This window comes from Squalius cephalus, assembly GCF_949319135.1.
Source record: "Squalius cephalus genome assembly, chromosome: 25".
NCBI classification, from domain to species: domain Eukaryota; kingdom Metazoa; phylum Chordata; class Actinopteri; order Cypriniformes; family Leuciscidae; genus Squalius; species Squalius cephalus.
In genome coordinates this window covers 23102391-23207745 of record NC_137146.1, presented here as the reverse complement: position 1 = coordinate 23207745, position 105355 = coordinate 23102391, and the positions used below count along the sequence as shown (strand labels likewise).

Genomic DNA, 105355 nt, shown 5'->3' with positions numbered 1-105355 from the left:
GTTTTCAGGCCACCAAAACGCTGTTGACGTGTAAATTATTGGCCAAAACGCATTAAAAGTTTTCCGTTTTTAGTGTCGTGTAAATCGCCCCTTAATGTCCTGGAATTATCAACAGAACTTTTCTTCTGTATTGTGACATATTGAAGGATATGGATTGTGAGAAAAAAAGAAGAAAAAAGAAAAAGTAAGACAGGGACTTGGTTCTATCTTTTGTTTGTCAGTTGATTGTGGATGGCCAGGTTTTTGGACTAATTGAATGGTGAAGATATGGAAGAATTGTTCACAAAAATGGCGACTTTAAATGTGTGAGTGAATCCTCAAAATGATTGCTCAGAGTGTGTACAGAAAACAGGAGACATGTCTTGAAATTGCGACGATTGAAATAATGATAACCAGTGAAACATTTGACTTCAACCCAAATAGTAGAGCTATTTTTGACCAAAGGAATTTTAGTTATCTGCAGAAATATTATTGTCCAGCAACAGTGGAGGGACAGTTTCAAATTTTGTGTCAAGACGCACACCTCTCATCGATTACAGGTTTACTTGAAATTCTAAGTCACGAAATAGCCTGTCAATGGAAAGTTCTTACCTCCAGGGCAGAATACCTCCAATATGTACTCGTTTTCAATGTAGATGCTTTATGTAAACCTTTTACAAAAAACAAACAAACAAACATATTTTCATCATTTTGATTCATTCAGTCAACACAAAATTGCTTTTTGTAGAAATATTTATTGCAGAGGAGGTATTTTTATGTACATGCTATCACAATATTACACAATATAAATCTACCAAATATCTCCATATGTGTATGCTATAAGCTTGTCATAGAGCATTTAATATAACAAGCACATAATACAGTGGGTAGGGTACAGTTTCACTCACTATACAACTTGTAACAGTCCAAAAAAGATCAAAGATTCTTTTTAAAGTTCTATCAAGGGCAGTGAAACATCAGTCTTACTAATTTCTCATTATCATGCAGAAGCAACGAGAGTTAGAGCTAAGACAATACCGCGTTAAGTAGTAGGAGTGTTCCCCCAACACGTGACACGCGGGGCCCAAGTAAACGAGCTAAATAACCAAAATCAATTCATAAATAGATAAATAATTACTTTTGTAAACTCCAAAAACTGAACTAAACATTGCACTAAGACAATGTAATAGGCAAGGTTACCATTAACATTAACAGGTCATGAGCTGAGTGCTTACATCATACTACATAGAAATCAACCTGCAGATGAGTAAAACTTGTAAACTAGAGGGATGCACTACGATACAACAACCATTCCCAGAAACATTCTCTATGTAACAAAGTTGGTCAATTTTACACATCCATCTAGGCATACATTAAGAACGGACTCTGGAGAGTGTATTATTCTTACCAGAGTATGAGATGACTAGACAGTTTAGGAGCAGTAGATCTATAGGTTGCTGAAAGATCCCTTTAGTGTACCAAGAAATCCATGAGCACATATCCCGACGAGGATAGCAGAAATTCTGGGTTCTAAATTATATCAATTTTGGAAGGTGGTGATACTCTCTTGATTGCTGCTTTGTAGTCAATAAAATACTACCTGGGTCATTCTTACTCCGCTGTACAGTTTGTATCAAATATTAAACTCACAATGTTTAAAGATGGAAATAATATATGATGCATTTTTTGAAGAAAAGGTTCTAAATGGAACCTTAAAGGGTTCAAAACCTTTTAAGAGTTTCAATCATGGGATTGATTTTTGGATTTACTTTGAATTCATTTAGTTTTAATTCATTTTTGGAAATAACCCATTCAACATGAAAGTATTATGCAATTATTAAATGCATTTCTTTCTTTTTTTGGTATAAAAGGCTCTTTAAAATTGAGTCAAGAACCCTAGGGTTCTATATAGAAACCCATTGAACCTTAAATTCTTTAGTGATAATTAATCATGTCAAGCTTGACCAGAGCATATTTCTGAAAGTCTGGTAAAATACTAAAAGTAGTGCAGAACAGAAATGACCCACTGTGTTAATATAACATGGGAAGATACCCAGAGATCATTGGTAAATTTACCCCACTTAGAGAGATGGAAGTGTGACATCATTTGATTCTTTCACAGAATGTCAAGAATTATATATTTAGGTACTTGTTTTTTTGTTTTTTTACCTCTTTGGTTCACATAACATATGTACATGGTATAACCTTTTCTTCTGTATTCTTGCTAATTCATAGTGCGCACATACAAAACACAAGAATCTGTCAATACATTAAAAAAAACATTTAGTTACTGTAAGATTGGGTCAAAACCATTGCAATTGCGATATGTCAACATTTATATGAATATTTCATTACTGGGCATCGTACTGTACAGCAGTTCATGCCTCATGTGTTGTGACACCATTACCTTGACATCATTACAGATTACCAATGACCATGTGAGAAGGCATACAAGATATGTTAACATTCCAACAATAATTTAGATAGATTGTTGAATTCACATCAGTTGTCTCTGGGGATGTTTCAAAATGTTCTTCTAAGAAATCGTACAATTTCCAAAAAAACAATACAGTAAAAGCTAGATTTTTATTTGTAAACTGATGTAATCATCATAAAATGTTAAAGATACCAGACACATGATAAAGAAATTAAGGCTTGGGTCAGAATTTGATATGACCTAGACTGGAATTTGATACGTTTTGTATATTATCATGAGTGTTCTAATTGTAAAAGATAAAAAGGAAAGTCATTATAGATGCAGAAACCTAAATGATTGTGCCCTACGCTGAGAGAAATTATATCTATGGTCCCATGAACTGAGTAGTGGATTTTTCCCCCTAGCATACCCCATTCAAAAAGCATTTACAATTTTGTAACATTGCTAATATATAAACTAAACTTCATTTCTTTTCAAAAATAAGATGCTGATTTTCATCAATAAATATTTATGGGCTATGACAAAGGTTTCACATCTCCCAATACAAAGTAAGACTGGTACAGGACTATTTAAATAGGCACATTCAGGATAATATATCAGCAAATTTGGAAGCATTGGAAATGTTTAATTTTTTTTTTTTACTAGCTTTCTTTCTAGTCAAGAAATCTAAAAAAAGTGTTGCAAATGTGCACATATGATCTCACTGCGGAACAGCATAAAACACCAAGGCCAAAAAGACAAACAAGGGAAAATATGAATGGAGTTATGTCCAGTTTACATCTGTCTTTCTTCTTTACTAAAGTGCTACAGGGTAATTTTCTAGCAGCCATATGAATTCGGCTCACTGTACAAATGTAGTGGTACTCTATTATGCTGTTGAGGTTTGAGTTCTAAGATTTATTGGATTTTACCGCTATCTTTGGCAAAAATGTTTTACTCAAACCAAACGATAATGTATGAATCAAATCAAAACAAGGAAATGGATCAGGCTTACTCCATGACACTTCATGCATGGTCCACACCCTCAGGAACTCAGCCACAGTCAAGGAGGGGCTACAGATGCAGCTGTTATGAGGGTTCAAATGTTAATGAGTATACATGTGGTGAGTATAGGCATCTTGTTTACATTGCACATAAAGAGTTGCATAATTGTAAACTACCGTTTCTATTTAAAGGTTCAACCAATACTTTAGAATCTGGAATGCCTGGTGAGTTGTTGCATTTTTGTATTTTTTTTTTTTTTAATTTTTTATTCCAAAAAAACACAAAGGGAAAACAAAAGGTTGAAGAGAAAGGCAGCTTGTGCGACTTGTTGATTTTCTTCTCCAAATCACCAAAAAATCTATTAGAGTTTATATTCTATGGTGTATTTATGAAAGAAAAAGCACATATAATGAGAACTAACTAACGGTTCACTCAGGTAAAGTGTCATGCTTTTTTTGTTGATGCTTGGTCGTCAAATTCCCAAGGACAGACATCTGCCATTTTAACACCACTAGTAACTCTGCCTTTGGAATTTGAACTTATCTGTTTGCTAGTAGATGGACTGTTGCTCCTGTTGACTTCTTTACTAGTTGCGGCATCTTCAAAATCCCAAGGGCATACATCTGCTTGCTTGCCTTTTGCTAATGCAACATTTGGGCTTTTTTGTTTTTCCATTGAGGCAATTTCCTGACTACTCTCAACATCCCATGGACAAACTTCAGCCAGTGCAGACTGGCTGACAGGTCTTTCTTTCGCCTTGCCAGAGGTGAACCTGTCTTTTGTGTTTGATTTCTTTTTGTCATCATCTGGATCCTTTGTTTTTTCTCTTTCCATCTCTAATTTTCTGACAGGGGAAGTTCCCTTTTTTATAGCAGGGGTCTCCTTTGTTTTAGAAACCTGAGAGGAACAAGGGGTCTTTTCAGAGATTGGACCCGAGACAGTCTCATAGTCCCATGGACACACTTCTGCTTTAGGGGGCGGCTGCAGTGAACTGCCTGTGGATTTAGTAGGTTCGGGGAGAACACTCTTTACTTTGCCCTCTGTAGGTGTATTACCCTTGCCCTTGACTTCAGTAGGCGAGGAGCTTATTTTGCCTTTGATCTCAGCTGGTGTGGTGCCCTTTTTTGGTCTGCTCTTATCAGGGGAGCAAGCTGAGTCCTTTGGCTTGCTCGACACTTCCTCAAAGTCCCATGGACAGATGTCAGCTTTAAGAACCTTGGGGACCTCTCCGGAAGCCTGGGGTTGGGATATGGCAGGCTTACTAGTGGAGTTAGGTTTTGACACCATTGCCTGACCATGGTCCTCATGTCCTTCCTCCCATGGACATATGTCTGTTCTGTCTGCAACTTTCTGGTTTGGATGCCTGGCCATAGAGGGTGACTGCTCTGTGCCTTTTTGCTTTTGCGACTTTGTCGCTTTGTTGCTACTTCCATGGACTGTGGTGGTCTGCTCAGGGGCAATGGACACATGTTTCTGGACCTTGTTTTCAGAGGGGGTCGGCAAGTCCTCCAGTTCCCAAGGGCACACCTCTGAAAGGTCATACAGATCTTTCCCCTTGGCTGTTTCTGAGCAAATGGAGGGCTGGCTTCCGCTCATTTGTGGCTTCATTATACCGGTTTTGGCAGCTGTCTGCTTGTACTCCACTGATTGGCTGACAATCATCTTTGGATAACCCTCCTTTTCTTCAGCTTCAGCTGAGGTCTTGACATCCTTGTTCTTTTGATTAGCTTTCTTTGTTGAATCTTCCACTGCTTGGGCCTTTCCTGTTAGACCAAGTGTTTTCTCTTTGGCACTGGCAATAACGCTTAGAGATTTCTGCAGCATGGATGTTCTAGGGTGAATAGGTTTCTTATCAGCTGTCAGGTTGTGAGCGCTAGCTGACTTGCACACCAAGGGAACTGACTCTGTTGACTCACTGGCTGCATCAATCTTCTCAGAGGACTTTTTGACCAGCTTTTTGCCCATTAAGGTTTCAAGGAGGGAGCCTTCTGTGGTTGCGACTTCCATCTTGTCAGTCATCGAACTGCTGGAATCCTCACTGTGGTCTCGAACATGGTCATAACTGCTGTGGGACTTTTTAAGGGAGAAAACTTTGCTCTTCAAGGATTCATCTTTGGCAGGCTTAACAGAGTGTGAGGGGTCAAAAGGGTTCTTTCTCAGGACACAGATGCTGTTGCGGGTACCCCCATGTTCACCCAGGTCCTTGTCCTCACGGCTACACTGACGACCCATTGACTCTGGAATCTCAGTTATGCGGCGCATAAGAGAGCGGCCTAGGCCCTTTTTGGAGCTGCGCTTCTTCTGCAGGTGAGGATTGTTGGCCAGCATCTTTTTCCTCTTATATATCTCCAGCTGGGAGTAGAGTTTCTTCAGCTCTTCCTGTAGATTTAAAGACAAAATGGGCCATTAATTCACAACATACTGTATGTCTACATGTAGAAATGTAAAAATAAAATGATTCTAGTTACACTGAAGCAGACGCTCTATTGCACAGAAAACATGCAGAAGTCATTATATGCAACTACAGACAGTGCCTCGAAGACGTTAGACCAAACCAACATGCTGTTTTACACTAATTAAAGACAGGACAGTCTGGGACGGTGTCAAATATGAAAATTTTGTGTTTTATTGTTAGGTCTGAAACAGCCTCTGAAGAACTTTAAAGCATTTAGAACAGCCATGTCAAAGTCAATCAACAAATATTATACCAAGTGCAGAACTTTATCCTATTAGCAAAGTGCCCTTCCTATGAACAAAATGTGGGTCTTCTGTGAGAGACTTCTTCAGCTCTAACAAACAAACAAAAACCTCTGCTCACGTTGGTACGTTTTTCCCAAAGACTGTCGCAAGACCTTACGCCACAGCCATTAATAGAACTTAGCTGGCCCATTTCCTCTGGTGTCTGCAATAAAAAACTGCCATGGCTCAGTATCTTCATCGGTTATAGGACAAGGGGTCAAAAGTTATTTGCAGATTATGAAATTTTAGTTAATTACTAAGGCAGGAGAGAGTCAAGAGGAAAAAGAAGCAGGAAAGAAAACAGGGCACCTACCCGAATATCCTCTGGATCCAGACTGTGCTCACTCCAGGCAGACGTGATGCTGCTATTCAGGTATGACCCAGACCGCCCCATGTCCAATTCATCTTCATAGGCCTCTGTAGCAATGTCATCCCTTAGATGTGTGCCCGCAAACAAGAACTGTGGAAAAGGCATGGATATTTAAGAGATTCTGTAAAATTTGATTTTAGCCCCAACAAATTATCAAAAATGAAAGCTGATTGGTGGGTTTACCTTTGGCACAAGCAGTAACCCCAAAGTGACAGTCACTGTCAAGTGTGTATGAGCAAAGAATAGCATTAGCATCCAATCCGGGTGCAGCTCAGGGGCTAGAGTGAACCTGTGGGTGGATTTACAGAAACATGTATAATCACCTTGGCAAAAGGCTGAACAAAATAAAAACCATTACAATTTCTGTACAATACAATTTTGGGTACTTCCCAAAAAATGTAATTCATTATCATAATTGGATCGTGGCTGAAACTTTGAAAAATCTGCGCAAGATGAGACATTCCTATGTTTCCAGGGTCCTGTGTTACCCAGATTTAAATGGCACATAATGAGCACAAGACAAAGGGTCCTATGTTACTAAGGTTAGGGTTGAAGTAACATAAGGACAGAGTGAATATGCAGAATCAGAATTTATCTTTCTCTCTACTTTTGTCTGGTACATGTGCATCATAGAAGTGACTCTGGTCACATTCAGAAACCCAACTTCTTCATTAATTCAACTTATTTAATATGAACGCATACATAATTAAATAAACATACTGATGCAATTGTGATTGAATCATGACATTTCAAAATATGGTATCGCCACAGCCATCGTCGGTGATGAGGGTAAATGTTAAAACTTTGTCCAGCTTTGTGTTTTTGGGCTGTTTACACTGTCACATGCAATAAAAGAGGGACAGGGAGAGAAAGAGGGCCTGCCTACCTAACACAGCACCGAAGGGGGACTTGCGCTAAGGAGTAGAGCGTGCAAATTCTTTTGTATGCACACTGCAACTGTCACAATATGATGTCACACTCTGCGAGTATGTTTTAAAAACAATAATTCAACATATAAAAAACACTTTTTAATAGTCCACTAAGAGTTTATTACAAATAAATTACTAAATGCTAAAAATTATTAAATCTATATGAACAACAATTTGGGTTGCATTTACAATGCTGTGAAAACGGGGTGTGCTACAGCCCCCCTACTGTAATTCCTGCGCCCATGAGACACGCTCAAAAGTTAACTCTGACTGCTGATTAGCATGTAGCAAAGCTAACACGTCGGTACTCTATCTCCTATGATTCCCTTAGTTGAAAACTTGAAATAATATTTCAGCAAGATGCATCTGTTTCGTACCACTACTGTTTCTACTTTTTTACTGAATAAAAAGAGATTTATTGTCACTATTTCCTTCAGCTTTGTCTGCCATCTTTGGATGAAAACAACTGAAATTTGAAACTGCAATGACCACTATGGCTCAACACGTCAGAGCTTGTAAACTTCTAAGCCACTGCTCCAATATAGCAGGTTTATATTTAGATTTATGCTGTGTTTTTCTTCAGGTTTATCTGTGCTTGGCCTGCTGGGAGACTGTCTTCACCTGGGACTATGTTTGCTGTGAAGTTTGCAGCTCTGCTGTGTTCAGCTCTTTTAATCTGGTTGGAAATTGATGGTCCCTCTGAGATGACTGATACACTGAATAGAATGGACATGTCCGTACATATGAAGAAAATAAGAACCTTCAAAAAAAAAAAAAAGTTTTCCTCTTACTGTTGTTACATCACCTTCTTAGATTGCTGAGGTGAACTGTGTATATGCTGAAAACTGTGTGTGTATGCAAACACTGGCTGCCACAATACATTAATTAATGTTTATGATGAAAGGACATGGATGCTGTTACACAAGAATACAGATCCTTAACTAACACTATCCCATGGCTCTGTACTACGATTAATTACTGTAGAAACAGAGGAGAGCGCACCAAGCAATGCAATACTTCTAAAAATCACATGACCTGCCTTTGAAGTCAACCGCCTTTATCTTGTGTAAAAGTTCAAGCTAAGTCCCTGCCTGAATGAGTGCCTCATTACCGCTGAAGTTATTTCATTCACTCCACAGCCCTAAACTGATTTTTTTGAATGCAGTGGCGGTCCGTCGGACAAGGGAGGCAGATTTTCCTTAAGATGAATTAAAAATGAACATAAGAACTCAAAACTAAAACAATTATTCCAAACACATGGTTTTACCACAGCCCGAAATGTAGAGAAGGCTGACAGCATTTAAACAATAATATCAATAGTAAACTGACCTATCAGAATGGATATTCATTTGCACTTTATTTCAATGGTCCACTTTAGACATTCTACTAACTATAAGTATTTTTGCAACTACATGTCAACTAACTCTCATTAGAGTATTAGTAGACGGTGCAATTAATATCTGTTAACATATTTTTTTTTGATGGTCCCTTAACAGACATTCTACTGACTATAAGTAACTTTGCAACTATATGTCAACTTATTTTATACCGGAACCCTAACAGAACATCAGTTTAACAGAACATCAATTTATATTTGGATCTGTACCTCACACACAGCTATCAAATGACTTGGAATACAGAGCACAAGTCATATGGACTACCTTTATGGTGCTCTTCCATCCTCCCAGTCAAGTACCGTTCAGGCTCAACCCTGCTTAGCTTCAGTGGGAAATCAGGCAAGAGCTGCTCACAGTGGTTAACTTAAACAATGTGTTGAGATCAAAAGCATCCCATGCTTCAAAAGCATCTCATGCTTCAAAAGCATCCCATGCTAAGGACCATCTTCCAAAACACAACATATGATATGCAGCAGGGGTTTTTTTTTTTCAGCTGGGAGTCCATATACCAACAGCATCTGGCTTTAAGTCTAGTGTATTCAAGTGAAGGCAAGTGCGAGAGATATTGACTTAAAGGGGACCTATTATGCAACATTTACCTTTATATTGTTTTTGAACATAATTATGTACCCGCACTGTGTGTACACAATCGATACGCATGTAGGGCCCTATTTTAACGATCTTTTTTGTTTTTTTGTTGGCCAATGGCGCAGTCTATTTCAGTTGCCTCAATGTGTGAACATGCCTGAACACAGCGCATTCTTGGCGCATTTTTATTTATTTTTTTACCAGCACGCCCATGGGCGCACAAATGGGTGCAAATGCATACACAACGTGGCGCAGGACGTGAAAATGATAACTGCATCGGGCTGAAACTAGCAAAAAACACTTGCGTCTGACAGCCAGCTTGTCTAAACAGCATGTTTTTGCTTTCACTCAAAAATGGGCATTTACAACATGGTACAATAAATTATCTGTGGGGTATTTAGAGCTGAAACTTCGCAGACACATTCTGGGGACACCTGAGACTTATATTACATCTTGTAAAAAGGAGCATATTAGGTCCCCTTTAATAATGATAAGACAGGGATAGGAGGGAAAGGAGGAAGTCCTCGATGGCAGTCACTCACCTTAAAATGTGGAATATGAAAGAGAGGATGAGCTCATTGTGCACTGCGATGGCCATGTAGCGTGGCTCATGAAACGCTGAGGGGACGGTCCTCACAGCAAAACAAAGATACACACCCCACAGAAGGAACAGGAACTCAGCTGTTTGTGAGAGGTAGTAAAGAGTTAAAACCCAAATGACATGCCAGTTCCCAGATCAACCAGAGAATGATGTGGATGTCAAAACCTTTCTGTTACAAACCAATATAGCGCTAGATTGAAAATACCAGAATGATAGAGAAAAAGACATTCAATGAATGCAATAAAAGGCATCTAGATTGCTTGTATTCTCTGGACACTGTTTGACAGACAATTACAAATGAAGCTGTGGAAGGTAGTCCAATGTTTTAAACTTCCCCATCCCCTATTGGCACACCCTATACAATGTCATCCAGTCAGCTGGCCTTACATCAATAAACATGTGTTCCCCCAGTGAAAATCTGTCATCATCAATGTGACGTTTACTGATCCAGGTGTTAGATTGGGCACATTTTAATTTGCCATGCTTGAGAAAAATACATCAGGATAAACATTTGTGTTGAATTCAATTCGTCACAGCCTGGCTGATGCTTCCTGTGAGCTCTGCTATATGTCTGCAATTAGTGCCAAGCCAGACTTGATTAATCACTTCCTTGGCTTGTATTTCAAACATAATGACCTGCAATGGTCTACCACGATGGCTATGTCCGGATTAGCATACTACCGCATTACTCTTACAATTTAGGCAAGATGCACTTCATTTGTCAGGACTCAGTATCTACAAGAACAGATTCTAGTTTTGTCATCACTTACTGAAAACTCAAGCACAAAATACTTATAATCAAGTCATAAGATTATAATAAGTCATTTTTGTCACATCAAAGACTATCACAGATGTTACAGATTACAAACTGTCAGCAAACAGCTATTTAAAGGTTGAAAGGTTCTTTAAAAAAGAACTACACTTTAGCACACTTTTTTGAGTGCTTTTTGACCCACTTTAGTAGGACTTACTGTAAGTTCATCTTTAAATATTATCACAATTACTTGTAGTGTCTTTGAAATATAGTTAAAGTGTTCTGCCGAATGTTCACATTTATGGTAAACAAAATGATGTTGTAATATAGTACATTTAAAACATATTAAATGTAATATTGAATAACAAAATATAGTTAAAATTTATTTACATGTTTTTTAATTAGTCAAATAAGTATCCTTCTATAAAGCATGTCAAAGGTACACTTAAGTGCCCTTTTATTTGATATTTTATTAAATACTTTGAATATTTGAAGTACACTATACTGTAAGTGCACATTTCTATACAATTAAGCACTTTTCTTATTTCACGGGGGGGTTGATTAGACAGTTTGCGTTATCATCACACAAAGTGGCTGCAGAAAACTTATCACATTAGTTGTTCATTAGTTGTGAAAGTGTAAATTCACTTTCATTATATGGAAATGTGCAGTGTGAACATTCTACTAAACATCTGATAAAGTCATTCGGGGTTTAGAACAGTATGAGTTTGAATGATGCTGTAAGTTAAATTTTTCTGTAAACTGTTCCTTTAAACAGTGCCTTGAAGAGATTCTCTCTACTTTCTATCTTTAAATAAGTATCCATTTTTGGGAACATTTCATCCAGACTCTTTGATTCTGTTTGATAATATATTCAAGCTGGAGCTCATTAAAATGCCAAATAGTCATAAAGGAAGCTCTTAGGTAACAGATTCACTCACCCACAGCAATCATGTAGTCCCAGCGGTCCAGCAGACACATGCTGAACTGCAGCCCATCAGTGGTGAAGCCCACACTGATGAGAGCGTGATGTCTGTTTGGATTCTGACAAACAGCGGAGGTCCAGGCTATTGCGAACCACAACACAATCAGCAGGATTATACACAGTAGACGTAACACTCTCCAGCTGGTCATGTAGGGGATCCGTTGGGCTGTACGTGACAGGAACACCTTGAGAACCCTGGAAAACAATGAAAACAACCATTGTATCCAGGGCCTAAAATGAACACTATATATAACAGTATATGAAATGGTGTCAATCGCCAGTTGGCTGGTAATATTTTTTAAAATTCCAACAATGAAGTGTTGTGAAAACATAAATGTAAACAAACGTGAACGCCGCTGCGTCTCAGACACACTTTTTCACGTCTTTTTGCACTTAAACGGACAAATTCACAAAAAGTTTACAAAATGCCCATGTTAGTGAGTATTCTAGTAAACATAGTCGGTTATGTCTTGAGTGAACATTAACAGTAGGCTAGAGAAAGATGTGTACTGGTATCAGTGTATTGGACCTGTGAATTAGGTCTTAAAGTGACAGCAGCCTAATATGTCTGCTATACTTTCTGGGTTTTTAATATTAATCAACAACAAAGAACCAAGAAAATCATTCACTGCTCAAGACTGAATAACTTTTGTAACTTTAATAAGGATTAATCTACTTGAAAACTACTGTTCCTTGTCTTTAATATACTGTATATATATATATTTTTTAAAATGTATATTAGTTAGGCTAGTAGTTTGAGCTGTGGTATCAACATTGGAATAGAGAATTGTGAATTTTCACTGGTATCTACATTTTTGGTGTCATACCTGTTTTTGCAAAAACAGTTTCATGGCCGGTAAAGAAAATATTTATGGCTGGTAAATTTTCTCAAGTCACCGGCCATTGACAGGTGTGGCAAAAAAAGTTAGTTTTACGCCCTGATTGTGTCATACCTCAATATTGGAACTGATGTGGACTTAAAATAGCACCTTGTGGAAGTGTACAATTGTTGACATTTATAAAGTCTGCATTTGTAAAGCATTTTACTTCCATAATGTGGTGTAATTTCGAGTGAACATGATATTCAACGGGATTGATTGAATAGGAAATGTGGGCGTTCGAGAGGCATGGAAAGTTATTATTTAAAAAAAAAGTTTGTTAAAGTGTTAAAATAACTGATAATGTCATGAGTGTGTATTACGAAAGCAGATGTAAATTTGTATTTTATTAGGCATAATACTATTCATTCATTCATGTTACTTCACTGTGCATGAACTAATGTTAACGAATAAAACATTTGATGTAGAAACATAAACTAAGATTAATAAATGCTGTAGAAGTATTGTTCATTCTTAGTTCATGTTTACTAAAGTAGTTAACTAATGTTAACTAATGAACCTTATTGTAAAGTGTTACCATTCTTTCTTTCAAAATCAAATCAATCAAACGTATACATTTATGTCACCCTGATAAAGTGTTGTCTACTCCCCACAATGTTTAGTAAAAAAAAAACGAAATGTGTTCATTTTCACCCCAGTGAAGTATCATCCATTTCTGTCCAGATGCAAAGAGAAGCCATTCCTTTCTGATGCCTTAAATACGAATGCCATTAGGTCATTTCCAGCGCATAACATACTGTCAAGCCCACATTATCTTCTGTAAATGTTCGCAAAGATCCTCCACATATCCTCCTTCATCCCATTCTTCCGGAGACCAGGCCCTCAGACTGTCCACAGTTCATTTTCTACTTTTGTTGTCCAAACCATTCAATAAAATGTAACACACTGTGGTCATATTGTCCTAAGTACCTCCTGTTATGGTTTCCCCAACATAACATTTAGCAGTGTAGCTTAACGATGTAGTCAATCTTTTTTTAAAACGTACTTTACCCCTGATGAACTAGCCGTGGAACATGCAGCCCTGACACTTTATAGGACGTTTACTTTAATGGAAAATTAGGGATAATACAAACATTAACTGTGCTTAAAAGGGTATCACAATTAAATCAGGAGAGGCTAATGCTGCAAGGTCATACAGGAAATGAAGTCCATATAAGAGTAAGAAAAAGTGCATTAGAGGGTCGCTCTAGATATGCTGCCCTTCTTTATAGCATCTTAAGTCTTTATGGAATCATAGTCTGTATTGAATCTGAACTTTTTATTAAATATAATAGTGATGACAAAGCTAAAGTATAATGTTTATTTAATGACTAAAATCAAGGAAACAAGCAATACATGCTTCTAGATATCTCATGTACCCTTGTGAAAAAGTAGACTTTAGCACACTTTTAAAAGGAGTTCTTAAGTGCACAATCATGCTTTTTCGAATAATACCTTTCATGTAGTGTGTAATTCAGCTGTTTGTGAATGTTAAAGGTCTGCAAAGTTTTAAAGATCAAAATGCACAACATTTTGATCATTGCCTTTAGCAATTCCAGTCTCACTTCCTGTTACAAACCTACATAACAATGTAAAGAATTTGCATTATGTCAGCCTATGGTTTTCATTGGCTGAACGTGAACAACGTCTACTTTGCCCCGCCCTCAAACCCTGAAGTTGTAGCTGAAGCCTGGAAGAATTAGGTGTTGTCGACATGGTGAGAAGATGCTGTTTTCTGAGCTGCGAATCCACTTTGCATTCACTTTCAAAGGGTGAGGACTCAAATTGATATGGTAAAACCGACACCATCGTTACAGTTAATGTCACTGTGTGTACACGTGCTGAGGAGCTGAAAATTCAGATAAGGTAATAGGCATTTGTTTTCCAATTCGAGCTGTAAGCGGTAGACCAATCACAACAGACTGGGCCGTCTGACCAATCAGAGCAGAGCAGGCTCGCAGAAAGGAGGAGTTTAGAGAGACTGAATCTTCAAACTAACCATTTTCAGACTCTGATGTGAAATGTATATTATGAGAAAATGAAAGTGTTTTTTTGACCATTGATATATGTAAACCTATTGTAGGAGACCTTTAAAACAAAATTAGAAACCTTTAAAATAGCATGATAGGGACACTTTAAAAGAATATACTTTATTGCAATCTGAAAGTAATGTTTTCAGACACTTAAATGCATGTTAATGACAATTAAATAAAAATGTACTATAGGTAAAATTATATTAAGTGCAGTTAGCTGATTTTTAAAGTGTTTTTTGACCCACTTAAATAGGACTTTATGTACTTTATCACACTACATTTACAATTATAATCAAGAACTTTGTGCTTTATCTGCACAGTATAGTTTTTCTAAATTATACTTTTAAGAATTGAAGTACATTAGAAATGCACATTCAGTACAATTGAGGACCAAGTTCAGGAGGGTCAGAATATGTAAATTGTATAATAACAAAAAAGCAACTGCTCTATTTAGAAAACTGTTACGAGTCTAATTAAAATATATATTTTAGGAAAAAAATATATTATTTTAATAATATTGACAAAATATATAATTATTCCAAACAGAAATTAATTTAGAATAAACTTTTTTTTTTTATATGCCCACAACAATGTGTCAAAAATGTTAAGTTGCTATCAATATTTTTTATTTTGGTTTAGCACTAATTGAAGCCAATGAGGAACAGATGAATTCTAGCTAACTGTTCAGTCTCTTTCGCCCACTATCCAATCTGCTACCTAAAACCTATCCAGCCTTATTGTTTTTTTCAGCGTTGATTCTGAAATGGCAAAGATCTCAGCAGGTTCCACCTCATCTGCCATATTAGGAAAGTACAAGTTGTGACATTTAATAACATTGTGGTCCGTGAGTCATCCAGAATGTGTGTGTGTGTGTGTGTGTGTGAGTGTGTGTGTTTGTCTGGAGCAGCGTATCTATTTCTCAGAGGCATCAATCTCAAAACTCTCAGAGATTACAATGTGTCATTCGCCGCTCACAGACTGCAAGTCGTTCTCAATATCTCATTCTAGCCATTCCTAGGATTAAGATTGGTATCAATCAAGATAATTATCACTAAGACTGTGACCAAAATAATAACAACACTGCAAGTTCTACGGGTACCTGAAGAGTTTGAGGGTGACCGTTCCATAGACCGTGGCAAACCCGAGCAGACGAACCCATCGCAGCAGGATACAGCGGAAAACACTCGGCTGGAAGTACAGAATCACCACCTGGAAAACAACAAGCAAGCACTCAAATGGAATATGCATTTATTTTAATAACTAGGTGTCTATTTATTCAGACGAGAAGGAAATGCTTGCTACAAGATCCCTGCTGTTTTGTCCTTGACTGATGGTTAAAGGATAAAAAAGTAAATTAAAGTTCAATATCTGAAGGTAAAATGTGTAATTTCAGAATTGCTAGAAGCACAAAATGGAACTGAAAAAAGAAAACATACATTTCGGTCACATTTTAGGGTCCAATTCTCACTATTAACTAACTATTAACTACGACTTTTCCCTCAATAAACTCCTAATTACTGCTTATTAATGGTTACATTGTTAAGTTTAGGTATTGGGTAGGAATAAGGGATGTGTCGTCAATGTTGGCGCTAAGTGGTTGTAATGCTAATTCTCCACTGTGTTCTCTTTGATTATTAAAAGAGGTTTCATTTTGACCACTCCTTCGCCGTGCGCTTCATTGATACAGCCACAATCGTGACAATTAGTTAATACATTTATATTAAATGCAATTACTGTCAGGTTTGTGGGTGAGGAATGAAGCGAGGACTCAATTGCAGAAAGATGGGTCTTTATTCATCAAAAACAGACAACAAAAACTACCCCGAGGGGGAAAACAAGACAGACTTGACTAACTAGACTTGACTTGACTTGACTTGACTTGAAGCACACAGCATGGAAACACAGTAAACATGCGATGACGAACCAGCACAGGACTGCAAACACAGGGAGAATAAATAGGGAGCAAACAAGGCAGGTAACGAGGGATGACAGGTGACAAACACACGGAGCATGGATGTCTGAATCCCGACACAGAACCGAAAACCAAACTAGACCGACGTGCCGGGATCCAAACACCATGCCCCGCACACGTAACGAGGCACGTAGGCTCCAGCACGCTCGTAACCGTGCACTCAGACAAAGACGAGACAAAACCGGGAGTGTCAGAGCTCTGTCACAAAACCAAGAATTGAACTAGACAGAAGTGACAGAACCCTGACAATTACTTGATCTTAAATGTGCTTTATTTCACCCAATAACTGACTTTACCTGTGTACTTTAGTAAAAAATATTATAAAAACATAATGATTTAAAATATAGGCTACTTTAAAGTAAAACTTTTCAAATTAAAAGTCAAATGCAAATTATTGCAAAGCGCGCTTTTTGAAGGTGTACTCTAACTCTTTGCAAGTAAAGTTTTTAAAAAATATACTTTTAAGATTCGAAGTATACAAGTGCACACTCAACACAATTAAGTGCACTTTATCAGAAGGGGGATATTTTTAGCAACTAACGGCTTACATTTTTTGCGCCTACAAAACCATCAACCCCATCCTCAAAATTACATGATTTTTTTTTTTTTTTTGGTGCACTTACTGTCTACCAGACATTATGATAAAAGAATACTGTAACTGAATAATCACAATCACGCATTACAAAGACCGGTTTAATGTGTTGGGATAGAATAAAGTATTTTAACTATCCAATCAAATTAATTACATGTGCTGATTAAATAATTGCTATTATCAACATATTTCACTATTTGCTGAAAAAAAAAAAGCCCAGAATTAAGATAATGAAAATACATCATTGTGGCAGACGAAACACTGTTGTGACTGTCACATCTCGCATCATGAGTGCCACATTTTTAAGATGCTGTAAAACTGTCTTGAGACCACTGCATTGTGTTCAATTCTGTTATGCTTTGTCAATTTTTATAGCGGTATTTTTTCAATTAAAATATTTTATTAATTTTTTTTTTTTTTTTTTTTTTTACTGATTACACTAAAATTACATGTGGAATATACACGCCTGTCATACACCTCAACGGCACTACATTTCCCAGCATTCCTAATGATTCCCACACTCAATAAGCCATAACCTGCACATCATCATCACTGTGTATTTAAAGGGTTAGTTCACCCAAAAATGAAAATTCTGTCAGTAATTACTCAGCCTCATGTTGTTCCAACCCCGTAAGACCTTCGTTCATCTTCGGAACACAAATTAAGATATTTTTGATTAAATCTGAGAGTTGTCTCACTCCTCCATAGGCTTCTAAGGGACTGAAACTTGCTGGCCCAGAAAATGTATTAAAGACATCGTTAATATAGTCCAAGTGACTACAGTGGCTTAATCTTAAGTTTATAAAGCGACGAGAATACTTTTTGTGCGCAAAAACAAACAAAAATAACGACTTTATTCCACTTTTCATTTCCTTCTCTCTTTCACGTAGTGTTTAAGCGTAGCGCATCTGTGCACGTCACCACGTATCACACATGACCAGCGTCGGCCAATAGTGAGCCTACATGGTGACGTGCAACACAGACGCGCTACGCTTAAACACTACGTGAAAAGACCCGAGGCCCAGAGAGAAGGAAATGAAAAGTGGAATAAAGTCGTTATTTTTGTTTGTTTTTGCGCACAAAAAGTTTTCTAGAAGCCTATGGAGGAGTGAGACAACTCTCAGATTTAATCAAAAATATCTTAATTTGTGTTCCGAAGATGAACGAAGGTCTTACGGGGTTGGCTCTTTTGTTAGTACTTGTTTAATAAACCTTCAATAAATCTTGATATCAGCTTTACAACGTCCTAATTTTAACACTGAAAAATACACACAACATATTTACTGTATAATTTGTGCAAGGAACCAATGGATTACTAACATCCTGTCAACAGCTTTTTTTTTTTTTTTCTGGGGACACATGAAAGTGCATAAATCAGAAATTCGCTTTTCATTTCTCAGCTCATCACTTACAGCAAGCCTTCAACCTATAAAAAAATACAAATAATCTCTTTGATGTGACTGTGATGTGCGCTTCCATTGATCTATACATCCATCATACTTATCTGCCACCGTTCTCCAAACAAACCCGTCAGATGGAGGAATCTAACAGAGAATTCCAGCACATCACAGCACTTCCGTTGCATCCACAGAGAGAAAGAGAGAGAGACACTAAAGGTGAACTGTAATTGAAGCAGAATCTCACAGCTGTGCCGCCAGAAACCCCCCTCTGTCCCCCGCGCGCTGGCCTCCGCTCAATCTCTCTATGTGCAAACAGCGATGCGACGACACTCTGTGTAATCTATTAACAACAGTCTGCTCACTTCTCAGGAAGCTCTATTATTAAATTGATTATGGAAAAATGATTCAGAGCAGATGAATTGCTCCAGCACAGACTCTTCTGTCATAATTAAGTTGAGAAAAACTGATGACAGAGTCTAAGATACATCCGTATGGGCTCATGCAGACCCCCACAGCTCCCTCACACATGAGATGACACTAATCTTAAAGGATGGCATGAGCGAATCGTGAAGTTACACATCATCATATATTTATTTCTGCTATTTAAATTCAACATGAGAAGCAGTTCGGCATTTGCAACTCATTTAATGTTGCACAATGAGACATATTTTGTAAGAAACATTTATTTTGACTTTATTTTATCCATTGAGAATTGTAAAAAGTTGTTTCATTTTGATGAAAGATCATCTAAAAGCCCTAAACATACAATTAACTCAACATTCAAAATAGAAATTATGATATTTTTGTGATTTTAAAAGACGTGCATGCAGGTTTACCGAAGACAAATTTGTAATGTCAGGTGCATATAAGCTTATTTCATAACAGAAAACACATAATACAAACTCATCTTGTGTTTTTCAGTCACACATCTGAACATCAAACAGCTTAGACACTGACTTTGAGTGGTACATTCATTCAATTGCCCTTTCGTTGACAAGTGTTTTTTTTTTAAATATACAATATAATACATAAAACCACAAGAAAACCTTTTATCAGCCTTAAAAGAAAATATATGGCAGTATTTTTCAAAGCATTGTGTCATTGTGCCTGCAAGTCTTTCAATTGCATTTACACACGTCACCAGCAGATGTCACCTGTGTTTTGAGCGCTTTGACACAGTAAATCATTTTGTGAAGTAAATGGTTGAAGTGATTCAAAGTTGGTTTCCTGTTTGAAAAAGCTTTGTTTCTTCCATCACAATAGCTCCTTGTCAATTGTCAGTACTATTTTATGGCTTCTTTTCTTTCATTTAAAGTGTTAATTTAACCAAATATGAAAATCATCCCATAATGAAAGCCATCCTAGGTGTATATGACTTTCTTCTTTCAGCCAAACACTCGGAGTCAATCGGAGTTATATTACAAAATATCCTGGCTCTATTTTGAAGCCCAAAAAGCGCATTCATCCATCCTAAAAGTAATCCATACGGCTCCAGGGGGTCAATAAAGGCCTTCTAAAGTGAAGTGATGCATTTTTGCAAGAAAAATATCCATATTTCTAACTTTATAAACTAGAATCACTGGCTTCCGTTGGCAATTCGAGTTCCGGCTGAAGAGTGACCCTTGACCTTACGCACAACGTAATGACGAACGCAGAAGCGCAGAGGATAGAGCAAAACAAAACACCAGTCATGAATTAGAAGTCTAAAATGAGAATTTTTAAAGAGAAATGTCAGAGGAGCTTGAGATTGTTGCTTACACTACTCCGAAATCCTACGTCATACGCCGGAACTCGACTGTCTCATGAACACGCGAACAGACGTTACCAGAAGCTAGTGATTACAAGTTATAATTGTAGATATTTTTCTTACAAAAACGCATCGCTTCGTCTCAGAAGGCCTTTTTTAACCCCCTGGAGCCGTATGTATTACTTTTATGATGGATGAATGCACTTTTTGGGCTTCAAAATCTCAGTTATTATTCACTCCTATTATAAAGCTTGGAAGACCCAGGATATATTTTAATATAGCCTAACTCCGATTGTGTTTGGCTGAAAGAGGAAAGTCATATACACCTACATAGGATGGTTTGAGGATGAGTAAATTAAGGGATCATTTTCATTTTTGGGTAAATTAACCTTTAATGTCAGTTGTCATCAGCATTTGCACCAATTGTAACAATCACACCAATCGTTTCCCAAAAGCAACGTAAGCCTAAGTCGATTGTTGAAACTATTAGCACTAATGGTCTCCTCAATCTTCTTGGGCTTACAATGCTCTGGAATCATTTCCAGTATAACAATGTAACGCTCTGCTTAATCACCATATGATGAATCGTTAGAGAAATTAACTAGCTCACAACAGTTTCCAAACACCACATTAACATGGACTCATCTCTGTCGCTTGACCCACGTTGGTTCAACCATACAGACCTGTCATTAATGACATCAAGTGGAGTAATAACTTCTACTAATCAATCTATTCAATTGCGAGATCACAATTTATGTCAGATCATTATGGTTGATTCACTAACAAAAAACTAACCACAGGTTGAGAGCTGTAGTTGTGACCACACAAGTTTGCGATACTGTTTGCAAAAATCCTTTGGAATTAAGGTTTTGGCAAACACTAAATTGTTGAACTATGTTAGTAACAACAGAACTTGCAACCTTAACCATCGTTAAGAGATGAGTCCCACCGCAGAGATGAGTCCCAACTTAGGACCCAAGCAATCCGATTGGTTCAAAGCACTTTTTATGGGTAATCGCTTAAAGGTAGGGTAGGTAGGAATTTTATAAAAAACTTTTTTCCAAATTTGTTTACACTTTCTATATATATCAATACATAATTAAAATGTAAGTACTCTGAAAAAAAGAGTATAAAAATCGAGTGACTCTAGACCATTTAATCTGCATTAAACACAGCTCATTATTTCCATTCAGGACGAAACAAAGGATTGGCTTAGGCGACTGTCACTCTCTCGCAACCATGGCAACCACCCTTTTGCCACACAGGATCTGCCCATATGCGCGCGCACCCGTTTGATTTGAGGAATTCAAGAGGCACGGAACCTAGCAATAGGAGATGCAAAACTCGACGCAGGTCCTCATGTCCAAGAAGTGCTCCTTGCCCTGCACTTCGACCACCCCGTCCTCGTCCTCTACTTCCTCGGACCCTAGTTGCACGGCCGCTTGCACGACCTCCTCTGCTTCGCCCTCGACACCGGACCTGTCCTCGAGCTGACGATGCGGTACTTGTCACCGGAGTGTAACGTTAGTCCTCATCAGAGTCAACAATGCTTTCATCATGGAAACTCTTACATGCAGAACACCATATATGTTATGAATCTTACACGAAATTCATCTTCATCACAGTGTAACTGATGGTAATGGAAAAACGTGTATCAATGCAACCTGTTTTTAGATAGTGTCTTGATAGTGAGTACTAAAATACATCTTATTTGTTTATATTCATAATGATAAAGTTAGATTTTTTTTATTACATGTGATTCTGACATGATGTCACTACATGCACTGCGCTCCTTCCTCTCCGCTCGTCTCAGGTAAATAATGCGTCTTCCAGCTCAGCGGTCGGAGTCGCGCGTTCATGTGTTTTGGGGGCGTGGCTTTGAAAGGAGCCCAGAAGGGAGGGGTGGAGTGAATGGAAATAATGAGCTGTCTTTAAAACAGTCGTGAGAGGTCTACAGACACTCGATTTTTATACTTTCTTTTTCAGAGTACTTACATTTTAATTATGTATTGATATATAAATAAAGTTTAAACAAATTTGGAAAATAAGTTTTTTAGACAATTCCTACCTACCCTACCTTTAAGTGCCTGGTTACAAATCAGGCAAAATCATTTTATTATATAAGTCTTTTGAACTACGTTATAACGACCATTCATGTATTTTAACTTATATGTTTCATATGTAACCAAAGCTATAGATTGTGATATTAAGCATTTCTCGTTCTTAGTTTTTTTTTTTTTTTGTTAGCTTACATTTACAATTCAATTACTATACAATAGCAGTCTGTCTTTCTGTAAAGCTGTGAACTGTGTACTGTGAAAAGCATTATACAAATAAATATATTACTTTATTATATTAAGGTGGGACTCATCTTTATGGTGGGACTCATCTCTTCACCACACTGGATTTACTAACAGCTTGTGCCAGCGCAAACTATCTTTTGTGTTAAAAAACTATTGTCAGAATTTACTAAAGACAAGTAGTGAAAAATTTGCGCTGAAAAGACATGGATAGGATTATTTTTGCATATGTATTTGTAGGAGTTTCCCTTTCAGATGCAAAATGTATGGGAGGAGAGTATTTCAATGAATCATGCAAGGTGATTTACTAAGGTGTGTGCTCGTCAATTTACTGGTATTTGCACCATTATTTAACGCCCCAAAAAAGCATGTCTTAAACCAGACGCTAATTTGTTCTGTTCTTGGTAGATTGTGTTGTATTGGTCATTATGGAAATGATCTGACTGTGTCTGTGTTCTTCAATGTATGCGTCATCAGTAGATCACGCACAGAAGTTTCCACTCCCAAGTCGTGAACTTTCCAGTTGCATTCTCATGCTAATTAGCCCTGTTTAGTAAATCTATCCCATAGTTTGCTAACGGTGCTTTCAGGAAACAGTTGATGGACCCAATTGACTTCCATAGTATTTTTTTCCTACTATGGAAGTCAATGGTTTTGGTTACCGACATTCTTCAAAATATCTTCCTTTGTGTTCAGCAGAAGAAAGAAATCCATACAGGTTTGAAACAACTTGAGGGTGAGTAAATGATGACAGAATTTTCATTTTTAAGTGAACCTTTCCTTTAAGACAAGGCCAAATATATGGCCAAAAGGGGTGTTTCATAAAGGCACTGTAGTAAAAAGGGTCAGAGAGGGTAAAAAGGGATGTGAAAAGCTAAACTCAGATAATTGTAATGACCCCTTTAAATGCACTTTTACCGTCCAGTGGGGCAGGAATGTGTTGTTTCAAAGACGTAGTGCCTGTGTGTGTGTGTGTGTGTGTGTGTGTGTGTGTGTGTGTGTGATAGCTGTCTCAGGTCCAGTGACTAAAGTGGTGTGTGTGTGTGTGCTGTGCTTGTCAGGGGAGCATCCAGTCGGCCAGCTCTTAATTAGAACTGGGAGTACCACACGCCTCCAGCAGAACTCTCAACAGTTTTAACCAGTCACTGACAAACCATGCAAAACTAACACTCTACACCTTCTCATAAATATCTGAGGCAGAGTAAACAGCACTACTTTCAAGGGTTACTTCATTGTCAGCATAATATTCATCTCAACTAAAGTGACATCACTGTTGAAAGATATGAAACATGTACTCTGTCAGGAGTAGTGTACTACAGGAGTGACTAGAACTGCAGCATTTCAAAGGCCTTTAATGTGTCAGGACACAATTCATTACATAACACAAGTATGCACTGCATCTCAGCGTTATTGCAGAAGGAAGCTAGACCTAGCATTAACTGTCGTCATCTATTCAGTTTCCCTTTTCAGGTCAACTAATATGAAGCAGCAGTTTGAAGAGAAACTTGCTGAGCAAGTGAAAGTTAGTTAGACTGTCAACGGGTAACCTGAATAACATAGCCGATGTAGCGGCGCAGAAATTTAAAGGTAACTATGTTTCCCCCTTCAGCAATGAAGTTATTATCTGCCAGACCGATGAAAGGAAGCACATTAAATCTGTACACTCGCTTGCAGCACACAGCTGCATTTGTGTAATTAAAGTATATTCCAAGTATAGAATTCTTGCATAGTGCATATGTAACTGGTCCTACTCGACCCGCTCCGAGCGGGATTCAATTCGGCGGACGCTAAAGAAAGACCGCAGCCGGCTAGCGTCAATCGCTAGTGCTCCTTTTGAGGCCAGGGGAAGTGAGGTTTACACGGACAGCTCTTACTGGCCTATAAGTCCGTTACATATATTGTGTAGTATACACTGCATACTTTAAATTTGTATGTGAATTCTATAAACATTTCAAACAGTGGAGCTGGTTACGTGATGCAAACATCAAAATGTGTTATTTACAAATCATGCACTATGGTAAAAGTGTTTTGGGGTTAAAACATATTGTAAAATAAAATCATTATTAATTTATATCTGCCCCTGTAATCATAATTTGTGTGAAAAGGAATTAAAGTGATTGGTGTTTTACTGCCTCTAGTGTTTATTTAAAGCAGGGGTTCTCAATCCTGGTCCTCGAGGGCCACTTTCTTGCAGAGTTTAGCTCCAACCCTAATCAAACACACCTGAACCAGCTAATTAAGCTCTTCAGGTTTACTAGAGAGCTAAAGGCAGGTGAGTTTGATCAAGGTTGGAGCTAAACTCTGCAGGAAAGTGGCCCTCGAGGACCAGGATTGAGAACCCCTGATTTAAAGGGATAGTTCACCCAAAAAGGAAAATTCTGTCATCATTTACTCACCAAGTTGTTCTTAACCTGTGCGAGTTTCTATCTTCTGCTGAACACATAAGAAGATATTTTGAAGAATGTCAGTGATCAAACAGTTGATTGACTTCCATAGTATTTTTTTCAATGTCAATGGCTACCGTCAACTGTTTGATTACCGACATCTTCAAAATATCTTCTTTTGTGTTCAGCAGAAGAAAGAAACTCACACAGGTTAAGGACAACTTGAGGGTGAGTAAATGATGACAGAATTTTCCTTTTTGTTTGAACTATCCCTTTAAGTTGGAAACTGCAGTTGTACATATAGGTACGTTTTTGCATTGATCCATCACCCAAGTGTTTTTTGCTTACTTTTTCATTATGCTGCGTATTCGGAAGTTCCACTTATTTAATGGACTGCTCACGGCATACTATATTATGGCATACTGTATAGTGTGGATTTGGATATGTGGAGCAGTTATTTGCCATTTAATCCAGTTTTGTGTAAAAATGTCTTAGTATTTTGCATCTAGATGAAATGATGACATGACATTACTTCTCATTTAGTTGTCACACTGGAAATTGAAGGTCAAACAAAACACAGTGCACTGTGGGATACATTAGTAAAGTTAGCTCTGGTACATTAAACAGCACATATTTGCAAATATTGCAAATAATATCCAAACACAGACAATTCCCACGTTGTGCTCAGTCTCCAGTAAAAGAAGTACGATGATATGCCATTCTGAACACACCCATCATCCCTTGCATGCCACTCACTCCTTAAATGAACCTTCTGCATAATGGACTCACATTGATGACCGGTTGAAAGCTGATCCACACGTACAACAGCCAAAGATCAATGAGAATGAATGTAACCTGACCTCTGTGCGTGTGTCTGTGTGGTGTGTGTCGGCACCATAGCCCCATCCAAAACATGAAAGACAAAGAAGAACAAACATCTGAGGCTGTGCAATTATCAGTGTGTTGCAGATGTGCTGCGACCCCCCCTTACGGGACCATTCGTGCTAATCCGATTAGCAGAGGCATTAATGGTCGTCCCATAGCAGTGGAAAAAGACACAGGCACGTGCTTATTTTGGCTCACTAGCTCTGAGTCAGACGAGGGACGTGGCGAACTCTGGGGGGGAAGCCAAGAGGAGGCGACGGAAGTCAACGTTGCCCAGATCGGTGAGGCGAGACTGTGTTTTGCATGATGCAGGAAAGTCTCACCGCACTCGGAGCGTAACAAAACACACAACGCTTCAAGTGGCTGATTCCTCAGAGGGCTCGAGAACACAAACAAAACGCAGTTGCCGTGGCGTGAGACGACAGAGAGCCAGACGGTAACCAGGTTGAGAAAAAAAACACTGAAGCAAATCCTGAGTTATCATTTTACATTAGTGCGCCTATATCGCACTATATGAATAATATTCATATTTTTCAGCCTCTTCGCAATATTCAATCTTGTCTTAAATATGCTTACTCTGAAATGGCTTAAAGGAGACATATCATGCTTTTAAATCGTTCCTTTTTACATATAAATCATACATTTGTAGTCTATATAAAGCGGAACTGCAATGCTTGGGTCTGAATTCCTCATTATTATAGCTCCACAGGCCCCTTTTTTACCCCTTTTCTGATGTGCGTCTGAGAGCAACTCGTTTTGGTGCGGTCTCTTTAAATACAATTGAGACACTTCATACCCCGCCCCCTCTCCAGGATGCAGAGGTGACACTCGGTTCAACTCCACCCCGTTCGGCCATTTTTGTAGTTTGATAGCAGAGATACGATTATCTAGCGGCACAGAAACTTTTTATTCACACGTTATTAACAAAATGTCAACAACGGAAGACTTGTCCAGCCAGCCTTACATGTTCGAGCCAGAGTCGGAGCCGGAGCGAGATGAAAATGAAGACGACGAACCTGCAGAACGTCTTCATATGGATGTATCGCAATGGTGTGTTACTGTATTTACACATGAAACTTTGGTCTTCCGACCTTTTACCACCGTGTCGATTTATTTTGATTAATATGTGCGAGGGAGAGAGAGCAAGACAGCGTCTAGTTTGGAGACGGTGTCTTGTTTACACTTTCGCCTGGCTCCGAAGAGAGAGAGAGTGCGTGCGCGCGACCGGGTCTCTCTCTCTCTGCTCGTTCTTTCAGTTAAACATGCGCTCTGTCACAATCTACATTAGACGGTGTAATGAAGCGTGTGGGTTACTACATCCAACAACTGAACATTTTAACTTACCCTCTCGTAACTTCTGCATCTTTTAGCTTGGACTACAAAATTGCAGCGAGAAATAAAAATGGCGGTTTGCTCGAAGTGTTGGCCTGGAAGTCAATGTCCTTATTTGGCAGTTCCGCTGCAAATACTGTGACGTAATAGTTCACAAAACGTCATAGATAACAGAAAAATCGGAACAGGTTGAAAAATAAGGCCAAAACAGAATATAAAGATATCAACGAAGCACCTGAAGAGAATAATTTAAACTTTTCTGTTCTAAACATTCCAAATATACAACAAAATGCATTTAAGGGCTAAAAAAGTGGATTTAGCATGATATGTCCCCTTTAAAATTGTGATTTTTTTTTTTTCAATCAAAGGATTTGTTATTGCCAACTTGGCTTAACTATTTAGCCACCGGCATTTAAAAAAAAAAGGTTGCCAGCCACCATCAGCATTTTTGATGATTTTCACAAAAGTTTCATGGCCCCCAGAATATTTTGTTGCATGAATATCTGAACATGCAATATACCAAAGATATATCATATCTTTATATATCAATATATCAGAGCCTCAGCATTCAAACAAACAAACAAACAAAAATGTTTTATTCTAGCTTGCATGCATTCTTTTATTTTTTATCAACATTTGAATGTGGGTAAGTTTCATAAAAAAGCAACATGTTGAGCAGAAAAACGTGTTTTTTCTACATCTGACTGACTACATCTGGATTGGATTCACAGCAATGAAGATCGAGTTCATCAAGTACATCAACACCCCCAAAGCTTCACAGTCCTAAAGCTCGTCCTGGATTGACATTTTATTCGGTAACATTAGGCAGTTTTTATTATTTTACATATGCATCTGCTTACATATGATATCGCTTGTTTCTACTGCTTTTTTCTTGTGTTTTGATCAGGAGATTCAGTTATCCATCGAAATTATACTGAATACAGTATTGTTATTATTATTATTAAATATTGAACATAATTATACTTGACCTCCGATACTAATCACCCAGCACCTATTGTAACACCTTACAAACTAGCATTTTACAAAAAACATAATTAAAAAAAAAACACACTCTTGAAATGGAGGGGTTTAGCTGAATGTCAGGGCAGTCCAGAACAAAAAAAGGGGAGTGAGACAGCTCTGACATTTCCACAGTTTGCCTGGAGCACTTACGTCCGCTCTAAATATTAGTGATGAGAGGAACTTGATGACGAGACCTTGCCTCTTGCCTTGCCTTACCCAGAAAAACTGAATCTTTTGGAGAAAGACAGAGGCACAGAGGAGCTGTTGACGCATGTCTTGTCTTTGGGGAGTTGGCAGAGCTCTCATCCATCACAGAAACATGCTGTCGGGTCACACCTGTTGTGCAGCACACACATGCACTGTCAGCACTCACTAACTCATTCCATGTAACCGCTATTCATGAATCAATACATCTAAAAGACCTATAACAGGTTCAACAAAAAAAACTACAGCATTGAATATTATTTAACTAAAGCACTTAAAGAACTGCAGGTAATACATTATTTTACAGTGTCCTTGTTACACAGCACATGTAGTTACTGTAGTAATAACAATAAATTATGAATAATAATAAGCAACTAACCCTAAACCAAATCCTAACCCTATAGTAAGTACATGTAGTTAATTATTACTTAAATGTTAAACATTGAAATAAAGTGTAACCGAACTACGCTTATAGTTTCTTGTATCACAGTGGGTAACACTTTATTTTACAGCATCCTTGTTACACATCTTACATGTACTTACTGTAGTAGTAACAGTAAATTACGCATAATTACAAGCAACTAACCTTAAACCAAACTCTAACCATAATTATAAGTACATATTGTTAATTACAATTACTCATTATATATTTGTATAATAACGCTGTAACAAGGTCACCTTCAAATAAAATGTAACTCTTTAGTTTAAAGGGTCATGAAACCCTAAACCAAATTTTCTGAGATTTTAACAGAGGTATGTGTGTTGAACACCATTGAAGACAATGTTAGCATCTGTTAGATTTAATAGTTGGGGGAAAATGGTTAAATTTTAGTTTTTTTTCCGCTATTTTCATCTTCCGGGTTTAAAATCTTCATCGTGTCGACGTCACAGGCGGTGTCGTGGCAGAGCACTATAGTACTTTGATGACTCATCGGTGTCTCATTATTATTCATGTACTGAGTTTTCTTATCCAATGAGAAGACACTTTCTCTTAATTATTCATGACACCACAAACTGTGATATCGCGTAGTAGATGATAGAGGCAATGATGGGACGCGCGTTTGTTTTCGTGGTACAAAAGTTCCAGTGCGTCTTTCCCCGCAATGCTGCCAGGGTTAGACTCCAGCTGCGGACGGTTGGTTGGCCATCAACCACGGACACATCTAAACTATGTGTGTGTAGCAACCATTCAACTGGAGAATGGTGGACTTCGGCCTTGTACACCAATGCAGGTTTCGTCTTGCGAGTGATGCGGTCCCGAGGACTTTTCTATCGCTTCAGAGGTGTGTCGTGTGTGTGTGTGTGTGTGTGTCTAAAATGTAACCCTGACCGTTTTACTGGCCTTTTGTTAAATAATCACTCGTTATTAAAATTTAGATATTTCGATAATACCTCAATTGTATGGAAAGTATGCTTAATTTGTGAAAATTTCTATGTCACTGTCCATCTTTATTATGTGTGTTTAGGGGGCGCGTAGATCAAGGCTATGTACGGAACGTTTTTTTTTTTTAAGCGGAAAATTTATTATTTTCAAATATATGCATTTATAGTGTGTATAGAAACAATTTATATGTTTTAAATACAACTATGATTACTGTAGGCTAATATATGTAGCAGGGCATTGTTACTTTTGAGAAAGGACAAAAATAAGGTGTCCGTGTATTTCATTAGACTTTAACTTTGCCAGCTATATAAAAAAAAAAATCTAGCATTTCCTCATGTTTTACCACTGATTTTTAGTGACAGTCGATATGCATGGGCCACTGGCGATGACAGTTTCCCCCCCACCCCTCTACCCTCTCCCCTGCCGTGCCATACCACACCCACTCCCCTTCCTTCTTGTCACAGCCACCACGCCCATTTAAGTTGCATTTTTCAAAAAGATTGTGAGCTAGACTTGAGCTGAAAGAGGGGGGTTTCATGACCCTTTAAGATGTCTTTGTTACACTGTAATTATACATTTAAGTAAAATTAACTTGCTAATTTAAGTAATTTCAAATTAAATTACATTAAACTGGCTTAAAAAATGAGTTAAAACTTGTATAATAGAAAATTGCTTAACTTATTTTGATGAGTTAAAGCAATGTAAAAACATGTTTTCATAACTTATAGATCATTTAATTTTTTATAGTGCAGTTATTACTATAGTAACTGCATGTAACAATGACACTGTAAAATAAAGTTTTACCATTGGGTATTGCTATTTCACCTTCTATATGTAAATTACCTCTGTTATGATTGGCTGATCACCAGCGTAGGAGTGGCCAAAATCATATCTCACAATGTAAGCAATTTTATATCACAATAATTAGATTAAACCACAATTATGCCGCATGTGCTGTTCATTGTGAACATAGAAAATTGATGAAATGAATGTGTTGATATGTAAATGTGGACGTTATATGTTATATGTTTATGACATCGTTGCCATCACATTAGAATGTCCCTTAAAAACACACACGCACGCACACGCACACGCACACGCACACGCACAAACACACTTACAGGAGGGTTACAATGGCAAGCCAGAGCAAATGCCAGTACATATAAACTGATCTCTCTCTTCCATTCTCTTGTTTTAAAACTCTCCATTAATAATCAATGCTAAGTGCTGGGAATCATGGTGATTGTCCTGCTTGTTCAGGAAGATGGGTGTGGGTCATATGAGTGAAAGATTGCATTGTACTTTACATAAAATTCCTATGGAGGCTTTTAGCAACACCTTAATTAGGCAATAAGGCCATTTATTAATATAGTCACAGATAATGGCCGTTTTTTTATCAAAATATAGCATGGTCCCAAGTGCCTTATTTTTATCATATGTGGTTACAGTACATATAAAAACATATAAAACAATTAAAGACTATAATTTCATTATAATAAAAGTCTTTTTCCCCCCATGAAACAAAAAAAAGAATAAGATTTTAACGACAACTATAATGATAACTATAGCGTCCACTAAGTGCGTGCTGTAGTTATGATCAGATTGCTTACAACATTTTTCATGAAAGACCTCTATAGATTTTTAAGATAATTTTTTTTTGACCCACTTAAGAAGAAAAGTACAAATTTATGACATTTGATAATTACTTCTACTAATTACTTAACTTTCTAATTTGGTTAATGTATTTTGGTTAAATGTACTGACAAGTCATTTCCATTGAAAGTGTAATTGATGTATTTAAATATATTTGTAGTTACACATTTGTAATGTTTCAATTTAATATATTTAAAATACATTAACTTTAAATGTAATATCGTTACACACTACAGTTCAAATTACTTTTGCACGTGCTTTAGTTTGTTAGTCAACACATCAAAATAAGTGTACTTTAAAGCATAAATGCTTTCTAATGATTTAAAATGTACTTTAAGGTAAAAATTGGTGAACATTTTCGGCCTCTTTTTTGGGACAAAGAAAGTCATATTTGGATGAATGCATGAAGGTGAATAAATGAAGAGTGAATTTCAGGTTGAACTATTCCTTAAAAAGCAGGAAAATAAAGACCTATTTCCCCGGTGAAACTGTGTGAGGTACTGTCATGCTGTCTGGCTCATCTGTGTCTGTGACACTACCCTCTGGAGTGTAAACCCGAGAACAGAGTGTTCCTCATCCCTCACGCAACATCCACACAAAAACACACACTGCTCTTCAAAGCTCGCATGGGCATTCACTCACACACACTTCATTACACCCCTTCAGGGGCTCATCCACTCACAAGCCAACGCCAAAAAAAGCATTTATTATTTACCTTTACATAATAGCCCTGGTAGATTTATCCTAATGCCTCCCGCTTGCATTTCTTTTCCCTTTTTTGTTGTTGTTGCTAGTTTCAACCCCCCTGCAGCTCCCTTTCTCTTTGTCATTTTCAAAGAAGGCGCCCCATTACGTAACGCGTCGTTTTCTCTGTGCATCTTTGAGTCTTTGTGTAAGACGAAGAGAAAGAAGCAGAGTAGGAGTGGACCTGCCAAAGAGTGTTTGAACACATGCTCTCCCCCATACACACACAACCTCAGTGTGCCAAGGCAGAGATTGATAACACTGCAGTCAATCACGACGGCCGAGGAATTCACACAGCCGACACCATCAGACTCATGTGGCGGAATTCAGAGAAACCCTATTAGTGCTGTCAGTCAAAACTCAAACAAGCAGCCGTGATTGGCAGAGGAACACAGGAAACACAGAGAGTGGCAGACGGGAAGTGCACATCATGAAGGCAGCAGTAAAGATAGGCTATGTTTGACAATAGTCCTACCACTACTAATACTAATAACAGTATTACTACTACTAAATAGTCCTTTTACAGTTTCTGCAGTATTCAAAATGTGTATAACTAGAGGACACTGTGCTGAGTACAGAAACACAAAATCTTTCATCTTCAAGATCAAGTCATCTTGATCTTTTATTCCTAGAGTGATGATTGAATCCGAAGTACTATACACTGTATAATATTTTTGGTCACACTTCAGATTAGCGTCCAATTCTCACTATTAACTAACTATTAACTACGAATTTTGCCTCAATAAACTCCTAATTACTGCTTATTAATAGTTAGTAATGTGGTTGTTAAGTTTAGGTACTGGGTAGGACTGATATTCTAGATTATGGTCATGCAGAATAAGGCATTAATATGTGCTTTATATGTACTAATAAACAGCCAATATCCTAGCAATATGCATGCTAATAAGCAACTAGTATATAGTTAAGAAATTGGATCCTAAAGTGTAACCATTTTTTAGAATTCCAAACTATTTTAGAATTTGACCTAATTCCTAAATATATATACACACACTGTATATATGTAATCATAAATTTACTTTTAAAAACCAAGGAAATTTATTTCACAAAAATTGTTGATACACAAGTACCATCCCACTGTATTGTCAGAATATGACTACTACTGATGAATAAACAGTATAAGGTAAGGCTATTAAACAGCAATCCCAAACTAGTTTTTGTTAATTCAATAAAGATGACAAGTTGGTATGAGCCACCACAGTCATTTAAAATATACAAAATAACACAAAGTGAAAATTAAGTGGTATTTTAGCATGGTATATACTATACTATACTATACTTGATTATTCTAATATGAACTGTTAATGAAACATATGGACACTCATCCTGATGAATAGAATGAACCTCATTCCAGTGAGAAAATCCTTCACAGCTAACACGTTCCAGTTACGTAATTTACTGGTACTTTTTGGTAATTTCACGACTTACTAATTGACAATATTACTACGACGTTGAATGCTCGTAATTTATCTGACAGGACAGGAAAGTTCATTTTTCAAGTTACAAATACATTATAACGGTTAAGCAAAGAGAACGGTTTGGCCCGACTACAGTTCTGTACTGAGTACATCTCTAACAGGTTCAGGATTGAAAGCTGGGCAGTGATGCTGAGATAGCATGACTCAATCTTTCAAGCTCTCGCCTCATCAAGGCAGCACTTTCACAATGTGCTTTAATAAAGAACTTCCGTTTCCGTGGAGCGGTGTGGCTGCAACAGCTGGGCTGTGAAAGCTGGAGCAGATGAGATGACGTCCGTAGCCCTCTATGCAGCTGAATGCTGTTATTTATTACAGTCATGCATGATCATTAGCTGGCGTGTTCCTCATCTCCACCCTCACACCAATCTCCAGGCACTTGGTTACAAAGGCCACGGATCACGGATCGTTCAAACTGACGTTAAATGATTCCATGCAAATGTTGATGCATGATTCAGAAGTTCCACCGTCTCTCATTTGCAATTTAGCAATTGGACACAAATAGGGCTTGAAGGTTTGTTTTCTTCAATAAATGGTCAGTGAAAGGATAACCTCGGGCTAATATTGATAAGTAGCTCATAATTAAAAACATTGTTTACTTAACAAACAGGATATCAATTCAAAAGATTAATGTCATAATCACTGTATAATTTGAATTGCTAGATACAGAAGGTCCGGACATTTGATGACATTTAAAGTGTTTAATACAAGCTTGAAGGTTGTTTTCATGTTATATAAACAAAATGTCTCAAAGGGGGCATTTGTACTTCTAATGGTTTAAAAGAAAAGTAATGGGACATGAAAGAATGTGCCATTTTATAAACCCCTAAACCACACAGTGTACAATACTGGTGCTTAAAATAACTAAAAACTGTATTTTATTATCAGTAGACAAGCATTAAGATGTTATTTGTTTGTTGCTCCAAAGCATGAATGATAAAGCTGACTTAGGCAGAGATCGATTAGACAGACAGCTCAAGGTCAGTACATCAGACCATCTGCTTATTGATCCTGGATTAGTTTTCTTGGAAACCCACATATATTCCAAGAAATTGCCTTATGTTCTTGATGGCATGGTGAAAAGTGTGAGTAGATGAGTTTAAAGCAGAATTAATAATGCAAGAGGTTCCTTCCTTCAGACAAGCAGACGAAACATCATAAACATTGCTTTTTATGCATGAACGTGATTCTAGCCAATCCATTCAATCAATCATTAGGGATATTCTGGTGTAGATGCCTTTATAGGTCTTATATTGAGTGATCTAATCTAATTTCCAAGCAGTGACCTTATGCTGTCCATCCTTGATTCATAGGAAGCTTCTATGCTCTCATATACCAGAAGGACAAATGCAGGATTAGAAGGAGTGAGCACCTTTTCCCCAAACACCATAAATAATTGAGCGCTAGCAGAGGTCATTTCTGGAGCAGGTCTAATTAAGGACGGAGGTGGAGCGTGGAGTCTGGTGGTTTCTGGTCCATGAAGGCTAGAACACCACCTCACCGGGTGCTTTTTTATGTGTCGGTCAAGACATGCTTGTGAAATGGCATGCTGTAGGTTTGACCAGAAGTGCACAGTGAGAAAAGTTCGGCCTACACATTTGGCTATATTTGCATGTCTTTGCATGTCAAAGTTCTCTCATTGAAAACCTTAACTCAGTCTGCTTGCAATCATATCGTTCTCTATAGAGCGCAGTTGAAGGGTTCCTGCTGTATCAGCTTGCTGATCAACTTTCAAATGCTTGGTCAGTGTCTACATAGCAGTTGGCAGGACGCTTATAGAAACCCTCCACCTTCCCCAGCTCCACCTGTATAGATCTGCTACGGGTAATTCATGTATGCTTTTGTACAGCAGCAAATCAATCGCTTGGACTCGGAACACTCGGAATAAATTATGCCTGTAGTCATATCTGCCTGTTATATCCTTTGTTTTATATTACAAATGGGTAGCTTTAGGGGTGGGGTTGGGTTCAAACATGCCTAAATAGTGTAAATAAAATAAATAAATGTAGATAAAATTAATTTAAATTAATTAAATTAAGAATCATAACCCAATTTATAATGTTATCATCATGATGATAACATTCCCATGTCCAACGCATCTATGCATGTATGACACCAAAAGTTTCTCATTGAAAGCAATGGAGTTCCCTGCTCGTCGATAACGTGACACCTAGGGGTACCTTTAGCGTCTTAATTGTGCCGCAGAAGGCACTTGACCGTGCTTCAGTTTTGGACGCCTTGGGAGTGAGAATGGGGTGTAAATAATTTGGAAAGCTAACGGATAGCTTTCTCCAGGTAATAGAGCTCATTGGTTGGTGAGTAAGTTATGAGCAGTGAGAAGGTACTGTAGTCAGCTAAAAGGAAAGCTGTTTCAGAGGTGGAGCAAGTTAATTAATTTTTATCTTTCAAAATAAGATCAGGAGTCTTGTATTATGAAAGTAAATAGGGTCAGTTATGAATTCTTGGAAAAGTTTACAAAGAGGCTAACTACTAACATGATACTGAAAGATTGTCAGTGGTTCAAGCAGAAAGCAATTTTACAGCCATAACAACAGCTTTTCTAAGAGGTGAGAGGTGCCTGTCTTTTTTTAGTCCTAGATAACATTAACCAGATTGGTGATAATGTGAACAGGCAGCTTTGGGATGATATCGTCATCTATTTTCATTCTTTCACAACTCGTCTCTTTCTTTTCTCTCCTCTCTTCCCATTTGGCTTGTAATCTGTAAGAATGTCTATGTCTGTGTGGACATGTCTGGTTTAGGTGTGGGGGGAGTTGGCTCCTCTTCCCCACATGCGGGGGCAAAAACAGGAGGTAATAGCTTGTGCTGTGCCCCCCGAGTCTTGCGGCGTGTGAATTACATCTAGTTTGGCCTCCATGGAGTCAAGAGCTCTCTCTCCGTCAAAACCATGCACTGTTCCCTTCCCCGTCATCACCAAATCCACCGAGATATTTCTGATAACATTAGGTTAATAGGTATGTGACCTGTGCTTTGTGCAGGAGAGAGAAAAAAGAGATGAGAAATACAGCAAGAGACATGTCTGTGTCAGACTTTTGAGCATCAGCATTAAATTCAGTTTACACTGCATCTTATTTTGGCAAAAGCCACCTGCTTAGCCACGAAGTGTCTGCCTGAAAGACCCGATACAAAGAATTTAGATTTACAAATACGGTGCATATTACTATGAATGGGATAAAAGTGCAACACGCAATATGGCGGAATAAGCCCCGCATTCAAAATAAGGGCCAGCCATTAGAAATTCCGGTTTCAATAGAAACGGTCAGGGCCCTATCTTGCACCCAGCACAATTTACTTTGTACACCGACGCATGTATCATTCCTATTTTGCACCCGACGCACAGCGGACTTTTCCCTCGACAGACGCACGTCGGTAAATTAGGGAATGAACTTGCGCTCCTGGGGACGGTTCAGCGAAAAGAGGAGGCGTGTTCCGGTGCAAACGTTCCCTGGTGCTATTTTGCAGTTTCAGAAAACAATTCTGCCACTGACCAGGAAAAACCTAGTCTAAAGTCAGTGGCGCGTTCAGATGCTATTTTAAGGGCGCATGCTTGGCCATAATGTAGCGTGTGCACAACGCACATACACTTTGCTTCTCTCATCTACACACAGACGCAGCAGTTGACATTTTTGCAAACCATACATAATTACAAGGAAAAATATTCCACACGAGGGAAATCATTGTGGTGTCCATGAAGATGTGAAAAAATGGATTTCTCCCATCCCCATACAATGTCACCTCACTGTCTTTTACGGCCTTGACGAGAACGTCGGTCTCCTCGGCTGTGAACCGCTCCTGGCGTGCGCCTGACAAATCCGCCGTTATAATAGCAATCCGCCATGAACAAGCGCACCTGCTCTTAAAGGGAATGTGAGATGATGCTCTGATTGGTTTATTTCACGTTACGCCCAAACCACACCTATGAGTAATGTAGCCACTTCAGACCAACCCATTTTAGATTTGCACGAGTCATTTATCCCGCCGGTATAATAGCAACAGCACCCGAGATCCGCCCACAAAGTTACTCGCGTTTCGCGTTTGATACTTGCATTTCAGATCATTAAAATAGGGCCCTCAATGTTCTGAGACACGCGCTTAGGACTGCACATGCGCATTGGTCTGGCCCAGCCGGAAAAATGCATTTTTTTTGTCATGATTTGAGTTGACAGATTTCATTGGTAATTTCAAATATGAAATTTAATCATAAGCTTGGTGAATAGCTTTGGATAATTTAATGTTTCCCCATTCAAAGAGATGGGAGTTGTACTTGCATGAATGAAATAGCTGCCTGAGAGGCATTTCAATGATGGCCGACGAGTGAAATGACTTCCCTTCAAGGGACTTTGCCTGATATAGCACAATAACCTGAGCATTACCATGTCTGTGTTTTTTTTATACAAACAATGGAAGTCAGTGGGGTCCAATATTGTTCAGCACCTCACTGACTTTTGTTGTATGGACAAAACCATTTCTTCAAAATATCTTCTTTTGTCTTCTTTTTTTAATGGCAATACGTGAAAAGCCATTATGGTCCTCGGTAACATAAGGCGGAAGATTGGTTTAAGATTTTGATGCCAGGTACACAGACTGGAGAACGGCAGGCATTCTCTGATCCACTTAATCCATGGAAAGGCAGTGACTTGGACCGACTCAAAACATAAGGCCACGCTCCATCCTGTGCCAGTCAAAACGCACAAGAACACAGCAGTGTTTTTCATTAGCCTCCCGATGGGCTGGGTTCCAGGGTCAGGATGGCAGCAGACCATTTGGGCATAGAGGTGAAAGAAGAGGACAACTGGAGAGGGCAGAGGGAAAAAAAGGTGGAACAGAAAGCCGGCCTAAAATGAAGATTGTATATGGAATTCAGGCTCACACAGATTGATGGAGGGTGGAAATGCTCAGCATGGAGAGAAGGCGTGTAAGACGTATGAAGGAATCACTTCCCTTGAGTTAAATAAGAGAGATGCTTGAAATTTAGAGAGATCTGCAGTTGGTCCCCCCAGGATTTCACGACGGGGAGTATTAATCTAGTTAGTAAATAGAGTATTAAACCCAACACTAAAAATGACAAACATCAGATATGTAGTAGAAAGAGAATCTGTGTATGCCTCATAAATTCACTGACACAGGTGCCCTGTGACTTCTGTGTGGACAGGGATGAACAAGCAACCAGAAAAGCATGTGTGTGTGTGTGTGTGCGCATGTAATTCGGTTTCTTCTCTCTCTCGCTCCACATCCCCCGCCTTATTCCAGACGCCGCCAAGTGAAGTTATTGCATGTGACACGCTCAGCAGTAGGAGAGGCTTGCGAGCTGAAAAAATTGCATTACTCAACAAAGCAGAATGCCAGAGGAACAAGATGAGATACATCTCTGCTTCTTGATAACACTGGAATTATTTAAGTAGAAGAGGGGGAGAAGGAGTGGATAATATTTTCCAGTCTATATTTAGATTGGGAGCAATTGCAGCAGAGCAGACAGGCGGAGCTTCTATCTGCTTCAGATGAGCTACACGGTGGGCCGTGAGCAGGCAGATCTATCTGTCTCTGAGCTTCAGATTAAACCACAAACTGAATCAGAGGGAAAACGGCAGTTCTAAAAGAACAGACACATTCTCATAGGCTGCATGTACACTGCATGTACATTGCAAGACCTAATGCACAGACACAATATTTTGACAGCAAGCCAATTTTAAATCCTGTCTGATTATATTCACTTTAAACTAGGGCTGTCGGTCAATTAAAATATTAAATCACTATATTAATACAGTTGCTTTTTAAGAGCAGACAACTTCATAATGTGTGTAATTATTGGGTTCACCAGTTTGTGTGGATGATACTCAAGGCAGAATATATATGTGCATATCCACAAAAAGACAATTTTTTTAACACAAGGTTGTAAAAAAAACATACCAACCTTGATTAGGTGGATCAAAAATTAAATATTAACTACTTCACTGTTATTAATTATAGTAAACTAAAATCATTTAAAACATTTTTGTTACTTGAAATAAAATAAATGTTAGCTGATATATAGGGCTGTGCCCGTCAACTTGACAAAATTCCAGAAGTTTTTCCACTGGGCATGGAATCTCTTCTTTCTTTTCCCAAATCTTCACTCATGTCTCACCTTTTTTCACAGGGGATTATAATCAATTCTTCCTTTTGTTCACTTTTTATTATTACATTTGCATCCTTCGGACGATGGAGACGGAGCCAAAGGTGGTGGAGCTCTGAGCACAGATGGCGAGCAGATGGAACTAGGAACTGGGAACTAACCCGGTAGAGCCGTAAGTCTGATGGTCCCAGGTGGAGCCAAGAGAGGGAGGAGCCAAGGAGGAGTCCACTCGACTGGTAGGAGCTGGATGACGGAAGACCCGAGTTGAATCCACACCACAGAGGGGAGGTTGAGCAGGAGTCAAGGGGTTGATGGGAAACAGCGGAAATGGGGCTAATGGACTGGCTGACATTGAAAGAGGACACAGGAGAGGGAGGCTGGGTGGGAACTCTGGAGACTTCGAGCTGGATGAAACCAATGGGAACGCAGGAGATACTGAGCTGGGCCAAACCAGTGGGGAGGCTGGAAATTCTGAGCTGGGCAGAACCAGAGGGGACAGGAGATGCAGGTAAACATTCTCTTCCAAATCATTTAGTAGGTCAGAGTCCAGCAGTAGCTCACCCTCAATGGTGGTAGTGTGGAAAGGGATCCTATCTATACACACAAACTCCAAGAGTACTCACACGGCAGATGATGTTGCCGGTTCACACACCTGGTCAGACATCTTGCAAGGCTCAGGCTCCGGGGGCTCAGGCTTGCTCCGACCTATTTTCCAGCGTGGGCTCATGCATCACTGCAGGCTCTAGCATTCGCTCCATGCAAGCTTGGTGATGGCTGGCTGGCTGGCTGGGCTTTGGGTTACAGGCTGTGATGAGCAACACTGCTAAGTCCATATTTAAATATACTTAATGGGAGGGTCCTGTATTCTGTCACGCACTGGCTGTAATGATGCACGCAAAGTTGAGGAATCAAACGAAACAGTCTTTAATAATAATTCCAACCGAAACACGTAGGAGAACTTCAGGAAGAAAAATAACCATGCTACAATAAAAGATACATGACAAAAAAAGTAAGGAAAACTCAGGGCTTAAATACAAAGGGAGTAATGAGGATACTAATTAAACAACAGGTGAACAAAATCAGTAACTATGGGAATAAACTAGTGAACCAATTACAGAGAACATAGGCAAACAGAAACAGAACATAGGCAACACGTTACATTGCCAGAGAAAAATATACTGTGTTAATTCAGAATTTCAAACATGTTCATCATAGAGGATGTGTATTCAAGTCACAGTATGTATGATTTTTATTTTTGAATTACTAAACCTAAGTGACCAGATAATAGATATGAATTAGATTCAGATTCATATTTGCAAGTAGCCCAAATCAAGAAAATCTGATCCTATGCCTTAATTGACCACAACTAATTCCAATCTAAAGCCAGATATCTGTGAAAAAAAAGTTGACAAAAAAATGTTTTTTAAAACTTTCCTCTTAATAATGGTCAATAATGTCACATATTGAAAGCACATATAGTCATATTTCACACCAAAATCAAAGGAACAAAATAAGAAATTCTATATTGCATAAAGAAAATAAAGAATATGTGAAATAATACACAGACATTTTCTCATGCCACTCATAAACTGGTAATATTCTAAATTATTAAAAACAGATTAAGACATTTGTTTTCTAAAGGACAAACGCACAGGAAATGAAGGCCTCGATATACTCACGGCGAAGTTCTTTTTTTCTTCACTTTCGATTGTTTAAAAGCAAGCAGATTTACAGTATTAAACATGAAAAAAAGTGTCAGTGTCTCTTCAATTAGAATTACAACTTCCTACTTCCTACTATAAAGTGACTCTCCATTGTATTCATGTTTTCACTTGAGGATGTCTGAGCTTGATGGACTGAACAGAAGAAATGAACCAGAGAAGAGTTCCTCCTCAACGAAGGCGGAGTCTCAGAGCCACACTTATTACTATTTTATCATCGCCACGGACCAAGTAGTTCGTAGCTGATGGTGCTTACCAGCCAGAGGGAAATTTTATGGAAGGAGCTTTGCCAAGCTGTTTCGAACTCCCGAAACAAACACAAACAAACTTCGTTTTGGCCTGATTTTGTTCAAAATGAAGTCACACCAGTTTGAGGATATGTGATTAAATGGCTAAAATGGTCTTCCACCATCATTCCAGAATTATCTCAAAGATTATTACATTCCAGAACCTTGCATGTGCTAAGCCTCTAAATCAGTTCACTTTAATTGCATTTACCCTTCCATGTTAAGACATGCCCACAGCTTCCTGTGAATGCCACTAAACTGCAATTACTGAGAGGCAAACGGCTCTGCTGGATAAAGCACATGACAAAATATGTCTAAATCAAAACTTTATCGATACATCGACAGCAAATTGTCCATCAGTGAAATATCTCGGCCAGGATATCTATTTTATCCTAAATTGCTTCAGTGCATTCTGCACCATGTGAACATCTAATTAGTGTCGTAATATTATACATTTTAAAAATGTGACTTTTGCTGTATTTTAGAAAGTTCCCGGACCAAAACAAGCTAAGCTCTAACAAAAATCTGTGTCTTCAGTGTATGCAATATTGATGTGCTTCCTGTGGATTGATTTTTCTCCATGTATCAAATCCCTTTTTCATATTCTTAAACATATCATACATAAATCACCAGATTTAACAGCATTCAGAAGTCCATAGAGCTTAACTCGAATTGATCCCGCTACATTTCTTTAATGCTTAAATTAGTGCCATTAAAAAGGCATTCTCCTCCTAATGGCTACATTACATTGCAGTACAAGTCGAAGAATATTAGTCACCAAAGTGCAATTAATTTTAACACTCCTAAAGTAATACATAGTAAAAATGACTGCGGTCATTAAAGCTTACCGGAAAGTACAAGAGGAGTGCTCCAAACATGATGGCCTCTAGCAGGATGAGTCCTGACGCTCTGATACTCTGAAACACATCAAAAAGAACATCACATTGGAAAACTTCTCTCCTTAAACTATTCTTTTGCTAGAAATGGGTCAGTGGAAACCTTCCATTTGTGACTACTGCAAAACTTATCCCTTTGCGCACAAATGCATTCTCCTTGGACTATTCTAATGTGTTCACAGGGGTTGATTCATCTTTGTTCTCTTCAGACTAATGCCTTGCCCTGGAATAACCCACCTGTTTCACAATGACATTCTCAACTTGATTCATTTTGAGTTTTTTTTTTTTTTTATACACTTTCCAACGAATATTAGAGAGGTGTTTGCCAAGCTAGAGCACAGTGTTCTGGGTGGTTGCTCAAAAGATTCCACCTCCAAGTTGTATTGATATTCTGGTAAATAAAACAAAATAAATTGTTACTGATGATAAAGTAGTAGCATATTTCAATGGAAAGATATTTTTACCATTAGTTACGTGAGGCAAAATATGTTAGAATCAAATATAAACTGAAATTCATGGCATTTCAACACTACTTCTACTCAGATATTTGAAGGCTGCTATCCGCCTTTTAAGTCTGGCGTTGTGCGATACCGTATCCGAGTTCAAACGCTCCATCAGATCCCAAAAGCAAACAACTCATGTGCTCATAAACGCACGTCCTGATTTTGCAGAGTTAGACGCGCATTCATGGGTCAACATATTTTGTTGATCCTGGAACAACATTCCTGTTCCAAAATGTAATGCTAACCCTATTCCTACCCCTAAACCTACCCATAAATCAGTGGGAAATGATAGATGAATAACACTGCCTAAACTTGACATAAACTTTAAACTTGTTCCTCAAATCTGATTGGTTGATTGGAATGTTGTTCCAGAATCAACAAAGATGTTCATCCAGGAACATGTTGTACTTGGTTCTGCCTCATAAACAGGGGTTGAAATAGTATTCTCACTTGAAACAGAGTGGAGCCTCCCAGAAACCGTATACGATATGTCACAACTTAACAAGCGGATTGGATCATTGAGGGTAAATATTATTATGCAACTACGCATTACTTTACGGGGAGCTTACGATCTACTAGCTACATTCAACCTTAAGAACAAATGGTGCAACCCGATAGAGTACAGGGTTAGTTTCAAACTAGCTAGAAGGTACTAAATATTGAGAAATTTATTTCCAGCAAATCTAAAAAAAAAAAAAAATTTCTCTGACAGTGCGGCATGTATATTTAGTTTGGCCGGCTAGCTCAAGTATGTCTCCTTTAAAGCAGAGAAAATGAGAATTCCATTAAGAGGCAACAGGTGAGCTGTCAACTCCTTTCTGAAATCAGACGGCCAATAGAAAGCACTTGACAGCGCGAGCTGAAACAGAACAAAATTTCTAATCCTAACTCTGTCGCTTTCATTTAGACTTCTCCAGCATTTATGGATCGCTTTCAGGCAGCGCCCAGACGGAGCATGCTTCCAGAGTAAATTAAAATGCTGGCACTATCAAAACTGAGTGCCCTACATATCGACAGCCTAAACGGCGCCTCACTGCAGGGATTAATGAACCTTCCTCGCAGTCAGTGTGAATCCAGTCCACTATTACTCAGACCACAGACTGCACGTCTGCTCAAGCTGAGACAGTAGCATGTGCGGTGTACGCTTCTGAAATACTCTGCGTATACGCCAAAGGTGTGTTAAGTGTAATAAGTAGCCGTCTGCATTCATAATCTGTGCACTAATCTACAGACTACTCCTGAGAGAGGAAAAAAATAATAATTTTAATGAATCCAATTAACAGGGAGACAATCCAGAGACTGGGCTTGCAATTAACAGACAGAATCAAAGAGAAGGTCAGTGTTAAAGTACAGGTTGGACTGAACCATGTTGGCAAATGCCATAAGTGACAGAAATCCTTAAAGGGACAGTTCACCAAAAAATGTAAATTGTCATTAATTATTTACTCGTGTCGTTCCAAACCCGTAATACTTTCATTCATATTCAAAACAAATGAAGATATTTTTAATGAAACTTAAGCGATTTCTGTTCCTCCCATTGAAAGTCGACCAAAGCTTTTTCAAGCTTTATAAAGTTCATAAAGACATTGTAAAAGTAATCCATATGAATTGAGTGGTCTTCTGCAGAGACACAGTCACTGTATACAGTATGATGAACATATTCACATGTAAACAGTGATCATCACACAAATATGGTAAACCAAAGCTAAACTGTGCATGTTTGACTTGCGAGAACGAATGAGGTTTAAGTATGTTTAAACATCCGTTTACCATATTTGATGAGCTCTGTGGACTATATGTGTGACAAGCACCCTCTTTCTTCACACTCAGCAAACTAATTTCAACTTCATGAAATCAACATTTTATGTCCATTTATTTATGTATTCTGTGAATGAGCCATGTAGGAAAATGCAGTCAGCCTCAGCTTTGTGTTGGGTTCTGATCACCCTGTTGACGTTTCTTTTCTGATAATGATTGTCTGACTATACATTGTCCCTTACATAATGCCATGGAAAGAACCTTGACTCTTTAGATAAATAAGATCCCTAAGTGTAGTCGGGCTGGACTGATCTCTCTCTCTCCCTCCTTCTCTAAGGTAGTTTGCAACAAATAACACCTCTTTCTCCTTCCTCTGTAATTCCTTTGTAAATTTAGTCTCTCTCTGTCCCTTCTAATGGTGTAATCCATTTATTTAGTCAACCGGAAACTCCATTCTCTCTGTCCTTTATCAACATTTATTGTGTCTCAACCTGTCTATGCACTAAATATCTCTTTAATTAACTATAATGCAGGCTTAAAATATACCATTTCCTATCCCCTAGACATGCTGTCTTGAATTTTTAAGTAAAATCAAACTGCAAAGTGAGAACCTGCAGTGATTGCGCTCTTGTTGTCACACTGAATTTAATTACTGATAGAGAAAAGTTTAAATTCTGAAAACTCAGATGGAAGCAAAGATGTAGTTGTCGCATGATGATGAAAGCGGTGCACAATGTAGATTAAACTTGTGTTTTTTTTTTTACTTTTCTTTTGTAATAATGTATCTCAAAACTGTCTACTTTCTAATTTAACAGGGAATAAAATATGACCTAACAGGCAAGATACTGTACGCTCAGAATACGAGTGACTAATTGTAATGTAACTCAGCATGGAAACACCCCGGTGTCAATAAGAACAGGATGTGCTTCATGGAAACAGTTGCCATCTTAATTAGCTCCCTCCGGCAGCACATGCTTACCTTGTTCCTGCGGAAATGGTAGAGCAGCACCATACTGATGAAATCCACCAACATGCACAAGCCCTGGAAGGAAAGCACCGCCATACGCAGGGCGCCGTCACTCCGGGCCACGCAGGGCGTGTTGTCCTTGCAGAAATCACAGCCTTCCTGGCAGGGCAGACAGTGGCTGGAACTTTCTGGAACATCCCTGTGATGTGGTAAATTCTCTGTGCCCTTCACACCAGCTTTCCCTAAAAAAAACAAGTAATAAAAACTCAGTGAGTGTTTTAGCGCAATTTTCTGACGTCATGGGATCACAACACTAAGAGATAGTAAATCTTTTTTTTTTTTTTTTTTTTTTTTTTTGTGTGCGTTCCTGAGATTAGACCTTCCTTAACATAATGCCGAAAACCCGAAGTCTCTAGGTGGTCTGGTTGAGGAGGAGATAGAAGTGCAAGATTGGTGCGCACAGACAGAACAGAAATCATGAGTTAACAATCGCAATTTTGTCCGTAGGAAAATTGCGCTAAAAATTGAATGATGTTACATGATGTTCGTTCACTCTAAAAAAAATCTTGGGTTATTTTTTCTACTCAAATCCTGGATTGAGCCTTTTGGGTCAGTTTTTTTTGGGTTATTTTTTCAGTGTTTGGGTAGTTTTTGTGTTACCCAGCTCCTGGGTCAGATGTAACAACCCAGTGTTTGGGTAGTTTTTGTGTAACCCAGAGCCTGGGTCAGACGAAACAACCCAGTGTTTGGGTAGTTTTTGTGTAACCCAGAGCCTGGGTCAGACGTAACAACCCAGTGTTTTGGTAGTTGTTGTGTAACCCAGAGCCTGGGTCAGACGTAACAACCCAGTGTTTGGGTAGTTTTTGTGTAACCCAGAGCCTGGGTCAGACGTAACAGCCCAATGTTGAGTTATTGATCGCAGGCTTTTTGCGACCTCTTCAGGAGAGAGCAGTGCAGCTCTGTCAAATTAGTGCGTGTCTTCGGTAAAATACAGGTTTGTGTAAATTTTTTGTCTAAATTCGTTATTGTTCTGTGTTTCGTTTAATTTTATGCAAAACAACATACAGGGGCGCGATGTGAGTCACCTAAACGAGTGTCGTGTCGGTCTTTTCGCGTGATGGAAATGCCTGATGCCTTGCATAAAATTTTATAATTTCGTTCAAAAAAAGATGCAGAATATAAATGCTTCGAAAGGTAAAATATGTTCTCAGACCTGTACACTGATTGTTTATGGACAGATTATGGAGTCAGTCAGAGCATATTTCAGCTACGAGTGAAACACAGGCGGCGGTCTGAAGTTAGAAGTTCCCCCGCTAAACATGATACAAGTTCCGGCATGAGATCCAGCGCCGTTACGGTGGAAACGGGACAGAGACTGGTCGATTACACTTGAATTGCTTCTAAATGTTTAATTTTTACTTCTAATATTTGTTAAACGAGCTTAAATGTATGCAATAAGTATTCAAAACGATATAAAATATGCTATACTGTAAAATATAATCAAAAATAAAGGAATTATCATGCAAACCAGTGGTTGTATTTTTTTTTATTTTTTTTTATGTTTAGAGCATTTAAGTTAATCTGTAAATATGAATTCATGAATTCCAAAAAAAAAGTACTAAAGTAAAAATGAATCAACCAAATATGCTGGGTTAAATGAACAACCCAATTTGCTGGGTAAAATTAAACGAACATGTGTTCTGTCCTATATTTACCCATCCCTTGGGTTGAAAACAACCCAAACTGGGTTGTTTTTAACTCAGTTTTCAAACAACTCTGCAGTTATTTTCAATCTATGGATCTTACCACTTGCATGCATTTGCATATGATCACACCAATAAAAAAGCATGAACAATTGTGAAAAGTAGCAGCACAGACATGACATTTAAAGCGATCCAGCCCACCCTATCCTCCAGTCATTGGTGGTCTCATCAGTAGGCAATTCACACTGTTTCATGCGCTAGCCAGGGTGGATGGGTGTGTACACACCATCTGGGCCTTCACTTTGATGCGCCAGTTGTTTCTGCCTCAGTTACACATATCACATCTTTTCATGATAACAACATCATGCTCTTTAATAGCTTGATTTTTCTTAAAATCTAACCATAAGCCATGGTATCACAAGAAAAAATATAAAAATAATAACAAACGCCACTTTAGCTGATTTATGGCTGTCTGTGATTACCCATATTGCAAGATTTTAAAGGTGAAGTGAGAAATGTTTTCTATATGTTACAAATCCTGCTCCTGGAGGGTCAAGGTCCTGTTGATCGCCAACCTACCAGTATGGAAATTTCTAGTAATCCTGAACACTTGGGAGCTGGAGTGCTTAATTAGGCTTGTAGTTAAACTCTTCAAGACAGTAGCCCTCCAGGAGCAGGACTGGACACCCCTAGTTTAATGTGGAGAGACAACTTTAAATGGGACGTCAAACAATCATTTTTTATTTTTCCCCCTGAGTTTATTTTAATACAGAGGTCAAAAATAGATTGTGCTAAAAATTCAGGATCATTTTGCACCCACCCCCTCAAGATTTAGTAGAATAAATTGACATGCAGTTGCAAAGTTACTTATATTCAATAGAACGTCTGTTGGGGGACCATCAAAATAAGGTGTTAGCATATATTAACTCTTTCCCCACCAGGGTTTTTGAAAAAAGTTGCCAGTCACCACCTGTCAAGCTGTGTAGTTCAGACACTTGCAGGAATTACGATCCAAAGAAAATTAATTTTAATACACCAACCAAAATACAGGAATTTGTAGGAAAAAACACTACACACCACCTAATACCAGAACAAAGACTAACTGAAACTGAGGGCTTATATACACAGCAAAACAGAGGTAGAAACTAGATAATTAACACAACACACCTGAACTGAGGAACCTAATCAATTAGTGACCATAGAAACAAACATGGAGAGAAAGGAGGAGAACTGAAGTAACTAACAGACTAGGGGTACGTTTACATGACAACGATATGCTTAAAACTGAGAAGCTTTTCCTTGAGTTTTCCGCGCACAGACAAAAAGTTAATTGTCAAAAAGATCCCTATTCACACGGATCCTCTTCCATGAGCACTTAACCTCATAAATTAAAAAAAAAAAATTATTTCCTTTTCCTTTAATCCTCTCTTATCGGGCTTATGCTACTCTGAACAATGCCTGAACTTTGTATTTTGAGCACTTCTTGTTTTTGCCTCTTCACGACGACTCGCTTAATTTAGTTCTAAATTGTAAGTCGCTTTGGACAAAAGCGTCTGCTAAATGACTAAATGTAAATGGATCCGTGAAAACGACTAAAACACTGTATTCTGAAACACTATAGATTGAACACGTTATACGCATGTGCATGGCGTCATCGTTTTCACGGGTTCACGTTTTTGTTGTTTGCACAGAGACCATTTTCAAAAACTTGCACTTTGAAACCCGTTTTCAAAAGTTTGCGTTTTCAGGCACCCAAACGCCGTTGTCATGCAAATGAATGGCCAAAACGCATAAAAAGTCTTCCGTTTTTAGTTGAAAGCGGTGTCCTGTAAACAGCCCCTAGAAGATTAACAAAGAAAGTCAAACCTGAACAGAACAGAGAAACAGATTAAAAATCAAACTCAAAACGTGACACCGCTAGCATTTTCCGCTAAAGTTTCATGGCCCCAATTATTTTGTTGTATGAATATCTGAACATGCAGTATATCAAAAGAAAGAACAGACCCTCTGCATTAAAAAAAATGAAATAAAACTTTTATTCAAGCTTCTTGCATTTCTTTTTTATCAACACCTGAATGTGGGTAGGTTTCATAAAACAGCATACAAAAATCATGTTTTTGTTAAAGACTATATCCAGATCAGATTCAGCTGGAGATGGAGTAGATCGAGTGCATCAACAACCCAAAAGCTTCACAGCTCTTCCTGGACTGACATTTCATTTGGTATTTGCTATTCCTTTAGGGAAGTGGTTCTCAAACTTTTTTGGTCATGGACCCTTTAAACCTTTAACCCCCTGTAATTGTTTTACCTGTTTATTTAACCTTTTAATTGAACCTTTAACTTTAATTTTGAGAACCACTGCTTTAGGGTAACCGTACTATAATATATAGAATAAAAATCTAACGGATGACATGAGACTGTATACACGCACCAGCGTATTCTTAACATAAACCAGGATTATGACGGCCAGACATGAGACATTGCTTAATCAGAGTAGAGCAGATAAAAGAGAAATACACAGAACACAGCCGACTTCTCCCAGGAACACACTTATCGGAGATCACTGAAGGAGAGGCAGAGAGGAGCCATCACAGATGGAGGACCTGTGGTGATGTCTGTCTGCCTCTCTACCTCTCTCTGCACAGTTTGGAAGGAATATAGCTATACAATCTGTTCTTGAAGCAGATGAAACTTTATGACTTTTACCAAAACCTCAAATTCATGGCACAACTATTCAGTGTTTTAGGCCAGTTTGAGTGGTCTCACATAGACAGAAACTATATAAACTAATTAACCTCTCCATATAAAGTAACGGTTTTGAACATGGGAGAATGAAACATTAAAAATTAAAGCAAATTTTGAAGCATTATACATTGTTGTGTTCAGTGAGGTGTAAAAGAGTGCCATGTGCTGGGGCCCCTGCTGAGGGCCTGATACTGCCAGCATAGTGCTGATCACATGTTTCTCTTTCTGCCAGTCTCTTTTACACATGAGTGTGTTTGTGAGTTTGTGTATGCCAATTTTTGGAGTGCTCATTGTGGGAGAACTTTAGAGTGACAGAGGTTTTTGTTCAGAGAGCTAATTAATTAAACATAAGAGGTGTGGTCATAGTGCTCCAATAAGATGAGAGGGAAGTCAGGTATGCTAAGCGCTCAAAAAATACTTTGTGTGCATGTCTGAGAGGGTGAATACAATATTTATGTAAGACATTGCATCTAACTGCACAGTGGGTCCAGACTGAAAAAGTGGGATTTGAAATCTAATTTAAACCTGAAAGAAAACGGAACGTTTTGAATCATTTTAAACAAAGGAAAGATATGGCATTGAATAAAGAAGTCATTAAACATGAAATACAATTAAAAACATGTATTAAATTACAAAAATGCAAAATAGAAGTATTCTAAGTAGAATTCTACACCCCACTGTATATTTGACAAATAGGCCTATGTGTAGACTAAGCATATGAACAATAACACATTTCTTATTCTGTCCATGAGCATATATTATATTATAAAAAAAAACATAAAAAAAAACAACATCTACTACATGAAATGTAATGAAGATTTTCTGAAATCGCATGTTTTTATTCAACCCATTTATTGACCCATAACATTTTATCATAGTACTTACTTTTAAAGCCATTGACTGCAACTCTGCTTGGATGATAAAAGCCGTTTTTGCAGTGACATTTATACTTGTCCAGCACAAATCCATGACCTGGGATGGGCAAACACTGTGGAAAATAGAGAGAAGATGGAAATATCAAAACTGTACTGAACACAAGGTAATATAACTGGAAAAAAGAGCATTGTAAAATTCCATATACTTATGCATGGATGTTTGTGCAAGAATATAGATTTTTTTTAATAAAGAACCATCTCTGAAAAGATTTCTTGAGTTGTCTAAATGGTTCTTTGGGGATGAAAAAAGCTTTGCATTATAAGTCTTTTGTTTGGTGGTTTTTCAAAGGACAAGTATAATTAAAAAAAATACTGGAGAATAAAAATAAATTTTCGAAGAAATGTATAAAAGGTGGCATGATTTTAAACCTTGAAAACATGGTCAACGCAATGGATCGGTCTGTAGTTGATGGGTAATTTGTTGAAATGTAAGAAATGGTAACATTTTCCATTTACAATAAAACTACCTAAGTTGCATGTACAAAATATTGTTTTGTACAATTATTATAGAATATATAATGTGTCAGTTTACAGTGGCTTCATACATTAAATAAAAACATAAAAAGCACACCTGATGTGCATTATTTGTTCATTAATTTGCAGCAAAAAAAAAAAAAACTTTCTGTGACCTGCAGATTATGACCTGGGGCCTCATTTATAAAACTTTGCGTAGGATTTGCGTCAGAAGTGGCGTACGGATGAAACATAGGACGTGCGTACGCACAGAAATATTCGGATTTATAAAACCGTGCGCACGCACATCCTACGCAGTTTTCCCTTAATAAATCACAATCAATTATAAATGTAGCGCAGCTTTTGCGGCTTTATGTCACGCCCATAGTTGCCCATAAATAGTCTGTGAAACAAAGTTAATATTCATCGATTGCGAAATCATGGCAAACACAGAGAGGAAAACCAAGAAACGTAACTTCACTCAATGCGAAGTAGAAATTATCGTTGGCGAGGTGGAAAAGAGGAGTAAAATGTTGATTGGAGGGCACAGTTGCCACATCTTCTAAGAGCGCAAGATCAGCCATTGTGCGTCATTACGCATTGTGATGGCATCATGACATTTTATTACCATCCATTTGATTGCATCTGACAAGCTACAGATGTGATATGAGGATAAATTGCATAACATGCCAATATTATTTCAGAACATATTTAACTTTTCTTTTTGCAAATATGTGTTAATTTGCCTTTCTGTTGTAAACTTTGTTTGATTTTGTTTGTTTTACACTGCAGATCGATCAAACGGATGTTTGTGTAGGCTGTTAATTGTAAGACTTGCTTTGTGAAGTCTTCATGTTATTTATGAGAGGCAGTATTGCCATTTCTTTTACACAACGGTCTACAGTTTCACACACTTTCACACACTTTCACGTGTTTCTTCCATCTGCCGACGTTGTCGCCATTTCTCATTTCACCCGTTTTTGTGTGTACACCTGGGTCAGAGTTTGCGTGAAGGACCGCACATTTTCCCGTCAAGTTTGCTTTTTATAAATACCCATTATTGCGTAGAGAGCGGCATACGCCTTCTTTTGTGCGTACGCAACGTTTATAAATGAGGCCCCAGGACTTTGAGTTACACTTTCAATAGTCCACTTTAAACATTCTACTATCTATAAATAAATTTGCAACTGCATTTCAACCAATTCTCATTAATTTGCAACTGTAAACTAACTCTCATTATTAGTTGACTGTTAGGATAGGGTTAGGATTAGTAGAATAAGTTGTATTTGCAAAGTTACTTTATAGTCAGTAAAATGTCAGATGTTCGGAGACCATCAAAATAAAGTGTTTCCAGATATTAAACAGACATTCGACTAATACTCTAATGATTGGTAGTTGACATGTACAGTAGTTGCAAAGTTACTTTTAGTTAGTAGAATGTCTAAAGTGGACAAATAAAGTGTTACTGGGCTTTGAATATGGCTCTGTTTCAAAACCTAATTATCTGTCTAAATGGGCAGCATTTTAAAGCACATGTGCTCTCCAGTCCAAAAAATAAATAAAAATCAATTTCATTCAATACAGACAAGTAGCAATAATACATAATAATGTACTATTGTATGTTGCGGCATTAGCTTAGCATCATGCTAACATCGAATACTTGTTACAAACGCCAGTGAAGATTTCTTGTTGCCTGCTTGTGACCCTATCTTTTGCCTGGACTGTTACTTGGTCTGTTTGATGCCTGCCCTGATCCTTTGCCCGGTTATGACCTCGATTATCATGCTACCTCTGACACTGTTGTTTACACTGGTGATAAGACCCACACCTGCCAGTACGGTGAACTTGCTGTTTATCAATAAACCGCATTTTTATCCCACTCAACCTGAGCCCTTGTCACAACACTATTGGAATCAATTGTCTCTTGTTCAGCTTGTGTGCTGCACAGAGTTGCTTCCTACTGTAAGTAGAGCATTCTAAATTGGAAAAAAAAAAAAAATCAGTTATGATGGTGTATGGTAGCTACTTCTGAAGGCAGTACACAGCAAAGCAGATTGGATTTTGAAATGAGAACAAAAAAAAAAAGAGCCTATATAGCTTGTACTTTATTGCTTAATAATAGGATATCCGCAGTTTCTTCTTTGTCAATAAAGACAAAAGACTAACTTTCTACTAATAGCAAAGAGCCACTAGGGAGGCTGGGCTGCCGACTCTAGAGCTGCAAGCTTTGTTTCTGCTTTCAGCAGGTTCAATATGTGAGCAATGCAAGTTTGATATATAATATCCTGCATCCTCTGATATATAATATTCAAACGGGTACAGTTTTGGCACAGATCTCCTTGCATGTGTCAAGACATAGTATCTGAATTAAAGACCAGCTCATTTGCTGAATTCAAAAAGAAAATGAATTTAGTATCTCCTCAGTATTTCAGGCCTGATGCCCGGTACACATTGTACGATTTTGGGCTGTCCCAGATGAAAGAAGACCAATTGTGGCGATTTCTGTGGTCGTGGCTTCTAAACGTGGTTCTGCGTCGTTCAGTGAGAGAGGTTCAAAGATGGCCGATGTTACAGTCTTGTGACCAATGATAGGCTGCGATAATAAGTGTCAGAAATTTAACATGATCATCTCAGTGTGTTTGCTGCTAGCCAATAAAAATGCAACATGAATTGGTGTATTGATCAACACGACATAACCCTAAAATTAAAACTACTTACCTCAAATTCCATCTGCACAACTGGCGTGCCAAGTTGGCCTCTTTTCCCTAGCTATGACTGCATTCATTTTCTTCTCTTTCGCTTACTCCTCTTTTTCCAGTGCACATAAAAAACACGATTGCCAAAGTGCGATTCATCTTGCTCTATTTGTTTACCACTAGTGCATGCTGATGATGTTTTATTCTTCTGTACTAACTTGGTTGTAGCCTACGATTTAATAGGTGTCATCATCGTACAGTCTACATGTACAGTGTGATTTGTAATGATCTTATAGGATTGCCGAAATCGCACAGTCTGTAGCAGGCATGAGTGTTTCATGACTGCAGTCCAGGGCCCAAAGCAGACATGTTGACCCCTGCTCAATACCGATCCACTCCAGCACACACTTGACAAGCTATAAAGGACCAAAGCCTTCATATTGGAGTAGAACAGCAGCGACATCAGCCTTAATGAAGCACAGAACGGTAGAACACTTACATAAATCCATCTTTAGAGAGAAGAGGGCTCCATTTCTGTCTTTCATGCTTCTATATGATCAGGGTTTGAAGACAGATAGCCACTGGAGAAAGGTCAGAGTGCATTAAGGGCTCACAGTCTAACTATAAATATATAAATTTTAAGTCATTTTCAGCAGCATGTTTTAAAGAGGCTACATTGGCAGTAACACTTAAATTTGTGTTGGTTGGCACACTCTAGCATAAAAGAGTGTTTGACCCTGAGTACACTGAGTACACAGTAAACAGAAAGAGGTTATCTGTTTATGTTGATGCACAGTGAGAGTTATTTGGCCCACGATCTCATATTCTATTTTTGGCTTTCTGTGAACCTGCAATCTCTTATCAATGCTTGGTCATAGAAAAATACTATAAAGGTATACTTACTCTACGTTAATTAATTTATTCCTGTGATAATTTTTTATAGATATTTTCAGCATCATTAATCCAGTCTTCAATGTCACATGATACTTCAGAAACAATTATAATACCCTGATTTGGTGCTAAAGAAACATTTCTTCTTATTATTAATATTATCAAAAAGAACAGCCCTTATTTGAAATCTTGGTCACACTTTAGATTATAGTCCAATTCTCACTATTAACTAACTATTAACCAATACTTTTGCATCAATAAACTCCTAATTACTGCTTATTAATAGTTAGTAAGGTAGTTGTTAAGTTTAGGTATTGGGGATGTAGGGATGTAGAATGTAGGCACTGCACTGATATGTGCTTTTTAAGTATTAATAAACAGCCAATATCCTAGTAATATGCATGTTAATAAACAACTAGTTGATTGTGAGAATTGGACCCTAAGCTAAAGTGTTACCGAAATCATTTTTAACATTATAAATGTCTTTACTGTCACATTTGATCAATTAAAAGTGTAACTTCATAGATTTTTAACCAACTTTGCATTGTTAATGTCAGAACTGAAATAAACTTTCTCTGTGTTACCATGACAGAAAGATTTCCGTTTATTTGTCAGCAAAAGTCCACTGGATAGAACACAATGCAACACTGTTTAAAATGTTGACTACACAACACTGAGGTTTTTCAGATTTTCCATTGTGGGCGTTCTCTCCATATTCTTTGCAGCCTTCAGTCACTGCCTATAACGTGCTGGGTCCTTCACTGGAAACTGAAAATAACTCACTCCCGCTACGTTTACTCTTTGAATGCAGGGACAATACAAGACAATACCATTATGACGAAAAGTTTACTAATTAGTATTTCCTACTAATGCCTGCTACATACTGTACAATTTCGGCAATCCTTTAAGATCCTTACAAATCACACTGTATGACATGTATCTAATAAACTTGGGTACGACATTTATGTAGACTGTATGATGATGATACCTACTGAATCGTAGGCTACAACGCAAGTTAGTTTAGAAGAATAAAATGTAATCAGCATGCACTAGTGGTAAACAAATAGAGCGAGATGAATCGCACCTTGGCAATTGTGGTTTTTATGCGCGCTGAAAAAAAGGATCAACCGAAAGAGGAGAATATGGATGCGGTCATGGATAGGGAAAAGAGGCCAACTTGGCATGCCAAATTTGCAAATGGAGCTTGAGGTAAGTCGTTTTAAGTTTAAGCGCCATATCGCCATATGCCATTTCATGTTGCATTTTTATTGGCTAGTCAGTAGACGTAGGTCATAGCAGCAAACACACTGTGAGAAGATCATGCTAAATGTTTGACACTGTCAGAAAATTATCGCAGGCTATCTAAGGTCAAAAGACCGTGAAAACGGCAGTCTTTGAACCTCTCTCAGTGAACGATGTTGGACCACCGTTTAGGAGCTACAACCACAGAAATCGCCATGATTGGTCATCTTGGGAATGGGGAAGCCCAAAATCATACAATGTGTACTGGGCATAAAGCAAGGTAAGTTTAAGTTTTCCAACCTATTCCTACCTATCTAAATGTATTACTTTCTTTAAAAAAACAAAACTGTATTTTGCTTATTTTTAATATAAACATATTTTCTATAAAGAAAATACAATGCATTTTAAAGTTATCCATAATGCCTTAAATAGATACTTAAGTAACATTTTAATACACATTAATGCATGAACATATTCATGGTTACAGGTCTAACACTAAAGTAGGCTATATTACATAATAACCTGAAGTGGTAAGTATCACAATACAATATAAATGCAGTTGCAAATATTTATGAGGACACAATACTAATTATAAGGTGTTTTATGAGGCATTTTGCATAAATTCCTTCATGATGCATTAAATATACAGGTTTCAATCAACTCAAACCAAATATTACATATTGGGCGACTCAAAATAAAACAAAATTATTGACCATTAATGACTCAGCTCTATATATTTTAGTTTACATTCATTCTCCATTTAGCCATCACATTGTGAACTGCCACTTTCATCCTTAGCCAAGCCGAGATCAAGCGTATATTGACTTGCAGTAAAGAGATAGCAACACTCCCAATATTATTCATTGTGTACTCCGGGCACTGACCCCTTGAGCTTTCAGTCAATTCCTGCAATAAAAGCTTCAGGAATCACACAACTGATAACAGCTTCTGCCTGAAATGAGAGAAACAGACTCTGGCCCATGCTGAGAGGAAGGGACAGGGTCTTCTGATAGAGCACAAGCTGACGGCGGGTATTGAGCAGGTGAGAGCTTCAGCTGGGAACACTCTATCCTAATTAAAGCCAGACAGACACATCGCCGACACAGACACTGGCAGATCTGAGCCGCTGGGAGTACACAGGATGATTCCAGTGGCTCTACACACCTTCACGCTGTTCACTTTTAATCAGAGAGAGAAAGTTAGAAAGAACGTTTGATTGACTTAGACTAGGGATGCAGGGATTGGTTTAGATAAAGGAACTCTGTCTCCACTGATGTCCGTATGCACAAAACGTAAAGTATCCATCTTTTTCCTGAACAACCAATGGATGCTTCCATGATGACGCACCTAGGGATGGGCATTTTTCAAAAATACTGCATTCGCATGTTCGGGCTCATAAAAATCAAATATTCGAATATTCGTTTATTTAAATGATGTTTAACGAAAAAACTTTTTAAAGGGCCCCTATTATGGATTTTTGAAAATGACCTTTCATGTGGTGTGTACACTTAACCATGTGTAACATAGCTCTAAGTGAATGAAAACATCCTGCAAAGTTTTAAATCTGAAAGTGCACCGTATATAAAGTTATTGTCTTTCAAAAGTAAGAGTCGACTCTGAGTCAATTAAATGAATCGTTATTCAAACGAGTCATAAGCCTTTTATTTGTGACGTCAAGACGAAACATTAGAATATTGCCCGCCCACTTATTGCACGCAGACACCAGGGAAAACTTGAACCTCAAACCAACAGCTGATTCCTGTGGATGCTGGACAGTATCATGTCGAGTAGACGGCGTTGTGCGCTATACTGTGAAGGTAAAGCCAGTTTTTTTTTTCACTACCCAAGGACGACCATGTGAAGAATCAGTGGTTAAAATTCATCTTTACCACGATATCACAGCAGTATAATACTAAACTTTTGCTGTGTTGCCTTTATTTCACTGACGACTGCTTCTCAAATCTCGGAGTTCAATGCAGGATTCACAAACCGCTTGCTCTTGAAAGATGGTGCTCAAAAAACGTAGTTTTGAGTTTTAAATTGTGTAGGTCTCCTGCTAACTGGCTAACTCACGTTATCACTAATATTGTTGTGATTATTGCTAATCAGTTGTGGGCCACGATTACCTATAACTGTGTCTATTAATGCAGATTGTCTGTCGTTCTCACTACTTTGAGGAAATATTTGTTTTACCAACGTTTATGTTACATCAGATCATTCACTTTAGAGCTCGGCTAATGTATACATTGTATACATGCACTGTTATTGATACAGTTCCCACGTGTTCACTGCAATATATTAGAAAAATATTTGGTAAATAAATTAGTACAAGCAAAATAATCGGATTGTTGATGGACATGCACTTGTTAATGCTGATGGTGAGGAATTACAGTGGCAACATCTCATATAATGTACCTCAAACTGAGTAGTGTATCACTGAGAAACACTGAGTCCTGCTCGAGCCGTCCTTGCGATGGAGGTTCGGGTTGAATAACAGTTCTTCCATCATCGGACTTGCGCTCGCATTGATATGGTAAAATCAACGTCATTGTTCTTTTGCGCCCAGTAAAGCAGACTGCGCCACTGATCGTACATTCACTCGAGTCAGCAGCATATGATTATCGTGTTTATATTGTTTCATCCTCGAGAAAAGCATGAGAAAATGCGCTGCGCTGACAGATGTTGCAGAGACAAAGATAACTGTGTGCTAAGCTAAGTTTCTAACAGCACTTTGCGTTTTCTGTTCTTACCTGTCTCCCTCAACGAAACTTAAAGGAATTATATATCTCAAAATCATTTTACTATCAGATAAGTTAACATCTCAGCTCACGCGGGGTCCAGCTTAACTTGCCTGCAGTCGTGAATGCAGTGATGGACAGCTGTCTTTACTCAACGACTGGTTGTTTTTTGATGATTTCTCATTGTGGTGATGATATTATAACTCAGATTCATTCATTAATTTGATCAAAAGTAATTCCATTTTGTAAGATAATTTTCAATTAATTCCAAACTTCGCGAGGCAGACGACAACATTATCTAATCAAATACAAACAACTTGTTAACACGCTCCACAGCGCCACCCAGTGCATTTCATTATAACTGCGAGTTAGCGCTTGGGATTTATCATGGATTCACTGCATTTACGGCCAGCAAAGCAACGTAGTAAGTTCGAATAGTATTTTATTTTTCGAATAATAATTACAGATCAAATATTCGAAAATTCGAATATTCGTGCACACCCCTAGAACCACCAGACTAGAAGCTAGTCTAAACATTGCATAAGTCAACTCAAAATTCCCCTATTATGTTCCACAAAAGACAGGTTTGGAACCTGTGTGCTTAATTGAATTGAATGTGCTGCACTTCAAATCTTAAAAGTGTATTTGGCAAACCTTTATTTTGACGGTCCGTTTTAGACATTCTACTAATTAGACGTATCTACATGTCAACTAACTCTCATTAGAGTATTAGTAGACTGTCTGCTTAATATCTGCTTGTGATGCTCCACAACAGACATTCTACTGACTATAAGTAACTTTGCAACTATGTCAACTTATTTTACTAACCCAAACCCTAACCTAACAGTCTACTAATACTCTAATGAGAGTTAGTTGACATGTATTCAGTATTTATGATTATATCTATTAATTTCATAAATGGATGGTGCCTTATTGGGTAATTACTTGTTCCACCTCTAACCCAACCAGTTAAACACTTTATTGCCACTATTAAATGCGCATTAGGCAATTCATTTCCACTGTCCGAGCTGATATGTGATGGGAAAAGACAAAAGAATGAGTTGGGAAAAAGGCAGATTCAAACTTGGATCAGTCGCTTCAAAATCTAACGCCACCTGCCTTACTCTCCATACCACTGCTCTTGTTATCAGCAGGAATTACTTTTTTATAATTTTGTCTGGCTCACTCAGACAATGGTGGGCGGAGTTAATGTAAATAGCCTCTGCTGTGTAAAAAGACATGCTGATATGCGTCTGAATTTGTTTATAATGCTGCAGGATCATAGGACAGATAAAAGAGGATGAACATCAGTGGAGGTGGTGTCTTGGTTGAGGTGTTTTCTGGGACATGCTGTATGCAAATGGACCTCCTGGCACGACAGGCGATGCCCGCTATTAAAAACCTCTAGCTCTGAGTGTGAGCAGTGTCATGGGCCAATTATCCTGTCACAGACACACAATCACTGACTGACAGCTGCCACAACTGTGCCTTTGACATTCACAAAAAGACTGAGAGACAATGAGAGAGACAGGAAGAGCATGAGAGAAACAGGTGGACGTCTGGGGTCACTGAGATTTATGGCTTGACAAATTAGATCAATTCCACCACTACAAGCTGTGGGTCACTGTTGTAGAGATACTTTGTTAATCTTTTAGTTGTGGCACTGCCGATGTCATAGCAAACATTTTGTTTTTGCCTTTCAGATGACACAAAAGCAGCCTGCATTCTGGAAGTATATTTTCCATTCATGAAAGGCACATTATTCAGTAATGAGTTCTAAGCCTGAGCCAAACTAACCCGCTGTGAGATGAATTAAATTATATCAGTTGATATGAAAAATGTATTTAAAAATCAGAACAAATACCAAAGATAAAAGAAGTACACTGTAGCATACATTTGACACCATTGACCACAACATTCTTTTAAATAGACTAGAAAACTATGTTGGCATTAGTGGAATTGCACTATCATGGTTTAAATCATACTTATCTGACCGTTATCAGTTTGTAGCAGTAAATGAAGAGATGTCTCATCGATCACAAGTTCAGTATGGCGTACCACAAGGCTCAGTACTAGGACCGTTGCTGTTCACTCTGTACATGCTACCATTAGGAGATATCATTAGGAAACATGGAATTAGTTTTCACTGTTATGCCGACGATACTCAGCTGTATATTTCTTCAAAACCTAACGAAACTTATCAATTCACAAAATTAACAGAATGCACAGCGGATATAAAAAATTGGATGACTCGTAATTTCCTACTTCTAAATTCTGAAAAAACAGAGATTCTAATTATTGGACAAAAAACTTCCTCACGTAATAATCTAGAATACTGTCTAACACTTGATGGCTGCTCTGTTAAGTCTTCGTCATCGGTTAGGAACCTGGGTGTGCTCTTTGATACCAATCTTTCATTTGAAAGTCACGTGTCTAGTATCTGTAAAACCGCATTTTTCCATCTTAAAAATATATCTAAATTACGTCATATGCTCTCATTGACAAATGCGGAACAATTAGTTCATGCGTTTATGACATCAAGGCTAGATTATTGTAATGCTCTACTGGGTGGTTGCCCTGCACGCTTAATAAACAAACTACAGCTAGTTCAAAACGCAGCAGCTCGAGTTCTTACCAGAACCAGGAAGTATGACCATATTAGCCCAGTTCTGTCAAAACTGCACTGGCTCCCTATTAAACATCGTATACATTTTAAAATATTGCTGATTACTTACAAAGCACTAAATGGTTTAGCTCCGCAGTGCTTGAGCTCTTAACGCATTATAGTCCTTCACGTCTATTGCGATCTCAAAATTCTGGCCAGTTGATAATACCTAGAATATCAAAATCGACTGCTGGCGGTAGATCGTTTTCCTATTTAGCACCAAAACTTTGGAACAGTCTTCCTAACATTGTCTGGGAAGCAGACACACTCTGTCAGTTCAAAGCCAGATTAAAGACACATCTCTTTCACCTAGCATTCACATAATACATTATAGACTTCTATAATTCAATGTTAGGCTGCATAGATTAGGTCAGCCGGAACCGGGAACACTTCCCATAAATCCTGATGTACTTGTTACATCATAAGAAGAATGGCATCTACGCTAATTTTAGTGTCTTTGTTTATCCCGAGGTTTTCCTGCAGCCTGCCGGATCCAGGCCGTATCCAGATCTGACGAAGGACCTTCGTCTGGACCCAATGACAACGCAGTGCTGAAGTGCCAACTAGTCTCTCCCTATGGAGGATCCCTTTACCACTCTACAGATAAAGCGTCGTCGGGAAAATTCAATTTGCGTACCTACCCCGAAGTGACAAATAAAATAAAATTCTGTATCAAAATTTACTTTGTTTAGGCTTGGTTTGTAGGGAATTCCAAACCTGCGCACACATATTCAAACGCACATAACTATAGAACCAATTCTTAATGCGCATGTGAACGCCATCAGCGTTTCTCACAGGTTCACGTTTAAAGTCTGTGTAGAGAGAATGGTGTCGTCTTGGCGGCCCCTAATTTAATAACAAATGATCATTGCGACAGAAGCGAATCAATCAAAACTAACTTTAGCTGGAAAATAACTTTATTAAAGAACCGCTATAAAGCCAAAACAATCTCTGTTACCTTAAATTATACGTTTATCTCTGTAAAGCTGCTTTGAAACAATCTAAATTGTTAAAAGTGCTATATAAATGAAGATGACTTGACTTAAAATAATATACTTAAGTGCTGACTGAATTACATGTTTTTAGACACATAGGGCCTGTTTACACCTGGTCACTTCATGCGTGTTCTCAGTTAGCTATTAGTTTGTGCAAAGACCAAGTGTAAATGCTTTCCGAAACGTATTAGAGATGGATTTAAATCCGATCACTCAAACCACTTAAAGAAAATAAAAAAACATATTATAGCACTCAGGGTACAGAGTTCACTCTAAGCATGGTGAGTCTGCTTTTAGCTACTATGCCAGCCGCAGATGGAACCAGCTTCCAGAAGAGATCAGATGTGTTTGCTATAGTAGTCACCTTCAAATCCAGACTTAAAACACATCTGTTTAGCTGTGCATTTACTGAATGAGCACTGTGCCACTGTTCGTCCAACTATTTGTACTGTATTTTATTTAATTTTTTATTCTAAACTGTTTTAATTATTCTTATTTATTTTGATTATTTTATTTTTTCTCTGTAAAGCAGTTTGAATTACCATTGTGTATGAAATGTGCTATATAAATAAACTTGCCTTGCCTAGCATGTTATAGGCTATATGACAAGTTATGACAGCGCTGCAACACGCATTGCCACAAATGTGCTGAGCAAACTGTCGCAAAATGAAACAACAATCAACAATCATCTTCACTAAAAGTAGTGAGACTAAATTATCTTACCAGTGCTATGGAGCCAGATCAGCCTAAAAAATAATACATTTACAAAACAAAATTCTTAAATTCACAGCACAATTCACATTTACAAAATCCGATTCATAAATTCAAAACACAATTCATAAATACACAAGTAAAAGCATAAATATTTCCTCAAATGCTGACACAAATGCATCTTACCTAAATTAATTTAAAATGTTTACAAAAATATGTATATATCAAGTTCTTGAATTCATTTCCATCACACATTTATGAATGATGTTACATGTATTTATGGATTGTTGAATCTGCATCTGCAAATCGTCACACGTGCGTGGACTGCTTTGAATTTGTGTGCTGTATTTTTGAGACCCTCCTGACAGGTTAAGATTCATAAATATCTTTTTTTGGAGGTTGTTCTGTTTAGCCAATTGCGGTGAGCTTTAAATCCACCAGATACTGAACAGACTCAAGAAGCTCAACACTGCGCTTGTACTGTGCATTGTTCCATGATCTGGTCCTTTATGGGTAATCTTTTTTTAAGCACAAATCACATTATGATTTATATCGTTCGCACAAAATACAGCGACCCGGTTAGCCTGCTGTTGTTGTTGTTATAGTAGTAGTATCAGGTTCGCAGTAACTTTTGATCAGGCATTAAAAACAGCTACCGTCACCTAAGGGAGATTTCGAACACACACAGCGGAGAGATTTCAGCATGGAGATTAAAGGTTGTTTTAGTTAATGAAGTGTGCAGTTTGCAGTGTTACAAAGTTGTAAGTCCACGCCAGCTTTCTTACATTATAACTGGTGTTTGTAGGAACACTTTAGTAATCACAGGATGAATGGGCGATAAACAATTTCGATGATAAATTCTCAAGTAATTTTAAAAACGGTTTGTAGTCAGTGGGTTCTAAAGTTACCTTCGTGACCAGCTAGGGATGCCACGATTTTATCATTTTGAATTATGTTATGCAGTAACACTTGAGTCATTACCAAACCCTTACAAAAACCTCAAAAGCTTACAATGACTTCCTTCAATATTAGGGAGTTATCATGCTGTTCACTTTAGAATACTGTTCCAAATAATTAGTAATTCCGATTTGGTAATAACTGAGTCAATACTAGTGGGCTACCATGATCTTCACTCTAGAATTAATTACACATTATGCATTACTCACATTAATTATGAACATGAATAATATGAATATGAATATGAATAATAGTTCTTATTATTTCCTCCAAGAGAAAAAATGTAGTTACTGGACTACCACATTCAACTGAGCGCTAATTCTTTAATCAGAGTATCATATTAGTTAATAGTAGTGCTTTACTCATTTGTTCCTGTGCAGTTAATTATTAATGACGGAACAATTTTCTAAAGTGTAAAAAACCCGTAAATTACTGAACTGTGTATAGAACGGGATTAAACACTAAAAGTAATAATATACTAATTTATGTGACCAAAGTGTTGTGAATCTGATGGTACAGTTAATTGAACATTTTATAAATATAAGGTATTTAAATTGATTTGATTATTTTTTCCTTTTATTTGGAACTTCAATGATGAAAGTAAAAAGAACAATCAAAATAAATGAATAAATCTGACATTATATAGCACAAAAAGACTAATATTAACAGTAAAACTAATATTATTAAAATGGATAGTTGCTGTCTGACACGAGGAGCCACATTCGAAGCTGTATAATAGAGTTATAGTGTGACTGCACTTCAGTTAAAAGTCATTAAATTATTAATGCAATAATTAATAATTTGAAAGCATTTGAAAGTTTTTATTCATTTTTGGTATTTTCTGAGTATAAACTGTATTTGTGTCCTGTGTTCTGAAAGGAACTGAGAAGAATATTGTTCCTGAACTGAACCGAACTCTGACGTCTAGTGTGAAAATGGACTAAGTTTCATTATCTATGCCTCCATTTATTACCCCCATTGCAGAATGCTTTAATACGGTGACCGGGAGGGGACATGTTCGGTTCACTTAGTTTTGTCGTGGCCACAACATATAAACTCGTAAAACGTGATATTAAGTCGTGGGAACGTCATAATATCTCGTGGGCACGAGATTGTATGTTGAGCGAATGACATCCGTTTCTCATGGCCATGACTTAATATATTGAGGGAACGACATCCGTTTCTCATGGCTCCCAGTTTTATAACATGTAGAAACCGAATCTTCACACGCGATACGGGCTCTTCCTTTTACCCCGGTCATAATTGACATAGTTATTTGTTCATTTAAGTTTCTCATAATTTGTTTTTGTTTATTGCTTTAAACGAACTTTATTCGTGACCCGAGTATTTCATTCAAGCCAGCAAATTTCAGACGAAAATTCAGCTTAAGAATGCGCTTCAGGTGTCTTTCACTTACGTACCCATGTCTTAATGCCAGAGAACGCACTGTATCTTTATATGACAATCCTAATTCAAAAGTAAAATGTTATTTCATCAGTCATATCCATCTCCGACTGCTGTATATGTGTACAGTATTGACCGGTGTGGTACCCTCAACATAACTTGTGGCCACGAGAAATAGATGTCGTTCTCTCAAAATATGAAATTGTGGCCACGAGAAAAATATATCGTTCCCTCAACATATGACCTTGAGGCCACGACTTTACATCGCGTGGCCACGACACGATGTCATTACCTCAACAAAATGATCTCACGATAATCACGATTTATTACCACGTTCCCACAACTTAATATGACGTTCCCACAAATGAGTATCTCGTGGCAACAACATATTATCACGTTCCCACGAGATTATATGTTGTGGCCACGACAAAACTAAGTGAACCGAACATGTCCCCTCCCGGTCACCATACTTTAATTAGCTTTACATTGTTTGTTACACAGCATTTTTATGCTCTCTCACAGGCATAATTTGGAGAACATGCCAGCATAAGCAAACAGCTCTACCTAAAATTGGCCTGGGAGTAGAGAAACAATAACGCTGTGGTGTAGATCTATTTTTGTGACGGTCTAAAACAGCAGGAGGGCCTTTGAAAGTGCTGCTAAACATAGAACAGCAGCACACAGCACGCAGCCCATCACTCCTGCGTCTGCGGGCCGACAGATCCAGGAACAGAGTAAAGCAGACACGTGCACTGGGACGGAGAGCGGTTGGCCAGCCTGTGGGGTCAAACGCTGACCGTACTGAGAGACGATGTGCCCTGAGATCTGGCCTCAGACCAGCTATTAAGCTGTGCTGGAGCTAATGTGAGTCCTCGGGTGGGTTCTACACCAGCTGAGGGTGAGAATTAAAAAATAAAACATCCATCTGCTCCATATGCTGATGTCTAGCAGTTTCCAGGTTGATATAATAAACAAAAGGTGCATCACTGCAGGAAATAGACCTCCGGGTGTCTTTCTACAGCTTCCCCAGTCAGCGCAGTATGTGCTCATCAAGTCTCTGTGGTGTAGAAGTGTGTATTATTTTCAATACTTTCTACTATGGCTTAATCTGCAGAGACAGCTCTATGTAAGCCATTTGTTGGTTGATTCCAATTGAAAGTGTAAACACTTTATCTTTGTGGTGCTTTCAAAATATCTTGATCAGCCCATTACGAAAGTGCTCCTATTATGCCATTTTAATGGTTCCTAATTTTGTTTTGGAGGTCTCCTACTACAGGTTTACATGCATCAAAGGTAAAAAAAAACACTTTAATGTTCTCATAATATACATTGTACATCACCTCATTTCTCAAATACTCTAAATCGACTCTAAAATGACTAAATCCGAAGATCGAAGATCTCTAAATCCCTCCTTTCTGCGAGCCTGTTCTGCTCTGATTGGTCAAATGGCCCAGTCTGATGTAATTGGTCTACTGCTTACAGAGCGTGTCGGAAACTCTGGAGGTAGGAAGCTAAATCTCTCTACATTAGCTCTCAAAATTCCTCTACATCAGCATTAACAAGTGTATGTCAATCAACAAACTGATGTGCCACTATATTGATTGAAGTGCACATTTGGGAACTGTATCGTTAACTGTATCAATAACGGCGCATACGTTAGCTGAGCACTAACGTGAATGACTGATATAACATTAAAGTTTGTAAAACAAATCTTGCTCCATCCTTTATCATTACTCAAAGTACTAAGAACGACAGACAATCTGCATCGATTGACACAGTCTTAGGTAATAGTGGGCTGACAGTGTCAGGGTTCTGTCACTTCAGTCTAGTTTATTTCTTAGTTTTGAGACAGAGCCCTGACGCTTCTGTATTGTCTTGTTTTTGTGTGAGTTTTGAGCATGCTCAAGCCGTGCGTTCTCTTGTCGGGACGTTCCTTGTTTCATGTTTGGCACTCACGTCTAGCTTTATTTTAGTTCTGTGTCGGGATTCGGACATTCATGCTCCCAGTGTTTGTATTATGTCGCGAGTGTATGGAATGTGCATTCGCTCGTTCTCGTGCCCGCTATTTTTTGTTGTGTGAGCGTGCGGTTTTGAGTATGCTCTGGCCGTGTTTACATCGGCCGCATGCTTTCATGTTATGTTTTGTCTTGTGCTGTGTAGCACGCAACTTGTGTCTTTCACTGGCTGTGTGCTTTCATGTTGTCATGTTTTGTGTGAACACGCGGCTTATGTATGTACAGTACTCATTAGCTGGGTGTTCATGTCTCGGTTTGTTTGAGCACACGGCTTGTGATTGTGTTTGCTGGCCATGTGCTCATGTTTTTGTCATGTTTGGTGTGAGCACATGGCTTGTCATCTGTGTTTCCTTGTGCCATGTGCTCTCCTGTCGATTGTCTAACCCCACCATCTTGTTACCTGATTATTGGTTCACTTGCTCCACCTTGTATTCCCTCGTTACCTGCCTTGTTGGCTCCCTATTTATTCTCCTTGTGTTTGCAGTCCTGTGCCAGATTGTCGTCGTATATCTACCAAGTCAAGTCAAGTCATTTTCAGTAAATGCCCTGTGTTATGAATGTCTTCACAATTTTGAGGAAGTGGAAAATTAGTCGTTTCAGCAGCTTAGTCTCAACAAATGCTCTTTTAATATTTGTAGTATAATGACCTCTTATATGTCAAAAGATCTAAGAAAATTTGATTAATGTCAAGACCTCTTTAAGAAGAAGTGAAGAGTCAAAATAATTGTCTGTGATAATCGACTGCATGCGATAACCAAGAATATTCCTTAAAGACCAACTCTTGTGTTTTGGCTTAATTAAAATTCTGCCTCAATGTCACCTGATGAAATGAGCTTAAAAAAGAAAGTGAATTTCCAGCCACATGTATTTAATCTTTAAATCATTTTCCAGTTAAATTATAGTCAGATTCATTCTCTATACACCCAATTAAAGTCAGCACTGCTACACAGACACGACTGGAGGCTACACTTTAACAAAGACACATCCTCTGCCCATCTGACAAACATCATTAGGCAGAAATAGCCCGTCTTCTTTAATTGCAGCATCAGGCCGCAGCTGATGACCCTGTATTTGGGTTTTGAGGGGGTGAGTATTTCACTGACAAACGCAATTAATTGTTCGGGATTATTATCAGGTCAGAGCATATATGTCACAGAGATTTCATTTCATCAATGCCGAAATGAGGCCTAATATACTGAGTGTGTAGCCCAGAAATTGTCCAGAATGTAGAGTAACAACCAATCAAGTACATATTTTAGGGGACATTTTTACTAATAAAATGAATAATTTTATTTATGCAAAATAAAGGAATATCTATTATAAAAATTTTGGTTTGTCCCCAACTGTCCAAATAAATATATAATATGATGTAAGACTGCATTCTTGTCATGTTAGTTCAGGTTAATGTTAATACTTAACTACAGTATAATTATGGACCCTTAAAAAAAAGTGCTTCCCAAATTAAATTAACATGAACAAAGATAATTAAATTCTTTAGAAGTATTGTTCATTCATGTTAACTAATGTAATTAATTAATTAATTAATGTTAACAAATGGAACCTTGTTGTAAAGTGTTACTTTACTAAAGTGTTCCCACTTAAGCATAATTTATCAGGATAGGATATGTTAGAAATCATGTCATGCTCTTGAGTGTGTTCAAAATATCCAGGTACCTAGTCTAGGGTTCACTTGATGTGTCTCATGATTACACTGGGCCACATGGGAACCCCCGGATGGATTATGGCGTGATGTTTGCAGTGCTGGAAGCCTCCCGTGGGGATGGAGGAGATCAGGCTATTTTTACAATCAGACCTGCAGCTGAGACTCACGCTAACAGCAGATCTCACATCACATATAGTACACATTTCACATGAAAGCCAATATGTCAATACCTGATTCTTCACTTCACACTTGTTACTTCGGTTGAAGGATGATATAAATTCTCAGTATTTTAAAGCCTTTTGATCTCAATATGTATGAATTATTTAAACACAGCCATTGTCTTCCAGGTGACTGCCATCTTGTTAAAGGTAGAGGAGACAATCTTCGGGGGAGTGATTGTAAAATCCTCCTATGCTCATCTTGTTTGGTCTGACCTTCTGTCACACTCTGGCTTGGAGGCAATGACCAGATCTGAGGTAAAACTCAAACAGGTAGGTTTATATGGCAGTAACACAACGTAATAAATCACAATCTATTTATTGATCATAGGAATGATGTGTATCCCACTTCCCACCCTTTGAGGGCAGGAAAACAGTGTTTTCTTGCGGGTGGTCAGGCAGATAGCAGGGATCAGATTGAAACAGCATTAGTCAATTACAAGCTGTTCTGTTGACACCTATTTTAATGCGGCCGGGGCAGCTGCTGCCGGTGCTGTCGAGCAGATGAAGTCTCTCTCTCCTCTATGAAGATGAATGGCCTGAGCACTCGCCGAGGACACTGTCGTTCACCATTACAGCCAGTCAGCCGCGCAGCCAGTGAAATGAGGAAGAGAGGGGGGAAATGAAGCCCGCTAAGTGGGGCTCAGTCAAACAGACTGAAGCCCTGAGCAAACAAACATGTTTATCCTTAGCCATTTTCTAGCGGCTCATTACATCAGAGTCACTATCAGATCTGAGGATGGGACGGGAACATCACAGCATGCTGACAAGCCGTGAGGTTACGGTTATGGAGCCGACAGAGCAGGGCACCACTAAGGCGGAGTCGATGAAGCAGGGGACCAGTAAGGCGGAGCACAACAGAGCGGGGATCACCAAGGCGGAGCCGACAGAGTAAGGGACCACTAAGGCGGAGCTGACAGAGCAGGGGACCACCAAGGCGGAGCCGATGGAGAAGAGGACCACCAAGGCGGAGTCGACAGAGCAGGGGACCACGGAGGTGGAGCCGACAGAGCAGGGGACCATCAAGGTGGAGCCGATGGAGAAGAGGACCACCAAGGCGGAGTCGACAGAGCAGGGGACCACGGAGGTGGAGCCGACAGAGCAGGGGACCATCAAGGTGGAGCCGACGGAGCAGGGGACCACAAAGGCAGAGCAGAAGACCACCAAGGCAGTAGACCATGACGGGGCCGAGTCATAGAGCCTAGAGAGTTCAGGTCTGACCTCTGTGATTTTAACAGAGCATATAGGGGCCACAGAGAACTCTCCATAGCCATAACAGTGAGCACAAAGAGTCCAGAGATGGCCTCTATGGTGTGACAGGGAGCACAAAAAGACCAAAGATGGCCTCCTTGGCCATGACAGGGAACATACAGAGACAAGGAAAAGACAAGGAAAGTCTGGCGTGACTGCCATGACATGAAGAGTCTCTGGTGTGATAAGGGTTCGTGGAAGTGGGTTCGTGTTCTAGGTCAGTGACGTGCGAGTGGCGATCTAAGTCCTCCATGGTGAAGGAGGACCCACTCATCCGAGAGCTAGATCCACGTACTGTGCCAGGTTCCAGCTGGAATCTCCCCCTGGCATCAGTCGGCTGATGTCGTAGTCCAATTCACTTCGAAAACAGTCCATAATAACAGTTACCTCCTCCCAAGAAAAAAGATGGCTATATCTGAGAAACACCTCCATAAAATCCTTCAGCGAGCGTCCATCTTGACAGATACTGCACAATTACTCTGTGTGGCTCATTACTGCTGCTAGATCCATTTTCTGGGTCGGTCGTTCTGTTATGGTTGTGCAGGGAATAGGAGAGACAAGGATCTAATTGCATAATATTGAGGATAATATTGTTATATTATTATAACTATAATATAACAAGAGGCTAAAGAGGCTAAAGAGGGGCAGGTGTGGATAATGACATACTATGGAAACTAACAAGGGTAACTATGGTAACAAAGTAAAACAGGAACTAAACACAAGTAGTGAACACTAGGAACAATAGGAATTGAAAATATACTTCAAAGTAAAAGTCCGTGAACCCAAAGCAGGGGAATTGTTACAAAAAAATCTATTTATAATAACTGATGTTCGTTAGAACATAACAACTGCTGTTCTTTAGAACTTTCTATACACAGAAAAAATCCTGAAAATCTTGTTTCCACCAAATATATTAAGCAGCACTACCATTTTCAACACTAAAAAAACCCATTCATTTACCCGTCTCGAAGAAGTGGTTGAAAGTGGACAAAAGCGACTGGTAATTAATTACCAGATGTATATGGGTATTGTACCTCCCTTGTCTACTTGTGATCCGATCAACAAAACCGCATCTTAATATCAGGTGTAAACACGACCTTACACTTTCACACATACTGTTATTTTTACTGTATTTTTGATCAAATAATAAATAACTTTAATGAGCATAAGATATACTTTTAAATGATAGTGTATGAATATATATTTTAAATACTTTTGAATGGTAGTGTATATATATATTTTGGCTCTGAGCATAATTATAGTTCATTACAATGTGAGATGTGCTTCAGATAAGCAGAAGAAAGTCAGGATTTGCCATGTGGAAGTTATTTGGCAGCACATGCAGCAAGTAGTGTGGGAGTGCATCCCACAGATGGGTAAAAGTGGATTGTGTGCCAGCCGAGTGATCAGTCACGCTCAAAACTCATGCTCTCATTGTGAGCAGTGTGTGCCTGTGTCGGGGTGCACAGGGACTGTCGCTCGCTCATGTTTCCACTGATCATCACCATAAGCTTTAGCACATGCTCTCACAAGTAAACTGAAATACAGTACATTTGATTTCTATTGCTTTTTATCAGTTCCATATGTGTTGACATCACATTCTCACTTGTGACTGTAGGATTTTCTTTTTTAAGCCATTCAAGTCAATAAAGAAACTGCTTTAAAAGAACAAGAAAAAGAAGAAGAACAAGAAAAAGAACAAGAAGAACATTTTGGAATTGCAGAGTAAGAGCCCTGAATAAAATCTAAAACAAACAACCAAAAATAATACAAAATAATAATGAATTGTCTAGAATAAATTGTTTGCTGTTTTGCAAGGAAGGGTGGGAAAAAAGAAAAATCAAAATGTGTTAAGTTGATTCAAAAAGACTCAAAGTCAAAACTATCCAAAACAGATGCTTTGTTAAAGTCGACATGAAAACAGAAGTTGCAATAGTCTTTTCTTCTGTTTCTGTTGTGATCTATATCTGAGTAAAATGGCTTCTAAAACTAGAAGAAAAAAAAAAAGTAGGGCATTCAAAGAATTGATTGGACCATTGGATGTAAGTGACAGGTTGTTCCACCCTCATGCAAGAGTTATTTAGATTTGATCATTTATTTTGAAAGATTAGGAGGGCACATGGATTTAAAAAAAAAAAAAATGTGCACAGATAAATCATTTATAAGAAATATTGCAATTTTCCATTAAAAAAAAATGTTGATACACTTCCCAGCAGTGGAATTTTTTTATTTTTTTTATTCACTGTTTGGATTTAAATATGGCATATGCTTAAAAGTCTATTATTGGATCATTGCAGTGATTATGTTTCATGTTATATGTTTGGCAACAGTTCTTCTAACCCTAATGGAAATAACCTCAACACATTTATTTCCATCAAGAGGAGCATCAATTTTAGGTCAAGATCTTGTATTGACAATGTAAGAGTCCAGAACTCTGCAAAGTCTCCTCCAGCACATCCCAAAGACTTTCATGACTTTAAGGTCTGGACTCAGAGGTGCCATGTGTGAAAATTATTCTTCATGCTCCCCCCATTCCATTCTTTCACAATTTGAACCTGATGAATCTTGACATTGTCATCCTGGAATTTGGCCACAATGTGTCCTCCTATATGGCTGTTTAAGAAATGAAAAGCTAAACACTTCATCAATTAGGGTTAGAAGAACTTTTGCCAAACATATAACATGCTAGAAACATAATACTCACTGCAATAATGATACAATCATAAACTCTTACGTATTTGCCTATTTAAATATAAGCAGTTTGGTCATGCAGTGTATAATGTACAGTAATAAATCACTTATCTGAGGCTTTTTGGTAACTATTAGCATATTCAATTTGTAACTGCCACATTTTTTTTTTTACTATTAATTTTTGGACTGCGGCCACATACTGTAAAATCACATCAAACCAAATCTACTTACAGCTCACGATCAGACTAATTCATTTACACAAGAGGAAAGTGCTCCAAGCAGTCACCAAAAAAAATGTGCACAGCTATTGAATGGTATTGCTGGCCTGGTGCCACACATCGTGATAGAACTGATTGTCATATATTGAGTGTTGCGGCAGTAGTTTTGCCATGACCAAATCAATGTGATTAATGAGTCTTTCTGGTCATGGCTCTGTGTCTATAGCAAGCATTCCCTCATGGGTGCTTTATAAATGGAGCTGTATACGCTATGCCACTGTCAGTAATTCTTTCATATCAGCATCCTATTCATTTACACAGTCTATAAATAGAGACATTATGACAGCATATTGAAAGAGGAGATCAGTTTATCATGAATGAACCAGGAGCTGGCATGATACTTTATGAACACTGTGACAGTCGGAACATGCCAAGGCAACTTGTGAAATTTTGACTCTATGTACACAAGTGGAAAAAAAAACCAACGAAGTGAAATCAGAAAGGAAAACAATCAAAAGTGCTTGCTTGGTAATCATCACTCTTAATATTTCTCACAGTGATTTGAACAATAACCTAAAACAAAGCATTAATCTTTGGCGTGTAACTCATTCTCTCCATTTGTGCTACAGACATGGATTTCAGTTTTCACTAGCAGACAAAAAATAAATAAAAAAATGGCAGGTTAGCAGAGATATTAAAGAAGCAATATTATGCCCTTTTTCAGATTCTTGATTTTGTTTTTGGGGTCTACTAGAATAGGTATTCTATAATTTCTCACATTTCTCACAATCTATAATTTCTCACATATTCTACATTGTTTCAGCACCTCTCTTCCCAATCTGTCAGTAAAGGTCTGTTTAGTTCTCTATGAAGCCCCTCCTTCCGAAAAGCGCAATGTGCTCTGATTGGTCAGCTGGACCAGTGTATTGTGAATGGTCAACCGCTTTAAGCCTGTTTTAGAAATGTCATGCCTCTTACCATAACCACGAGTTTCAATGCTCTACTAACTCAATTCAACCAGGCCTCGCCCCCTTTATTTTAAGTATGCCTTGGGTGAGAATTATTTAAATGAGGAACATTGTGACTTGTGCATTCCTGGAAGAAAACTCAAGACTTCAATGGACCCTTTTCACATTTCTGGGTTTCTGGGGAGTGGAAGTCATCATAGGCTACGTCTACATTAATCCGGAAACATTTTCGCTTCTAAACTCTCTGGTCACACTAGTGTTTTGAAGCATTTTCCAAAAGTTTCTTTTTTGGAAAACGCAAAATTCACGCATGCGTAAACTCTCATTAAGACTCACTGAGATCATACAGACGGAACAAGACATTTTAAAGTTATCATACAATTCTTCATGACAGGATCATTTTATTTAGCAAAATATCTCCCCATTCACTAAAGCATCCAGGTTGCACTCAATCACCATATGTTTGGTCTAAAAAGAAATTGTGAGTAAATTTTCTGTCATCTTTGCAGGACTCTGATATGAAGAGTGTGCAAAAAACATTTTAGCAACTATTTGAAAGTTAATTGCACATAACAGACACAATACCGGTATGAACATAGATATCTATCTGTACAATATGCATTCCATGACTAAAAATATGTCATCGTTTTCAAATACCTCAGTTTTCAACAGTCCACACAACAACACGAAAACGGCCTTTTCAAATGTATCCACTATGGAGAGCGTTTTAAAAAAATCAGTTTTCGTTAATAAAAACGCTGTCTCAGTGTGGCCAGAAGGCCAAAATGGAGAGGAAAATATGCATTTTAAAACGAAAACGCATTATTGTGGACAAGGCCATATTTCAGTAAACTTCTATAGCAGTGAATGGAAGACAACAGCAAATATTTTTTGTATTTGTATTTGCTCTAATAGCAAAAGAAAAAATCTGCGAATAGCGTTTCCACGACTTTCCAAAAGAGGGAAAAAATATAGAGAGATTGATTACAGCAGTCAGAAGAGAGAAAGATGTCAAATTTGCCATCACTCTCCCTTAGACGTTGTATAACAAACAGCCTCGCAGCAGCACTAATTCCTTTTTGTCAATTACTCTCAAGGTCAGGCTATCAAGGGACATTATAAAAGTGTATTAGATTTTTAAAAAATGAAAATATTAAAAACTTTGATTTGCGATGTTGATAACTGTGGTGTCATCACATTCCATGAAAAGGGTCCATCGAGGCTTTTCAGGGAGTTCAGAAACAGTGCTTACTGATATAGAGAATAACTCCCTTTGGAGGGACTTGTGCTTTGTCACTTTGCAGACCTTTTTCATGCTCAAACAGCAACATTACACAATGTTGAAAGTTGAAAATGTAAAAAAGCACAATAGATCCTCTTTAAAATTCTATACTATTTTGTATAAATAAATTTAAAATAAAACTCTAAAAAGTTAAACCCATCATATGTAATTGTACGTAAAATGAAACATGTCTCTTAGACCTTGTCCACACTAATACGGTTTCATTTTAAAACGCATCTTTTTCTCTCCGTTTTGGCCTTTCATCCACATTGAGACGGCGTTTTAGTCGACGAAGACGGAGCTGTTTGAAAACGCTCTCCCAAGTGGATAAATTTGAAAACACCATTTTCGCATTGTAGTGTGGACTGTGAAAACTGAGGTATTTGAAAACGATGATGAATGTTTAGTCACGTGATGCATATTGTACCCATAGATATCAATGGTTATACAGGCATTGTTGTGCCAGCTATATATTTTCATAGTATTGCTACAGAGAAATGTTCCTTTGTGCAGTCTTCATATTGCATTCCTGCAAAGATCACTGAAAATTTACTCGCAATTGCTGTTCTGCGGCAAAACATGATGACAACTACATTTTAGACCATGTGATTTGAGTGCAACCTGGACTCAACACTGATTGGTGAAATATTTTGCTTATAAAACTTTATTATGTCTGTTCTCTGTGTTCTTCTTGTGAACTTTTAGTATGTTTTAGGAATGCGCAGTAAGGTGATTTAAGATTTTTTTAGATGTTTAAATGTGGATGAGCAACTTTTGGAAAACGCTTGAAAATGAAAAACAAAATTTGAAATGAAAACACAGTTTTCAAATGTATCCGGATTAATGTAGCCTTATACCGTAACTAAGAAATGTAGTGTACTGTAGCCTACAGAATACGACAGAAACTTGAAGTTGAGCTCTCTTGACTAAAGGTGAGATCACATTTACCATTGGTGAATTTTTGCAGTTATAATCCAGTAATTTCAATAAGAATCCATGAGATCATAATTTCAAAAGACTTCCCCATGCTTAGTTTGCAATGCAGAAAACTGCTTGGTTTGAAAGTGACTTTTTTTGCATAGCAACATACTAGCAACCACTGGCCAGAACTCCTGAGCAACCATGTAACATCCAGTAAGAACACATAGTAAAGCCAAAGACTATAGAATTACACAAGACGCATCACTCGTATTGTTTTGAACGGGGAAAGTGCAACGCTCAATATGGCGGAATAAGTCCCGCCTACTAAATAAGAGCCAATCGCCGATTGGTAAAGTCATTGCGTCACTGCAGCTGCCATCAGAAGTGCGCTTCCACTGCGCATGCACATTAGCTTGATCCAGCCGGAAAAATTAAGTTTACTGTCATGATTCGAGCGTTTAGAAAACAAAATTTATGAGACAATTGCTGTCAGATTTCATTGGTGATTTCAAATATGAAATGTAATCGTAAGCTTGGCGAACAGTTTTGGAGAATTTGATGTTATCCCATTCAAAAAGAAAGGAGCTGACAGCAACCACCACAAATGCCTCATGTTTTTGTGGAGAAAAGTATTGCACGGACAAGCACCAATCACATTTTTCGTTTAGTTTGATATACTTTTAAAAAGCACCCATATTCCTGCCTCTTTGAAACATGAGCTTTTCTTCCCACATATGTCCTTTATAAATTTGCAAACTTAATCTGTGCTTCTACTTTTAGAGCAGAATTGTATAAGGGAGAGTCGTTTACTCATAAAAGTCTATACTGTGAGGTTAGTAAAGAATATCAGGCCTGCAGAGACACAAGGTTATAAACGATGGCTATCTTTAATGGCACTTCCTCTGAGCTTCTCTGTACCTCGTTTCCTCATTAGTACTGCAGCCTATCGAAACCATACATCCCTGTCATACACTAAATCTTTTTTTTCTTTAACACAACCTACAGAGAGAGTTAAATGGAAGGAAAAGTAATTACTCCACTGGTGGATGTATTTCTAAATATCAAACTTCAGAGGGGGTTCAAACGCACAGGCTCATCTGTTAAGTTCAGTGCCTTAAAGTAGCAATAACAGCAGCGTATGATCAATGCAAAACCAGCAGGTGTGTGACTCACCAGGAAAAGATCAATTCAAAGTGCCGCTGAAAATAGCATGGCTATTTCACCAATCTCCAAATAGAAAACGTGTCTTTCAGTCATGCATGTTTGTGTGTGTTAGGCACTTTCTGCTTTTCTACAGACTATTTATACCCTGACGGATATTTGTCTGTCTTGTCTAATTTTGGCCTTATTGTATGACTAACTGTACGGATATGCTGTTCTCTCTTGTCTGGTTGGGTGTACAGCACAGAAAAAACATAAATGCCACACGATTTTTACATTTTCCGAAGAAGATTTCTGTTTGTCCTTTTTTCTTTTTTAACAACTGTTAAAGGGGTCATGACATGACATGACATACCCCCGTCCCATCTCCGCCACAATAAATGTGGGGGGATCAGGAGGCTTTCGCTAGGCACTGGAAGGTGGCAGCACTAGGTAGCGTGTTAATTGGGATCCCAATCAGTACGGTACGTCCAACTACGTTGAACGTGACCGAACTGAAAGGGAACGTCTCGGTTAGGGAACGGAGACGTAGTCCCGTCGCCACTATTGCTGGACCACCGCTCCGCTCGGCTCCTCAGCGAAAAACAAATGGTGCGTGCATCCGCTTCCGTATTTATACCCGCACTACGGGGCCGAGTGCGAGATGCAAATCTCGCACACCAATGTACATTGGCTCATTTTATCAATACTCGAAGATGACAGGCTCCCTAGGCGTGATCCCAATCAGTACGGTACGTCCGACTACGTCTCTGTTCCCTCCTTCAGGGAACAAGGGTTACATACGTAACCGAGACGTTCTTGTTAGTTTCTAGGCATTGTTATGTGGTTTCTATTCAGAAAGATTGCCAAATCATTACATTCCTATAGTTCACACAGTAGAGTATGATACTATCAACACCAAGGTCATGGGTTTGATTCCCAGGAAATGGAAGAATTACAGAAATACCTTGAGTGCAATGTAAGATGCTTGGGATAAAAGAGTATGACAAATGCATAAATGTAACATGTAAACATTGAGTTCTGAGTGTTTTTTGGGGCCATATTAGATGGTTGCCAGGGTGTTCTGGGAGGTTTCCAGAGTTTTCTTATGTGGTTGCTAGCATGCTCTAAGTAGTTGTCAGTGCATTGCTATGCAATTGCTATGTTGTTCTGAGTTCCATTCTTACAGTGATGGTTGCTACGGCCAGGTGTTCTGATTTATTTTTAGCAATGTTATGTGATTGCTTGGGTGTTCTGTATGGTTGCTAAGATGGATGCTGAGATGTTCTGAGTCTTTCCTTGGAGGTCTCTGCGTGGTTTATCACTGGCTCAAGTCAAAAGAGGCCACCATCAAGTCTGTTTATGGGATGTTTCCACCCATTTCATCATCAAACAGACAAACAAACTATGGGCCCTATCTTGCACCCAGCGCAATTGACTTTGTACGCTGACGCCTGTATCATTCCTATTTTGCACCCGACGCACAGCGAACTTTTCCCTCCACAGATGCACGTCGGTAAATTAGGGAATTAACTTGCGCTCCCGGGGGCGGTTCAGCAAAAAGAGGAGGCGTGTTCCGGCGCAAACGTTCCCTGGTGCTATTTTGCAGTTTCAGAAAACAATTCTGCATTATTCAGATGCTATTTTAAGGGCACATGCTTGGCCATAATGTTGCGTGTGCACAACGTGCATACACTTTGCCTCTCTCATCTACACAGACGCAAGCAGCAGTTCCCATTTTTGCAAACCATACATAATTACAAAGAAAAATATTACCACACAAGGGAAATCATTATGGTGTCTATGAAGATGTGAAAAAAATAGGCATAAATATAGCTTACACATTTACTCAAATTATTATACGCTGTTTAACCGAAGCTAATTTGGGTGGGTTTCTCCCATCCCCATACAATGTCACTTCTCTGTCTTTTACGGCCCTGACGAGAACGCCGGTCTCCTCGGCTGTGAACCGCTCCTGGCGTGCGCCTGGCAAATCCGCCGTTATAATAACAATCCGGCATGGAACAAGCGCACCTGCTTTTATAGGGAATGTTAGATGACGCTCTGATTGGATTATTTCACGTTACGCCCAAACCACACCTATGAGTAATGTAGCTACTTCAGACCAACCCATTTTAGATTTGCATCGGGCGCAAGAGTCATTTATCCCGCCGGTATAATAGCAACAGCGCCTGAGATCCCCACAAAGTTACTTGCATTTCGCGTTTCATACTTGCATTTCGGATCGTTAAAATAGGGCCCTATATCTGATTTCTTAGAAGAGTAATAGCCTAAATATCCTTAATTAGCTGCATGATTTCATTTATGTTATTATTATGTGAGTAGCACAATAACTACACATCAAAGCTTAATACTCAAGGTTAGAGTTTGTTCAGATCACTAAGGCTATAATTAGCAATAAAAATAGTGATGCTTGTCTTACATAGTAGGATGTTTTAGCATGCAAAACCAGACCTTCAACCACAATGGCTAAATGCATATTCAGTATCGGATTACACATTCCGGAAGTCTTTGCTAATGATATTCTTGAAGTAGGAAATCTCTGGTTTGGCGTAAACAGGATCAGTGGCATGTTGGCTGTAGTTTCAGCGTCAGACATCCGAGATAATGAGAACGTATTACAGCTTTTTTGCATACGTTGTGCCTTCTGGTACAAAGCAGCTATCTCACATTACAACAAAATTCCTGATTGAAATGCAGGTTTGAGCTCTATTTATAGTCCGCTTCACCGTCACCAGACCTGTGCTACAAGGGGAAGATGGAAGCTATTATGACAGAGGTCACAATTCAATTGCATAAAGTGAAGATGATGTGTCGCTATGTGTGGTACGCTCGACTGTGTCTCGCACACGCACACTGTGCAGTGTCCATCAGGAGGCCGAGCACACAAAGAGCTTTCTCAATTATTCAGTGCACCCTGTGCAATCTATTACATCACATCCATTATGAAGGAGCCAGACCTTAAAAATCTATTCTCTTTATAACTGCAATCCTCCAAGCATCAGGTTAACAGGATTAAGACACAGCAAAATCATTCACTGTTGATCCAGAAGGTCAAAGATATATATAAAAAATGTCTTTTGTTATTCAAAATAACAGCAGGATGAACACCATGAATCAAGGGCTGAAACCAGAATTTGAGATGGCATGGTGCTGTGCAATGATGTGATTTTTTGACTGCCGTAAGAGGTCCTGGAGAGTTCAAATTGTTTATGTTCTGCAGCAAACCAGAGATATTAAAGGAATAGTTCATCCAAAAATGAATATTCTAACATCATTTATCCAAAGTTTTGATGTCAAACAACATTGGTTTCTGTGTATCTTATGATGCAACTGACACCAAACACAAAGCAACATGGTCTGCAAATAATGCCTAACAAGTCGGAATGTTTTAGGACAGGGATGTCCAATCCTGCTCCTAGAGGGCCACTGTCCTGCAGAATTTAGCTCCAACTTGCCTCAACACACCTGCCTGGAAGTTTCTAGCATACATAAAAAGATCTTGATTAGCTGGTTCGGGTGTGTTTAATTGGGTTGGAGATAAACTCTGCAGGACAGTGGCCCTCTAGGAGCAGGATTGGACTTCCCTGTTTTAGGAGAGCATTAACAGCGACATGAGAGAATCAGTGGGGACTATTTTAACTATCTAAGTGTACGGTTTAAAGCGCAAGGCACAAGTTCACTTAGTGCATGTCCGAATCCACTTTTGCTAGTTTAACGCGGTAAAAATGGTCGGCGCGTGCAGCACATGGTCTAAAAGGGTTGTTACTATTCTCTTAATGAGTAATGGGTGTGTTTTGGGCGTAACGTGAAATAAACCAACCAAAGTCTCATCTCCCATTTCCTTTAAAAGCCAGTTGCACTTGCGTCATGGCGGATTCACTATTTACATGGCAGAATTCGCAAGCGGAAAAACTGAACGCTTCTACAGAGCGCAAAAGGATCAGCTGAGCTTGTGCGCGAGGTTAAAGCGTGCAAGCAGACCATCTACCGGACAAGCCAGATTCCACCATATCTTTATGGACACAATATTAATCTTTCACATTGTAATCCTTTTATTTAAAATATTTGGCATGTTTGTATGCTGTGTGTGTAATGAGCAGAGTGGACACGCGTTGTGGACCCGCCTATAGGCGCACATTACTAACGCGCTCTTTAAATAACAAAAAAAAATATTGCGCCATTGACTTTAGACCGGGTTTTTGTCGGTCAATGGCGCAGTCTATTTCAGTTGCCTCAAAATAGAAATACATCAACAGTGGGCCTGAACACACCTCGTTTTCAGACCAGCACAGATGGGCGCAAATGCAATTGCTATTTAAACAACATGGCGCAGGACATGAAAATGATAAGTGCGTCGGACTAAAACTAGCAAAAAACATTTTTTTCTGCCTGGCGCTGCATTGCGCTGGGTATATGATTTTAGCATTAATTGCATTGACACACCATTATTATTTTTTACTCTTTTGAGCTGTTCTTATAAGCTATCTTATATAATATACGAAGATTTGGAAGTTGTGTGGACTACTTGTTACTTGTACTTACAGCCCTATTTTTGAATGATATAATATAATATAATAATTTTTTCTTAAATAAAAAATAAAACAAAAATGTATTATAGTTTAAATTAATATTAAATGCAATTAGCTGAACCACTTTTTTGATCCACTTAAGTAGGGCTTAAATACATCTCCATATATGGTTTCATAATTACTTCTATTGTCTTTAAAAAAAATGTACTGCTAAATGTACTGACAAGTATTTATGGTAAACTAAAATATACTTTAATGTAATTTCCAAGGAAACATGTCATGTATATTTGTCATATATATATATATATATATATATATATATATATATATATATATATATACAGTATATATATATATATATATATATATATATATATAATGATAATGGTGCACTTTATTACATTTAAAATATTGAATATCAAATGACACACTACAGTTAAAATTATTACTTTTACGTTACATTTCTTCAACGTTAAAGTTGCTTCTTTAAAAAGTAAAGTACTTTAAAGTAAAACCGTTTTACTTTGTGTTAAGATAAAGTCATGAAAGTGCACTCTCTTTAAACTTAAGTGGCCTTTTATGTCATTAATATTATATTGTCTATAATTTTGAGATTTGAAGCACACAGCAAGTGCACATTTAATACAATCAAGTGGACTTTCTTTTCACACGGGCTGTGACATGAACTATTCCTTTAATGTTATATACTCATATTTTCAAGCCACTAAAAGTGTGGACTGGTCACCTGGAATGTTTCAAATAAGCTAAATCTTTTGAATTGTGTCACTGAAGCAAGAGCTTGAAGATGGACTCACCTCCATTGTGGTGAGGTTGCACCTGTGTGTTCCTGCAAACCATCCATCTGCAGAGCACTGATCAATATCCACATCCTGCAGGCTGATGTCCACACGCACAACACCCCTATATGATATTACAGAGCACAAGAGAGAAAGACAAATTAGTCTATTGTTAGCCGTAAAGAAGCTGAGATTTTCTTTCAACATTTAAGTAAAATATTAGCGCTTTAATTATAGACTTCCTGCACACATGTAGAATTAATGCTACAATAATTCTTCAGTTTTGAGCATAGACTACTAATCTGAAAAGTCATTAATTGACTACTATATTCAAATCATGAACTGTGACTTTATGTCTTTGTTCTAAAAGGCTTAACGGCCAATGCAGATTTGTGTCTACATGGGCCAATTAAGACTTTGCTATTTCTGTGTTGACTTTTTTACCTAGTAAACAACAAATCATCAATAAGCTCATCAATACACTATTTATCACTGTAGTCTTCCTCTTCAGTCTACTGAGAAAAGTAAGCTTTTGTACTCTCATCAGCACTCATAAAGAAAAGGACTTCAAAATCTCCAGCCACATACAATGAATAACAGGATCTCTCCATAGAGAACCATTAGAGGAGAATGATCTTGGTATTCTAATCCTGAATAAACAACCACTAAAGTACAATGAAATTAAAAGAGTTAATATTCCTTTGGGCTAATGTAGAAGGCTTTTTAAGGCCCGTTGGCATATATACTGTATCCCTAGCAATGGACTTATTCAGTACAGCCTGATAAAAGAGGCTTTAATGTTTATGGCTTCATCGTTTGGCTGAATGGAGCTTTGAGTTGAGAACTCAAAGAATGAAGTTGACTGACGTTGAATAATCTTTGATGGCATCTCTGTTCAGCATGTTTATTTTTATTTCTCTTCACAGCTGTCTGCACCAGCTTTCTCACATCTGCTGTCAACGTGCTGGAACATTTAGAACACGATTGAGAGAAACCTCATTACAAAGCACAGATGCCCATGCAATCTAAAGGCCTCCTCACACCAATACAAATTCGGTTTGATTTTCGCATGCGATTTGTCTGTTCAGATGTGTTGAATAAAAAATCAGCTCACTCCGCAACAGTAGGTGCCACCTAAATACTGGGGTATACAAGGGCAGCAGTGTGATTTCTTTTATAATGTTGTCTGGCTCAATCAGACAATGATAGGCCGAGTTAGTGTAAAAAGCCTCTGCCAACAAGGGGGGCTTTTTGCAAATGGTGTAATGCTGCCTTCACGTGCAATCAGAATTATCCTAAATATGAGTTTCCAAGTAAAAAAATCTCCGGTGTCTGGAGAGTGTCTACCCACGGTCCAGATTGCTACCAGACCCAGACCCCGTTTCACCACCATCGACCACGGAGGAAACATGTAAGCCCCCCGCACACTGAGAGCTACCACCCACCATGACTAAGGATTGGCTGATTGACTTCAGCGCAGGGCAGGGGTATCGTCTCCCACCCTATCCCACCCCATTCAGAATTCTTCATCGCTGTTCCTAGACAGCACCATGGACTGTTTGAACTTTTATCTGTTGCTTCTGAACCTTCATCGCTGTTTTAATACAGCACAAACATCTGGATGGACAATGTTGTGTTACCTTCGACCCTGTCTAGCCTTCATCTGCCTCCGTCACTGCCCTGCTCAGCCAGTCCTCCAGCCCCGCCTCTGCTAGAGGCTGTCAGCCCTTCACCATCTCCTGCAATGCCAAGCACTCACGTCGAGCCTCAGGTCCTACAACCACCATCAGCGCCTGAGAGGATGCATCCAGTGGCTCCGTCTCTGGCCTCAGATCGTCTTGCTCCGTCTTGGCCCATCAACCTGCCGGCTCCACACAGACACCCTCGGCCTTACGCTCCAATGGATTCCCTTGTCCCACCGGCTTCCCCTTGGTCAGTCTTCACTCCACCTTCGCCATGAACTTGTGGACCTTCTGCTACGCTCCGTTCCTCCACCCCTATGGCTGCAGCGAGTTCCTCATTCCCTTCGGGTACACCTCAGTCCTCCATCACACCGGCATCACCTCAGTCCTCAGTCTGGTTCTTCCTCAGACGCCGCGGCATCGCTCCAGCCTCCTGTGCCAGCGATGTCGCTCTCCTCCATCGGCTCTCCGTCTGCACCCTGGGATCCATCGGTCCCCCAGTTGACGTCAGCCTCCATACCAGCTTGGTTCCTCCCTCCCTCAACTCCACCGAGGGCTGTCGTCTCTGGGCTCTGGGTCTGTGCCATTGGACGCCCTTCACCATCGCCGCCGGGGTCTCGTCATCCGTATTGCACCATACCCTCATCTCTTGTCCTCCCTGTGTCATTGCCTCAGCCACCTCCCTCCCTCACCTCTGCTACTACGACACAAGGTCACGCCTACTAGGAGAGGGCATTCTGTCACGGTTATCTGGACTTATTCACTTTAGTTTCACTTTTTTCAGTTAGTTTTCATTCATCACATGCGTTCCTTTGTTTAATTTTCCCACCACTCATCAGAAACCATGGACCCTAATCATCATCACATCTTTGACAAATCATCTGCTCATCATTCAGTTCAATACCATCATGTATTTAAGTTCTTCCCTGTGCACCCTCAGATTTCAGTCGATGTTTGCGTGTTGTGTGTGTTAACCTTTGTTTCATGCACGCTCTGATACACTTTCTGTCAGTTCCTGATTTTATTGTATTATTAAAATCACTTCATCAATCCAATGATCTTTTGTACCTTCGTCTTCATCCTCATCTTGTGACGGGTGTCCACCATGATTCCTGTTCTTTCCGACAGCAAAGCACTTGAATGCAATGATCTCATAATCACGACTTCAGAGGTGGGAAGTAGAAAGTTTACTAAGTTATTTACTAACAATTAAAATAGTTACAAATTTGGATTCTGTTAGATCATTATACCCTGACAAGAAAGCTTCACATTATTGAAAAAAAAATGCTGCTTTAAATTATATTAATTTAAGACAAACAAATTGCAGTATGTATATAACAAATCTTGGGTCTGGATCTGGACAGCACTCTGCTAATTGATGATCTCTAGACAAGGTTGTCAGTATTTGGAACTGGGCCAAGGGGGAGGTATCACATTTGTTAATCAGGAAAAGAAGACGTGTCATGGGTCATTATTATACTTAGCCTACATTACTTTTAGTTTAACAAACAGTGTCTTTCAGGAGGAAGAGAGTAACAGCAGTCCTGATGCTACAGTAAAGCCCATCATCACACATGCTTGTGTTTTGGTTCTGATGGCTGAAGTGGCTGTGGAGCCAACACAAAAAGCCAGAGGAGAGTGAAGCTCAGCATTCCTTGCATCCGCTGGACACCAGCTTCTGCCTAATCGTATGCCTGAGCCGCATTTAAAGCCATTAAATAATAGCTATTTGTCAATTGTTGTGGGTTAAATCTACTTAAAGCACTCAGAAATACTTGACGTAAATGTATCATAGCAACAGTTTTGGAAGAAAACATTTTCATTTTAAAGTCACACATCATGGTCATTGCTGTTATTAATAACATTATATTATTTGAAATAAAATTGTATAATTTTAACCTTATTTATGTTAAACATATCTTGTGCTTATCCTTTTTTTTAGTTTTGCTCATTTATTCAAAAATGATTGAAATCTTTGACATTAGCAATCATTGGCTGCAGGATCAGCGGAGGCCAATCGGCTTGTGCCATGTGGTAAATTATGTGATTGCTTGCAGATTGCAAGGACCTATCAGCCTGGGCCCTCTAGAGTTTCATGACAGAACTAGATATTTAGGAAAATGTATCATTAATATAATCAATGTTTGGGTCTGTGAGGCTTAAGGAAGTAGGCCAAAGTCGATATATTGTATCCGATTCATATAAGAATGATGTTAATAAACCTTTAGACTTAATTTTTCTTATCTACTGCAGGTAAAAAATCATTATAAGATATACTGTCATGAACGCTGGTCCTGGAGGCATGCAAATATTTATCAGAAAACTGACACTGAAGAGATGGACTGCCTGAGGTAACAGAGATCTGTCTGTGTCTCTCTGCAAGTGTCTCCGTTTCCTGTATTTTTCTCTTTCTTCCTCTCAGACAGACACAGAACTTGCAGTCATGGAAGAATAGCCTCTGCTCGTCTTAATTGAAGCCTTGGCCAAGCAAGTGTGCTAATTTTAGCGCCCGTGTTCAAACGCCACATCCTTCATCCAAGGTCAAATAGAGCCTATGGGCTGTGCATTGCCATTATTAACTCATAAGGCAGAAAGTGGATTGGTAACAGTGCCATAATTTTGTCTTGATGATGAAAAGCCTGATGATAATTGTGATTAGTACAAATTGACTGTAATTACTGTGGCATACTATGTGAGATTAGCTTGTATTTTAGTCTTCCCTGAGATTGAAATGAGATATGGAGAAGCTGACAAGAGCTGTTGAAAATGTCTTGCATTTTAATCGACGATATTTAACCAAGGCATCTTTGTCTGTTGTATTATTGTAGCCTACTATATGTACAGTATTATACTGTACTGATTGTCAAAATCTTCTCTAACCTCTCAGAGTACATTAGCTTGCTGGACTAATACATTATAGAGTAAGAAGTAATACATAGGAGTATGTTAGGAGTATTTTTCTTACTTTCTGTGAAAAAAAAAAAAAACGACTTTTAAGAAACAAATGCATTTTTATCTTTTTAAACAAATTTTTATATGATTGTAAATTATTTAATATAATATATTTATTATGATTTATTATGTTAATTATATTTGATATATTTGCTTTTATGGCAACCCTGAAATTGTAGACATGACTAAATAGGTTGAAACCATGATTTGTGATTATTTTCTAGCAATAAGCATCACATTAACATCAGGTAAATAAAAAAAAATATATATACACATATTCGTGAATTGGTTGATTGCAAGTAACAAGGTTGAAAAATGAAACTTTTTCTCAGTAGAAACTAGCGAGTTTGGGACCATAATTTGATTAATAGGCATCGATACATTTATACTTGCCATAAAACAAGTTTTATCTTTGATTTGAATGCCTCTGGTGTCAGGGTTAAATGCGATATTTTGATACAATTAAAAATATGTGTTTTGTGCCTTTATTCACATAATGGGAGACCAAATTTAACCTATATTTGTGGAAAGTGCCTTTTCATTAATAAAGTTTCAGTCTCATGACCTTCATCAGGTATATGCCTGATGAAGGTCATTAGACCGAAACGTTACTAATAAATATTTTGTGATACTTTTTGCAAGTATTGATAGTGTGCGGGATTTCCTTTTGTTTTTTTAGTTTACTACTTCAAAATTACTAGCCAGGTCTTTCTAATTGTTTGTAAAATTTACTGAGTGAAAATTGTTTCTAAAAAACAAAAATAGTAATGTGTGTGCACATTTTTGACCAGTAGTAGGCTTCTGTACTATTGCTGCAAAATTAACATAAATGTTCAAATAATAAAGTCACCATTTCGCATGTTTTTGTCAGCCTACACATCACATTACAAGCTTGTAGGCCAGGGCTTCATTTATCAAACTATGATAGTTTCATCAAATGGTAAACAGTGTATCAATAGACAAGTGACTTGTCTTGAATACTTACCATTAATGCTTTTGGTGCTGCTTTTGTGCAGTGCTTTGTAGTCAGTTAACATCCATTAGTTCAAAGACGCAGATTCAGATCGCTTAATAAATTCAAATTCGTCTGTTCATGTAATTTTCAAACGATTTATTTATAAATGACTGGAAAATTACCGCTCCACTTCACATTGTCCAATGAAATTTTAACTTGTTGAGCCAGATGACGATTGGTCGGTGTATTATACATGACAAACAGGCTTCAATGAATTATGTAAAAGTTTAAAATATGTGATATGTGGATTTTTTATTGAATCGACACACACTACCTTTTATTTTTGGAAGAAAAAAAAGTCGTTTTTTTTTCTGCCGTTGAGCCATATACACACTGGAAGAACCATATTTGGCTCGAGAGCATCGGTTCCCGAGCAGACTGTGATATACAGTACCTACGTTTACACTAGTGCATTTTCATTTTAAAACGCATAACTTTTGCTACGATTATGCCTGCCGTCCACCGCTACTCCGGAGCGGAAACGGAGACTGACCCCTTCAGTCAAGACCGAAGCAAGACACGCAACTTGACGCAAGTTGACGCAACCCATAGCAACGCGTTACAGCAACGACACCCTCAGACTGACAGAAACGTAAATAAACGTAGTCTAGATGGAAATAGGGGTCCACGCGCACCCCCCGGCTTTTTTTATGCCACCTGATTTTTTCAAATCTTTAAAGTGTCTATTTTCAGAATCTGCCAGGTGCCAAGCTGAAATAATGTCCCAAAGGCTTAATTTTTAACCCTTTGCTGCACCCGACCGGAACCCGAAAAATCAAAAAATTATATAGAAAGTGGCATAATAACATTTGAAGTAAACAACATACAGAGACAAATGAACATATTTTCCCATACAATTCTGACCCCAGGAATTGAATGGAATGGTTATTTTTGACATTTGAAAACATATTGACCCTATTTCTGGACAAAAATAGCAAAAAATGGCCAAAAATGTGTAGAGGATCAACTATATTTTCATTTTCTCAAGCGCATAGGGTGATTTTTTTTTCACAAACTGTTATTTCTTGATCATTCAAGTGTCTATTTTAAAATTAAATTGGGTACCAAGCTGAAATAATGTCCAAAATGCTTTATTTTTAACCCTTTGCTGCACCCGACGGAACCCGAAAAATCCAAAAATTATATAGAAAGTGGCATAACATTTGAAGTAAACAACATACAGACACAAATGAACATATTTTTGCATACAATTCTGACCCCAGGAATTGAATGGAATGGTTATTTTTGACATTTGAAAACATATTGACCCTATTGCTGGACAAAAATAGCAAAAAATGGCCAAAAATGTGTAGAGGATCAACTATATTTTCGTTTTCTCAAGTGCATAGGGTGATTTTTTTTTTCACAAACTGTTATTTCTTTATCATTCAGGTGTCTATTTTAAAATTAAATTGGGTACCAAGCTGAAATAATGTCCAAAATGCTTTATTTTTAAACCTTTGCACCAAACCCGAAAAATCTAATGTGATATAAAGTGCCATAACTTTTGATGTAAACAACTCACAGAGACAAATGGACACATTTTTCCATACAATTCTGACCCCAGAAATTGTTATTTGTTATATTTTACAACATCTTGACCATCTATGGTCAAAAACAGCAAAAAAAAAAAGCTAATTTGACACCATTTTTATTATACTAATAGCACCCTGAAATGGGGTTTATTTTAACCTTTTACTGCACCTATCCTGAACCTGAAGAAATTGAAAATAGCTTTACTTTTGAAGTAAACAAAACAAAGCAAATTAACTTAAAAAGTTTGGGAATGTTGGGGCTTTGCAGTTGGCAGTTGGTGGCTGTCGGTTGGTACCTGCAGATCGCCATTTCCCACTGCTTTCTCTTTTGATAATTTATTTCTAATAATTTAAAACGCAGTGCAACTGCACAGCGAACACAGCAGAGCGTCTAGCTCGCCCATTGGCTGTGCTGCAGCAACTGCACAAACTATGGCCAAGTGCCTCTGACGTGATGGGCGCCAAGTCATCTGATTGGGTCGCACGTCAGAGCGCGCCTAAATGGGCGTGGCCTTAGTCTAATAAAGGAAGCCAATTCTGGCCAAATAGCAGATTTTATCTCCTTCAGCGACTCTTCACGACTCTGACCTCCTCTGAAGCTTTCGCCGTCGAAACAAGCAATAACAGCTAGAGCAAGCCTTGCATACAGCAGACAGTGCCTTCAACTCACCTCGAAGCCGCTTCTCTTCTGTCGCTGCTCTCCTGAGGCCATCCGGCGAGAAAAATGCTATATCCTTTTACTGCTACTGTTGTGTTCGCTGCTGCGACACTCAGTTCTAAAAGAGTCAAATTTAGCGAACGTTGTTTCAAATGCCTCGCCCCTCGTGCACCTCATGCGGAGCACGCATACACAAGGAAGATGGGCACTCGGAGTCCGCCACGTGCCTGGGACCCACCCACACTGAAGCTGCACTCTCTGCCGCAGGTTGCTCTCACTGCAAGAGCCTGCCCATCTCAACACTGCGGACGCGGCTAGCTCTCTTTCGAGACGGCGACACTGTCGCTTTCTCACTTTCTCACTCACTTTCTACTTCGCCGGTCCTGTTCACTCAGGCAGACCAATGCCCCCTCTCCCTTCAAGCGACAGGTCTCGTCTCCTTCGGCAGATCGCACGAAAAACACTACGACAGCCTCTCCATTGCTGCGCTTGAGGAAGAGTGGACAGGCCCAGCTGACCCCGCCTTCTCACAGTCTGGTGCTAGCGCTGCTGCTACCGGAACTAGGCTAATTCGGACACTGAGATGCTGCGTATCCTCACTGCGGCCGTTTTAGACCTCGGTCTCGAATGGGCCTCGTCCTGAGGAGCCACCTAGAAGCAGGCTGGATGGATGGTTTCTGCCTGGGTGCCAGCAGGCCCCCGTCACAAGCCAGCGCCTTTTTTCCCTGAGGTCCACGACGAACTCACGAAATCATGGCGTGCGCCGTACTCAGCACGCACGAGCGCTTTTACTTCCGCCACGCTCTCCTCTGTTGACGGCGCAGCAGAAAAAGGTTATGAGAAGCTGCCTCTGCTCGAAGAAGCAGTTGCCGCCCATCTATGCCCGCCCACTGCTGTTGGCTGGAGATCCAGAGCGGTTCACAAGACATCCCTGGAGTGTCGAAATGGGTTTTGTACATTATAAAGAGAGGTTACTCTCTCCAATTCCCTCGCAGACCCCCATGGTTTCAGGCGGTCATCGAGACCTCGGTGAGAAGCAGCGTGGCTCACGTGCTTCTCACCTAAGTGCAAAATCTGCTAGAAAAAAGGGCGATAGAATTAGTCCCCCCGCGCTGAGCCGGTCAGCCAAAAAATCTTGAATTTTTTGGCTGAATTTTGAAGCCGGTCTTGAATTTTTTCCTTGTACCAAAAAAGGACGGTGGCACTCGCCCCATTCTAGATCTGAGACATCTGAACAAAGCTCTCATGAGATGACCGTTCAGAATGATAACTACCAAACAAATCCTCGCGCAGGTTCGCCCGGGGGATTGTTTTTTTTACGGTGGATCTGAAAGACGCTTACTTTCACATTAAGATAACGCCCAATCACAGGCCATTCTTGAGATTCGCCTTCGAGGGGTAGGCTTATCAATACACGGTCATACCGTTCGGTCTGTCTCTAGCAGCCGGTACTTTGACAAAGTGCATGGACGCAGCACTTTCTCCCCTGAGGCAACGGAGTGCGCGTGCTGAACTATCTCCACGATTGGCTCATTATGTGTCAGTCGAAGACCGAATTATTGACAGACAGATCTATGCTCCTCAGCTATTTGGAATGCCTGGGGCTCAGGGTCAATTTTTCCAAGATCAAACTGTTACCCAGCCAGAACGTAATCTTTGGGCACAGTTATCGACTCTACAATGATGAGAGAGCGGCTCACACCAGAGTGCGCTCTCTCTATAAGGGGTCCTTCAGGGTAGGTGCGTGCATGCCCCTCAGGAAGTTTCAGAGGCTTCTCGGTCTCATGGCCACTGCATCGTCAGTACTCCAGCTAGGGTCCAATCTTATTAATCTACCTATTACTGTCCATTAGCACAATTGTCCTGGGACTTATGTTCGGAGCGACCCTTATACTCCAGCCCCTTATTCATGAAACCATCATGCGTCCCCACTGCGTAATACGAAGTGACCGTTCTCGAAAGGGAACGTACTCGGTTACTAATGTAACCTCGGTTCCCTGAGAGTAAGGGAACGAGTATTGCGTAGCCTGCCGCACTATTACAATCTGTCGGGATTTGTCACTTCAGTCGATTTAAACCTGCTATTTGGCCAGAATGGGATTCCTTTATAGACTAAGGGGATATTTTGGGGATATTTAATTTTATTTTATCAATGAATAAATTCCACTAGAAACAAACCTTGTTGTATTATTTTAATTTAATACTGTGAAGCTGCTTTGATACAATCTGTATTGTGAAAAGCGCTATACAAATATACTTGACTTGACTTAACTAAGGCCACGCCCATTTAGGCGCGCTCTGACGTGCGACCCAATCAGATGACTTGGCGCCCATCACGTCAGAGGCGCTTGGCCATAGGTTGTGCAGTTGCTGCAGCACAGCCAATGGGCGAGCTAGACGCTCTGCTGTGTTCGCTGTGCAGCTGCACTGCGTTTTAAATTATTAGCTTTAATATTCTCGAGGAAAGGAGTTTGCCACTGCGTATTAGCTATGCAATATGAAGTGACCGTTCTCGAAAGGGAACCTTGATTTTCCAATGTCTTCATGTACAAGCTGGGTCTTAGCTGGACAACCTTTTTGCATTCAATCACATTCCTAAGAATGTAATCCTTTACCACACAATACGACTTATGTGCTGCTATCTTCTAGGCCTGCAGGCTGTCAATGTTGTCTGCTGCCTTTTCTGCCCTCTCCCTTCCATGCTCATGGATTTGGTACTCTGTGTTGAAGTTGTTTCTGCATGATAGATGATACTTAGCTTCCATTGCAAAAAGGTCCTTGTCCTACACCTTGCGATAAAGAGCCTATTTCTTTAATTCCTGTGCCCTAGGTTCAATAACTTTCCAGGCTGGTTCCTTGTGTTTCCAACTCTGAAACTTTGTAAGCTCTTCAGTCTTTCCCTTGAACTTGGATTTTGCTTTGTCACAGAAAATGCAATGATTGGGAAACAAGAAGGAACACCTTCTTGGAGCTCCTTCAGATACCCTGGTAATCCAGAGTTCTCATGAGAGCACAAGTTGAATTTGCTCAGTGAGTTACTCTGGTGTTGAGTAATGATGCTCATTAAATATGCCCCTCGATCGGAGCTGCACCAATCACATCGGGTTATCTGATATAGGCGGGCCAGAGGCGAGCTAAACAGATGACGACAGCGCTGTGACGTCGAAGTCATTAGTAAACATTGCAAGATGGCTATGGATGAATACCAGTTGTTTGAAACAGCTTTGGCCGCTACAATGAACGAGTTAGACTTGGCTTTTTATCTAAAAGAGGAACAGAAGACAGCGCTTGAATCGTTCTTTTGCAAGAAGGACGTTTTTGCTGTTTTGCCGACCGGATACGGTAAGACTATAATCTACCAATTAGCTCCGCTGGTAGCGTTTTATTGTTGTGATTGGTCGTAGTGTTATCCAATTGCGTGCAGTGAGATTTTCAAATGCACGCTTGGTGCCGCCCCTCGAGCTGGGCGATTTGCATTAGTCGACACCAGACCATTAATCTTTTAGATTTAGGGCTGGATTTCCAGGCTATCCTTCAGATTGAATTGACAGAGATTTGACATGGCGCAAAGAGTCCTTTTTCAATCATGATTCTCCAGATGTAGAAGCCTTTGGCACTTGTAAAACAATCTATTTTCCCTGTAAAGCTTTTATAGCAGTATTGGTGATAGTCAATTGTATTCAAAGGTAAGTCCTCTAATGTTAATGGAATCTGTTCACAAATATCCATCATGCGGTATGGTGAACTGGCTCCTTAACAGAGTCTCATATCTCGGATACTGTGTAGATATGACAGCTTCTCGCTTTCCGAAAGCCTGTGATTATAGTAAAAACTGTTGAAAAATGACTTATGACTTAGTTATGACTACAAAGGTATATCTTAATTATAGTTTCAAATACGTACTGAAATTGTTCCAAAAGAGAAAGCAGTGGGAGATGGCGATCTGCAGGTACCAACCGACAGCCGCCAACTGCAAAGCCCCAACATTCCCAAACTTTTTAAGTTAATTTGCTTTGTTTTGTTTACTTCAAAAGTAAAGCTATTTTCAATTTCTTCAGGTTCAGGATAGGTGCAGTAAAAGGTTAAAATAAACCCCATTTCAGGCTGCTATTAGTATAATAAAAATGGTGTCAAATTAGCTTTTTTTTTGCTGTTTTTGACCATAGATGGTCAAGATGTTGTAAAATATAACAAATAACAATTTCTGGGGTCAGAATTGTATGGAAAAATGTGTCCATTTGTCTCTGTGAGTTGTTTACATCAAAAGTTATGGCACTTTATATCAGATCAGATTTTTCGGGTTTGGTGCAAAGGTTTAAAAATAAAGCATTTTGGACATTATTTCAGCTTGGTACCCAATTTAATTTTAAAATAGACACTTAAATGATAAAGAAATAACAGTTTGTGAAAAAAAAAAATCACCCTATGCGCTTGAGAAAACGAAAATATAGTTGATCCTCTACACATTTTTGGCCATTTTTTGCTATTTTTGCCCAGCAATAGGGTCAATATGTTTTCAAATGTCAAAAATAACCATTCCATTCAATTCCTGGGGTCAGAATTGTATGCAAAAATATGTTCATTTGTGTCTGTATGTTGTTTACTTCAAATGTTATGCCACTTTCTATATAATTTTGTGATTTTTCGGGTTCCGGTCGGGTGCAGCAAAGGGTTAAAAATTAAGCCTTTGGGACATTATTTCAGCTTGGCACCTGGCAGATTCTGAAAATAGACACTTTAAAGATTTGAAAAAATCAGGTGGCATAAAAAAAGCCGGGGGGTGCGTGTGGACCCCTATTTCCATAGACTAACGTGAATTTAGGCTACTTTAGTTTTGTACACGTCATGTTAATTATAATCAAATGCATTTTGTTTTATTGACCACAATATTATCATTGATATTTGTTTGAGAAGGGCTAAAAAGTTTGAAGTAGCCTACACTAAAAGTGCAAAGTAAAAGTACAGTAAGTGCACACTTAATCGCCTCTGGCTTGCTTAGTTGGGGACACTTAATATTCAACAATATTATTGATCTGACTGTACTAAAGCTGTTGTATGAGAACTGAGCTCAGATGAATGATGACATCTTTTTTTGCAGAACTGCTTTATAGATACATTACTAAGTTAATAATTGATGATCTTCACACTGGAACTGAATCAACACTGAACTGACCTCAGCTGAACAACAGGCGAAATGCACCATTTTCATGTTTATCAGTATCAAGCTGCTTTGAAACAATCTGTATATTGTATAAAACACTATAAAGGTGACTTATTTTTCACAATGGTAATTTAATTTAGGAATGAAACATTTAGGAAATGTGTTATATCACATCCCAGACAGCAACATAGTGTCGGCCCACATCCGGGCCATGTGGAATCCATGTGTAGCCTACCAGATGTGGGCCGGATCTGGGCCGACACTAAGTTGCTGTCTGATGTGATATAACAAATTTCCAAAATTTTCCAAATAAGAAACTGAGTGTTATTTTATCTTTAAGGAAGTTGTCAGCATTATATATCATGCAATACCGCAGATGAAAAACTGAAGCAAATCACATAAATTAGCTTGTAACGGAACAAAGGCAGAAGAGACAGTGTTTGTTGATGGGGATGGGTAATGGCGATGGGGTAAGGGGTGGCGCGGACCGAAATGTGAGGGCACAAAGAGATGCCGTCACTGCGCTCGCTGACATTAAAGTTCGCTGGGCTGTCTGCTTTGATAACTGCCGACAGTACTCGATGGAATGACCCCGGTGTCACAGAGGAGACCACATCATCCAACCGAGGCCTTGAGTCACATTAGCAAAAACTCATCCTGTCAACCTAATACATTTCCCTCACATTTCCCTCATTTTGTTTCCTTAAAATAGAAGCACAACATGACATTGAGATCATACTAAAACATAATGCTTCAGTGCACTTGATTTATTAAGAGGATGCTTTTAAGGCCGTCTGCCATTCAATAGACATGTGCCTTGAAGCTAGCTGAGGTTCTGTCGCTGCCTGAACAAATACTAAAAATTACTCTACGCTTCATCCATCCATATTTCATGAAGTCCAAGGCAGTATGACAGTTTGCTCTTTAGAGAGGATGTATAGCAGTCTCCTGTTTCATTGTGCAGGTTTTGTTGGCTAATTGAATTTTATCTAACGGTCTTCCTTTCTTTTTGGGCTGCATTAGCATAACAGCGCTCGTGGCGAGATTTAGCTTCGCACTGGATGAAAAGAGGTGACATCCGTCTCCATGCGTATTCTTTTTAATGAGCTCCCCCCTTTTTTTATAACAAACTGAAATTCAATTCAAATAGAGCAGAACAGCAAGAAACCATGTTCACTCTAATTTCAGCTAACAAAGGAAATGGATGGATTTCTCCCAAAGGACTGAATTTGTTCAGACAAGAGGTCAGAAAGGACATCACTATTGATAGTAGCCATTTCCAATGCATTCATGTTCGCTATGTTCTGAATGGAATACTTGAATACAGCTGAACCAATACTGCACAACGTACTGCATATCTCAAAATGTGACTTAAGTGATTAAGATTTTTAAAGTCCCCCTGTGGTGAAAACCAAGCTTTTAATGTTGTTTATATGTCTGTGGTGTTTTTAATATGCTTTAAGACAAACCATGTGCAAATTCATAAGTCAACACCATTGCTGAGTATTTTCTCCTTTAAACTGCAGTGAACCAAAGACAGTCTCAAAAACATGGTTAGAAATCGCTGGTGTTTCTGACGTCACAAACTACCTTGTAACCAATCAGGTCAACGTGTGATCGTCAACGAGTGGATCTCTGAGCTGGTGTGAGTGAGTGGAGGCGGGAGACTCATTTGCATGTTCATAGAACGCGTTTACTAAATGAGGCAAGGGTGTAGAGCAGGGTTCACCAATCTCGGTCCTGGAGGGCCGCTGTCCTGCAGAGTTTAGCTCCAACCAGCTCCAACACACCTGTTTGAAAGTTTCTAGTATGCCTAGTGAGACCTTGATTAGCTGGTTCAGTAATTGGGGTTGGAGCTAAACTCTGCAGGACAGCGGCCCTCCAGGACCGAGATTGGTGAACCCTGGTGTAGAGTTACATTCAAGCTATTTTAAGGCATAAAGACACTTTTTTCAAGGAAAAACCTTATGTCATTTTGGTGATCAAAGATGAGTTTTAAGGGATAAAATGATTGACTGGGGGACTTTAATGTTTTTGAAAGAAGTCTCTTATGCTCACCAAACTTGCATTTATTAGATGGAAAATACAGTAATACTGTGAAATACTGCGAAATACTATTACAATTTAAAACAACTGTTTTCTATATATATATATGAAGTAATATTTTTATTCAGCAAGGACAGATTATTCACATGATTCAAGTGACAGTGAAGACATTTATAATGTCACAAAAGATTTATGTTTCAAATAAATGCTGTTCTTTTGAACTTTCTATTCATCAAAGAATCCTAAAAAAAGGAATGTTTTTCCACAAAAATATTAAGCAGCAAAAAAAAAAAAAAAAAAAAGATTGAACATTGATAACTATAAGAAATAAATTACATTTTAAAATCAATTTAACTAGAAAACAGTTATTTTAAAATGTAATAAAATTTTACAATTACAGTTTTTACTGTATTTTCAATTAAATAAATAAAGCCTGGGTAAGCATAATAGACTTCTTTCCTTTCTTTTGACCTCTGGTGTATATATATTTAATATGATAATATTACATTTTTAATATTCTAAATTAAAATGTTAATAACATTTTGATCAAATAATGAGTAAAAAAATAGATGTTACCTCTGGGAATAAAAATAATAATTTGTATGATGTACAAACTTTATTCTATCCCCTAACCCTAAACCTACTGTACCCATTAGAGAAAACTTCCAGCATTTTCATATTTTCAAAAAGCATTATTCTGTATGATTATAAGCTGTTTTCCTCATGGGGACCAAAAAATGTCCCCACAAGGACAGGGATATTGGATATTGCCATCTTTGTGGGTAACGCAGAGAACATAGGGAATGCCTGAACCACACACACACACACACACACACACATATATATAAAAAACAATATGTATATACAACAACTGCAAAATGTCATTCTAATGCCAATTCAAATGCCTGAGTGTTTTTGAGTCCTCTGTTATGACAAGTATGAACATGATGTTACAGAATAGGCACTGGCTCTTTAAGACTACCATGTCAGTAGTAATTGGCCTATTTCAACGTCAGCCTCCCTTGGGCTCTTGGCAGGGGCTTGTAGGGCAGAGGACCTACAGCCCATGTGGGTTATAATAGGACATTGTGGATCTGTGTATCCCCAGAGACCCCTGGCAGACCGGACAGCCTTAATAGAGTTCACTTTTCTCTCCAGCCAACCCTTACTCACACTTGACAAAGGAGAAAGGACCTAGAAGAAGAGTTACTTAAATACTAAAACACAATGAAAGCACACTAAATAGCCAAATGTATATGAACGCTCTGTTCTAATGAACATGTTTGGCTTTTCCAAAAATTTTGTGGAGACAAATCTTTATGTTACGCCATACACTGAGATTCTGGAGAATTGTGAGGTTCTGACTTTGATGTAACAGTTTGGAGACAGAACTCAAATCAAAATCAAATGGGCCACTTAAGGGTAAAATCATTAAAAAAAAATGCCCAGCTACATAAAACAGCAGCATATGTGAGAGAATAGCATAGCCTTCAATATACTGACAATCATTGTTGAGCTAAGAGAAAAATACATTTTCATCTTCTAGAATCTAGAATGATCTACCACTGCTTTTCATTGTGTCACCCAAAATATATTGAAATAAAAAATATTTCAGAACTTAAAAACATGCTCATGATAAAAGAGGTGTATTCAAGTCACTGTGTGTAAGAATTTTTCTAATGCATTTTTTTAATACATTGTCAAAGTGTGGGGGTGGGGGGGGGGGGGATTAGTGAACACAGCTTTCATATTTTATAAAAAAAAAAACACACACACACACAGATTTACCATTCATCACATGTGTGATCTACATGTCCATTACCTCAAGCTACACCAGATAATGGAACTTGTCAAAGTGAAGAAAGACTCAACTAGATGTAATTAACTTTTAACCTGATGGCCTGCAAGTCTCACTTCATAAATATCAAGAAGTCTGCCATGACAAAAAGTCTAAGTCTAAAATTCCGACACACGACATTAATCTAAAAATGTCTCAAATGTATGAGAGGTGCCTCTAGTTGCTGTAGTACATCTTTCATTATTTATTCATTATCGTATTGACTGAAAGGCATCCTGAGAGTGAAGGCTTGAGACGCTGCATTGGAGAACACCCCTTCGCCTCTCCACTGCCCCTTTATTAATATGTTTAGGTGGCAAAAAGTGGGCCTAAAGACAACAGGATGGATCTACCTTAATGTCATGGCCAGCAAGTGTTTCGGAATTCATTACCCTGGGGATACTAGTCATCATAAGACGAAGCCCTGGCCAAATATCGACCTGCGCAGAGAGGTTACAAATTACAGCATAACTACTGAACAAACCCAGAGAGACACTGGCTTCCGCTGGCTTACCTCATTTAGACGATAGACTGGAGAATTTGAAGATGGCAGATGTAACTGCTAACACCATTTTGCTACAAATTGAGCTTGGTTCCTGAACTGATACATATACCACAGTCCAACTACGCAGTAAAATGCATTGAAATCTTAAATGATTCGCCTGAAAAAAAGCTAGCATTAATATTAAAGGACCAGTTGCAGCTTGTAAAGAACAATTCCGAGTCCATGTGGGATTAATTAGTAAACAGGAAAACAGCCCTATTCCTGTGCTCCAAGCTCCGGTGTTACCGGTGCCCCTTAACACATCTTTGAACAGAGTCGAGGATCCTTGTACACAACATCTCCACCAAGTTAGCCTGATCAATCCAAACATCTCCAATGACTGTGGTTGTATATCGAGAAGCGAGCTGATTGTTCGGGGGCCAAGGGGTTTCTTGCTATGCAACCAGGGTTATTTTTAGAAGCACTCTCTACACCTTCAGTGATGGCTTACCATTCTAACCAACTGCATCTTTGACATAAAATACTAAAATGTGAACAATAAAAATAATTATTGTTACAGCAATAGGTAATGTTGTAATTCTGTAATAACAGGCATACTTTGACACACTCATCTCTGACAGATATCAGAATACTTCCTGACTGAAATGCACACTGAATCATATGTTTTCTGTGAACCTGTTTTTAAACAATATGTATTGTGAACCATGCTATAGCTACAAATAAACTTTGAAATAATTCTGATAATGCTTTAAATGGATAGTTCACCCAAAAATTCTGTTATTAATTACTCACCCTCATGTCCTCCAAACCCGCAAGACGTCCGTTCGAAGATCTTTTTGTTAAAATATGAGAGCTTTCTGTGCCTCCATTGACATTCTACGCAACTACCACTTTGAGCTTCATAAAGTTTGTAAAACTAATCCATATTAATTGAGCGGTTTAGTCCAAATTGTCTTAAGAATCTCTATCACTTTATATGATGAACAGATTGAATTTAGACTTTTTTTCACATATAAACATTGATCAGCGAACATAAATAGGAATGTGTTGGCATAACACCAGAATAAACCTCACCATCATGTCGCGCGTCAAGCAAACATGCTTGAGCTTCCGTTCACCACAACTGATGTGTGAGTTGATCAATGTTTATATGTGAATAAAAACCTAAATTAAATCTGTTCATCATGTTCATCACGTGATCGAGTCTCTTCAGGAAATTTGGACTAAACTGCTCAATTCATATGGATTAGTTTTATGATCTCTTTATGAACTTTTTGAAGCATCAAAGTGTCAGTTGCGTATAGATGAAGGGACAGAAAGCTCTTAGATTTCATTAAAAAGATGTTCATTTGTGATCCAAAGATGAACGAAAGTCTTATGGGTTTGGACCGACATGAGGGTGAGTATTTAATGAAAGAATTTTCATTTTTGGGTGAACTATCCTTTTAACTTTCCAAAAAAAAAAAAAAAAAAAAAAAAAAAATTAATGCCATATTAATCCTCATAATAACAGATTATGTGTGGATAATCTGCATTGCATCGTGTAATACTAATAAGCACAAGTACATCCATTGTGAAATGTTACCAAAGTTACCTGAAGTCTGGATTCCGGTTGGGTTTGAGGCCATAGAAGCCAGCAGACAGTGTCAAGAGCCATCTGGGAATGAAATTCCCATTCTCACACTCCAAATACGGAGCTGACCAGTGAATCTGAGTTTTGTCGGTAATATAACTTTCTCCACTGCGCACAGACGCGTCAAAAGAGGCGAAATCTTGACTCAGAACACGTTTTTGGAGATGGGTCTTCTTTTTATTTTTATGCTCATGGTACCACTCTGTATCTGCCGTTCTGTTTTTCAACATATGGTGGGCAGTGCTGGATAAATCCTGGAGAATGATCTCTCCAGCTGCCCGTGTGGCCTGGAGGTAAACAGGTGGCCCGTCTGGAGGGAACTCGGTGCTCAAGGTGACCACTGCTCGATGGATCTTGAGGTCTCCCTCCAGGATACTCCTGACCAGAGCGTGGTACCACTCCATATCGCGTCTGGGGCTCTGATCTCTGGACCTGTTCGTTTGTAGGATCATGTTGAGGAAGTTTGTGGCGTGAAGGACCGTGTCCAGGACGCTGCGCATGGAGTGATGCGCGTCTCCGCGCGTCCTTCCCCGCAACACCCCCAGTTCATATCTCCTGGAGCAGTTGGCGTGTTTTAAGGTGGAGGAATCCCCCGTGTGCAGAAACGCAGTCACCACTCTGGGTACCTGCTCCTCAATCTTCTGCGTTAAACCCGAATGGGGCTTCCGGAGGTGCGCTTGCTGGTTGCTGTGCGTATTATAAATGGGCAGCTTTCCTTTTAGGTCCCAATCCTGTTCCGCATATCTATAATTTGTTCCTATAACAAATCCGACTTGCAAGAGTAACGATATCCAGATTATGGCCATATCCTTCAATCCCGCTGCTCTTTTACCTCACCAGCTTCAGTTCATCAAATCTGATGCGAGAAATCACAGCTGGAATGAATCAAATCAGCACAGCATTTTCACCTGTGGATTTCCACGCATTTCTACCACTTGATTGCTGGCCTGAAGACATTTATTGTATCGGTAATCCCTTTCCCCTCAGGTGCATTGGTGTTGTCTGTGTTAGTGATGCTGGTTTGGTCTTGTATCTTCTTGAATGAGCGCAGCAGATGTGTAGGATCCCCGATGCTCTCCTCCCAATATGATGCTGGACCACAACAGACGTGATCGAATGAGAGAAAAAATCCTATTTTTCGGAGGCAGGGAGTCAGTACTTCACACTTGGATGACAAACACACTCCGCCCTCTTTCGTCCACTCCAGTCTTAAAGCATGAGAACGGCAGAAACCATTTGCTACAACATCTAGTGATGTCCGATTCGCGAAGGGATCGTTTATTGAACCGATTCGGAAGTCAGAATCGTTCGGTCAGAGCACTTATCCAGTTCTCGGGTTGCGAGCGGCTGCATTGAATTAAACCGTTCTAAAGAACCGACTCGGGGAAATGAGTCGGACTTCCCAACACAACTAACGTCCCGTCTTCTTCATCACCTTATAGGGTTTGGGAAAGTGCCCTTGATTGGTGTATGGTCATTTCTGCTGTCAGTCATTTGACGGAGGGCGTGTTTGTAAAACTGAAGGAGCTATCCAGTGCTGAAAGGAAAAAACATACATCCTAAAACGACTATAAATCATATTAAGGTTTCGGGTTTCGGCAGAAATAGACGCTCGATGGGCAGGATCACATTTATAAAGACTCTGCTATAAATGTCAAATGGTCAAAGCGGTTTAAAAGACACATTGCACTGAGACAAGCGTTGCTGTATAGGTTATTTAATTATGAGCTCGTATAGAGAGGAAACAATAAAAACGGAATGCCGATCGTTCATCACAATAAACAGAACGCGTTCTTGTTTTCCGTCTGCGCTGTTTTTTAATTGTTTGTCTATGACATGCGTCTGACGTCTTTCGCCGTTGTCTGTTATTTCTATGCTTGTCTCGTTAAGACGCCCTCAGCTGTTCAAAACGTGATTTAAACCCTTGCGTTCGGTTTCATTCCGTTGCGTTACTAACGTATTTGGTAGCGTTGCGTCGTGTCTCGTTGTTATAGCGTCTCACGCGAAGAGAGTCACTTTTTTTTCTCAGACGTCGGTTCTAGTTAAATAGCTTTAAACCCGGGTCTCGAGATACTTGCGTGATTTCACATCCCGTTGCTTTCCTTCTAACAAAACGCGTATTGACATACCATACAGACAACGCGTTTCGTCAGCGCTATATTATTTGGTCTTTGTAGACATGCGTCAGATGGACGTTATGGACCTTTGCGTCGCGTCTCGCTCTTACTTAGAGCGCTGCTGTTTAAGACGCCGTATCAAGTTTTAAACAGATTCAAAACGCGTCTCCGCTACGCTGTTTAAACGCAAGAATGCGTCCTGTGTTGTTTAAAATTCAAGCCAATGCTGTAATAGGCTACCCCTCAAGCATTTATTCTTGAATTAAACATGCTGAACAAAACTGTTTGCTTCTAAGAGACATCCAGTGTG

At 38.7% G+C, this 105355-nt stretch overlaps 1 protein-coding gene across 2 annotated transcripts; it reads right to left on the bottom strand.

Moving 5' to 3' along the window:
• Nucleotides 1–721: 721 nt before the first annotated feature.
• Nucleotides 722–104173, bottom strand: gpr158a (G protein-coupled receptor 158a). Of its 2 annotated transcripts, XM_079863831.1 has the most exons (12): nucleotides 102890–104173; nucleotides 83923–84028; nucleotides 51386–51488; nucleotides 46065–46294; nucleotides 42777–42845; nucleotides 15774–15883; nucleotides 11720–11958; nucleotides 9966–10104; nucleotides 6693–6798; nucleotides 6453–6599; nucleotides 6219–6302; nucleotides 722–5779 (listed from the first exon to the last, which is right to left on the bottom strand). In XM_079863831.1, exons 1-12 carry the CDS (start codon nucleotides 103732–103734, stop codon nucleotides 3845–3847), a joined length of 4113 nt encoding a protein of 1370 aa, XP_079719957.1. In that variant the 5' UTR covers nucleotides 103735–104173; the 3' UTR covers nucleotides 722–3844. The 2 variants fall into 2 exon arrangements, with proteins under 2 accessions (XP_079719957.1, XP_079719958.1); XM_079863832.1 differs by lacking the exon at nucleotides 6219–6302.
• Nucleotides 104174–105355: the final 1182 nt, after the last annotated feature.

Excerpts from the sequence above, each read along its gene's own strand:
- gpr158a (XM_079863831.1), bottom strand. The coding sequence starts at position 103,734 with ATGGCCATAATCTGGATATCGTTACTCTTGCAAGTCGGATTTGTTATA. Across the intron at positions 84,029-102,889 it reads AACCGGAATCCAGACTTCAG|GGGTGTTGTGCGTGTGGACA; the intron begins GTAACTTTGGTA and ends AATATCATATAG. Across the intron at positions 10,105-11,719 it reads GGACTACATGATTGCTGTGG|CTGAGTTCCTGTTCCTTCTG; the intron begins GTGAGTGAATCT and ends TCTCACAAACAG.